The 121,896-nt window shown below is 45.4% G+C and overlaps 5 protein-coding genes and 1 non-coding gene across 9 annotated transcripts in view; 4 read left to right on the top strand and 2 right to left on the bottom strand.

Annotated features, from left to right (window-relative positions):
* The window catches only part of FAM102B (family with sequence similarity 102 member B), a 54,655-nt gene extending 35,479 nt beyond the window's left edge, over positions 1–19,176 (top strand). Inside the window, exons 6-11 of the mRNA XM_028502917.2 lie at positions 6,225–6,328; positions 9,180–9,275; positions 9,414–9,603; positions 9,702–9,829; positions 10,622–10,691; positions 15,081–19,176. Coding sequence (XP_028358718.1) covers positions 6,225–6,328; positions 9,180–9,275; positions 9,414–9,603; positions 9,702–9,829; positions 10,622–10,691; positions 15,081–15,123 — 631 coding nt within the window. The 3' untranslated portion in view covers positions 15,124–19,176. The remainder of the gene's footprint in view (positions 1–6,224; positions 6,329–9,179; positions 9,276–9,413; positions 9,604–9,701; positions 9,830–10,621; positions 10,692–15,080) is intronic.
* A 4,768-nt stretch (positions 19,177–23,944) lies between these two features.
* HENMT1 (HEN methyltransferase 1) lies at positions 23,945–39,143 on the bottom strand. 3 transcript variants are annotated; one of them, XM_028503056.2, is made up of 8 exons: positions 32,079–32,285; positions 31,070–31,169; positions 27,844–27,969; positions 27,316–27,428; positions 26,478–26,612; positions 25,993–26,172; positions 25,185–25,362; positions 23,945–24,398 (listed from the first exon to the last, which is right to left on the bottom strand). In XM_028503056.2, exons 2-8 carry the CDS (start codon positions 31,088–31,090, stop codon positions 23,988–23,990), a joined length of 1,164 nt encoding a protein of 387 aa, XP_028358857.1. In that variant the 5' UTR covers positions 31,091–31,169; positions 32,079–32,285; the 3' UTR covers positions 23,945–23,987. The 3 variants fall into 3 exon arrangements, with proteins under 3 accessions (XP_028358857.1, XP_028358858.1, XP_035871685.1); XM_028503057.2 differs by lacking the exon at positions 32,079–32,285 and adding an exon at positions 31,862–32,034; XM_036015792.1 differs by lacking the exon at positions 32,079–32,285 and adding an exon at positions 38,902–39,143 and having other exon boundaries at positions 23,963–24,398.
* Positions 39,144–39,268: 125 nt separating this feature from the next.
* PRPF38B (pre-mRNA processing factor 38B) lies at positions 39,269–48,316 on the top strand. The gene is made up of 6 exons (XM_028502604.2): positions 39,269–39,839; positions 42,677–42,745; positions 43,050–43,201; positions 43,283–43,343; positions 45,748–45,971; positions 46,293–48,316. Exons 1-6 carry the CDS (start codon positions 39,555–39,557, stop codon positions 47,131–47,133), a joined length of 1,632 nt encoding a protein of 543 aa, XP_028358405.1. The 5' UTR covers positions 39,269–39,554; the 3' UTR covers positions 47,134–48,316.
* On the bottom strand, positions 44,176–44,317 carry LOC114489289. The gene has a single exon (XR_003683855.1).
* An 8,239-nt stretch (positions 48,317–56,555) lies between the features above and the next one.
* FNDC7 (fibronectin type III domain containing 7) lies at positions 56,556–81,002 on the top strand. Its single transcript, XM_028503223.2, has 12 exons — positions 56,556–57,227; positions 57,725–57,743; positions 62,900–63,154; positions 64,140–64,400; positions 65,099–65,356; positions 67,806–68,060; positions 69,559–69,816; positions 71,111–71,362; positions 72,543–72,797; positions 74,669–74,929; positions 76,591–76,620; positions 79,763–81,002. The coding sequence occupies exons 1-12, from the start codon at positions 57,144–57,146 to the stop codon at positions 79,792–79,794; spliced, it is 2,220 nt and encodes a 739-aa protein (XP_028359024.2). The 5' UTR covers positions 56,556–57,143; the 3' UTR covers positions 79,795–81,002.
* A 3,391-nt stretch (positions 81,003–84,393) lies between these two features.
* Positions 84,394–119,625, top strand: STXBP3 (syntaxin binding protein 3). 2 transcript variants are annotated; one of them, XM_028502902.2, is made up of 19 exons: positions 84,394–84,547; positions 92,158–92,207; positions 92,806–92,887; positions 93,866–93,942; positions 96,905–96,983; positions 98,344–98,444; positions 99,675–99,829; positions 102,489–102,579; positions 105,062–105,186; positions 108,083–108,178; positions 108,314–108,371; positions 111,125–111,190; positions 112,795–112,875; positions 113,756–113,894; positions 114,183–114,289; positions 114,833–114,925; positions 116,262–116,347; positions 117,986–118,134; positions 118,902–119,625. In XM_028502902.2, exons 1-19 carry the CDS (start codon positions 84,499–84,501, stop codon positions 118,994–118,996), a joined length of 1,779 nt encoding a protein of 592 aa, XP_028358703.1. In that variant the 5' UTR covers positions 84,394–84,498; the 3' UTR covers positions 118,997–119,625. The 2 variants fall into 2 exon arrangements, with proteins under 2 accessions (XP_028358703.1, XP_035871732.1); XM_036015839.1 differs by having other exon boundaries at positions 84,449–84,547; positions 92,819–92,887.
* Positions 119,626–121,896: the final 2,271 nt, after the last annotated feature.

A 121,896-nucleotide genomic window follows, 5' to 3' on the forward strand; every position in this document is an offset into this window, starting at 1 on the left:
AAGGTGATAGGAGACAAGACCAGCTGATGGAGGGTTTTGTGGGCCGTTATAGTAATAGTGTCATCGGCGACTTACAATCTGAATGAGGTGAAAAGCTCCCGGAGGGTGTAGAGCAGAGGAGTAACGTGGTCTGACTTATGTCTGTGGGTGGGGAGGCTGCTGAGTGGGGAGGCTGTTGGGTGGGGAGCCGTTTGGGGGAGCAGGGAAGGGGGCAGGGGGTAAGGAGAACAGGTGGATGAGTTAGGCAGCCGCTTCAGCGATCCGGGGTTGGGGCCTGAGAAACTAGGAGAGTGAGAAAGCTGGACAGTCCGGTTTTCCCATGTATTGAAACGGGAGGGTCTCCGAGAGGGACAGGTTGGGCGTTGGATACGTTAGGTTTGAAATCCCGACTTACATCCAGCCGGCGCGTCGAGGAGGCAGCTGGGAGGCAGCTGGATACATCACCGCAGGGTTGAGTGGGAAGCCCAGGCTGGCAACACGAACTCAGAAACCGTGACATCAGCAGCACCTCGAGAGACACCCGTTAAAGCCATGAGATCTGGTTAAAGGACCCAGAGAGAGTGGATAGAAAGAAAGAAAAGCATGGCAGTGTAGGGCCCTCCAGCACGTGAGAGGCTGGGGGCCAGGGAAGAACCAGCAAGGAACAACCAGGGCGGCGGGAGGAAGGAACCCGAGGAGAGGACTGTCCGGAAACCAGGGAACTTGTTTCAAAAAGGAGGCAGTGATCGATGGCATCACACACTAGGGAAGTAGATCAGGGAAATGGGGACTGAGGGCTGACCTTCGGCTTTTGTGGCCTGGACGTCATCAGCGACCTTGTCAAGCACTTTGGCAGCATGCCCTTGGATGACGGCCTCGTGGAAGGGGGTTACGACCTTAGATGACGGCCTCATGGAAGGGGGTTACGACCTTAGGTGACGGCCTCATGGAAGGGGGTTACGACCTTAGGTGACGGCCTCATGGAAGGGGGTTATGACCTTGGATGATGGCCTTATGGAAGGGGGTTACGACCTTGGATGACGGCCTCGTGGAAGGGGGTTACGGCCTTGGATGACGGCCTCGTGGAAGGGGGTTACGGCCTTGGATGACGGCCTCGTGGAAGGGGGTTACGGCCTTAGGTGACGGCCTCGTGGAAGGGGGTTACGGCCTTAGGTGACAGCCTCGTGGAAGGGGGTTACGGAGGGTTTGGAAGAGAAGATTTGGAGACGGTGAGTGCAATGGTGTTCCCCTCTCTGCAGTTTTACTTTCTGCAATTTCAGTTATCCACAGTCAACCGTGGTCCAAAAATATTATATGGAAAATTTCAGAAATACAAGGCTCATAAGTTTTACGGTGCACGCCATTCTGAGTAGCATCGGGGAACCTCATGCCGACCCACCCTGTCCCCCAGGGATTTAAATCACCCCATAGTCCAGCGTCTCCACTCTGGACACACTGAACCACTGTCCATCTCCTAGTAGCCGTCTGGCTCATCAGGTTGACTCCTACGGTATCACAGTGCTCGTGTGCAGACAACCCTGACGGTGTTGCTACCGTTGCTCTATTTTATTATTACGCGCCGTTGCTGTTAATCCCTCACGGTGCTGTTTCTGCACGTCAACCTTTACCATAGGTATGTGCGTGCAGGAAAACAGGACATGCAGGGTTTGGGGCTATCTGCAGTTGGGACACATGCCCCGCAGACAGGGGGGGACGGCTGGGTTTGTTTGCTGCCAGGAGTGGCCCAGTCGAGAGGCAGAAGCGTGGTGCAGAGGGGACAGAGGAGAACTGCCGGAACCGTGCCTTGGGTTGTCGAGGGGGAGCAAGGCGGGGAGCAAGGCAGGGAGCGTGGCCACAGATGCAGGTACACGAGAAGGGGAAGCACGTGGAAATTGTTTTCACATCGCCCCTGGTTTCCGAGTGAAATGGGAAGCCAGGCGACCCCAGAGGAGCAGGGCTGTGAGGTGCGGAGGTGGGGGGTTGGGGAGAGAGCGGGAGGCGTGTAAAAGGCTCTCAGAGAGCCAGAGCGTGAACGGAATGGGAGGAAGTAGGGGTTGCCTGTCAGCAATCTGCAAGACACTCAATAATTAAACATGAAAGCTAATTAGATGTTATTTAAATATCTGAGAAGAATATGTTTAGAAAAGGAAGCATTAATTATGTCCCTGTGCATCATCAACTCCATGTTTTAGTAGCAACATCTATGTAGTTCTCTTCTTACAAACCATTTCATGAGGATGAAAATATACGTCTTAATATAAATCAATTATCGATTGAAACTATGTGTCTTCCTCTGACTTAGCCTTCCTCTGCTGTCTTCTCTCAAACCATCATTTCCTGGCTTTTTTCTTAAATTCCTGTTCTCTCGGGACTAAACCATTTTTGCTATACTCTTTTTGGTTCCGTGGGCAACAGTGTTTTTCTATTACTTTAGGGTAAAAGGAGAAAATGAATAGGCAAAACTTAGTGGAAGAAAATGAATCCATCCTTTCTTCTCGTGGGCTTTTCCCGAACAGTCTCTCTCGCTGGCCCTTTCTCTGCCGTGTTCCCTCCCTGCTTGCGAAACCCACATGCTAAAATGCTCAAAACTAGGTCCCCTTGGGTTCTGTATCAGCACCACAAATACAGTTCTGACAGGCTAGTGTTTATATTTGTGGAGACTTTTATAGTTTATTTAGAATAAACAGGCATCGCCTCATCACAAGAGAAGTTAAAATATTTCTTGGGAGAATCAAACCCCCAATGTTTGTTTTATCTTTGAATGTCTGAAATTGTGCAACTTTCAGTGGAAAAAGGGCAACTCTCCCACCTACACATACTGAGTAGGAATTGAACAGGAAAATGTTCGAACTACCGATACAAAAAAGTAAATTTTTTATCAAGTTATATTTTAACATATATCAAATATGTAAAATCACAGTACTCCTTTATGGCTGAAAAGAATGTTGGAAGTTATCTAGTTTGGTGATTTGTTTTCCAGAATATTTAGCCACAAATTTATGTACGCAACTGTATTATGAATTCTAGCATGTAACATTTTTCTAGCGAGGGTCAGGGGTGCAATACCCCTATGAAAGGAGCTTCACGAAGACAGTTCCAAAGCGTCTGTATAATCCGAGTTCAAGGCACAGACGACTGAGCGACCTGTGTGTTCCCCTACAGGGCACAGGTTTCAGTGACTGCTTGGGCAGCTCAGTCTGCTCTTCCCTCCGCTTGTGTCTGCCTTTGAATTTTTCACGATGTAACGTTTTTAAAATCTAGAAAAACAAGAGGGGGGAAAAGATTTTTGAAGTTCAAAAACAAAAAGGAAAGGAAACACACACCCCCGCCCTCCCAAAAAAAAACAAGAGCAGGGCTGACCCTTGACATCCTCAGGTTTAAGTGCAGGTTTGGATGTTTTATGGGCAGAGAGTCTGGGGCACAGATGGTGGGGTTTTTCTGAAACAGATTTGCACTGGGAGGCCGACGCGGATGGAGAAGACCGCCGGTAAGGCAGCCTCCAGCCACCTGCCCCCAGCTCCACTTGGGGGTTCTCTGCAGCTCGTCAGACACCCACCGCCTCCTGCAGGAGAACGGAACCGACCCAGCACAGAAAGCCACCACCGGTGCTGACAAAGGAAAGGGTGTTCCGAGAGGACAGCCATACACTGTACTGGCGTTCGGTCACGGTGGTGACAGCTCTGGGGATGCCGTGACCCTCGGAATAGCGAGGGCTCGGGAGCATTTACACTCCAGAAGGAAGGAAATCACCATTCATCAAGACGATCTAACGAATATTCCTGTCTCCCAGTTTAATTCTTAACTCTGCAACTTGAGTATTTTCCGTGTTTTTAAGTGAGGATGTGGCGTCTCTGGGTCCCGGGATGCACCCCTTCATTCGGTACCTGTGACCCCGGTGCCTGCCCTGTGCCGACACTCACCAGACTGAATCACGACCGGCCGCCGCTCTGGAGGACTCATGGTCTCCAGAGGGTGTGGGAGACGGACACTCGGCCTGGAGGGTTACGGAGGCCCAGAGGACAGGGTCCCCGACTGCTTTTCTGGGGCGTCTTCACCCAGGGAGTGACACGGAGCTAAGTGTTAGCGGGCGGAGAGGAAGAGGAGTTACCACTTGGAGGAGGTGGGGGAGGCATTCCAGGAGGGGAGCCCAGCTTGCCCGACTTGGTGGCGCTGTCCTAGGGCCCGAGTCATCACCGATGGCCCGTGGTGGTGTTGCCATCGTGGGAGTCATTTGTCATGTGCTCCTAAGGTGACTGTGACATTAAAACAAACAAACACCTTTTCTGTTGCTGTAGTTGAGCTGTATTAAACCGTTTCCGATAAGGGATATGCAGACATTTTCAGAGCAGAGGGGTGCTCAGTGATGATGTATTCAGCACGGTGTCGAGGGAGCTGCCCAGGCCCTGCTGACATCTTGGATCCTACCTCTGCCTTCCTGTCAGCCCCCGTGTGGGCGAGTTCAGTCTGCGATGCTTTGGGGCCCCAGGATTAGAGCAGTTCGCGCAGTGGCTGAAATTAGCAAGGGCCGGGGCTCCCCAGGTTTTCGGGACTGCAGGCTGCGACGTGGCCAGGCAGGAAAGAGGGGAGCCAACTGGAGTGTGATAGACAGGGAGGAAGGGAAGAGGTGGAGGGCCGGAGGAGACACTGTAATCAGGCCATCGGAGAAAGGAAAACCAAAGGAGCTGGCATTCTAAAGATAAGAATTTTTTTTTAAAAAGAATTTAGGTGGGCCTGAGCCACCATCAGTGATTGACGCCTGATTGTAGACTCCATTCTTTTGTGCTTAACACTGATGAGATAATGTAGGAACTAACCCTCGTTTATCTCAGTCGGCCTGTTATGGAATTGACCTTGCCCCGCTTCAAGTTGCGGAACCGTCCACAATGTCACGTGAGGACTTGCCACATTAACGATGCAGCTTTGGGTCATGGAAGGGGCAGGTCTGAGCCAGAGTGCAGACGGCCTTGCAGTGCCATTCTGAGGAGTCTGAGCTTTGTCCCTAAGAAGCGTTTGAAGTGCTTTAAATCAGAGAGTCACCTGTCCGTATGCACATTTCAGAAAGGGCACAGTGACCGTAGCAGGGCATCGGGGCAGGCAGACCTCTGGGAGACACGCCGTGCCATCCAGGACAAGGACAGAGGCCAGACTGAAGTCCCTACTACAGGAGGGGAAGAGACGATGACTCGGAAAACGACCACAAAACGTACTGAGAGCGAATCTGAGATTTGGGAGCTGATGGCATATGGGGAAGTGGGAGTGGGAGGGGACAGAGGCCGTCTGGGGGCTCTCATTGGGTGACTTTGTGGGCTCTGATGGCGCTTGCAGAGAAAGGGGGCTGTGTCCGGGGACAGACCTTGGTGGGATGCACTGACTTCGATGCTCCTTCAGGACAAATGCTTGAAGGCTTCTCAGTGGGGCATGGAGTTCTGGAAATGAGGAGATGCTGGGGTGTAAGTAATCCATCAATAAAACGGGTTTAGTGGCGTTCTTACGTGCCTATGGCCTCGGGGCCCCGAATCAGCTCTGTGATCCCTGGGCCACCTTCCTGGTTCAGCTCAGGTCGCCCAGTCTCCAGAAATGTGGTTTTCCTCTGGAAAATCAACCTCGGAAGGCCTGGGATGTTTTATTAAAAAAAAAAAAAGCCCTGTGAGAGCTCAAACTTGCCCCACCCTGCTTCACAGCTTCCACAAGGAGATAGGAGCCCCGAGTTAGCCAAGAAAAATATCCCCGTGACCGGCTTCCAGAGAATCCAGCCCAAAAAGCAGATCTGTATAGACTCTCCCTGGGGCAGGCAAACTGTTTTCAAGAAGAAGGTGGAAAAGAAAACCTGGACACTATTTAAGAAGTCAGTGGCGCCAGCAGAGTGTAGGCCCCGAGGCCGGCGGAAGGTGCGAGGTATTGCCCTCCAGCCTCAGGCGGAGGGGCTTGCAGCGGGACCGCAGCGGGACCGGGGCTGACAGATGCAGCGCCCTCCACTGGTAGTGCTGGGGACTCGCGGGCAAGAGTCCTGTCTCCTTTCCGGGCTCGCTTTCTGGTCTCACGTTTTTTTGGTTGTGTGAACTCTTCTCCCCCCGCCGTGAATTTTATTCAGGCTTGAGGATGCTCGTACATTATTTGTTGATTTTTATGAATGTCGCCCTCAAAGACGTGACATTGCGGGCACCTCACGGAGGCCGTGGACTGGCTGCACAACCAGTCTCCAGCCTGCGAGCCGAGTGCCGACGCTTCCAAATGCTTCTCCACAGGCCTCCCTCGACGTCCATGTCCATACCGATTGCCGGGGAAGCCGAGTCCCTCGAAGAAGACAGGAAGGGGGGAGAGACCCTCAAAGTCCACCTTGGAATAGCAGGTACGGGTGTGTGGTCAACCGGTTTTTCCACCTGTGAGATTCCCACAGTCCCTCCCAGATTTAAAGTTCGGTGGGTGGGTGGCTTGAAACGGGCCCGTGGGTCTCACAGTGTCAGTTACGCAGTTTTTAGGTAAACTCTTCATCTCATCTAAGTGCTACGCTCGGACGGATGAAGCGCCTGATGTCGTGATGACGCAGCCCCCCCACACAGCTACAGCAGGGCACTGCAGGATTGGGGTCTGTGGGTCCTTTGTACCGTTCCGTCAGCTCCTCCTTGCCAGCACTTTTTAAAAGATTTTATTTATTTGTTTTTAGAGAGAGGGGAAGGGAAGGAGAGAAAGGGAGAGGAACATCGATGTGCGAGGAAAACACTGATCGGTGGCCTCCCACACGTGCATGCGCAGCCGGGGCGGAGCCTGCAGCCCAGGCCTGGGCCCTGACTGGGAACGGAACCGGGGCCTCTCGCTGTGCAGGAAGGATGCCCAGCCCACTGAGCCGCACCGGCCAGGGCTGAGTTCCTCCTCTGCTGCTCGTCCACGGGCTCTTGCTCTCCTCCCCCTCCGCATCTCTCACACTCTTTGTGGCCCCACATCCAGAACGAACATGCTGCCCTCTTATTCCCAAACGTACGCGCAGCCTGGCCTCTGCCGCTGCCTCGCTTGACGCCTCCAGTGACGTGACTGCCACCTCCTTGGGGCACTTTTTCTGCTCTCGTCTGTCTTGGCCGTTTATCCTTCTCAAAGCTTCCTCCTCCCGTGGCTCCCATGCCTCTGGCCTTCCCTGTTCTAGCATCTGGGGGCTTCCCCGTCTTCTCTCATCTTCTGTTTAAATACTGATGTTCCACAGGGTTCGGTTCCCTGTGCTCACTCTCCCTGGACGCTGTCGTCCGCACCCTCGGACGTAAAAACTGCCGCGGAAATGCTAATGTGACCGTGTCGGTGAGAGTCCCGTCCTTTCCGCGGACACACCTGTGTCCCCTCCCGCCTCCCTCCTGAGCTGCAGGCTCACATTTCCAAGGGCTGTTTGGAAAGGTCCACGTCACGTCCCGCCTTAGACTGAGAGCCACCTGTTCATCTCCCCCTTAGCTGGATGCTGAGTTCCCCATATCAGGTTTCGTCATTGTGTCTCCAGCATAACGACGCCCGGGACACAGCAGAAACTCAGCGGGTGGCAAGTGGGTGTCCTTGGGTGTCTCGGTTCCCAAGTGTCCAGCTCAAGTCTTCCCGCCTCCTCCTCCCCCTGCGTTTTCTCTCTCGGTTATCTGGACACTCACTTCTGCTCAGCAGCCAGCTCTGTCATCCGTGCCTGCCAGGCACCTCCCACCCTCGGCTGGGTCATTGTGAAAACCGTCACCCCTGCCTCCCACCCCAATTACCCTGTTGCCAAAGTGATCTTCCCAAAAGGCAGGTCCGGTCATGTCACACCCTTCTTGGAACTCACGGAGTCCCTCAGCAGCAGGCACCTGCTCTCGTCCCTGTTCCCCGAGATCCTCTGCCCCTGCGCCCTCTGAGCCAGCTCTGCCTGACCAGCCGTGCCCTCCCTGTGCCTGTCGCCCCACCTCTCCCCAGGCAGCTCCTAGACGTGGCTGAGGCCCGGGAGTCGCCCTCCCTGCCCCACGAGGCCTCCCCCCGTCAGCAGGTGGTGGTCGAAGCCCCTGCCGGTCGGAGCTCTCAGTAGCTGCTTCGTGGTGCTTGTGCACATTTTCGCACTTGCTGCTGCTTCTGCTTCTGACCTCGGAGCATGTGGTCTGTCTTACCTATCTTGTGCCCCCTGTATCTCACACAGTCTTGACACCTAACCGGCTAAGAGCTTAGTAAATATTTACTGAGTGGATATGTTTTGGAAGCCAGTGGGTAAGTGGGTGAATCGGGATCAGAGCCCACGCTGAGAGCAGGGTGTCAGTCCTGCGTGATCTCGGTTGGAAGCAAGTCTTTGAGCTCAGATGTCGTTGTCTCTGGTCTGCGGCTTCGGGACCCCGGTAGAGCAGGACGAGGTGCTGGTGTGCACGGCGCCCTCCAGTCTGTCCGGAAATGCGGGCCCGTGCGGAAGGGCCAGTCGGCCCCGTGGCATCCGTGCCCGCCGCAAGTGTCAGTCCCCCTGTGCACGGTCTCGCTGTGGAGCTGCCGCCACAACTGCTGTGCTGCCCACCGGGTTCCCTTCCGCCTCCAAGTGAAGAGCAGTTCTGCTTCCAGATCCTTCCCCCACCCCCAGCCATGGACATGGTCACGGTTCTGTGCTCTGGGCAGGGAGCCTGGTGCTGGAAACACATCCTTGGCATCTGGGACAGGCACGCTCTCCGGGAGCTGCTGGAAATGGCCTTGACACGACTTTTTCGTGCATTGACTTTGAAACTGAATGCTATATGCAGTCCACTTCCTCCCGACTTTCCCTCGCAGCGCTGCGCTCCTTGCCCCGCTGGCCTCCAGCGCTGGCCTGTGCCCCGTTGCGGCCTGGCGCTGGCAGCACGATGTCGCCGTGACCAGGTGCCCTTCCGCTCCCTGCGGAGGCTGGTCTCTGAGAGCAGGGTTCCCTCCAACACCGCGCGAAAGCCTGGCAACGCTGTGGGAATTTATGAGACACATCTGACTCACTTTTTTATTAGAAATGCTAAGCAGTAAAAACTGAAAGTTTTTTTTAAATTTAGAGCCCTGTTAAAGCTTATGAGTAAACTAAGGTGTTTCAGTTTCTTACTTTTCTTGCAATACAGTTGTTCCCGTAGTATGGACTTAAAGGGATCGCCTTCACTTTGCAACTTGCTTTTCTTGGTAATGAACTGGGAAGTTTATAAGATGCACAGAGTAGTGTCACTGGCCACAACTTGGCCGTAACACTGTGTTGTGACGCATTACAGATCCCTCCGCGAAGAGCGCCTCTACTCCAGATGAGCTCGGTGCCTGCGGACACTCGAGGACGTCGAGCTACGCCAGCCAGCAGTCCAAAGTGTCAGGTAGGGGCTGGCGGTGCAGCCGGGGTCCTCAGACACCCACTGCTCCCGGGGCTGCAGCACGGGAGGGGAGGGGAAGGGAGGGCTGGAGGGCGGCGTGTCCGGCGTCGGTGCCGCATCCGCCGTGGTCTCCTCCCACAGGGTACAGCTCCTGCCACTCGCGGTCGTCCAGCTTCTCCGAGTTCTGCCACAGGAGGAACACCTCCGTGGGGAGCACCTCCACGGGCATCGAGAGCACTCTGGAGCCGTGTGACGAGGTGGAGCACAGAGGGGCGGAGGCAGGCCTGGATGCGGCCGATAAGGAAGACACAGCTTCCGAAACACTCAGCAGGTATCCTTTAGGGCCCGGTGGGGGAGGGGCAGGGGGTGGGGTGGGCTTTGTTTTCATGACCGTACAAAGGAGGACATTTTAAAAAATTGTTTTCAAAGATGCCCGGTGAAACAGGACTCGGTCGAATCTCAGCTGAAGCGGGTCGATGACACCAGAGTGGACGCAGACGACATTGTGGAGAAAATCTTGCAAAGCCAAGACTTCAGCCTGGACTCCAGTGCAGAAGGTGCGTGGGCCAGCCCCGGGTACGTGCTGACGCGCGGCATCTGTGGGGGCGTGCCCCCGGGGGTCGGCAGCAAGGAGGAGCGTGTCACGGTGCTGTCTGTCGCACATTTGTGAAGTGCATTCATTGGACACCCATAACAACCGGAAGATAGCTTTGTAGCCCATCAGTTTCTGAGAATGGGAATTAAATTTGGCTAAGCACGAACTTTAGAAAGGTAATTTTAAAGGAAGCTCTTAACTGTATTTTTTAATTATGCATCAGTGCCTGCCAGGTTTGTATACCATACGATAGATACTTACATCCGTTTTGTCATAACTGGGCCTTTGTGCCTCAAGTCACTGTCGTGGTTTGGAAGGCTGGGCCGTGAACTTGAAATGGTGAACAACAGAATCCTTCCTGCCCTCCTTTGCATTTCCCCCGCAGCTGAAACATTCGCATGCCACCCATTGGAAAGGTGTAATTACTCACGCTGGCGTGAATAGAGAGCAGTTAACGATGGGCTTGGTTCCATTGTGTGCGTGGTTGTAGAGGGAAATAATTGAACCCCTCTCTTGGAAATTCGTAGGAAGAGCTGCCTTCTTCACTCGGTTTTAAGAAAAAAAGCTTTAGGAGAGTTGATGAGAAATGACGGTCAGGGTTAGCTCTTGAATCGTCCGCTTTAAACTACGTGGGTAGCTTTCGTAAGTCTCTAATTTCTTTAATAAAACTGAACGGGGAAACAGGCACTGACTGTGACATGACTGCCGTCTGGCAATGACCATGGCACCCACAACAAATGTGTTCTTTGTGCAGAGGAGGGACTGCGGCTCTTCGTGGGCCCCGGGGGCAGGACCACCTTTGGCAGCCACCACCGGACGAGTCGGTACGTAGCGCCAGCGGAGTCTTATGGGGCGAAGGCCAGGCTGGCTCTTCCTTTACGTGTCCGCGCCTGGAAGGCGAGGCTATGGAGCGGCATCAGACCGCGGCTAGGACACACAGACCAAAGGGGTTTCGCAGGGAGGGTTACAGCTGTTTGTTCCCTGCTCTGAGTAGGCTTGAAATTATATTTTATACGTTTTGCTCAGGCGATTTGCTCACGTGTATTTTTTTTTTTAGATTTTTTATTTATTTATTTTTTAGAAAGGGAAGGGAGGGAGACAGAGAGAGAGAGAGAGAGAGAGAAACATCAGTGTGCGGTTGCTGCGGGTTATGGCCTGCAACCCAGGCATGTGCCCTGGCTGGGAATCGAACCTGCGACACTTTGGTCAGGTGTATTTTTAGGATGTACTAGTAGGGGACCGGCGGAACCTTGGGCAAGATGCAGTGTAAAATGGGCATTTAGAAAAGAGTCCTCAGTCTGATCATTTAGAGGGATCAAAGCGTAATTACAGTTTTGGTTGGAAGTCTTGTCTGTTAGGAGCTCTTACGTGGCCGCTGAGCAGCAGACACTGGTCTTTACGTCTCTCTCACACTCCTCGGATTCCGTTCTACTCCTCGGATGAGGGACAGAAATATCCCTGGTGGTGGAAACAAACTGAAGGAACTTACAGGCGTGATGATTATGACATAATTATATAATAATAAGTGTTTTTCATTCAGCTCCTACATGATCTCTTTCACTGAGCGCCTGCTCTGCATTCAGTGCATTGCAGAGCGCAAAGGCCGCAAAGGAATTTTGGTGTGGGAAACTACTAACTACGATCAGATGTGATAGGTAGGTAAGAGAGGAACACAGAAAGATGCGATGAGGAAGGAGTTGGTTGGAAAGGGGCTTGCAGAGGCTGTGAACACAATTTAGACCTTTCATACCTTTCACTGACTTATCCACTCATTCAGTTCAGTAACTGTTTATTGGGCCACATTGTGGGAAGGTCACAGAGAGGAAAGACCAGCTCTCACCTCAGCTGGCTTATGTTCTAGCACATGAGTTGGCAGACTGTAGCCCTAGGCCCAGCTGGCCCACCGCCTGGTTTTGTAAAGAAAGATTTCTTGAAATACAGCCACACCTGTTCATGCCTTGTGCTGCAGTGGCAGAGTTAAGTAGTACAGCAGAGGCCATCTGGGTCACCAAGCTAAAACACTCATTACCTGGCCCTTCCTGGCAGGTGGGAGAGACTTTATAATAGTATGATAAGTACCATAAAACAGAGAAGTGGAGAAGACTCTCAAGAAGAGAGATGGGACCTCACTCAGAGAGAACTTTCTGGAAGAGCTGGCACCTGCAGAGCATCTTCGGGAGAATGAGAGGCAGGTGGGAGTTACCAGGCCGGAACGAGGGACAGAGATATCCCTGGTGGTGGGAACAAACTGAAGGAACTTACAGGCGTGATAAGTGTGACACATAATTATATAGTAATAAGTGTGTTTCACTTAGCTCTTACGTGATCTCTTTAAGTCCTCACAACAGACTATTGTTAGTTCTTGAAAAGGAGAAACAGAGACACAAAGAGGTTAAGGTCATTCACCCAAGACTGTCAGACTAGTAGGTGGTAACACCACGATTCAAACCCTTGTCTCTTCGATTCCAACGCCTGTTTGTTGCACTTAGCCATTGCACCTCTCCGGCTTGTGAATGAATAACCTACTCAGAGAACTGCCAATGACGGCTTCTTCTGTTTGTGAAATGGAACTGTGGGACGTGAGGTTGGCAGGTTTCTCGGGCACTGGTTTTTAGAAGTTTTCACCAAGTCTGGAAATTCTCCAGCCGTTATTCCCCCCGCTCCGGATACCCTGGCCTATGATTCCAGCCCCCAGCACCGCAGAGCTGTGACCTCTGGTTGCCATGCAGAGCTGTGGGTGGGGCCCCCTCCCACCCCCCATGCTAGGGGCTGGCAGGAGCCTCGGGAAACAGCTTCAGGCAGCAAGCTGGACCCATTGTCGGGCTTCTTCATTTACTTCCCTTCTCCGAGGACCAGCCCTGGGCTGCCCGTTGTGCGGGGTGCGGACACCACCATTGCACAGATTCCACCCAGCATCCTAGTCAGGCAAAGCAGGAGGGAAGTCCAGTTCCCGCTGCCCCTTTGTCGCCCGGGGAAGGCCATTTCTGTGCAGCTGAGCCCCAGTGGACAGCGGTGGCCACCGGGGCCCCTTTGAAGTACGGTGCTCTGCAGCCATCCACTGGTGTCCTGTGGCGGACAGTCCTGCTGCTTCTTCAGACTGAATCTGTAGGAACAGGAGTCCCTGGGCAGTCAGCTGAGTCCGTGGCGCGCTGGTAACCCCAACCGTACTCCCGTTTTGTAGCATTCCCTCCTAGAGCTCCACAAAGGGCAGAGACCACTCGTGGTTCTTCTGGTCCGACTGACCTCTGGAATATCCCGCGAAATGTCAGGTAGTACATTGCCTCTGACGTCCTGGCAAGTGAGTGGATGGGTGCCTGGTGCTGACCTGCGTTCATAGTGCCCTCTGTCCACGCGACACCCCTTCAGCCCCCTCCTACCCACTCAGGGGGGGTCGAGGACAGGGGAGAGTGAGGCTCATGCAAAAATAAACCGTCCCGCCATCGAAAGACACTGTGTTCACAAGCACGTGGAAAACCTCTGTCCTCCCGGAAACAGGAGAGCACGTGCGTTTGCTTCATTGTAACATCAGGCCAAGGCACATCAGCCGTAACCAGAAAGAAAGTCCTTCTCTGAGTACTTTATTCACAGAGCTTGCAAATTCTGAGTCTTTTAGGACTCTTCATATTTTATCAATAAAGGTCAGTCAGCACCTGGCATACTAGGGCAAAGGCTGAGCTGCTATAACAAAGACACCCCAAAATACAGCTTTGCCCCGGAAGTGATTCGTTGACGCAGGTGCCCTCCGCTCCATCCCTCACCATCCTCCTCACCTGCGCCGTCAGCGCTGGGCTGCTGCCAGCCCCAGGCACGCAGTTCTCCTCGCAGCAGCCAAGGCCGAAGCGGGCACTTCTGCATTCCATTCACGTTACCTGGGGAAACCCGGTCCCGTGGCCGCGCCCGTCCACAGAGGAGCGGAGGAGCGGTTGTCTTTAGCCCAGCAGCCTGTGCCTAGCCAAAACTGGGAGCAAGGGGAGAGTGGATTTAGGGGTGCAACCAGCAGTCTGTCAAAGTAAGCTAGTGAACAAGTAACCCATCTTCAAGATCCTTTTCCCTTTAAAACTATATTAAAAGTCCTGGCTGGCATAGCTCAGTGGATTGAGCGCAGGCTGAGAACCAAAGTGTCGCAGGTTCGATTCCCAGTCAGGGTACATGCCTGGGTTGCAGGCCATGACCCCCAGCAGCCGCACATTGATGTTTCTCTCTCTCTTTCTCCCTCCCTTCCCTCTCTAAAAATAAATAAATAAAATCTAAAAAAAAAAGGTAGCCAATAATAAACCAAACATTTTTTTTAAAAACTATATTAAACAGGCATGGTTTACAGTACAGACCGTGGACAAAGAGATTTGCATATTGATTCAAAGAATCGTTGCCCGTCCTAGGGAAGGGTTACATTAGGACACCACACTACTGCCCTGGCCGGGTGTCTCAGGTGGTTGGAGCATCATCCTGTGCACCAGCTGCGCATTTGATTCCTCCTGGTCAAGGCACATACAGGAGGCAGCCAATCAGTGTCTGTCTGTCTCTGTCTCTCCCTCCCTCCCTCTCGCTCTAAAATCAATAAACATATCTTCAGATCAGGATTAAAAAAAAAAAAACAAAAACACCACACTATTAAGTCAACGAAAAACTATTATCCAGCCCTGGCTGGTGTGGCTCAGTGGATTGAGCACTGGCTTGCTAATTAAAAGGTTGCCGGTTCGATTCCCAGTCACGGCACATGCCTGGGTTGCAGGCCAGGTCCCCAGTTGGGGGCATGTGAGAGGCAACCGATTGATGTTTCTCTTTCTCCCTCCCTTCCCATCTCTCTAAGAATAAATAAAAAGTAAAATCTTAAGAAAACCCTATTATCCATTATTTCTGTGCAAGACCTGAACTGCCAGTGAGTCCATGTTTGTTCTTGGATGGACTGATTCTAGGATTTATAAATAAACATTTTTGCCACAGTGTGTTGATAGGGTAGGAATTTGGAACCGTTACTAGATTATTGTGGGAGTTAAATCAGAGAGGATCGGGGACTGGACTAATCCAGTGTCTTAATTATAGACATTTGGTATTCACGTGTTTTCCCTCTGTGATATCTCCAACCCCTGTGGAACTCAAATCTAGTAGAAAATGCCTCGCGCCCTGTCTGTGGAGCCCAGGCTAACTGGAGCAGTTTCGGTCGCTACTGCTAGAAACTATGTTAAAGCTGTTTTCCCCTCCTGCCGCTGCAGGGTGGCGTCTGGAGCGTATGAACAGGTCGTGATCAAGCGCTAGAAGCCGGGCCGGGATGGGAGCCTCCCTGGGGGTCCAGGACGCGGGCTGTGGAGCCGACAAGGCGTTGATTCCAGCACGTCCGTCCCGAGAACACGAACCTCTTTACCAAGGGAGCCCCTCCGCCTGCCCAGGGGAGAGCCGGCGCTGGCTTATTCCCGCAGAGGGCCCGCCGCTGTCCCTCCCCGCCGAGGCCGAGGGGACCGAGGGGACGTCGGAGCGGCGGGAGCGCGCACAGCCGGCCTGCGTGCCTGGAGGTCCGCGGCTTCCGTGGTCACGGCGCGGGGCACGCCCGAAAGACTGCTCGTCCTTTCGGAGCATCCCCGCGGGGAGAGCCGCACTCCCCGCCGGCGTCCGGTTTTGCTGCCGACGCACAAAACCCGCGATGGAGGTGCTCCGCAGATCTGGGCCCTGGTTTCCTAACTGCATGTTGGGGAGACAGTAAGTGCGGACGGCAGCCCCATCGACTCTGTCAAGACAGTTGTGGTTCCCGTTAAGGAAATCTTCCTTATTATACTACCTGCAGTATCGTACTAAGTTCATTAACTCTTTGTAATACAACAATTGATGTAAAAGTGTGGGTGTTCATGCTTTGAGGAAAAGTTATACTACAGTTGAGACATGTAAAATGCTTGCTTAATCTAAATGTATCAACGGAATAACAAGTGTATTTAAGTCTGAGATGCACGAGTGGGTATAATGCCACTGTTAGGCAGTATGTATTGTTCCTCGTTCTTACTACATGAGCCGCACAATTCCCACCAGCGCGTCGTAAGTGATTCGGGAGAAGTTTGGGGTTCGGTGTAAGGCACCCTGACATCAGAGCTGTCTTAACGAGCTGAGTAACATCTGCTGGTTTCACAAGTCAGAGTGTAGAACAACTGGAGGGAAGTGGTGACCCGATGAGAAGCAGAGCAGCCCACACTCACCTGACACCGGGAACCGTTCCAGGGAGGGAGTGGACAAGGCCGGGGACAGCCGTCCCACCCGCACCTGTGGTCTCTTCCTCAGCCCCTCCCCCGCCCCGTGATCGGGGTCTGTGCCTGCTTCTTGCTGCATCAGAAGTCGGTTGTTTTGAGGCAAGAATGGACTATGCCATACATCAAACAGAGCTTTTAAAGTCAGGAAATCTTACCAGCACAGCAGACAAACCTGAAGAGTCTTTCTGGTTTTATGTGGCAGTTTCTGTGTGGAAAGACCCTAAAATTAGGATCTTGGAATCACTTAGGAAAGACAAAATGTAGATTGTGTAAAACCAGAAATTCCCAGTTTTGGCTTTCAAAACCACATCCAAGTAACGTGGTGTGTTAGAATTCTTTGGTCTAGGTATTCTCATGTTGGCAGAAATGTTATTGCTTTTGCATAAGGCAAAAATGTTATTTTTTTAAGAAAATAGTATTTTAATATCCAAATTGAGAGGTTGGAGAACATTTGAATAGTTCATGTGAGGGCTTTGGGGGTTTTCTTTCTTTTTTTTTAATATTTCAAGGATTGGGTATTCCAAATGAACCCAAAACTACTTTTACAAATAGATTCTGAGATTTTTAAAGAGATGACACCCCCACGTAGAATATTTTGAGTGTGAAGAGACAGGGTTTTCTGAGCCACCCAAACTTTCTTGTTTCTGATTCGTTTTGAAAGGAAAACAACTGACCCAAAGATTTAAGTTTCGCCAAGAAACATGTTGTCTTGAGAGATGAAGACTTGCTGCCTTGGAGCAAACCGGTGAAGGATGCGTTCACTGAGTATTGTAGGAAAAAATCAAAGACAGTTTTAAACAGGGATATGACAGTGCTACTTAGAGATTTATTATCACATGTTTTAAGAACCTATTTTTCTATGTTCAAAATATTATTCCTAGGCTCTATTTTTTATTGGCGCTTCTGCGAATGACTGTGCAGCTTTGAGTGACTGCTCACGGCTGGACTGCAGGCGAGCTCAGTGAGGACAGTCATGTGCTCCGCCAGCGAAGGCGCCGTGACCCGGGCGCTGACCCCTCTGACTTGCACCGGGCTGCCCTTGTCCGGTACCTGTGCACAGGCCTGGCTCTCCGTAGTTAAAAGGGATACAGAATTATTTTTCAAACCCGAAATGTAGATTTTGAAAAGCATAAAAATCATGCCTTGATACATGTCGCAGCCACTAGGTACCACCTTGATGTGTGTATGAGTCAATGTCACAAACATTTAAAATAAGCAGAAACTCTGGGGAGAGAGGAGAGGGCGTGGCCTCTAGGGCCAGTGAAGTCTGCATTCCGTGTGCTCTAGCTGTTCCGCCCGCACAGGTTGCCCCCACGTCTCGTTCCTTGCAGCCCTTAGAAGTGTGTGTTCCAGGTTGCCTGAGCGGCTGCCTCACCTCCAGGTTTTTCTTAGAGCATGTCCTGTTAATATCTTAACCATGTAGCTATTGCAAAAAAAAAAAAAAAAAAATCTGCTTATTCAGTACCAAGTCCACTCATTTGGTTTCATTTTGACTGTAGAAAATGGAATTTGAAAAAGTAGATCTTAATACACTGATTTCTAAATCTTGAACTCCAATTCCAGATCCCCCAGTCTTTGGAGAATTTGCAGATGTGGGACATTTTCCGACCTCATGCCAGAGAAAAAGGGTTAACGGTATTTTAAAGCTAGTATTTGTGATAAGAGTCCTAAATGCCTTGTTTGGGGGAATTACAGAAGCAGCAGGCCGGGAGCCCGCTTCCTGTGACCTGTGCTGGTGACCGAGACCAGAGGGGATGCGAAGGGTGGCTGGGGACCAGGCAGGCCCTGGGCCCTCGGTTCACACCAGGACGGTTCACGCCCCTTTGTGGCCGTGAGAAGGCTCTCCACACAAACAGTTAACTTGGATGAGTATAATCGGACCAAGCCTAGACCAAGAACCTTAAAATGTCTACTAGCCTCCAGTCAGAACACAGTCAGGTAGCAACGAGTTTTAATAAAACACCCAGAAATAACTTCAGGCTTGAAGATTTCCATGCTAATGACCACTTGGCAAGCTCCAGCTGGCAGGCTGCGTCAGCGTGCTATGGAAGCACTGGGAAGAGTTAGGCTCCCAGGATATGTAACCCTGCGCTGAAGAGCCCGGGCTCAGGGGGTGGGCTGCGCTTTGTTCCAGCAGGTCTCTAACTGGGGCGGCCAGCAAACTCGCCTCGGTCAGCTCGCCTACCGGTACCTCACGTGACTGTAACCAGGTACTGAGTTGCTGTTGTGTTTTGCCGCTACGGATGTGTTGGCTTAGGTACTATGCATAATTTTTAATAGCTGCGATGTTACAGAATAAAAATAAATGTAAAGGATGACGTATGCCTGTATTAACCCCATTTTTAAGACTGCTCTGGAAATCAGGCCTTATTATTCCCTTATATATGTGACTTTTCATGTGATAATATACAGGGCGGGGCAAGAGCAGGTTTGCAGTTCATATGGAAAAATAATACAATAATTAATAATAACCCAAGGAGAAACTCTGTTTTGCAGAGTCACAACTGGAAACCTACTTTCGCCCCACCCTGTGCGCACACAGTGTATTTTAAACGGTTGTGCAGTGATTTCCAGCTACTCCTCTCTAGGATAAAGCTGGCAGATGTTTTAATTGACACAGGCTGTGTGGTCCCGCATTTACTAATGTTTATGTTCATCCTGTGTATGTGAGAAAACTCTCTGGCTGATCCTCATTGACCAAATCCCTTGCAGAGGAAGACACTTAAGGTACACTCAGTTTCATTATATCTTTTGGAAATACATCTTATTTGGGGGATTGCCTTTGTCCTCTGCATTTATCTGTTCTTGTGGAAGTTGATACAGCTGCGAGCAGTCATGTAAATGTTTATGAAAAAGTCGCTATTGAAGTGATTCCATTAGTATTGATATGGAGATCAATACTGGAGAATGACCTTCATTTTCATATATTTTTTTGTTTTACCTGCACAACTGTAAATCCAGGAAGTGTTTTTTCTTTCTTTTTTTTTTTTTTACAAAAACTAATTTTTTATTGTAAAGTATTTGTAATAAATGTCAAGGTGAATCATACAGGTTCAATAAAAAATCCTATCTTAAAGTTTGGAGTGTTGTTTCTACTTTAAAAGTTCAGGTGAGAGTCTACTACCTGCCGAGGAAAGAGGGCAGCAGTGAAAGGACCGGGGTGGCGCCCCCCAGGGCTTCACAGGGAGGGACATTTCTCTGTGCCCCGAGTGGCTCCCGCGGTGGCGTGGTCCTGCACCTCGGAACGAGAGGCCTGAGCCTGCATTCGAGGACCCCCCGCTGGACCTGTTTTCTGACCTGGGATGAAGATAACACCACTGACTCTTCCAGGTGGTAGGATGTTTGTTAAGCGCATGCCCCTGGGTAGGCACTCGGTGTTTTACGAAGCCAAAGCCTGGCCTTTGTGCCCATCCACATGCGTGTCTTCACTCGGGCCACAGAAGGCCGTCAGGAGCGTGCCACTGCGGGAGGTGAAGGTCATCTCTGAAAGGAGGCCGTCACCGCGCCCTGTAAGCGGCTCCTCCCTGTGACGAGACTGCCCTCCCAAAGGAGGGGCGCTGCCAAGGCCTTCTCTCTGCTGGTGCCCAGTTACGATGGCGACTGGAAGGGGACGAAGAACTGGGGTTCGGGAGGAGCCTGACCACAGGTGTTTCTCTGCAGACTGCCCCGGCTTCCCTGGACAGTGCAGTTACGAAAGGTGATGGGAGTGAGGCAGGGACCTACCTGCTTGCCGGCAGAGCAGCAGAAGCGGCTGGGGTTTGGGCACTCCAGGAAAACCCTCCGATTGCCTCCCCAGCACACGGGATCGTACAGCACCGCCCGGGATAACTTGGTGCCGTCACAGCAGGGCCTGGCAGCCCCGTGGTCTGGCCCCCGAGGCCCCGTCTCAGGCATGGGGTGCCCGGGCGCGGCCTTCTTGTTCCGACCCAACACCCAGTGTTTCCATCCCTTCCTCCCCCACCCTCTCCCCTCCTTCACCTTAATGTACCTCTCCCTTTCTGTGTATCATACACCTGGTAGGGGCACATAAAAGGAAATGGAATCTTTCCGCTTGCATGGCAGGAAATCTTTGGTGGAGTGAATCCGTCCACATGACACAAGATACAGAAAAGGCCTGCGTTCAGACAGTCCACGAGTCGGTGACCTCTACTCCAGATGGACCCATGTGACGAGGAACAGTCTGACCTTCCAGGATGAGTTAGTTTAGACCCCACCCCTGTGCAGCTACAGCTCAAGTAGGCCAGGATGTCTCCTGAATGAACCCTTTTCTCTGTAACACTGACTTCACCAGTAGACGTCTGAGCCATTTCAGCAGTGACTTCCCCACGTTGCAAAACCTGCAAACCTCCATAGAAATCGGCATGACTAAGGTTTGTTTGTTTTTTTACTTTTTTTTTTCATCTTAGGGAGTCCTCAGAGCAAAAGAATGCATCTACTTGAAGTGAGAAAAGTGTGCCACCTTCTGGTATTGAACTTCAGTGACTGGGCTCAAACATTCCTCTCCCACGTGCTCCGGTGTCTGCCCCTCCTTCCCCACAGTCCGTGTTATTACAACCAAAGGGAAAACAATTTTCAGTATGGATTTTAAGGAACTTGAAATACTTGCGAAAAGATTTGGAAACATCCCATACTTTTGCTTAAACAGGGTGAAAGTCTCTCCCTTTCGTCTGGGATGAGTGAAAGATGCTGTAAATTCAGTTCTAGGAGGATTCCCAGTAGGAAGTCCTGGGCCTCCGGACAGAGGGCCAAGGTTGGACTGAGAGACAGCCGTGGAAAACCAGCCGATTAGACAGAAGCAAAGAACCTCGAGTCAAGGACGAGGTGTGGGAGTAGGGGCAACGCAGTGTTCGTGGGAAAGACAATGCAACGGTGGAGCTTGGTACGACTGACCCCGGCTCAGGCCACAGCAGACGGGAGGATGGCGTGGGCAGAGGAAGGCAGCAGGGCAGGCAGAGTGCACACAGTTCGACGGGAACATTAGCAGCCCAGGAGGGCACTGAGTTAATTCTCAAAAGATAGGTGCATGCCTGGGGTGCCGCCGGCTTCAGAAACCTCCTGCAAGGTGAAACGAACGTCGTGCACATCTGTGACGTCCAACTCCTGCCGGCTCGTCAGAGCTCGGCCATACTCATTCCCTGTTGAGGGATGTCCCCACGGGTGTGCATCACGCAGGAGGTGGACAGTGTTGGCCACCGTTTGACACCTAGCACCCGGGATGAAGTGCAATCAAGATTGCCTCCTGCGGCTGTGACCTCGGCTCACGCCCTGACCCACCTGCAGCCTGGTGTGCACCACCCTCTGCAGCTGCGGGTGTAACCGTGTGATTTTGCTGGCTTCCAGACTCCGGCCGAGGGAGGTACTGTTGTTTGGAATTGTTCCCTGATGGTCACTCACAGAAATGAGAGCCCCTGGGTGGGGAGAGCAATTCTTGAAAGAGAACTTAACTGCTGGGTATGGCGTAGATGGAAAGATTGGAAATGGAAAAAAAGAGAGACAGAAGTAAGTGGGGAGGAGCAAGCCTCATGGAGACACTGCTGGGCAGGGTCACATCTCAGCCTGAAAACTGAAGACAGGCGGCTGGGAGTACCTCGGCCCCGGGAAAACCCTAAGCGATCACTCAAGAGGGTTTTGGAGTTGCCCAGATGATGGAAATAGGAACTGAAGGCAAGTCTCAACTCAGATCTCAAGGAATATTCCAAGTAACACACTTGATACCTCCTCTGCGGGGGGCGACCCGTGGTGGTGGTGGGAAAACCTTCCCTCCGAGAACAGTCTGCAGGTAACTGGTTCCCGCAGAAGCACATTCCGCTGCTGCACAGAGCAGCTTGGTTCCCTGGGGCCGAGACACCTTAGGGTTCTGTTCTTGAGGCCTCTGCTTGATGTTTACAAAACCATGCGACCCGTTCAAGTGGTTTGTTTTCCTAGAAAAAAGGCCGCCATTGGTTCTTGGAAAACTGGAATCTACTGGTAGTTCACTGGGAAGAGACATAAGAAAACCTTGATAGTTGTCTAATTGGTATCGGAAAGCAGACATTCACCCACCGGAGTTCTGTGAGGAGTAAGCAGGTACGCGGGCCTGCTGCCTTTAAGACAGTGGATTTGAGAGGCAGAGGGTTCGGCGTGGTGTGGGGCGGCGGGCCGTCACTCTGAACCCCACGGGCTCCTGCACTGTCCCATTTGCGCAGTATCGTTTTGTCGAGTAAAGGTTAAGTCAGTGGATGCACGCGCTATTACAACACCGTGGCTCTAACACAGCAGATCCATGGTGGGAAGGCAGTCGTGGGTGAAGGCTGTGCAGAGGCCTAGAAAAGCAAGGACAGGCAGACAGACAAGAGGGCCTGGGGGGTGGGGGGAGTAGGGGGGCAAAACAACACCGCCGGATCGTATGCACTCAGGAGGGAAAAATCAGCATGTGGACAAAGTGGGAGTGGGGGACAGGCATGTCGGGGGCCACCTGTGAAGTTCAAGGAGGGAACAGCTGGCTATTGGGTGCCGACTGGTCTCTCTTCCAGGGTCGCTTTTCCCCTTCAAATGCACCTGCCTTCTACTTCCTGGGGAGTGGCCACAACGTCCTCTCACTCCCTGTTCCTTCGCAGAAGACCGTCCAGTGGGCACAACTCCCAGCCTCCCGTGTGTTTTAAGAGACAGACTGATGAAGAAGCGAGCAGTTGCATGTAACAGTCAGTAAACCTCACCGGACAGCCGGCAGGTGCCCGGTGCCCTTTTCTTCCTGTTCCCCTCTCTGCGGGTTGGAATAAGCCAGAGGTGGCTCATGCGTCTGTCTCTGTCCCCGAGGAGCGTGCCACGTGGAGCAGGACAGCAGGGTGCACTCATCAGTCCCTGCAGTGGCAGAGCTGTCACGCCAGTCAGCATACCCTCCCGGGCCTCAGGAGGCTGTGTGCTCACGGGAGCCACCGCCTCGCCCAGCACCACGTGGAGCTGCACACGCTCCCCACTCCTCCACCTCCCAGCCCCAACCAGCAAGCTGCCAGAGAGGGTGCTGGGACACCGTGGGCAGTGTGTGTATCACGAGGCTTCCGTGTCCTTCCATCACCCGTGTTCCCGCTTTGCATGATGTTTCAGGCTATGAATTAGACGCCGGAATTTAGCCCAGAGGAGGTGGGGAGCCCTGGAGAGGTGTTAGAGCTACCCGTATCCCCTGGGAAAAAGTTTCAGACACTGATTTCCTTTCCAATTTTTTAATGCCGACACAAGGCTCCAACAACGACAAAAAAATAAGCATATCAGGAGCTCTCTGCACACACCCTCAAACAAAATAAGCCTGTTGAAACAAACAAGAAAGAAAGAACAAGTTAAGTGATTTCAAAATTAACGGTTGTCCTGGCCAGGCAGATCCGTTGATTAAAGCGTCATCCCAGAATGCCCAGGTGGCAGATTCGATCCCCGGTCAAGACATACACCAGAATCGACATTGCATCAATAAGAACAACAAATCAATGTGTTCCTTCTCTTGCTCTCTCCCCTTCCTCCCTCCCTCCCTCTCTCCCTCTCTCTCTCTCTCTCTCTCTCAAATCAATAAATTTTAAGAAATGCAGAAGTCACTTGAATTAGGACTACACAAAAAATTCTCAAGTGAGCCCTGGCTGATGTAGCTCAGTGGATTGAGTGCAGGCTGCGAACCAAATTATCACAGGTTCAATTCCCAGTCGGGGCACATGCCTGGGTTGCAGGCCACAGTTCCCAGCAACCACACATTGATGTCTGTCTGTCTCTCTCTCTCTCTCCCTCCCCTCTCTAAAAATAAATAAAATCTTAAAAAAAAACACTAAAAAATAATAAAATGAAAATTGTCTCAGAACTTAAAAAAAAAAAAAATTCTCAGCGAGCCCACCGTCTGCCTCGGCCCGGAGGCTCGGGACGGGAGGCTCACTGACCGTCATCATCCTGCAGGTCGACCGTCACGGCAGAGCCGTCCCTGCTCAGCCGCACGGTGCCCTCCAGGAGCGCCCGCATCGCGTCTGCGTCGTCGCACAGGCGGTTCACCTTGGGGTACGCCAGGAGCCTCTCCAGCGGCACGCAAAACTCCCCCCCGCAGCAGAAGGGCTTGGGAGCCTTCTCTATGTTGCGTTTCTCCAGCTCTGTGAAGACTGGTCCGGAAAACGCGGCGAGCCGGTTGGCTTTCGTCGGCGGCGGGCCCTGCCTGTCGCCGCTCTGCGCCGCGCTCAGGCCCGAGACGTAGCTCTGTCTCAGGCTCTGGACTTGCCGAGACACCTCGTTGGCGAGTGCGAGTCTGCGCACTTCCCTCTGCTGGAGGCTCGGGTACGACACCGAGTAAACCTGAAAGGGGCGGGGAAACCACTCAGGATGCAGGACAGTTTTCCGAACTCTTCGTAGTAACTCTGCACCCCAGGAAGCATTAAACGGTAGGTGCCAAGGTCCAACCTCACGCATCGTAAGTGCCACAGTGTAACGGGGGGCGGCACGCCACTGACACACGGGGTGACAGCTGCTCGTTAAAAGGGGAAGGCGTGCATTCTTCGCCATGCCTCCTAAAATCAAAAGGGTCCGAGATGCTCAGGGGCTCGATTCCCGGTGCCTCCCTGAGCCCCGCCGTGAAACCGCTGCTGGCCCTGGCTTCCCCTCCCCTGCTGGCCACCCTGCCGCCTGACAAAGGGGGTCTGCTGGCCCACGTGGCTCAGAAGCCATCCTGGCAGAAGGCCAGGTGCTCCCAAGGCCACGGTGGACCTCTGACAGCTGAGGGGCATGCAGGCCTGTCCCAGGGTCAGCCCCATAATAACGTCATTACTTAATCTCAGTGGTCGGGGTGCTTAATAAAAAGGTCACCCTCAGCCCTGGCTGGTGTGGCTCAGTGGATTGAGCGTGGGCTGCCAACCAAAGTGTCCCAGGTTCGATTCCCAGTCAGGGTACATGACTGGGTTGCAGGCCATGACCCCCAGCAACTGCACACTGATGTTTCTCTCTCTCTTTCTCTCTCCCTTCCCTCTCTAAAAATAAAGAAATAAAATCTTTTAAAAATATATCTCAATTTAAAAAAAAAAGAAAGGTCCCCCTCCTGGCAAGTGTCATTCTGGTCCCGACAGCTACCCCACGAAGAATACTCACAACTTTATACACGTGTTCACCACACTGCTCCGCGGCACACGAGGCGGTCTCCGGGGCCCCGATTTTCCGGAAGACCCCTATCTGCGTGCAGTAGCCAACATTCCCCGCTCCTTCGGGCGGCTCCCCCACGCCGGTAAACTCCACGGAGTAATTGTAGAAGTCGGCCACACCTAAGGCCCTGAAACCCACATAAAGAGAGAGACCTTTTTTTCTCACCTTAGAGCTACCGTGACATAGACGACAATTTCCAGTGGAAGAGAACGTGAAAAATACAACGGACAAAAATACTCTTCAGCTACAGATCCTTGCAGCGCCACGGGATGCCAGCCACCTCGTGGGCTTGCTCGTTTCTCAGCGGGGCATGAAGGCAGTGACCGCGAGTTTAACAAACCCCGAGGACAGGGAGGAAAGGAGAGCTGCGGAGGAGCCGAGGCCGGGGTGGACCAGGACACCCCTATTTGGACTTGGATTTACGGCACAAACACGTCGAGCCCTTGGGAGAGGTCCCTGAGGTGGGGACACACTCAGCCCCGTACCTTCCCTCAGATTCGTCCCCTGGTCTGGACACCCACACCCCTGACGCCGGCACGCCTGGGGCCCGCACACCCTTCCCCCACTTGCCCGAGAACTAACAGAACAATCTTCCCCATTTATGTGCTAAGTCGTCCTTTGGAAATCAGTTCTATGGGAAGAAAAACGGTTTCAGTCGTGTATGGATAAGGATCTGCTTCCCAGGATTTTAAGCCTCCGTGGGCCCCCCCCCCCCCCCCCACACACACACAAAACACCAAAACTCTCGCCAACTCACCAGGTCTGAAACTGCTTCCTGTTCCACTCAAATTTGTGATCTGAGTCTCTTAAGGTCACGACTGGGAACAGGGGGTTGAAGTCAGAGTTCGGGGTGCTGATGACGACCATGGCCGGGGACAGGTACCCAAACACGACTTTGGGAAACCTGGCCAGGTCCTGGGAGTCCAGGTGTTCTATCCTGAAACGGTCAGTGGGAAGGAGATCGTAAAACCTAGCTCCCCTGGCAGATATTTCCTTAAGTTAACGTAGCAAAACAGTTTCTTTCCCTGCACTGATTCATCCCTCCTCTGAAGATGCAATGGTGACCTTCCCTTCCCTCACTCCACATGGGACAGAATGGTGAAAAGCCAGTCCCAACTGACCAGCAATTTTCTTTACAAATAAAAATTGGGATCGCATTTAGGATATACCCAGATTACTAAAACTAACTCCGTGAGATTTTTCTAACGGATTTATACAGAAGGAATTCGTTTTCATACGTACAACTCGATACATGTCACTAAGTCAAATCCACGCAAGCGAGAGTCTCTCTCCACAGCAGAGCCGTGATACAAGATGATGGACAAATTCAGATCCCGGGGACTCAGGTAATCCCCGGAGAACGGAGACAATTTACATCTGCAAAAGCGTGATTGGAGAAGTGAGGGCGTTTGAACGCGAGTTGCTCAGAGTGACCCCAGCCCCGGTGCTGAGAACCACCTTCTGCCTACAACGCTGTGTCCTGACGGGGCCCTCTGTCCACCCTGAACCAAGCGCTGGGACAGAGTAACTTCCTCTCATGGGGGAGGAACTGGACAGTAACAACTGGACTCTGAAGATTTGATACTGCTCTCACTTTTGATACTTTTCTGGTCTGCCAGCTCACTTTGGATCAGTGATTTTCGACTTCTTGTTCTTCCAAAGAACACTCTTGCAACAGCCTGGGCACGTCTGATTGCACGCAGGAGACTGGAGAGTTGCCGTCGCAGATCGGAGGTGGCGGCCTGGGGCTCTGCTGTCATCACGTACCCAGCACTCAAGCAATTACATTGTTGCCATTGGAAATGGAATGTGCAACGCTTTGACTACTGCAGTGACTTCATTGAGGCTACCCTTTCTACACTGGTGGAGAACAGGTGTCCCTCCTGGTGTACACAGGTAATTAGTATTACGGCACGGTCACTATCTAGTGAGATTGAGGTTCTCCTAGTGTGTCATGTACAACACATTTTAACGTTTAATGTACTTCATACGTTGCACAAAATTGACACTTCCTCTAGGCATATTTATAGTGCCACTGGTTTTAGATGAATGCACAAGGCTTCCAGAAACTAGGTGTTACCTTTGCGATCCTATTTTATCTTCATTGATATCTACTCCAACAATCAGTTCAAGGCAACTGTGTGATTTAATCATCTGTATGAGCAAAGCGTTACCACACCCCAAGTCTGCCACCTGTGGATGGGAGGGAATGTTATTTCAAAGATGACGGTTACAGCCAGAGAGGTCAAATGTGATCAAAGACTTCTATATAGGGAATGGGTATCAAAAAGGAAACCATAATGCAACATTATATGGAAGGATTGTTTTGGGCAGAAAAAGTACACAAAAGGAAATTAATCTTGAGACATTGTAAGCCTGGGGGTTGTGGGGATAAGTCCTATTTAACTTCACATTAACTGAACTTTTACTATACTTCCCTCACCCAGCCCTTCCCAGCCTAGTTTTCTTTTTATGAGCTCTTCCTTCTTGCAATAACCTTTTCTTTTGTAATAATCTTTCTGAACAGTTCTCTGCTTACTTACTAACCAAGACTTCTGTATGTGACATTTTATAAGACAGTTATAATGAAATGTTTGGAAACACCTACCTTCTTGGGTTTATGTCGATTCACCAGGTCGTTAACGAAGCTGTAACGCTGTCTGTATAACGGGGGGAAGAAATTAATTGTCTTCTTGGTGGGAAGGTCAAAATTGCCATCGGCCACACTGTCACCCTGGAAGTTTGCAAACAAAAAGTGTTCTAAATGTAGGAAAAAAAACAGCTTTATTTCCCTCAATTAATTGGCAGAACAAGTTGGCCCTTCAACCACCTCTGCTCTTTTTTTTAAGTTTGAAGGGAAGGAGAGTTTATTGGTGAAGGAGTGGGACAGAGGGAAGGGTCCTCCACAGGCACAGCAGCCCACCCTCTGCTGTTCTGAACACATTAGACTTCCTCCACAGTTTGTCTGCGTCTTCTCTCTCGTTAGGAATCTCGCTTTGTGCTTTCTGCGGCTCGGAGGCTGCTGAACGGAAAATTACTTAGGAATGCATTTGATAAAACAATTAAAGCCTCCCAGCCAAAAAGGACTGTTAGGGAACTTCCAAAGCCTGCAGTCCGGGCAGGCAGGTGGCTGGAAACCGGTTATGACTGACCAAGTTATGACCAAAGTGAAGCAGGTTCCTTTGCGACCTCATCTGACTAGGGCCGGGCCTGGACCCAGTCCTGTCGTGGGCCTGCCTAGCCCAGCTGTAGCAACATTCCTACTATGTCAGTTTGGAGAGATCCCCTTACCCTTGACATTGCATGTAACTCTGTCTCTGATCAATTTCCTCATCTCCCACCTTTGATCTCTGATCACCTTGGCCTGCCTTCAGCAAGAATCCTCCTATTAAATCTGCAAATCGTTTAGCAAGAATCCCCACACCCTTGATATCTCCTTTCTTTCCCATCCACTGACCCCCTCCCCCACTCTGCTCATAAGCTATAAAGCCATTAGTCTTTGATGTTTATGGAGTTGAGCTGAAACTTGCCCCTAACTGCAATGCTCTTATTGCAATAGCCATAATAATTTTGTAAGAATGTTCCTTTAACAAAACCCCATTAGGAAAAGGAATTATGAAGAACCCCCAACAGCTATTCCTGCCCCTAAATACCAGTACTATAAAGGACAGTCCCAAAGGCACTTCTGTCCAAAAGAAATAGAATTGCAACTTCCTTGTACCCTATTTAAAAAAAAAAAACAAAAAACATTGTTAAGGACTTCCAGCCAAGATGGAGGCGTAAGTGGACACACTGCCTCCTCGCACAACCAAAATTAAGGACAACAAAAATTTAGAAACAAAAAAACAACTAGAACAGACAGAAAATTGAACTGTACAGAAGTCCCAACAACCATTCATCCAGACCGGTAAGACGGGTGGAGTCGGTGGCTGGCCGAGAGGGGTCGCAGCAGGAAAAAGCGGTGGCTGGCAGACCCGGGCACACAGGGCACAGGCAGTAGCTAGAAGACCCCGGTGGCAGACCCCTGGTGGGCGTGGGGAGGCAACGAGCAGACCCAGTGAGGCGCGAAAGGCAGCTGGCTGTCCGCAGTCACACATTCACGCACAGATAAACCAGGTGAAAATGGGCAGAGAGACAGACCACGCAACCCAGGGCCCAGCACCAGGAAATAAAGCCTAAAAGCACTGATTGAAAACACTTGTGGAAGCTGAGGTGCTGGGAGAGACTCCCAGCCTCACAGGAGAGTTCATTGGAGAGACCCACAGGGTCCTAGAACGTACACAAACCCACCCACAGGGGAGTCAGCACCAGAAGGGCCCAACTTGCTTGTGGGAAGCGGGGGAAGGGACTGAAATCAGACAGAGAGCAGAGCAAGCAGCACTGTTCCCTCTCTGACCCCACCCCCACATAAGCGTCACAACCCAGCAACAACTGGGTTGCCCCACCCTGGAGAACACCTAAGGCTCCGCCCCTCATACATAACAGGTGCAACCAGACCAAAAAAAAAAAAAGGCTCAAACGGAAGAACAAATCAAAGTTCCAAAGCCAATACTTTTAAGTGACTAAGAGATAGCCAACTTATCAGATGTACAGTTCAAAGCACTGGTAATCAGGAAGCTCACAGAATTGGTTGGTTTTGATCACAAATTAGATAAAAAAATGAAGCCTACACTAAGTGAAATGAAGAAAAATGCACAGAGAACCAGTAGTGATGGGAAGGAAACTGGAACTCAAATCAATGGAGTGGACCAGAAGGAAGAAAAAAACATCCAATCAGAAAAGAATGAAGAAACAAGAATTCAAAAAAATGGGGAGAGGCTTAGGAACCTCCAGGACATCTTAAAACTTTCCAACATCCGAATTATAGGGATACCAGAAGGAGAAGAGGAAGAGCAACAAGTAGAAAACTTATTTGAACAAATAATAAAGGAGAGCTTTCCCATTCTGGCAAAGGAAATAGATTTCCAGGAAGTCCAGGAAGTTCAGAGAGTCCCAAAGAAGTTGGACCCAAGGAAGAACACACCAAGGCACATCATAATTACATTAGCCAAGATTAAAATGGAGAAAATCCTAGAAGCAGCAAGAGATAAGGGGACAGTCACCTACAAAGAAGTTCCCATAAGACTGTCAGCTGATTTCTCAAAAGAGACCTTACAGGCAAGAAGGGGCTGGAAAGAAGTATTCGAAATCATGAAAGGCAAGGACCTACATCCAAGATGACTCTATCCAGAAAAGCTTTCACTTAGAATGGAAGGGCAGATAATGTGCTTCTCAGATAAGGTCAAGTTAAAGGAGTTCATCATCACCAAGCCCTTATTATATGAAATGTTAAAGGGACTCATCTAAGAAAAAGAAGATAAAAAATATGAACAGTAAAAAGACAGCAAACTCACAGTTATTAACAACCACACCTAAAACAAAAGCAAACTAAGCAAACAACTAGAACAGGGACAGGATCACAGAAATGGAGATCACATGGAGGGTTAGCAACAGGGGAGTGGGAGGAGGAGAGAGGGGGAAAAGGTACAGAGAATAAGTTGCATAGACGGTAGGGAGAAAATAGACAGGGGGAGGGCAAGTATGGGAAATGTAGAAGCTAAAGAACTTATGAACATGAACATGAACTAAAGGCAGGGAATGTGGGTGGGAGGGGGTGTGCAGGGTGTAGGGTAGTGAAGAGGGGAAATGGGACAACTGTAATAGCATAATCAATAAAATATATTTTTAAAACATTTTAAAAGTGTAATTGTAATATTTTATAAACTCAATATACCTAAAGTTGCCAGAATAACTTTTGAGAGTCATACAAGTGTGTTACGAAGGGCAGCAATTACCTCCCTGTTGTTCTGTTCCATTCTGTCTCTCCAAATTCAAATTCGTTGAAACAAAAATGTAGATGTATCCTTCAAGTTCCAGGAATCAGTAACCACACGGCTGTAAATGCAAAATACCGGTTGTAAAAAGGAGCCTGGATGAAACAGTTGCCTAGATCAATGGGGAAGGGAGAAAGCAGGCCTTCTGCTTTCCGTGTAACCATTTCACCCACAGAATTGATTCAGTGAGTATTGTCTCCGACAACAGCCAGCAGCTCAGGAAACCTACACAACTGCACTATGCCAAACCCAGAGCGTTGCAGCCCAGGGTACCCCTCCCTAAGGTACCATTCTTTCCTTTTCCCATTCATTTACTTTGATACAAACTGAACAATCTTATCGGTTTGTTTTATTAAAGCCCTCAACCTCATTCAAATTGCTTGCAATTACTCTTTCACATGTGCTCACAGTGAAATTTCGAGGGGAAAACCTGTCCTGCGTAACAAGCTAGAGAGCCTCCAACATCTATCCAGTTCACGGACGAAGGTAAAGTTAAATTTTGGTTCTCTAAAGCGTGCCTGTCTCTACCAAGAGCTTGGTCTAAAATGTAGGCACACGTCAACCGCCTAACTTTCCGAGTTATTCTCTATAGTCAGGGGGGTCCAACCCGTGGATGGCTATGAATGCAGCCCAACACAAAATCCTAAATTTACTTAATTTATTTGTTTGTTTGTTTATTCTAATCAGTTTTCGTATTTATGTATTTAATACGTGGCCCAGAGATGCCAAAATGTTGAACACCCCTGCGCCTACCTCGAATCCCAAAACTGTCCTCTGGCTACCCAACGTTAAGGTCCCGGGCGTGAGGCGATGCCCGTCTCCCGCGTAGGTAAGGACGACCAGGTAGCAAGGCGGGGTGTGGACTGCGGGCTAAGAGCGCGAAGCCGCCGCCGCCCGCAACTCCTGGCCCCGCCCAGCCTGCCGCGCACGCGCAGTCTCTCTACCTGGCGTTACCTGCCCGCGGCCTCACCTGCGCCGCCAGTGCCTTTGGGGGGCGCTCTAGTCCTCCGTCGGGCGCTCCTCCCATTCCTTCCAAGCGCCCAGCTGCAAGGCATCGGTTTTGTGTCTCTCAACGGCCGCAGTGGCGCGTGGCCGGACTGTTGGCCAGAGGCTGGCGCTGCCCCCGCGCCTCCGCGGGCCGCGAGCGGGGGGCTGCACCCCGGGCCGCTGTTGGGGGCGTGGCTCTCCCCGCGCGCTGCCGAAGCTGGAAACCGTCCCGGCCAGAGGAGCGGCCCGGCGGGGAGCGCGAGTCCGCGGGTCACTCAGCCGCGACTCAGGTGCCCGGGAGGATCCACAGGGGCCTCAGGCGTCCCCTGGAATGAGTAAAGTTGGTTCAGTGCATCTGAACTCCCAGAAAAACGTTCGGCCCCCAGCCCTCCGACTGGTAACTTCTGCATGCTGGGGTCGCAGCTGATTTCTTAGAAACATCACTGTATTCGGCCCTCCTTCCCCTGCAGAGATTCAACTCGACACTTTATTTTTTAACTATTTTATTTTTTTATTATTGGTCTGAGAGAGAAGAAGGGAGAGAGAAGCATGGGACTGTGGTTCCAGTCTTCCATGATTTCACTGGCTGATTCTTTTATGTGCCCTGACCAGGATCGAACCCACAACCTCAGCTATGGTATGACGCTGTAAACAACTGAACTACCCGGCCAGGGCTCAGGCACTTTATAAATCAGTATTTCTTTTTTGTATGTGATGGAGGAGTTTAAGGAGGGGAAGAGGAGAAACGAAGCTGCCGCCTTTGGGGGGACAATTATTTTTAGTCGTATGTTAAAAGACAAAAAGCTATTGTTTATTAATGATTTAATGACCCATTAATATACCACAAGTAATATATCAAAATTATATTTTCAAATAATACCTTCAATATGCAAAAAGCACAGTGCTAACAACTTTGGGGTGTCACAAAGAAATTGTGTAACTCTTGCTTTTAGTATTAGGAGGAGTCTAGTCTCAGATTAAAAAGTAACTCAAGGTAAGGTAAGCTTCGCTGAGAGGTTCCTGTTGGCCTAGGAACACTGCAGTTTAACAGACTGTCTTCCTTACAAGAACGTATTTCTTATTACAGAATATGTAATTTAACTAGAACCTTTAAAAGTTAATAAATGGCCCTGGTGGGGTAGCTCGGTTGGTTAGAGTGTCGTCCCCAAATGCCAAGGCTGCAGGTTCGTGAACGGGACAGGATCCTGAATGTAGGGTTTTTGACCTACCTGCTGGTTGGCTCCTTTATGAACTTGAATCCTCACGTCCAGCTCTCTCTCCAAATGTGCCTATTTCATCACTCTCCCGGTCCCCTGCTATTTCAGAGGCTGGAAACCGTTGTTGGCTCTGTCCCTTTCCACCCTTCCCACACTTGGACGTTCACCAGGCCTTGACCTCTTCAAGCTGTCAGTTGCATCTGTTCCTTCCCACAGCCAACACCTCAGCTTGCCCTGTGTCAGCCTCATTGTTTCAGTATGCCTCACCTTACCTCCCTCCACCAGGTTCTACGTCCCGCTGAGATACAGGCCACATTAGACACTTTCAAAAGGATGAGGTTTGGGCCAAGCAGACCTAACATCCTGACTTGACTGTTACTCTCTAACCTCTGGAAATTTACTTACCCTCTCTGAGTGTCGATGGATTCCGTTGAAAAATGAAAATTAAATAAGAGTACCCACTCGGGAAGTAAGTGTGGTGTACCCATTATGGACCAAGTACTGATGTGAGTAAAAAAGGTAAAGATCCTTCTCAGGTGGTTCTTCCAGCCCAGCAGGTAGGTCTGCCCTGCAACACGTGACCAGCAGTCATTCTGGGTACCAGCCTGAGCCTGAGACTCAAAATAGCATGAACTATTTGGAGGGCTTGAGAGAAGGCGATTGTCTTTTGCATATAAAAGGAATGAATGTATCAACAGTCTGTGGCCAGAAGGAAAATTGTAGCTGATTAAGATGCACAAATTCTTTCACACTCTTACAGAGGCATGGGGTCTGTTTCTTTTCCTTTGGAATCTGGTTGGGTTTTGTGATTTCACCAATGAATGAATGGAACACTGAAGTGCCAGTTGCAGGCCTGGGTGTTAAGAAACTGACAACTCCTACTTCCTGTCTCTCGCAACGCCTACGTTACTCCTGGAATCCAGGTGCCAGGCTGTGAGGAAGAACAAGCAGCCCCACCCCACCCCACCCCAGAAGAGCCCCACCTGGAGGGAAACCAGGTGTGCCCCACCCCCACCTCAGGCTGCCGGCATCCCGTCATCTTGCTAGCTCTGTGAGTGGACCATCTGGACGTGAACGCTTTGGCCCCGGCAGAGCCACTTTAGCTAACTGCCTGCGGGCTGCTAGTGCGGCTGTGCCCACAAGCACCCAGGGCTGGAGTGTCTCAGAATTTACTTTCCCCTAGGTAGCTTTTTTTTTTTTTTTTGCTTGTGACTTCAGCTTGGAACCACAGTGGGGTATAATTCTCACTGCAGAGTTCCCCTGCTGTAGCAGGCTGAAGCCATTACCTGCAGGACTTGACCCGAACTTGTATCATTGCAATGGTCCCTTCCCTGGTGTTGTCTCCCCTCTCCCTTAGCAGCTTCCGGGAAGCCGGGAATCTCCTGGGAAGATTGCTGGCACACAGGTCTTCCCACCTCGGGGTCTGGCTCTGGGAACTGGACCTCTGACAACCATTCTGGCTGTTTTGTGGAGACCGAAGCAGAGGGTGTCAAAAATGGAAGCAAGGCAACCGTTTAGAAGGCCACCTCAGTGAATCGGGAGAGGTGTGATAGTGGCCCGGACTTTGCGGCCGCAGTGAAGATGGAACGATGCAGACGGCGTCTAGACATACCTTGAAGGTGAAACTCCAGACAAAGGACCTGATGCTCTTACTGACCAAGCCTATGCCTTTCACCTCCACCTTGGCAAGGCTGTTCCCTTCCATGAGAACGTACCACTGATAAACCCTGCATACATGCTCATCACCTTGCCGATCTGTAATTCTTTATACTGCGTCAAGAAGGATGGAGCTTCCCCTTTAACAGTTGCAAGAAATTCATTCTAGGACCCTGCAATCTCACCTAGTCTCTCAGGGAACTAGGGAACTGACCGTTGTATACAGGCTGGAACACCTAACCACCAAAGGGATTCTTTATCAGAAATACTGGCACGTACATGAGGCAACCAATCCATGTTTTTCTCCCTCTCTCTGCTTTCCTACACCTCTCTCTAAATATAATCTTTTAAAAACTAAAGTATGAAGTGTAGTAGGTTAGGTGGATTGTAAATGCATTTGTGACTTCCAATATTTTTGATTTACAATGGGTTTCTTGGGATGTAACCCCGTTGTCATAAGTCAATGATCATCTGTATATTTGGTCTTCACCCCCAAGTTGCTGAAACAAGGGCTTCTAAGACCCAGCCAATGTCTGGAGTGATAAAATTCCAGTTTTTGTATGCTAATGAGGTGGCTCCAGGTGAGCCTAGATAGCTTCAGGTGGGAGCTGCTTGCCAAGTAAACAGAATCATATGATTAGAGGGTTGGAACTGTCAGTCCCTCCCGTGACCGTGACCTCATAATTTAATCAGTCTGTCTAACAGAACTTCCATAAAAACCCTCAGCAAGGAGGTTCGCAGAGCTTCCTGATTTATATGTATCCTTGACAGCAGGGGCGTCCAATTCATTTTCACCGGGGGCCACGTCAGCCTCTCGGCTGCCTTCAAAGGGCCAGATGTAATTTTAACTCCTTAACAGTTAAGGAGTGGTTACATTTACACAGTCTTAAAATTATTTTGGCCCTTTGAAGGCAACTGTGAGGCTGATGTAGCCCCCAGTGAAAATGAGTTGGACACCCCTGCTTTATAATAAATAACTGCCTGTGACAGTCATTGGAGGGCTCCCCTGAGCTCTGTGAGCTGTGACAGCGAATTCTTAAGCCTGACAAGGGGTCACAGGAACCCTCTATTAGTATTCGAGTAGGACAGAGGTATGGGTAACCTGGGGACCCACCTCTTACGAACTGTCTCTGAAGTTGCGTGTGGTCTTATAGGGCTGAGCCCTTGACCTGTGCAACCTGCTAACTCCAGCTAGGTAATGTCACGATTCAATTAAATTCTAGGACACCCAGCCTGTGTCCAAAAAGTTAGTGTGGGGGAAGAAGCGCTCACACATTTGTTGTCAAAGTGTTGTGAGTAGAGAAAGTTTTTTCAATCTTTACTTAGTACCTACGAAGTGTCGATCATTGTGCCCAGTGCTGGGCATGATTAGCTGAAAGGCCTGGAGTCCCCCTGTGGTGGCTGAGGATGACAACCAACCAGACAACTGCAGTGTGTGCAGGGCCAGTATTCAGCCAGTATGCTCACTGTATGGCTATGCCCCAGAGCCCTTGCACAGGCTGCCCTAAGTAGAGTATCCTTCCCTCTTTCTTTGCCTGGTGACTCCAAATAACTCTTAAACTTCAACTCATACCTTATCCGATTCACTGCTTTGAAATCATAACCAAAGAAACAGAACTAGCTTTATTCAACACCCTTGAGTGTTCAGAACAACCTATCAACGGTATCAGGTTTTTAGTTCTTGGGTACTTTATACAGTGGCTTCTTAAGTTACTCTAGAGTCATAGTGGTTTTAGATAATAAAATGTTCAGAACACTAGGACATTTGTTATTTTAGTTACACAAGGCAATTATTTTAATTCTTTACGCATGCATTCATTCATGAACACCAATTAGGTGCCAATAGGTAGGCTTTTTCTTTTGTTTTGAAGGAAATTGATGGAAATACAGAGGACTTACAGTGACTGAAGCAATTTTTAAGAGAGAAAAAGTTGGAAGATTTAACCTAACTAATTTCAAAACTTACACAGCTACAGTAATCCAGATGATTTGTTATTGGTGAAAAGGTAAACATAAAGATCAAGGGACCAAAGCAGAGTCAGAAACAGACCCGCATGTGGTGGGTTCAGTGACTTTTGACCAAGGTGCTAAACCAATTCAACAGGAAAAGCCTTTTCAACAAATGGTACTTTATCAACTGAACATCTGTGGACAAAATTTACAATCAGCTCTACCGCACACCACAGGCAAAAATTAACTCAAAATGGTCATAAACTTGAGTGTAAAATCCCAAGCTATAAAACTTTTAGAAAACACGTAAGAAAAGGCAGGCCCTGGTAAGGTAGCTCATTAAGAGTGTCATCCCAATATACCATGGTTGTCGGTTCGATCCCCTTCTCTTTCTCTCTCTCCGTCTAAGATTAAAAAAAAAAAGAGTAAAAGAAAACATAAAATATCATTGCAGCCTTGGGTAGTTCTTAGAACACAAAGCATGAATCATAAAACTAACAACTTGCATGTTATTAAAATAGAAAACAATTTGCTATTTGAAAGACACCATTAAGAAAATTAAAAGCCAGTCCTGGCCTGGTAGCTCGATTGGTTAGAGAGCTGTCGTGATAAGCCAAGGGAAGCACATGGACAATGATTTGAAGTTATTTCACACTAGGAAATGCATGAATGCCAATAAGCACCTGAAAAAAGAAGTTTAACATCATCAGTTGTATGTAAAGGAAATGTAAACTAAAACCACAACACACACTTTGAAAAGGCTAAAATTTAAAAATCCTTAGCGTACCAAACTTGGAGCTCTCACACACTGCTGGTGGGAATAGAAAACAGTTTGGTTGTTTCTTAAAACGTTAAATATACAACTATCATAAGACCCTGTCGCTCTGAGTCTAGGTGGTTAGCCAAGAGAAACAGAAACTTGTCTGCACAAAGACTAGTACACAAATGTTCATGGACGCTCTATTTGTAATAGCCCAAAATCTAAATCTGTACAATGTAATACCACTCAGTATATATATTCACATAGCCTGTTGGTACAAGCAACGAGAATGCATTTTAAAATTATGTTGAGTCAAAGAAGCCAGGCACAAAAGAACATCATTTATGCCTCTATTTAAAATTCAAGAAAATGCAAACTGTGTTGCCAGAAAGTGATTGGGGCTGGAGCTGGAGGGCCAGACCTCTTAAGGGCGGTGCACGATTGTTATGGTGATCGTGGCGTTGGTTACTGTGTGCCTGGTCAGAACGTGCTCCCCCCACATTCGAATGTTAAAATCCCAACTCCCAAAGACGAGGGTATTAGGTGAGGCCTTTGGACGAGTTTAAGTCAGGAGGACTGAGTCCTCCAGAATAGGATTAGTGCTCCTGACAGAGCTTCTTGATTTAAATGCCACTAAATTTCCTGCTTTATCTTAGCATTCTAGGTACTTCAGTGGCCCAATTCCTATTCAGCACTCGATTCCCATATAAGCGTTTTTCCTGGCTAGTCACCTGGGCCGTTGACTCTCTAACAAGCCTTGATCTTCTCTATTTCTAGGTATATTCAGGCTATTTTCTGCCGATAAAACTGCCCAGTCCATTCCCACCTGCAGAAACTTAAGTGCATTTCGTAGCCTTCTCTTAACTTTCAAACACACGAGCCGCCTCTAGGTTAAAAGTAGCTTTTGAAAGATAAGACAGATTCTGACTCACTTTTACACCCCCCCGCCCCACTTCCTCTCGCCCTTTCCGGCCCTATTTCGGTGTGTTGCCCAAAGTTTACTAATTGTGCATCCGCAGAACTCGAGTAGGGAGGAACAAAATAGCTTCTAACAAATGCCTGGAGCAATCTACTAGGCCCTCCAAGCTCTTTTAATGCTTAGCAAAATGTTTTAACAGCCCAGCAAGATGTTATTTCGATCTATAGTTTAATAAATTTAGGCTCAAACGGGTCGGGCGCTACAGCCCTAGGGAGGACAAAAAGACCTCGCACCCTAATCACACCGAGGCGAGAGGTCCTGGCCATTATCCCTTCCAGAGAATCTTAAAAAAGGACTCGGATACCCCGCAGGAGTCAGAGTCGCGAATCTGCACGCCCCGCGAACCCTCCCCTGCCCCGGCTCTCGAGGGCCGAGACCAGGGCCCCCGTGCAACACGAAAACATTCGAGTCGGGCGTACGACGCCTCCCCCTGACCCCGGACTCCCCGGGTAAACCTAAGAGGCCGGCGCAGCAGGCCCCCGCAGCCCCGAAACGCGCGCAGCACGCGCGGCGGAAGTGGAAACGGGACTCGCCGGCCCACCTGGGCGTCTCTGGCTGGCCCTCGGCGACGCGTGGAATGCTGGGGCGGGTGGCGTCACATCCGCCGGCCCGCCATCTTGTTCCCAGGGGCAGTTGGCGGAAGAGATCGCGCTCCCCGGCCGCCGGCTCGCCTTCTGCCGTGAGTTCTCGCGGCCAGCGTCTCGGCGTCTGCTCGCCACCCGGAGTCCATTTGCCGGCGTCCTCGTCGCCCTCCCTCACCGGGCTGGGGCGCAGCGAGGCGGCCCCTCTCTCCCGACGGCGTTCCATGGAGTAGGGTCCGGGACCGTTGTCCCGAAGAGCGAGATCGAGCTTGGCCCCCTCCCCCCCTCTTCCCTCCCTCCTTCCTTCCGCTGCAACATGGCTAACAACAGCCCCGCGCTGACAGGCAACTCGCAGCCGCAGCACCAGGCGGCCGCGGCCGCAGCCCAGCAGCAGCAGCAGCAGCAGCCATGCGGCGGCGGAGCTCCCACCAAGCCGGCGGTCTCGGGCAAGCAGGGCAATGTGCTGCCGCTGTGGGGTAACGAGAAGACTATGAACCTCAACCCCATGATCTTGACCAATATCCTGTCGTCGCCTTACTTCAAAGTGCAGCTCTACGAGCTCAAGACCTACCACGAGGTGGTGGACGAGATCTACTTTAAGGTACGACGCGCCTAGGCCTGGGGTGGGGTTAAGTTCGGAGAAGGGAGCATGGAGGGAACGGGCGGGGGCGGCCCCCGAGAGCTGAAGATTGGTGGATAGGGGGAAGGTTCGGTGGGTGGAGGGAGCGGTGGCCTGTAGTCCGCCAGGGAGAGGTCAGACGGGGGCCGTCCTCGTTTCCTTTTCGGATTTTTAGGGCCGGGAGAGCCCGCAGCTGTCGATCTCCCGGACCTCCTGCCCACCCTAGGGGGGAGTTGGACGAGAAGGGTAGAGGAGAGCCGAAAAGAGTCATTGTCGCCTCTCCAGTTCACAGCTTTAAAATCATTCCTTTTGATGCGGATCTAGCCCGCGCCAACTTGTTGGTGCTTCTCCCGCTCACCCCGAGTCAGGGCGTGTATTGACAGTAATGTTGGCCTTGTGTCGTTGGTATTCTCTGACCAGACAGGGAAGTGGTCGGTGCTAGTGGGGTGGGAGGGTGGAGGGTGGAGAGGTGCCTGTACAAGAGGTGTAACAGAAGGCCTGAAAATTTTCCCAGCAGGAAGTCAGGAGTGAGTGGTCTCAGTTACCTGTGCGTTGGGCTTTTGAGAATTACCTGGGCCCTGGGCTTCTGCGGCAGGGTCGGTGCTGGCTTGGCTGTGCTGGGGAGCTCACCTGGCGCCTCCTCACTGCACTCTTGTCTCAGTTCTTGTTTCGTTAGCAGGATTGACTCAGTCTTGCAGCGAGGCTCGGAGCAGCCCAGGGTCGCAGGTAGAGGTATGCACTATTAATCATGCTCAATCGCCATAAATGCATTTCCCTGGGTTAAATGAACGGCTAATGAGATTATTTTGGCCTTTAACAACTAGATAGACGTTCTCTCCACTTACCTGCAAATTACGTAGTTTGAAGAAAGTATCTTCCGGGCCTCCTAAGATTATGTCTTAAAAATATTTATAATAGCCTTACCGGTCTTTAAATATTTTAGGTAGAGTATCTAACGAACTGCAATTTGTTTTGTCTAGATGGACTCTTAAAACACTTGACAGACCACAAAGTATTTTCTGTGAGCTGAATATATCTGTAGAGATGTTAAACAAGAGTAAATTTTTTAAATTTGCTGTTAGCTTATGTTTTGTTCACCTTTTCCCCAATTAAATTACTAGATTATTGAAGGATTTTTTTTTTAGATCAATTGCTTTCAATAGAAAATCATTTTGAGAATACACTTCAACTGTGGGTATAAAATGTACACTAAAATTTTGGTATCCTCTTTCAAGAGTATTATAATACTATTAACTAGTTTTGGAAGGTTTTTTTGTTTTGTTTTTAGATTTTAAAGCTAAGGCTTGTTTTCAGCATGGTTCAGTGTTTTGAATATTCAGCCCTTAATTTTATTTAGTAGTCAGCTTCAAATAGTCGAAAAAAGGGTTCCTGCTCTTCTTGGGGACAGGTTCTATATATAAGATCAGACAGATGTTAATGTAGTAGAAGAAAAGCTTGTTTCCTAATTTTGAATACTGTGTTTTGAAACGACTTCAGATTCTACTAGAAATTACTTAAATTTAGTTGTAAAACTAAAGCCCCAGGTTTGGTCAGGGATACATTGGATCAAATGATCGCTGAGATGCGGAGGCCTCCAGTTTTGCAAGTCCAGTTTGCTTTGCGGACACCCCTTTCTAGCCTCTACGGAACTGAAACATCTTTTCTGCAGCAAGCTGGGGGAGGAAGGAAGTGAAAGCGAAAAGCCCTGCAGCCCTCCCTGCAGGGGTCAGCTGAGCAAAAGAGTGTAGTGCTTTAGGTGTCAGTGTACACCCTTCTGTCCGAAGCCGCCGCCAAAAAAGGCTAAAATGTACCTAACTATGGTGGATGGAAATAGAGCTTTAGAAATACATAGTGAAAGAACAGGATTTAGTTTTGTTTTTAAGAAACAGTGGATCTTACCTTTCCAAAAGGTCTTCTTGAGTTACATCTTTTGTAGAGCTATTTTTTTGTTGTTGTTATATTTTAAGTAAAGTATGTGGTTTTTATAGGATCCCCACCTTAGCAAAGATGATACTGAATCTTTGGATATACTTGGTGTAATAATTAATCACATTTATTCAGTTTTCATACAGTTTATATTGAGTGGGGGGGTGAATTGGTTCACATAATTAGATTGAAAATGAATTACATACATTGACCAACCAGAATGATCAGTATAGGTATGGTCTTTGTAATTTCATCTTTAGTCAGGAATGAATATAATGTCCAATCATGGTAAAAAAAAAAAAATAGTAAAATGTCATAAATATGCATTAGAAATAACATGTTCTTGCCGTTTTTCTTTTGTTTTTCAAGTCATTTTTTAAGTTGTTTTTCTTTATTTTAACGTTGAGTTTTAAATTACTGTAAAGTTGAACTGAGGTTACTATTAAAAATTTTAATAAATACTTAATCATTAATACTTTTTGCTTTAAGTGGGAGTTTACGTTCATTTGCAAATGAGACTTTTTATTTGTTTAAGTAACTCATAAAACTATAAAGTTGGTGCATTATCAGATTTTTTTTTGCGATTATGAGAGACTGGAAATGTTTTGACCTCGCGTGTACCAGCTCCTTACAAAGCCAGTGGGGTTTCTGCTCTGTAAAGCTGTTGAGATTTTATTCCACCCTAGTAGCTTTATTGGTGCTCTTTAAATACCTAAGCTGTTTGTGTTTTTTTAAGATGATTTACATACTTAATGTGTGTAAATAAAATAAATCAGTCAAAATATTCCAAACGTTTGGAAGAGCTGCTGTGTTATGCACTGGGTTTACTTGGATCATGCTTGTAAAAAATTTGAAGTATGAATGTTTGCTGTGTTCCTCTTTTCTGTTTTCAGGTCACACATGTCGAGCCGTGGGAGAAAGGGAGCAGGAAGACGGCGGGCCAGACCGGGATGTGCGGAGGGGTAAGTAGAAGTACGTGCATTTTTTCAGTTTTTCTGTGTCTGATAATAAGTTTATATTTATGTCAGTTACATACTCAAATGACAAGCAGTTGGCAAATCTTAGAAGTTTTTTGGGGGTTTTTTGTTTGTTTGTTTTTTAATATAAATTAAAGTGCCCTATGAATGGGGTTAGGCAAGTTATTTTTTACGCTACATTCTCAGTTCTGGATTGTATCTTGTTAATAACACCTATCAGGATTAATCAATTGGTGTTAAGTAACTTCATTAATTGTTTTATTGCTTTTTAAAAATTTTCACCTTAAAGGTCCGTGGTGTTGGAACAGGAGGAATTGTTTCTACAGCTTTTTGCCTCTTATACAAGTTATTTACCCTGAAGTTAACTCGCAAGCAAGTGATGGGTCTCATAACACACACAGACTCTCCATATATTAGAGCCCTCGGGTTTATGTACATAAGGTGAGTGTGCATTTATCTCCATTCTGTGATGAGTATCTCATTTTAATTCACATCAGCCTAATCAATCTTTTGTAATTCTAGGTACACACAGCCCCCTACAGATCTCTGGGACTGGTTTGAATCCTTCCTTGATGACGAAGAGGTATGTCAGCAAGGGTAATAATTAGTTACTTTTGATTACTTTCATGTTTTTAATATCTTTTATTTATTGGGTGTTGAACGTCTTCCAGAATTTTCTGTAGTTAAATTTATTTCACTCATACTTTTCAAATTTTTACTAAGACTTGGTGGATTGTGTATATTTTAGGTTAATTTTCTTAAGTTTTATATCATTTTTAAATGTTTTTGATGACTATTAAGACTTTTGTCTTTCTGATTGTTACATGTGTGATATTGATCTTATATAGTCAATAGTGACTTTTTAAGGTAGACTGTGTTCAAGACTGAAGAGATAAGATATGCACATAGAATACTAATTAGCTTTTTTCCTGGAATTTTTTAGCTCTTTACCCTCTAACTTCTTCCACGTACTAACATTCTCACTTGCATAGAAGTGTAGAATTGATGAGCTGGATGGGGCTTAAGCGGGCTGCGAGTTAAGATGGCTTGTTCAAGGTGACCAAAATATCCTAATTCTAGCTTTCTGGCTCCTAGTGTACTATATGTATTCACAAAGCTAGTAAACCTTTTTTTAAAACTACTTTTTTTCCTTAACAAATTTAGTTTACCATGTAAGCTTAACGAGATTGAGCTTGTTGCATATGTTCAGAAAACAAAGGTTACTTTGGAAAGCTCTACTTTGTTAGGTCTAAGTCATACAGGTATTATTAATATGCTTGCATTGTAAAGCCCAAGAACTCAAAAGAGACTTAATAATGGGCTGTGTTGTCTACATACATACCCTTACCACTGCTTTGTATTCTCGGGTTCATGAGTCAACTTTGAGTGTTATGTTGTTTCTTTATTTTTTGAACACTGTCCTCTTGTGCCTTTAAGAGCCAGCCCTGTACTTGGGACAGCCCTTCTAAGCCGAGAGGGAGACTGTGGGTGCCCTGCCAGCCCCCCACCCTGCTGCAGCTGAGCACAGGGCAGCGAGGAAAGCATAGGCCAGGACAAGTCAGAGTCCTGTTCTTAAAGTCTACGCAAAGAAGTTGTTGAATTAAAGGTTGGCCGCAGTAGAAATTTTTGTAGCGTTACTGTTAGTATGTGTACACCTGAAAAAATTTGACTTGTATAAACATGGAAAACATTTAAATTATCCTTTATTTACTTATTTTTTAGAGGGGGGGAGAAAGAGGGAGAGAAACACCAATCAGTTGCCTCTCCTTGTGCGCCCCATCTGGGGACTGAACCTGCAGCCCAGGCATGTGCCCTGATCTGGAATCAAACCAGTCGCCTTTCACTTGCAGAATGACGCCCAACCAACTGAGCTGCACCGGTCAGGGCAAACATGGGGATTTTTGTCTGCATTTTTTTTTGGCCTGTTTACTGAGCTGTTCAGTGTATCAAAAGAAGCAAAAAGTGTATGTTAGGTGATAAACCACAGTCTTTTAAACAAATTGTCTTTTTAGAGATTTTTTTTAGACTAAAATAGGTCTCATTTTTATATTTAAGAAGCATGTCTCTTTCAGACTTGGTATCTTACTAGGTTTCTGAATGCTCCGCGTGATGTCTTTTTAAATGTGTTCACAAACCTGAGGATCTCTGTTCAAGCTAACTTATTGTTTTCTTCCTTAGATATCTGCAGCGATTATATTTGGAAATACTGTATATCTGAACACTTAAATGTGTGTGAGTGCAAGCAGTTTTACCTTTAGCTCTTGTTTTCCTGTGTAGATAACAAATCTCACTTTCCTTGTGTGCTTGCACTGTAGGTTTGGGACTGACAATAGCTGACTAACATGTCCTGAGCTGTGAGAGGGCATAGCAAGAAGGCCTTCATGCGGTAATGACCCTTTTCAGAGACAATGGTCATCCTGGATTATGCGTTTCCAATGATTTGTCCATTTATTTATTTTCTACGTGACTCTAAATTAGAAACCTCACTGCTTCATGGCAGTTGGTTTGCTATTGCTTCCAGTGTTAGTAGGGCTTCATTTTATCCTTGACCTGTTAAAAGATAGTCCGTAGACAGGAACTGTCTTAAGTAGTTTGTATGTGACCAGGTCACAGTGCCAGGACCGATGTGTGCAAATGTTTCCACAGACATGACTGTGTACTTAGTAGGTATTACGCGGAATTCACATTCAAGTCGATTGTTCCGCACAGTCAGTAGTAACGTGAGGGGCTGTTTCGTATTCGTAACTGATGAGGTCAGTTCTCCTCGCGCCCAGGGAGTCGCAGGGCGTGTTCACGCCTGCATGCACACACTGAAGCCCGAGTAGTTCTCTGTCATTCTTTACGAGATTAGCAGGGTACACAGATTAACGTTGTTCTGTTAGAATTTGTTTTGTATCTGAGATTCTAAAGATGGTAATTTTTTATAGTGGTCACATGCACGCTGAGATAATCGTGTGACGGCGAGGGCATCTTCTCTGTTTCTTCAGGACTTAGACGTGAAGGCCGGCGGGGGCTGCGTGATGACCATCGGGGAGATGCTGCGGTCTTTTCTCACAAAGCTGGAGTGGTTTTCTACCTTGTTTCCAAGAATCCCGGTTCCAGTCCAGAAGAATATTGATCAACAGATTAAAACCCGGCCTAGAAAAATCAAGAAAGACGGGAAGGAAGGTACTGAGGAAATAGACAGACATGTGGAACGCAGGCGTTCAAGGTAATGTAACTCTTTTCAGTTAAGCTTATTTTAAAAACACGCTTTATACAGAGGTCTTTGAAAGTCATTGGCAGGTTCTGTTTATAGTGTTTATTTTGAGTGTCACTTTTTCTTCCAAAGGTCATTTTCTGCCTTTCGTGACACTTTCAACAAAATTGTCCATCTGTAAATGTGAACACACACATTTTTCCCTTTAATCATTTTTTATATGTTTATGTAAGCTGGGGATCTAAATAAATAACACTGATGACAGTTAAATTATTTTTACAATATATTCAATTCATTTACATTTTCTTCTTCTCCTCCTTTCCTGAACATTAGGTCTCCAAGGAGATCACTGAGTCCACGGAGATCTCCGAGAAGATCGAGAAGTAGAAGCCATCATCGGGAGGGCCATGGGTGTTCTAGTTTTGACCGAGAATTAGAGAGAGAGAAGGAACGCCAGCGACTAGAGCGTGAAGCTAAAGAAAGGGAGAAGGAAAGGCGAAGATCCCGAAGCGTTGATCGGGGGTTGGAGCGCAGGCACAGCAGGAGCAGGGAGAGGCACAGAAGTCGAAGTCGCGACAGGAAAGGGGATCGAAGGGACAGGGATCGGGAAAGAGAGAAGGAAAACGAGAGAGGCAGGAGACGAGATCGTGACTACGACAAGGAGAGAGGCGAGGACCGAGAGAAGGAGAGGGAGCGGTCCAAGGAACGGAGAAGTAGGGGCGAGGTGGAGGAAAAAAAACATAAAGACGACAAAGATGACAGACGGCATAGAGATGACAAAAAAGATTCCAAGAAAGAGAAAAAACACAGTAGAAGCAGAAGCAGAGAGAGGAAACACAGGAGTAGGAGCAGAAGCAGGAACGCGGGGAAGCGCAGCCGGAGCCGGAGCAAGGAGAAGGCGAGTAAGCGGAAGAGCGAGAGCAAGGAGAAGGCCAACAAGCGGAGCCGCAGCGGCAGTCAGGGCAGAACTGACAGTGCCGAGAAGGCGCGCAAGCGCGAGCACAGCCCCAGCAAGGAGAAGGCGCGCAAGCGCAGCAGAAGCAGGGAGCGCGCCCACAAGCGGGATCACGGCGACGGCAAGGACCAGGCGGACAGGCACGAGCGCCGGCGGAGCCCGAGCCCCGAGCCGGAGGGCCAGGACAAGCAACCCAAGGACGGGGACGAGGCCGTGTGAACATTTCCTGTGAAAGTGGATCACATTGAATCCGACACGTGTTTGATTAAATCTGCTTTTTCCCCTTCCCAACTTGAGATTGTCGCAGTAGTACGCGCTCTTCGAGCTCCCCGTAGGCCGCGTTTTCATTTTCTCTTTCGTGTAGGGAAGTGCCTTTGTAATCCCATCTGCCGCATCGATGTGTTCACCCAGTTGTTGAGTTCCGCACCTGGCGCACAGGTCGTTCTTGCATCTTCATCGTTTGATTGTTTCCAAGGTGTACAGTCTGTACATACGTCCTGAAAATGTTTTAATTTCTTCGGCATGGTTGCCATGTTGGTTAAATTTGTATGAGGCAATAAACTGCCACTAATTCTATTTTTGTTCTGTAGGTGTGGGATTATGGTTTGTGTACTGAAGTTCGCATGGCTGTGCTTTTCGTGATAGAATGCTGAAGGCTTGGAGAATGGATCTTGGATGCTTATCTTAGGAGAATTATGTGCTTTCAATGTACATGAAGCCAGCAGTTGTAGGATTAACATTCTTGTCCACTGTATATTATCTTGGAAGGCTCTTGTTAATATGTTACACTTAATATTCTCCACAGTAAACTTTAGAGAGACTTTATGAGTAGTTTCTGATACCAGAGGTTTAAATTAGGCTGTGATTTGATCAAAAGTCCTTTTAGCATTCTACCTCAAAGGGACACTGTTAGTATGCCTAAAATATATCCACTTAGTTTTTTCTTTTTTTATTTGAAAAAAGTACATGACATGTATTGTTTTTTTTTTCCTTGAATTTCTCAGATTTTAAAGTACTATATTAAAGGAAAAAAAATGCCTAAAGCCTGGCATTCGGGCAGCAACCCTACACTGACGTGGAATTGGGAGAGGGTGGGGCGGAGGAGTAGAGAAATAGATTCAAGCCTCAAGCTTCCAAAGCATTTTTATAAATGGAAAATACTTAAATTATAAAACAGCTTGATATAGTGTCCTTTTTTTAAAATTCAAAACTTTTTTATTGATAATGAAGATTGCTGTTTGAGTTTTTAAACTTAATCTAGAACAGAGAAGTATTAAAAGTAATGCTCTACTGCATTATTTAAGATTATTGGCAAATTACTTGATAGATTGTTCTTATGACTTGTATTCTGATTACAGAGAAGGATCATGAGTGTGGAATAAATACTGGATTAAATCCTTTATCCTGGGTGTTGGCTTTTCCCCTATGTGTTAATATTTTCTTGAAGTGTTTTTGCGGAAACTGGTAAAACGTTAGTAGAGTCACAGTTTGTGGAGGACACATTTCGGTGAATCCTAAGCATGTGCTCCTGGATCAGACATAGGCTCACACATAGTAGTCCTCACTGGAGTTCTTCACAGCAGGCCCCTCTGTCCGCGGGTGTTGTGTTTCTGGATTGTTCTCAGGGTTGGGTGATTACTTAGTTTCCTATCAAAGGTGCTTATGGGGGTACTTTGCACTTAGAGTGCATAATTGGACTTAAAGGAACTTTAACAAGTTAACACATTTCATTGTTGTTAGAACACAGCAACGGACGCAAAGTGGTGGTGTTCACACAGTGCCAGGACCACCCTGCGCATCCCTGGAACCCTCGTGTTATCCCTTGTCCCGTCTCACTGTTCCTGTCGGCCAGCCGAGGGGGCACTCCGCAGCCACCTGGCGAAGGTGTTCAGTAGAGTGGACGAGTGCTTTTGAAGAGCCCTTCCTATGTGGGCCTAACATTTATTTGTACCTGCCTAACTCCAGAAAAATCTCATTAAATGAAGAAATTTCTATGAAATGCTGTTTTTTTTAAGAGGAGGAGATTCAGTTCGCTCATGTTGAAATCAGCTGAATTAACACACTTGTCACATAGAAAGTAGAAAACTACTCATTTTTTATTTTTATTTTTTACTGATTGACTTTAGAGAAACATGGATTTGTTGTTCCACTTAGGCATTCATCGATTACTCCTTGTGTGTGCCCTGACTGGGGGTTGAACCCACAACCTTGGCGAATGGGGGCAGCACGCCAACCAACGGAGCTATCCAGCCAGGGCCACCTGAAATGTAGATTCCACATTGTATTATGTAAAATGTGGGGAGAGTTTATATATTCAAATGGAGGTGAAAAGTTCTATCACCAGCTGCGTTTGATTTCCTGTCATTTAAAGTTATTTTGAGGAACATTCTCGTAGAAAATGCAGTGGTACAGGTTAACGTCAAGTACATCCGGGATTGTGTCTTACGGCATCCCGTGAGATGGGCCAGCTCTTGATTTCTGAAGCGATCGCTTTCCTTCCAGCGTCGCTGCTGGCAACACCTGTTGCTGTAGGCAACATGAGAGCATGAGTACCACCAGCCGGAAAACGTTACCGTCACAGCTGACTTGAAGTCCCCTCTGCTTCTCAGCTGTGATGGGCAAGGCCCTGGGATAACAGCCATGGCCCACAATGCCTTGCACGGGAGTGGGTGCAGGGTGGGTGCTGCAGACGAGAGTGACACTCGTTCAAGGTGAACAGCTCCCCCAGCTCCCCAGTCCACCCTTCAGTGCTCTGTGTTGTGCTCCAGGGTCTGAGCCCTGAATGTTGCCGTGTTGCCTGCGGGCACAGTGTCAGCCGTGTGGGGAGAGGAGGGAGAGGAGGCCTGAGGGATGCCGCAGAAGATAAACTGCTTCCCGGTCCTGGCATTTATTCCTCCACAGTGTCCTGTTGCTGCTCAGCAAGTCCTCTGGTTGTCCCCTTCCCAGCTTCCCAGCAAGCCCTGCTGGTCCTTCAGCAGACAACTTCCTAGTGTGTGTCGTTGACACTCTAGAGGGCGGCTTCCTACCTAGTTTTGTACTAGTTTCGTTGACACCCCCTTCCTCTCCAGCCCCAGACATCAGCCAGTGCCTCAGCAAAGAGAGGGTCCCTGTCACTCCAACACTCTGATCTCCAGTCTTAGAAGGGAACCTCTTCCAAATTTGTTCCTTCCATAGGTCTGCTTAGAGGTGGTGGGTACTCCTATAGCCACCATTGTTTATATTTTTACCCTCATCATTGATTTTAGAGGGAGGTATGGAGGGAGAGACTGATAAGTTGTCTCCTGTAGGCGCCTTGACCAGAAACCAAACCCACAACCCAGCCATGTGCCCTGACCAGGAATTGAACCCACGACCTTCAGTGTACAGGACTAGGCTCCAACCAAATGAGCCACACGTCGGGGCAGAAATTCATGATACCAAACTCCCTATTCAAATGACTGTGCTTTCTGTCTCACGCCTGGCCCCTGGCTGATAGTGGCGCAAGGTACCGGTTGTGAGGGCACCGCTTCGTTAGGATGGCTGATAACCCCGATGTAGTTAGTCTAGTATACAAAGGGCCCCACCGGAAAACTTCGTGGAGAATTACACGAGTCAGACTGGCTGCTAGAATTTGGACTGAGAACAAAGTAAAAATTGTTCAGTCCTTAGAAGAACAGGTAAGACTTGCATAGCTGTTATTTGAGGATGTCCATCCTCTTTTTTTTTTTTTTTTTTTTTTTTTTCAAGATGGCCAGGGTGGGTGTCTCTTTGTTGGAATCCACAAGCCTAACTCATTCTCTTACAGGAGCCCCCAGAGGCTTCTGATCGGTGAAGGTCTCATGTTTCCTTGACATTTCATTCTTTTTTTTTTTTTTTTAAGATTTTATTTATTTATTTTTAGAGAGGGAAGGGAGGGAGAAAGAGAGAGAGAGAGAAACATCAATGTGCGGTTGCTGGGGGCCATGGCCTGCAACCCAGGCATGTGCCCTGACTGGGAATCGAACCTGCAATGCTTTGGTTCGCAGCCCAAGCTCAATCTACTGAGCTACTCCAGCCAGAGCAACATTTCTTAACCTGTCTGTGCTCAACACCAGTAAGAAAATGTACTCTACTTGATTGGACTCGGCAAAGAAGAGGAAGACACGTTCTGGGCCCAATTCCTTTTCCTTGGGAATGGTCTGCCCGAGGGCAGAGGGGACGCCTGGGCGTGGTGGAAGAAGGGAGTGTGAACTAGGGCCACCCTCAGTCTGGTAGTGCCCAGTCTTCCTGGACAATTGACCCTACTCCGTATTTCTTCTCCATCACTAAACAACTTTTATTTCCCCTCCAATGACTATTTCATTTTTTTTAAATGTCATAGTTTATTGATTTCAGAGAGAGGAAGGGGGAGAGAGGATTTGTTGTTACACTTATTTATGCATTGATTGGTTGATGATTTTATGTGCCCTGACCAGGGATTGAACCCACAACCTTGGTGTATTGGGAGGACACACTAACCCACTGAACTACCCTGCCAGGGCCTTACCATGGCAATTTTAAATTTTCACTAGTTAAGTCCCCTACTCCACCTCCACACTCATTCTCACGTCACATGCAGAGACGATCAGGTTAAACGTTCCTCAGCTTCCTGCCTTCTCCCTGCTGCGATAGCTGGGGCTTTATCTTGGACGGAGAGTGATGGGTGATGGGCGGAGGACTAGAGAGGGGGAGGAGCCTGGGTCTGAGGGCTCCATGGACCACCAGATGGCCCACCACCTCCGGGGGCTTGGCCTCCACCACTTGATCAGAAAGAAACTTCTGTTTAAGCCACTTTCTTGATAGGTTTTCTGTCACTCAGCAAAACCTAACCCTGACTCCAGATTTGCCCTTTAGACTCATATACCATGTAACAGACCCTGAAATGTCAGCCTAGCGAAGGAGCTGGGATGTCAGGAAGCATGGAAACAGGTATCGTGAACTTGAAAGCCGATGACTGGATAGGCGCCATCCTAACCCTTTCTTGTTTATCCCAGACTTCTCTTATGTTCAGCCCCCCTCCCGGCCTGTGAACACTGACCAAACTTAATTTCCCTAGTGTCACCCTACTGAGGATGTTTAAACAGACACACTAGCAGCCGCTTCCACTCTCGGTGGTCTTAACTCGCCACCCTCAGGACCTAAACGCAAGCATTTACTGCTTGGCAGAACCCCATTCCTACAAGGAGAATTTCAGACATTTGGTCAATTTAGTAAGTCAAAGCTGTTTGTTTGTTTGTTTAATTTTGAGAGTACATTTACAAAGCTGGGGACAGTGAGACAAGAAAGTGGTTAGGGTAGAAGCAGCAACAGGAGGGAGGCCGAGGCGGGGCTGCTGGCAGCTCACTGAACAGTCGGAGAAAGGGGCCTTGGAGACAAGTGCGGAGGGTCGGCCTGAGACAGGCTGCCGCCGTCCGCTGCTCCCTGGGCGCGGGTCTCGTGGGGACCTTTCGAGCTTGGAGAGAAAGGTGAAAATGTAGGCCTGAGAGGGAAGGAAGGCGTGGGCATGTCCCCGAGAGGGAGAGTGCTCCAGTAAGTCAAAGTTTTAAAGTAAATTTATATCACAAAACTGGGGGGGAGCTTTGTCCACCGAGCCCCCCCGTCCGCCATGGATGAGAATAAGTCTACCAAGACATGATCTGCTTGGGGAGGAAAGGTGGCCGAACTGTTGAAGGAGAAGGACCAAGAAGAGCCTTTTCCTCAACGGCTTTTATTGGGTTCACTTACACAGAAATTCAGGTAGAGCTCATTACTCATTGCCAGGAAGTAAGGATCAAATAACAAGAAACTCTGAGGGCCTATTTTGAGTCAGGGTCAGATAGCTAAAGAGCTGTAAAACTTTGAGGAACAAACTTACTTCTTCCTTGGACCCTTATCAGTTAATTGAGAGCATTCTAAACAAAGCAGGTTTCACAGGATTTTACAGATTCTTTCTTAGGCCTGATTGCCTGGGGAACCCGCCTTTTCCAGCACAGGGCTGCACCACCCTCTGGCATTGTTTCAGGCTTAGGTGGAGCAAGGGAAGTAAGGCAGCCAAGAGATTAGGAGATTTCCTCGCAGACAATGAGGACTCAGGCTATCTCAAAGCTGAGGGGCGAGGGTCTATCACCCCCTTTTGCTGTAGCCCCCAAAGTCCTTCCTTGGGGGCCTCCCACGTGATCATGCCTGTCTTAAGTCGTTCCACCCTTGGGGAATCTTACCCATCATTGGCTAACCGACCAAGCATTGGGGGCCAGGCAGGGTGAAGTAAAAGGAGCAGAAGCGGTGCTCCTGCCAGGGAGATAAGCTTTTGTCTCCTTGGTGGCTTATGGCCCGAGGTCATTCCCTCAGCCTTAGCCTTGGCAGGGGTTACAGCTTCTGATACCAGGCAGGGCGGTTCCCAACACAAAACAGCTGTTTTATTGGTGTTGTTCCCTGATGGAACTGTTCAACAGTAACACCCATAACCTACTCTGACAACAACCAAGAAGCAGACGCTGGCCAGGAATCAGTTGCTAACATAAAATCATTGGGCTTCCTGACCGTTGCTTCTCCCTCTTCTCTGAGCATCCTCACGCCTCTAAAGTTCAAATCATCAGATTATACCACCCACTGCCCCTCAGTTCGTGTCACCCACATATCTCGAAAGATACCCCCCTTGTGTTTTAATACGTAGTTAAAGAGTTGAGCGGATTGCTCAGTACCTCCTCACTACTGCCATAGCTCTTGTGATTCCAGTACCCACTGAACAGTCTTCCCGATACTCAGGTCTCTCCATGTCCCGATCTGACCTCCAGCGATTTTTTCCTCCACCGACCTCAGCTGCCACTTCCCACGGCTACACCCTAGCGCTGGTCATCACCAATGGCCGGAACTCCTCCGGTGTCCATTTCACACGCCCCATTCTCCAATCCCCAACTCCTGTAGTTTCACTAATGTCCTTTCCAACAATCATTTCCACTGGGTTGTCCAGTCTGTTGCCCCTACCAACTCTTCATTCTCCATGGCAGTCCCTTCCGCCTCCATTGTAAATACCTAGGAGTGAAATGACTGAGTCATGTAGTAGGTGTACATTTGCCCTGGCAGGGTGCCCATACACCAAGGTTGTGGCTTCAATGTCCGGTTAGGGCACATATAAGGAACAACCAAATAATGCATAAATAAGTGGAACAACAAATCGATATCTCTCTTTCTCTCTCTTAGATTGAGAAATAACATATTAAATAATCAATTAAAAACATAAAAATAGGTGTATATTTAACTTTTTAAGAGATATTCAAATTGTTCTGTAATTGTATCATTTTATAGTCCCACCTATTATAGTTCCAGTTACTCTACATCCTTGCCAATTTTTTGTTCTAATTTTAGGGTTTTATTTATTTTTAGAGAGAGGGGAAGGGAGGGGGAGGAACATCAACATGTGAGAGGAACATCAATTGGCTGCCTCTCGCACACCCCCAACTGGGCACCTGGTCCCCAACCCAGGCATGTGCGCTGACTGGGAATCAAACAGGCGACCTTTCAGTTTGCAAGTCAGTACTCAAACCACTGAGCCACACCAGCCAGGGATTTATAATTTTAGACATGTAATAAGTATACAGTGATATCTCATTGTGGTTTTAATTTACATTCTCCTAGTGACTAATAGTGGTGAGAATTTTTTCATTTGCCTATCTTCTTTTGTAAAATGTTTGTTCAAACATTTTGCCTGTTGTTTTATTGAGTTGTTTTCTTATTATGAGAGTTATATACATATATATATGTATATACATTGTTAAAATTTTAATTTAAAAAATTTGGATCCAAGTCCTGTATCAAATATGTGATTTGCAAATATTTTCCACCAGCCTGTGTCTTGTCTTTTTTTTTTTTTAAGATTTTATTTATTTATTTTTAGAGAGGGAAGGGAGGGAGAAAGAGAGAGAGAAACATCAATGTGTGGTTGCTGGGGGCCGTGGCCTATAACCCAGGCATGTGCCCTGACTGGGAATCAAACCTGCGATGCTTTGGTTCACAGCCCTGCACTCAATCCACTGAGCTACACCAGCCAGGGCTGTGTCTTGTCTTTTTAGTACCTTACTAAGTGCAGAAGTTCTTGATTTTGAAGGCTAATTAATTTTTTTAATAGGTCATGTTTTCAATGTTCTATTTAAGAAATCTTTTCGTAAGGTCATAAAGATTTTCTCTTATTTTTTCTAGGAGTTTTATAGTTTTAGGTATTACATTTAGATTGGTAATCCATTTTGAGTCACTTACTTATTTTTTTTTAAGCGTGTATGAGAGAGAAACAATGATTTGTCGTTCCACTTATTGACACATTCACTGGTTGCTCTTTCATGTGCCCTGACTGGGGATCTAACCCACAACCTTGGCATACCAGGACGATGTTCTAAGCAACTAAGCTAACCAGCCTGGGCTTGAGTTAACTTTTTGTATGCCGTGCGGTATGGAACAAAGTTCATGTTTTCCATACATGGTCATCAAATTGGTTCAGTACCATTTGTTGAAAAGACTGTCTTTATCCTTTGGAATGCCTTTGCACCTTTGTTGAAAATCCATTGTCCATTTAAGTGTGGGTCTATTTTTGGACTTTAGTCTGTTCCTTGGATCTATTCACCTTATCTCGATACCAATTATCTTGATAACAATCCATATAATTCATCTTGTCTTAATTGCTGTAGGTTTATAAGTCTTGAAGTCAGGCAGGGTGAATCCAGTCCTTTTCGTTCTATCTTAGTTGGATAAAGGCGAAGGATTTATATGATCTGAAGATGAACCAGAATATCATTCTTAGCTGGAAACAGAGGTCATACTGATGAGTTTTAACACCAGCTCCTCCATTTACCTACTTTGTGGTATGCAATGTGCTCCTGTGTATGATTCATACCCATGTTTTTGGCCTAAACTTTCAGGGGAAAAAATCCTTCATTTTAATATTTTAATTCAATTTTTATTTATATATATTTAGAAACAAAACCAATGACCATAATCCAGGGTATTATTTTGCATATGGATATCATTATTTCTTTCTAGAGTTACACTTTTAATGCATAAGCATAAATCAAAGAATTAAAAACATTTATATAGACACGGAATTAGTACTACCCATGTGTAATGCGCATCCTTATTTTTCCCTCAAAAATTTAGGCCAAAAATGTGTGCATTATATACAGGAAAATACACTAATACTTGTGCGATTTCATACAAGTCAGTTCATAATATTTACTAGTCCTTTAGGTACTTGTTTATTGTTAGAAGTAAATACTATAGTGCTTGGACTAAATGATAATTATTATTGAGAGCCTGAACTAGGGAAGCTGGCTCTGGAAATGAAAGTGTAGGAGCTGCAGGGTGGGACTGGGGAGGGACGGATCTACTCTGCTCCTCAAGCACCTCCCGTGATCTTCCCCGGCGTGAGGACACGTTCCCGCCCTTTCATCTTTTTTTTTTTTATATATAATTGACATACAACATTGTGTAAGTGTGAGGTGTACAGGGTGTTGGTCTGACACATTTATATATTATAATGTGATTACTACAGTAGCATTAGCTAATCACCTCCATCATATCTCCGAATTACCATTTGTGTGTGTGTGTGCAGAGAATGGTTAAGTTCGAGTCCCTAGGCAGCTTCGAGGTGTATAACCCAATACTGTGGGCCGCCATCACTGTGCTGTGTGTTTGTGCATTAGATCTCCCAGACTGACTTCTCTGCTAGTTGTAAGTTTGCAGCCTTCACCACCCCCTCCCTAGTGCCCCCGCCCCATCCCTCGCCCCGTCACCTTCAATACTGAAGTTCTGCAGCAAGTTGCTCCAGATGGCAGACCAACCCCTTCCTACAGAGATGACGACACAAGCGACAAAGGTGGAAAAGGATTGATAAAACCGGCCAGGAGCCCCAACCTGAAACTGGTCATTCTGCTATCTTAAGTGTTCTGTATAGCTTTGTAACAATTTTTGTTTAGAAACAAAAGATTTTTTAAAAGGAAAGGAGAGTCGTCTGCGTATTACCTTTAAACCCAGGTCAGAGTAGCTTTTTGGCCCGCTTGGCTTGGCTTTCTTCAACTCTCTTTTTTCCCGTCTTTGCAGTAGCTGTCCCTGCCAGTCTCCAGGTGCCCCTAGTTACAGGTCAGCTCTGCACTGGAGGGGAGGAGCCACTTGCCAGGGTCTGTTCCCAGCATCACAGCCCCACACCCCTGAGACCCACTGTGCTGCCCTCCTGGGGACCAAAGAGGACCCTGCTCGTTCCGTGCCCTATGCACGCCGTGTCCAACACCATGGCTGGAGGACCCAAGAAATGTTTGTCTTTGGTTGGATTCAGTCTTCTCTGTCTTAAAATGGTGAGTTGGCCATTCTACCTGCAACTATTTAGGGGAGAAAAAAAAAGACATTTATTATCCTTCTCTTTTAGGGCCTGGGGGTGAGGAGATAGAAATGAAAATACTTTTGGACCATACCAAGATCATGTATGTTTATATGTTTGAAATGTGATGCGATTTACTGGAGAAAGAACAAAATTGCCATTATATTTTAAGAACAAAGATTTCTGGAAAATCCGTCAGCAGCTACTGAGTTAGTTCAATAGGCAGATTCAGGGAGAAAAATGAAATAGTAATGTGATCTGCCTGCAGCCTCTAAATTCTATTTAGGATTGCTTTGTGGTAGATTTGAGTGTTGGGAAGTGATTCGTGCAAATAAACACGCTGTATGGGCTGAAAGATTGCTCATATTACGTGTAAAAAATGTGATAAATTTATTTATGCTCTGATTGATGTCTAACATTTCCCCAAATGGTGTTTTCCTTTATGGTTCTAATTTTCTAAACTTTCCTTTTCAGGTTGCTTCAGCAAAAACAGGTAAAGTTTTCTAAAATGCAAGCTTCCCCTCCTCCTATCTGATTTTAATTTTCCTTGTGAATTCTTGCGCTACCCTGAAAGACAGAGGCTATACCAGGAAAAAGCTTCCAACATTTTCTGAGCACTCACACTGTCAGTGGAACTGGTAAGACAAATACAGGGATCAAACTTAAAAGTCGTCATAAGATGTTCTTACTAAGATATATGAGTCACGTGGTTATGGATTTTCTTGAACAGAGGCAGCCTTCAGTAAAATATTACAATGACCATCACTGCAGTCAAAGAAACAAAATTTTAGTTATAAGCAGTGAAGGGTCTAATTTATGTAACTTTTCTTATTTGTCTTCTGAGGAACTAGAGGAGAAAACTAAAAAAAAATTTTATTAAAATCTCAGGATTCTCTACTTTAATAAAAAAAGATTTTACACACCTCCTATTGCATCCTTAAAAAATACAGACAATGATAAGTTGGAGCTGGGAATAGGCTTTCTTTTCAAATTATTTTATTACCATTTCTCTTGAGTGGATGACTGAAGGTGTAGATAATGTCCCCAGAGGCCTCTCCTAGCTTATATGTTCTAGAAATCTAAACCCCCAGAATGGAAACTTATATTCCGTAGGATTTAGATGACCTGGAGGGACCTCATAATATCAATTACGTCATCGGTAAACTCTCATACCCATTCAACATTAGAACAGTTTTTTTAAAAATTGAAATCCTCACCCGAGGACATGTTTATTGACTTGAGAAAGAGAGAAAGAGATTATTATTTTATCTGTAGCACAGTAAAGCAAGTATAAATAAGGCAATTTCAAATTTGGTATTAGACATATGTTGAGCCATAAAATGCGTGCATATACAATAGGTTTTTAAAAATCACTTCATACTCTGTATTTGTTTGTTTATTTGATTGATTGATTTTGGAGACAGAGGGAGGGAGACAGAGAAACATCTATTTTTGTTCCGCTGATGTTTGCATTCAGTGGTTGATTCCCGGATGTCGCTTGACCAGGGTTCAAACCTGCGACCTTGGCGGACCCAGACAACACTGTAACCCCCCGAGCTACCCAACAGGGCTTCCGTGCATTTTTCTTAATTCACTTATTCTGGAGAAATCTTCAGAACTGAGCAGAAAGCTGTGAGAAGGACTGTGGGGCCACACACAGAGCAATTTCTGTTTAATAAGTGGCCTCTGGGTGGACACGACAGAGCTCTGCTGTCTCTTGGAGGTGCCGGCACACGCCCACTGAACCCCCAGAATGAAGCTCTGTGTAGTGCCTCACCATTTAGGGAAAGGATGGGGCAGGCTGAGCTGCTGGTGAGGCTGGTAATTGATGCGGCCTGGCTTTTCTCGAAAGGGCTGCACATTATCGACACCGTGTAGGAGGTTTCCTTTCGCGTGTGTGTTATTTTGGTTCTCTCCCTGCTCTGGCATCAGCTGTCTGTCTCTGGGCGCCCCGGCCACGCCGGCTACTTTAGATCTGGGCGCTGGTAGAATGCACAGATGCTGAGCATCAATGCCTGTCGCGTCTGACTCATCGGAATGGTTGGCAGCACCTCTAGAGAAGAATGCTCTCTCTCCCATCAATGGCACAAGTGGGCCACACACCAGGCTAAGAGAGGGAGGCGCCGCTCATTGACGCAGCCTCGCCACCCTTTTCGCGTCGCTCTTCTCTCGAGGAGAAACAGTACAGGGCTGTTGACCTCGTTTTATTGCTGTTCCTCTCCAGATCCTGCCCTAGAACCGAGTGAAAAACGGGCGGTCTGTCTCTCCAGCCTGGGCTTACCAGAGCTCCCCCCCAAGTCTCGCCTTCCCCGGCACCCCCTCCCGCAGTCTGGCTTTTCCAAACCCAAAACGTGCTCCACCTGGTACACGGCACACAACGCATGCGCACAAACACACACACTAACCCTGTCTTTCAAAGCCCCCTCACATACATTCGTTCACTTAATCTTCACAGCAGTCCTATGATGTAGGTGTTTTACACACCAATGTAAACCCTAATATGTGCCTATTATCACTATCCTGCATTCTCCAGGGAGAAACTGAGTCTAGAAGATGTTAAATGAGGTGTACCTTTTCACAAGCGAAAGTAAATGGTTCACACCCAGAGTCCCTGAACCCAAACCCTTTTGCTACTTTCCTCCAGACCCGGGCCCCTGAGCTTCCCCCTGCTGGAACTGGCTCCAGGTCGCACCTCTTCTGGGCCAGCGTGCCTCTCGAGGTCTGTCTACCAGGGCGGGGTGTGTGGAGTCTCCGGGCCCCTGGCAGTCCTGTGGGGAACTGCCTGTGGCCTGCTCGTCTTTCCATGAGGTATTCCTTCCCAGCCACCCCATGGATGCACTCTCAGGCCCCCTGTGTCCACGGCTAGCTTGGTTGTCATTTTCCAAGGAAGTTCTTTCTTTCCAATGAGCAAGACTGGCCGACATAGAAGATGAACTATGGGGACAAAGGAGAGAGAAGGAGCTGAGAGAAACCACAGATTTAGAGGAAAGATGGCATCTAACACAGAGCAAATAACTTGGGGAGCAGGAAAAGGATGCATGTGTGTTGGGAGAATAAAAGGGAGAGTCCCTACTGGGGCTTTTTAAAAAAAATTATTGATTTGAGTGAGAGTGAGAAACATTGATCTGTTGTTCCAGTTACTGATGCATTCATTGGTTGCATCTTGCGTGTGCCCTGACCGGGGATCGAACTTGCAACCTTGGCCTCTGTGGACAATACTCTAACCAGCTGAGCTACCCGGCCAGGGCCCCACTGGCGCTTTCTCTCCTGCAGAGGGGAGAGGGGACATATGCTTCCTGCAGAGTCAGCTTCCGCTGGCAAATGGCTAAGCTAAGACGGGCAGGCCTGCAACGTGCCCCCAGCATACAGAATCAGCATCATGTTCTTTCGATGGCAAAGGAGACAGTCCTGGGTGACGTTCAAGGAATGTCTGGCCAGTGCACAGTGGAGACTTTGTTCGTTCTTGCAGCGTGGTTATTTCTGAGACGCTGCCTCAGCCAGCGCTCTGGGCTATCAGTGCAGAAAGAGAAGGGGGCCCGTGCCAGGCACGTGGGGAGCTGGCAGGTGGGGGATGCTGGGGGGCGGGATGATACTGGCAGGTCTCATATGGGGTCTGCGTGAACCCTTCCCACCCTCTGCCCTACAGTTTGCTTTGCCCTTTAGTTCTGAATTTGGCGTGTAGGGATTTAACCCAGCGAAAGTTTCACATTAAACATAAAAGGTCTGGTGCCAGTTTCAAACCTGAAACCCAGCTCTTTTTGTTTGACCTTTTCTTCCACTTAGATCTACATCCAGGGCATTTCTGTGTCTGTGGGTTTTTGCAAAGGAGCGGATCTGATTATCATACGGTGTCTCTGACCCCATGCTGAAAGTGTAGGAATGCCTCATAGGAACTTGTGGCATAAACATTCGTATCTCCCTGGCAAACCATGGCCAGGCCCGTTTTATGCTGAGGCAGATAGTGTGATAGAGAAAGGAAGAAGCAAGCTTATTTTTATTTTATATAGAACAATCTGAAAATGGTCTCATTCTGATAACAAGAAAGTACGATGGCATAATTGGAAAACAAAACTCAGTTCTCCCTGCTTCCTCTGTTAAATTAAATGCCATTGTGGGAAGTGAGCCAAGGGTAAGACTCAGCCACCACAGAAGTGGGAATGGAAGTGAACCCTCACTGGGGGGGGGGGGGGGGGAGGGGAGCGCTGCCAGAGGGCAGGGAGTGGACACAGTGGCAAAGCAGGCTGGGAAACCCTCAGGTTGCCAAACCAGAGTAGGATCTTCTCGAATAAAGCTCATCAAAGACCCTCTCCCTCATCTCAGAGATCTTTTCTCACAATCATTCCCTGCCTTTATTTAATGTTTTTAAAAACAATTTTATTTATTTTTAGAGAAAGAGAGGGAGAAAAACATCAAGATGTGGTTGCCTCTTAGGCACCCCCCTCCCCCCACCAGGGATCTGGCCCACAACCCAGGCCTGTGCCCTGAATGGGAATCAACTGGCGACCCTCTGGTTTGCAAGCCGACACTCAATCACACCAGCCAGGGCACCACTTTTATTCAACTTTTAAAAATACAAAAAATGCAAATTACCCCAGAGGCAAGTAGGAAAAATCTCTTTGAAATCCCTTTCCTGAATGAAAGGTTTGAGCTTTCTGACTCCCTTCTGGAAAGTAGCATTGTCTTTCTTTCTTTCTTTCTTATTTTTTTAATCTGGAAAGTAAGGGAAGAGTCTATGTCTGAAGGCTGGTGTGAAAATGATGTAGTTTGCTGTGGAGGATGCTGGGCCAGTGGTATCCATCGAGGCTGCAGATGCTCGTCAAAACACGAGAAAAACATACACACAGACAACCGAGTCCTGTGGGGAAATAGGGACAAAACAGCCACTCTCTCTAGTGGATAGCACCCTGTTCCCCCACCCGAACAGGCTTTTATTGGGTTCGTTTACACAGGAATTCAGGTAAAGCTCATTAATCATCACCAGGAAGTAAGGATCAAACAATAGATAACAAAGAAGTCTGAGGGCCTATTTTGAGTCAGGGTCAGATAGCTAAAGAGCTGTAAAACCTTGAGGGCATTCTAAACAAAGCAGGTTTCACAGGATTTTACAGATTCTTTCGTAGGCCTGATTGCCTGGGGAACCCGCCCTTTCCAGCACAGGGCTGCACCACCCTCTGGCATTGTTTCAGGCTTAAGTCAGGCAGGGGAAGTAAGGCAGCCAAGAGATTAGGAGATTTTCTCGCAGACAATGAGGACTCAGGTTTTGTCAAAGCCCAGAGGCAAGGGTCCATCACCCCTTTTTTGCTGTAGCCCCCAAAGTCCTTCCTTGGGGGCCTCCCACGTGATCATACCTGACTGAGGTTGTTCCCCCCTTGAGGAATCTTACCCATCATTGGCTAACCGACCAAGCAGTGGGGGCCAGGCAGGGTGAAGTAAAAGGAGCAGAAGCAGTGCTCCTGCCAGGGAGATAAGCTTTTGTCTCCTTGGTGGCATATGGTCCAAGATCATTCCCTCAGCCTTAGCCTTGGCAGGGGTTACAGCTTCTGATACCAGGCAGGGCGGTTCCCAACAGTTTATGAAGTAAAATGATGAAAGGAGTAGTTCTTATAGGTATTCTAGCTAATTAATGTGCAACTTCAAAATCTCTTTCAGCTCTGGAAACACCCACTATTGACCAGGCGTATTCAAAACTCAGCAACAGCATCACTGTGGAGTGGGCCTCGGTGCCGGGGGCCACCAGCTACCTCCTCACAGCCAAAGATGGGGACACTGTCATTGAAACCATGGTGGCCAGCTCCCCAGGCACTGTGACAGGCCTGAAGGCTGCCACCTCGTACCAAATCACGGTCAGATCCATCAGTGCCACGGGGAAAAGCCAGGCCTCCCCTCCGAAGCAGGCAAAGACAGGTAGCTGGACGCCGTACTCTGCTGTGCCATTGCCTGTGACCAGGATCAGACACACGAGGCTGTAACTGCCTGATGCAGTTTTGTGTGGTCACACAAATGCCTATAATTCAGGGCCAAGAAGGAAAGGCCACCAAATGATCTCTTTTGGGAATTTGGTTATCTGTGGTGTTTGTTTGTTTGTTTGTTTGTTTGTTTTATTGATTTTAAAGTGAGAGAAGGTGAGGGAAGAGAGAGAGAAACATCAATTTGTGTTCCACTTATTTATGCATTCATGAGTTGTTTATTGTATGTACCCTGACTGGGGATTGAACCTGCAACCTTGGGGTATCCTGATGATGCTCTAACCAAATGAGCTGCCCGGCCAGGGCTAGAAGGTATATTTAAATTCTAAATACTTTGCATTTTAAAGTAACTATTCCTGGGCATCTTTAAAAGCATCCCTGCTTGTAAATCTGTGCAAGAGGGATTTCTGTTTTTAACCTCCATTATCCATCAAGATGATGCTAAATAAAAAACACACACAGGAGGGATCTTGCTGCACTTCGACTTTTTTGGAATGAAAACATTTGGAGTTTGTCATCAGCATAACTTAAATGGAGTTGATTAAGTTGTACCTCAACAAGTTTCGGAAAGGTCGCCTGCACAGCAAAATAGCACAAACCATCACTTCCGCTGCTGGCTTATACTATGATTAAAAGGTTGTTTTATTTCATGCCTTACCATCCTCGAGTTTAAAGTAATGCCTAATATTAGAATTTCTCTGTTCCTCGTTCCTGTGATGAGCTGTTTATGATTAATACACATTTAAATAGCAATTCTTGTGGCTTTTTTTAAAATAGCAATTCTTAATGACCCTCTACCACGAATCCATTTGTAAAGCAAATCATTATTTCATAACACGGGTAATCAACTTCAGACGGCTTATTCCTAAATTCGAATTCTCCTCTACCAAACTTTCGTGACGCAAACACACGTGTCTTTGCAGTGTTGGCCGCACCAGCTCTAGAAGTAAGCTCCCCGAGTTCAGACTCCATTCTCGTGCAGTGGGAAGCTGTGCGCATGGCCGTGGGGTTCTCCGTGTCCATCATGCGAGCCAACGGCCTGGGCAGAGTGTGGAAGGAGAACACCACGAACACCACCTTGACATTCACCGGCTTGGACCCCGGCACCCTCTACACCGTCAAGGCCTACGCGTGGAACGCCAACGGCGCCCCCGGGGACGACTCCACCTGCAACCAGAGAACAAGTAAGGCTTCTCGGCTGGGCCCCGGGTCTCCTTTCTGACTAATGAGAGCGGGGGTGCACGGTCGAGTGATGAGTACAAAGCAGCTGGCGGCAGCTGTTTAAATTTACGATGAGTTTATTTATAGTGCCTTGACTGTTCCCCTTGGTAGTTGAAATGCTGACTGGGTGAATAAAGAAATGCTGACTTCATAGCAGATGCAATTAGTTATGGCGACGTCATTCGGGTGGGCCCCGTTCCAGTGTGACTGAAGGCCTTATAAAACGAGGGAATCTGGACACAGGCACGCATGTGCAGGGAGAATGATTCACATATGAACAGGAAGGCCAAAGAGAAAGGCTGCAGTAGACCCTTCCTCATAGCCTTGGGGAGGAACCCCCCCTGCCAACACCTGAACTCGGACTTCTAGCCTCCGGGACAGTGAGATAATACGTTTCCATTGTTTAAGCCACTGAGTATGTGGCACTTTGTTACAGCAGTCCTGGCTGAGTCAGGCTAAACCCAAAGTCTCCGAAACGTAAAACATGGGGAAGCAAACAAAGGAAAAGTCTTTAGGGAACCTGTCACCTCTGAGAGATGGCGCAGACGCGGCTCCTGCTGCTGTCTGCCTGGGCATCCTTCTGTCAAAGCGCTTGGAAGGCCCCATTGTGCTGGGGTGCTTGAGGCTACTGCAAAATCCTCATTGTTTCTCAAAAACGTAGGTCCTCGTGCCCCTGCCGACATTGAAGTCTCTTTTGACAGCGGGGCTCTGCAGGCGTCTGTGTCATGGGCCCCAACGGAAGGCGCTGTCAACTACACGGCGACAGCTTGGAGCGCCTCCTCCGAGCGGAGCTGCAGCACCCGGCTCAGAGCCTGCACCATCTCCTCCCTCCAGTGTGGAACGGAGTACCTGGTTTCCGTCCTCGCCAGGAACGACGCCGGATCCAGCAGGTCGACTTCAGCAGTGACCCTGAAAACCGGTAGGTCACCAGGAGCGAGGTCACTGTGCGGCCATGGAGCCAAAGTGACTGGCGTGTGTGCGGGGAAACAGGTGATGCCCGGACACTGTTCCAGAGCCCACTGGAGGGAGTGAAAGCAGGAGCCTGGTCTGCGTGAACGCGGGGAGTCGGACTTTCTGACGGGGTTTGAGTAGCGCTGCTGGCAGAGCCAGATGCTGTGCATTAGAAAACGCGCTTTTCAACTTTGGAGAACCGGCTCCTGTCGCAGATCTTTCCTTCCTTCATTTGTAAAGTCGCAAAAATTCAAGCACCGAGTTTGAGGCGTGCGCACCTCTAACTGTGCAGCACGGGTAGCAGGCCTGTTCTTTGCCTCGTGTTTCACAGGCCTAGGCTGGCCGGGAGCTACTTTTTAAGATAAAGATGGGCTGTCTGTAGTTCTGAATATGTGTTCAGATACCTTCAGATAGCATTCTTATCAAGAGCATAAAGATGCACAGATGTGAAGGTTTATTCCTCGATTTAGAAATATCTGTGTGCTTGGGGATGGCAACTAACACTTAGTGAAAACCTGCTATGCCCCAGGCATTATAAATACATCCTTTTATTTCATTCTTGGGACCACTCAGGGAAGCAGGTTCTAGGATCTCCTTGATTAGGTAAGAAAACTGAAGTTCAGGGAAGCTAAATAACTTTTCCGAGGCCCCAGCGACGTTCAGTTCCTGTGCCATCTGGAATTCAAGGCCAAGTTTGCCTGATTTCACTCCTCTAAGACACAGAAAATGCAGAGAACCACAATAATGTCCCCTTTACCCAGAATGTGGAACCACATCATTCTAAATTTAAAAGGCTTCTGAGCAGAGAGGAAAAAAGCCATCACCAAGCTGATACACGCTATATTCCACAGGAAAAACGTACAGCCGACCCTTGGCATCATAAACAGATAAAATCCTCATTTAGTGACGTTAAATAAAACCATAATTATGTTAAAGTTGCTGATAACACCTTGATGAGTTGGCCTGGCATGCGGGTGGCATGTGGGAAGCAGGTATGAGGACGAGCGAGCTGAGAGCAGGGGGCGCCAGCAGGGAGAGTTAAGAAAAACACTTTCCCTTTGCTTTCCACCCACCTCCCAGTGACTCGCCAAGAGGAGCAACACAAAGGGACAGAGGAGAGGCACCTGCTCTATGTACTCCAGGCCTTTTAGAAAACAGGGAGTTGTCCCTTTGGCCACATCCATGCGAACCTACAGGAAAGGTGATCTTGTAGGCAGGAAGGGAATGGGCACTGTTCAAGAAGGAAGGTGTTCCCAGGGCAAAATGGGAGGAGCCTGCAGGGCCGCCCAGCAGGCGGTGGGCGTTGTTGCAAACAAACAAGCAAAGGGCCGGTTCTTGCCAAGAGAATCGACGTACCTATGGAGCGTGGTAAACATGCTAAGAGCTAGGACAGCTCCCTGAAACGTGTGAAGGAAAATGATCCTAGGAAGAAAGAAGCCATAGAGAGGGGTATGTGGTCCAGCTGAAGCGCCAGCATGCACCGCCCAGAGACGCTTGTTTAGCGAGAACCAGTGCACAGGAGCCTGGGCTGCTGGAACCCCCTCCCGGTGAAAGCACAGGGTGGCGAGAGAAACAAAACAAAAGCCCTCTGTACTGGTAACGCTGTTTCTCTTAATTAAGTAGAAGGGTGGTGTCCCCTTCACCCCCTTCCAACTATTCGAATAAAACTTTGTGTCCTAAAAAAAGAAAGAAAGAACTATACTTTCAAAAGCCTGGCAGTTCTGAGTTAGTCATCTAACTCCAGAGAGAACCATCCAGTGTTTTTTTTAATCTTAGATGCACATTAAGAGCATCCAGAGAGCTTTTGTAAAATCCTGCCACCCAGGCCCCACAGAAGACCAATGAAATCGAGTTGCCGGGGAATGGAGATAGGATATGAATAGTCTGTAAATGCTCCGCAGTGGATTCTGGCAAGCATCCTGAAATAGTCCCGCACACTTTCATGCCAGGAGGCACCCCTGTAGTCTGTATGCAACACCATCAGTTACGATCGTGGAACGACCTAGACTTACTGATGAAGAACTATGTTTAGAAAGTTCTATGTGTTTCCTGGGACCGAGAATTGTGTAGTGTGTTTCAGGAAGATTTCCATTAGAGATGACTAAGATTTTAAGAGCTTAGGGCTTGGGAGAACAAGCCTCAGTTGGAATTCATTCCTTCAGAAGACTTCATTCTGTGCTGATGTTGGCATCGCCGTAGTGGAGAAACAGTATTACCACCATATTAGCCAGCCCATGCCTGCTTCTGACACTGTCTAGCAGGCATCGTGTGAGACAAATCTTAGGGCGTGTGAGAACGTTTCATTGGCTTGCTCCTACTGTTTGATGTATTCCTGGTCCACAGTGCCCAGTATCTTGGACAAGTGCAAAGAAGCAAAGGAAATCTCTCACAACTGTTTATTATTCATCCTTTCCTAGTGGCTTGTGCTCCTGCAAGAGTGACGATCCAGGAGGACCCCCCCGGCCACCTGTCTGTGTCTTGGTCCCGTGTAGACCTGGCCGATTACTACGTGGCCTTTGTGAAGAGTGACGATGGCTGGGAAGTTCACTGCGACACGTCCCTCACACAGTGCGGCTTCCCATCTGAATGTGGCTTCACCTACTTCATCAGTGTTTTCGCCTATAACCAGGCAGGGCAGAGTCCTCTGGGTGACGTGTTCAATTACACCACAGGCGAGTCGCACTTGCTGCTGGGGAAGGGAGTGCTGAATTCGCTACACTTCGGGGTGGAACGGGTCACCTATATTACACAGGCCCCTGGGGGTCATTCTGGGACCAGGAACCAAAAGTGGAACTCTTCTTTCATACTCTTTCCAGACTAGGGCATTTGGGCTCTGTGGACCCGGGCTTGACAAAAATGCAAGGTTTTGGAGAGAAAAGAGGGGAAAGAGCGTGTTTGTTCACCCCTGCTCTGAAAAAGGGAGCCCTCCACCACGGTCTACCCATTCATTGTCCAGCCTAGTGCCAGGTGTGGAAGGGGGTGCGATCCTTGTGTCTCAGCGCTGCGTTCTTTCCCCAAAGCCGGAACACAGAGATGCAAAGATGCTACGCAGTGTGGAAGGCTTTGCAGGAGGATACCCGGGTCCCAGCCCTAACTGGACCACCAAGTTATTTGTGAAATGGGGACAATGGCAGGTTCCTTACTAGTTCCTTAGTACCCTCCACTGCAAAATGGGACAAATAATAAATCATGAGAAGATGAATATGAAAAAGTATTTGTATACGATTAAGTGTGATGCAAACATTTTTATTAGCATCATTATTACTTTTACTATTATTAATCTGTTCCACTAGGCTTGGATCTTCTAGGGGCAGGGGTTACGTTTTATTTATCTCTTCATCTTCAATGTTTATCACTATGTGATTGGCATATGGGAGATGCTTGCTTTTTAAAGAATGAATGCAGTGATGTAAAATGAACCAACTATATTTATAGATAAGAATGCTACAATATAACTACGTAAAAAACAAGACTAGCTGAATCATAATACATTTTTACCAGGATGAAGGAATCAAATAGGTCAGTGTCTTCAGAATTTGGAGTAAGAGTCTTCCAGGCCTTGAGAGCACAGGAAGGTCTTCCAGAGGGAGTGACCTTGAACTGGATCTTGAGGGATGGTTTGGGATGTAGCGGGGGCAAGAGCAGCCCAGAGACACTCCAAGCTGAGCCAGACATTGGTCAGAATTTGTCCGCGAGGTCATGTAGGGTGTCTACCAACATCTACTAACACAACGATGCTGCTGCCTGCCCTCCTCTGCCTCCCAGTTTGATCTGGTTCAGCATCTGGAAGGACCGATGGGCTGTAGAAGGTCGTCAGGCAGAAGAGGGGAACGGCCTTGCGCAGAGGGGCCAGCAGTCCGAGGCCCAGGGACGTGTGAGCACCGGTGCGGTGTGGCTTGAGGAGTCTCATGTGGCAGGGAACCCAGGGCGATGCCGCTGAACATACACACTGGGTACAGCTTGCAGTGAACTTGAATGTCGTGCTTAGAGGATTTAGCCCCTACATAGCGGATGTTAGGCCAAGTTCAGAGCTGGACAGACCTGCAGGAGAGCGTTGCAATAATTTAGGAGGGTGGCGACAGAGTCTGTTCACGGGCGCAGGCATCCACGCCCCCCTCCAACAGCCTTGCTCCGTACTGACCTCCGTCCCCACTTTGTTCCTGCTTCCAGCTCCCTGTTGTCCCAGTGACATTAACCCTGTGCTGGTGTCCAGTGACAGAGTCGAGATCGTCTGGTCCCCCGTCCGTGGTGCCGAACTGTATGAAACCAAGGCCGTGGGCGGGGTCAATGCGGTCGAGTGCAACGACACTGCTCCTGCTTGCACCCTCTCGGCTCTGGCGTGCGACACCCAGTACAACGTCACCGTGTATTCCTTCAGCGAAGTCCGGGGCAGCAACACATCCTGTGCCTCCCGATTCATAACCACGGGTACGATGCAGCAAGGACTGCCCTCACCGATGTCTGCCCCACCCACCCCAGGGTGCCCCTCGGGGGGCCTTCAGCAAGAGCTATCAAAAGGCTAACTCCCACTAACCACTTTTTTTTAAATCCTCACCTGAGGATATGGTTCTTTTTTAAATTGATTTTTAGAGAGCGAGGAAGAGAGAGAAAGAGTTAAAAAAACATGGATGTGAGAAACACCCATCAGTTGCCTCTCGTACATGCCCCGACCAGGGATTGAACTCACTACCTTTGGTATACAGACGATGCCCCAACCAACCAACCCACCCAGCCAGGGCCGCTGTTCACAGAGTGCATGAGAGCCCCTGTCTTACTAAGGGGAAGGCGGAAGAGAAGGTGGAAGAAGGAAAGGAGGGGAAAAAAGCAAACAAAAGAGAAGACCACAGGGACTATGGAAGGTGTTACCTATCAGCCAGTCACTTCCCCCTCCCTTTAGGGGCTCTGCCGGTAATCACACCGTGAAGGTTAAGATCACAAATGTTTGCCTTCATTACTTTTGCTGTTGGAGCCTAAAACACTCCTCAACACCTCCCAGTTAGTCCGACACTGCAGGAACCCAAGACCACATCAAGGGCAGCAAGGGGGTTTCCACACAAACAGGATCAGCTTGGCCTTCACGCAGGGTGTGGTTGAAAGCCACGCCGATCTTACGCGGGGGAAGAAAATCGGTGTCATTTCATTGTATTTCCTTTTTTAATCCTCACCCAAGGATTAAAATGTTTAACATTGTTTTCACTGATTTTTAGAGAGGGAGGAAGGGAGTGAGAGGAAGAGAGGGAGGGGGAGGGCAGATGGACAGACCGACCCACAGACGTGGGTCTGAGACGGAACATTGATTGGCTGCCTCCCGTATGTGCCCCGACCGGGATCGAACCTGCAGCCCAGGTAGGTGCCCTGACCACGATCGGAAACTGCAACTTTTTGTCGCAGGGGACGTTGCTCCAACCAGCTGAGCCACCCAGCCAGGGTGGAGAAAATCAGTTTTAGAGCAAATGGCCCAGGTGATATTTTTGACTCTCACTGTGTCAATGAATAATCTGAACACTCTAGCCCTCGTTGGTGTGGCTCAGTGGATTGAGTGCTGGCCTGCAAACCAAAGGGTCACCAGTTCGATTCCCAGTCAGGGCACATGCCTGGGTTGTGGGCCAGGTCCCCGGTTGGGGGGTGTGCAAGGGGCAGCCATGCATTGATGTTTCTCTTCCTCTCTCACTTCCCCTCTCTAAAAATAAATACAAAATGGTAATAATCTGAACACTCTTAGCTCCTTGCAGTCCTGAAATAAGTGTTTCAATGGACGCCTCCTCCGTGATCCATGTGCACTGGAGATCCAGTAACGAGGGCGCTACCTACACAGTGACCGCCCGGGGCGAGGACGGGCTGTACCGGTGCCGCAGCACCGGGCAGTCCTGCGCCCTGGCGGGCTTGCCCTGTGGCTCCGTGTTCTCCGTCACCGCAGTGGCCGAGACCCAGGCGGGACGCAGCCTGCCCAGCTACAGCGTGCCCCTGGAAACAGGTACGCCGCAGCCATCGGCCTGGACGTGGACTTCAGTGGGGTCCAGAGGAATTGTTTTCAGACGTGAACTTTTTAACTTGATCTCCCCTGAGTGTGATAGAAATACATGACACTCAGAGGCCTTTCCAAGAGCCCCCACTTACAAAATAAAGCTTGCAACATGCGGACACAGGCTTTGTACAAATATCATCAGGAGGCTCTAATATATCCATACACTGACATCAAAGGGGAAATAAGTTGATTCCGCAGCACATTTATTGGAGTCGTTATTCCCCAGTGACACAATCCACCAAAACAACTAGCAAGGGCCAAAGGAGCTGGTTTGTTACTTATTTCTTTGGGTCAGCCCTTTCAGGTCTTCCTCTAAACGATGCTTTCCGCCTTTCTGTTTCCTGATTGGTAAAGGTGGGTCATGGCTTCATCCTGGTGGTTGTGGATATTAAGTTATTTAATTCTGCAAAGCCCTTCGCATAGTACCCGCTGCATAGTAAGAGCTGGATGAAAGAACGCTGCAATTACCTTATAGTATTGCATGTGAATGAAATTCAGCAATTACTCAAAGCCTTTGGACATTTTTGCTTACATACGCATACAACAGCAGATGCCCTTTGGACTATAACAGTTGAAATGTAAGAAGCCGCAGAATAGAGACAACTCCAAATACACAGGAAGATTCTGGATATCCCTATATTCTATACAATGATTCCCTAACAAATTGAGACTTGGCTGTGGCAGTCTTAGGTAGCTGGGACTATTTCAAGCTTTCATATCAATTACATACTATTAAATGCATGAGAAATGCAAAAATGCATTTAGTTACAAATACTGTGAAATGTGATACTGGGAGAAGCGGGGTGTGCAACCTCTGTTTTGGAATTTGCAACTGGAATTTTAAAGCTGGGGGACAACAAAGGGTTTTCTTACTCTCAGAAAAACTGGGGGGACCTCACATTACCCACAGCCAGTTAGTGCAATATGGCGTTGGGGGCAGCACCCACTGTATATTCAGTTGGTGTTAAGTGATACATCAGAGGAATTGAGATTTTTGCTTAACAAAAGGAAATTTTCATTAACAATTGAGGGTCTGCAGCATTTGGGCTATTGAATGAAACCCAGGCAAAATGCAAATAACCCTCTGTGGAAATAAATCCCCAATTCTTTCTCTTCTTCCTCATTTCAGTGCCATGCTGTCCAGCCAGCCTGACGATAACCCAGGTCACCCAGTCAGTCATCAACATGAGCTGGACAGTTGGGACCGGGGCCCTAACCTACGTGATGGTTCTGGAGTCACCCGCCGGACAGTCTAAGTGTCACACGCATCAGAACCACTGCCTCCTGGGATGCATCACATGTGGTGTCAACTACACAGTGGCCTTAAAGGCCATAAGTGCCACTGGGGTGACCGCGGACTGCACCTACCACAGCTATTCCTCTAGTAAGTGGATTCTCGACTCTCGCTCTGCCGAATCGGCAAGGACCTCGACGAGCCGTCGTAAATCCAGCCAGAAGCTCCTCCTTCCCATTCAGAAACAGGCTGTGTCTCTACCCACCTTGCGTCACACATTCAGGTTACCTTCTAAAATGCTTCCTTTCGCTCTTGACTTGGAACCTCCAAGCTTCAGAGGCTTCTGTTGGTGGTTGGTGAATTAACTCCCCTGGCAACAGGGTCCGGGTGCACGTTTTCGGAAGGGAGGGCAGGTTTTTGTAGGACACAGCCGCCCGCAGTTCTCAGAACGAGATTAGAGCAGATGTTTCATAAGGTCCGACACAAATAACGCCCCTGTTATATTACAAAATCATAAGCATGTAATTGTGTGACATAATCTCGTCACACTCAAGCACACCCTGTGCCATTTTAGGTGAAATGCTCAAGTTAAAACTATGAATTATTACACCCACCAACCACACTCCAGCAGGCGTTACTTCTGCCAGACCCTGTATTTGGCTTGAGGGTGTTCGTCTCATTCTCATTAGGCTACTACCTCTCTCCTAAACCACTCCGGCTCCTTCTGTGGTTTCTCGCTTCCACGAGCTAAAGGAACACTGCCTACTGACAGTGCTGTCTCCAGCTCCACAAAGACCGAACCATCAGGGGGCAGCAGCGAAGGGAGAGGGAGAACACCCTCAAAGGTGTTCAGGGCTAGCAAATCCGGTTTCTCTTTTCTAGTCTGTCCATGGAAGTGGCTGCTGGGAGCAGTGTTTTGCAAAAAAACTAAGGTCGCCTCCCTGGCTGAACAGGAAAGAGTCAACGATGGGTCGGTTAGTCTCGTCTGTCTCGGGGCACGGGACAGCAGAGTTGGGGTGTGCCTTTTCCATCCCAGGGCAGTAGAGTCTGCAACCAGGGGTCTAAAGACATGGCTTCCGATGAGCTGTGTCGCCTCATATTCCCTGCTTCCGTTTCCCCATTGGGAAGAGAAGCAGGAGGAATCACAACGTGAAAACATGTACAGTGTGCTACAAATGTGTACGCTGATTTGTGCTGCCTAAATTCTCACCCTGATTCCCAATTCTGGGAATTTGCTTAGCTTCACACCCTCCACAATTTTTTTTTAAAGAATAAATCCCACGAGCCTGATTATCTATAACTGAATTTTTCAATTATTATACAAACACATCATTATTTTGGTTACTGAGGAATCCCCCCTTTGGTGCCCTGCCGGACACCTAACGTGTGACCTCCCCCACGCATTTGGAAGAGAGAAAAAATACCTAGCCAGCTAGCATGGATGAAGTGCGGCCAGCAAAGCTCCGTCCCCTGCCTGCTGTGTAAGTCACCGCTCTCCTGGCGTCGTGCTACTCAGCTCAGCACAATAGGCCTTTTCAATGAAAGCTGAAAGCAGTTAATTGCATTTAAATTCAACCCCACTAAAATCATTAGAAACTAGGGCATTAGGAAGGCTCTTGACAAGGATTCTGTGCCTTTGACTCATTAGGTTTGACTCACACACAACACGTATCTACCAAGTGTGGGCTTTTTGACTCACCATTGCTCCCTATTAAAAATCCGTACCCTCCAGCCCCACGGATCCCTTTTCTTTTCTCTCCTCTCCTCTCCTCTCCTTTTCCTTTTCCTTTTCCTTTTTTCCTTTTCTTTTCCTTTCCACAGTCCTGTGCATTTACTGGGCTGTTTTTACTCATGGGTTTCTAGCCACGTGGCCCACCATGGAAGGAACTGAGTGCCTCTTCAAATCTTGCTCGCATCGTGTATTATTTAGAATAAGTCACTTACACGGTTTCCCCCCAGTAACAGAGGCCACGTGTGTGGGGAGGGGGAACAAATGGTCTGTGTGTGTTGTTACCCTTCAGGTGCCTGCTGCCCACTGGGGGTGAAGTTGTATAGGCTGAGCCCCACTGGCGTCCGGATCGACTGGCAGGCCTCCAGGGGCTCTGCCAACTACAGCACCGACCTCTACGGCTCCAAAGGCATCTTCACGTGTTCTCCAAGTGCGGGCCTCAGTTTCTGTGACGTCACTGACATACCCTGCGGGGACGTATATACCGTGATGGTCTCGCCAGTGGCCGAGACAGGCCTGAAGCTCACTTTCTGCCCGAAAAAAATATATTCAGGTACAGCAAGTCGTGACCCTTTATGTAAAACGAACCCTCCACTCAATCTGTGAATTAAGACTCAGAGCACTCACACTTCCCCGTGGGAAGGAGGGGCAAAGAGGGTATGAGCTTTCTACATACTGCAGGCAGATTCCGGCTGCTGGGGACCCCCTGCCTCTTTGGAATCACAATGCTTTATTATTATTTGATTTGGAGATACTTGGCCTTCCCTCTCCCTCTCTCCTCCTTCAGGAAAAAAACCAGAAGCTTGCTACTTAAGTACTAAAGCCAATTTAAAATGATTTCCTGCTTTGAGATTTGGGCATAGATTTTTTTTAAAAAAGGTTTTGTTTATGTTTAGAGAGAGGAGGTGAAAGGGAAAAAGAGAAGGAGAAAAATATCAATGTGTGAGAGATACTGGGATCAGTTACCTCTCAAACGCTCCCCCTGCAACCCAGGCATGTGCCCTGACTGGGAATTGAACCAATGACCTTTCAGTCGACAGGCCAGCACTCAATCCACTGAGCCACACCAGCCAGGGCTGGGTTTAAATTTTTGACATAGTCTTAGAGATAATGATACACACCCTGGAATGCTGGAAATTAAGATACTTGAACTTGTATTTGCACAGATTCAGCCTTATGACCGAGGAAAAGCTGGAGGATAAGAAAAAAATGAGTGTATACATCACACGCTAGGTCTGGCAGTCTGTGACCACAGCACGTGACTGTCAGCTGCGGGGTCTCACCAGAGCTGGCAGGAAAGCATTCGCAATTTTCCTGCTCCCTATTCCAGCACCTGCCTTCTGATACCTTGCCCAGGCACAGCTGTGTGCTTTTCATATACTTCTAGAAAAAAAAGAGAGAGAGAGAGAGGGAAAGAGATGAGGAAGCCTTCAAACACAGGGAGAGGAATAAATATGGGCTCAGAAGTCTTTACTGCTGACCAGAATCTGAAGTTCCCCATCACACACAGGTTCAGGGGGACGCCTGGATAGGGAACCAGGCCCGCTCCCTGGAGGAGGGTGTTCGCACTGTCCTTGGCTGTCATGCTCTGATTCCTTATTTGTTCATTATCTTGTCCACAGGACAAGCTGGCCCAAAGCATGGCCCTATGGGAAGGGACAGAAATAGGTTTTTGGGGTGGGGATGAGCAATTTGGGAGAAGAACCTACAACTCATAACGATATTTCATTATATCCGTATGTTTTACAATTTGTCTAATGTTCTCACATTCAGTACCTCATGAAATGCTAAAAAAAAAAAAAATACCTCATTGAATGCTCAACTTCCTAGGTAAAAACCATGCATTTTGGGAAATTTGTTGTTGTTTTTCTTTTTTTTTTTTCTTCAGTGTTGGTGATGCCTTACTCTGATAATTAGGACAGTATTATAAATGATAATAATAATGGCCAGTATTTATTGAGGACTGTGCCGGCTACTATTATAAGGGCTTTTCATGTATTAATTGATCCTTATAACAACCCTATGACGTTGGTATTCTCCTTACCACTTACGGATAAACTGAGGCACAGAGTAGGGAAGTGACTTGCCCAGGGCCGCATTGCTAGTAGTCCATTCTTTGGTTTACTTTTCCTTTATTCTTTCTTAAGTTTTATCTTTATCATCTTAAATATGTCATTAAGTATACTTTAAATGCTGTGTTTTTATGTATTGCAGTAACCTGCTCTGGAAGTACACTTGGAATGGGTAAGGCATTGTCCTCATGGGTGAAATCTAAGGGCATTTTCCTGTTGCATTTTTGGGTGACAGTGAAGTCAAGGTCAAAGCTGGTGCTTCAGTTAGTCAGGGGGCAGCTGCTTCTGGTTTGCATGGGCAGATGGGCCCAGTGGAGGAAATGGGGTGCTGAGGGGAGACTGTAATAAAGATGACGCTCACCGCCTCCTTGGGGGCGCTCAGGGCCGAGCCCGTCTCGGCCATTCTGGGCGCACCATGGGGGCCAATGACGGGCCAGACGGCAGAGGCGACCACACACAGAGCGGTGCGTGCCCACCCAGTCGGGAGCGTGTGCAGCTTCACGAGAAAGCTGGCCACACGCTCCTAGGGGCCAGCTTGGTTTCGGACCTTGGGGAAAACCTTCAGAGACTATTATAAGCCCCAAACGACAGACAGGGCACGCACGCGCACACGCGTATGCTCAGCCGGACACGGCTGACTTCAGAGGATGTGAGTGGAAATGAAGCTTCCTACCCGCACCCCCACTGGCCTGCCTCCCAGTCTGGGCCGGCTTCCCCTCCGACACCCGTTTCCTTCCGCAGGCAGGGCTTGGGCTTGGAGTCTCCCTCCGCCGCCTGGTCTCCTCCCCCTCCCAGACCACTGCGTGCCTGAGCACCGCGGGATACCTGCACACCTGAAACAAGCACAATCCCTATAAATTCGTAAAGGGTTTCTGTTTCCAGTGCCTACAGGGAAACAGGCCTTGCTTATTGAAAACGAACTGCGAAAAAGGTTCTCAATTATAAAAAAACACTTTCCAAAAAACTCCCAAAGTACTAATGACCTAGTCTTCAGGGAAATGTACATGGGCCTAGATCTGCATTCTCGGGGCCTGTTTCCAGTACTCTAGTGGTTGTTAATCGGTGCTTTCCTGAGCCACGGAGGGGCAGTTGAAGCATGCTGGGGACTGCTTGCAGGAGAGAAGTCCTGTGTATCCTGGGCTTCCCTAAGATTTTGTTAAAGAAACGGTTGCAATGCTTTTGCAAAAAACACTTGAAAACCATCACTCTTAGACTCTGCTTCTCACCTCCTCCAGAAAGCTTACTCGAGATGTGCAATCTCAGCCCCACCCTGATATACTACATCCCCAGATGGCTCACGCGCATGTTTAAGTGTGAGAGATGCTGCTCAGCACTGCGGGAGTTCTCAGACTTGGGTGTGTGTGAGACACGCCTGGAGAGCTGAGAGAGAAGTTGGAGGCCCCGGCCTGTCGGAGTGGGCCAGGGCCGCTGTCACTCTCTCCCCTCTTCCAGTCTCTCAGGGCTGCCCTAACCGTCGCTTCCCCCCTCCTCAGCCAGGTTCAGTCTCCAGCCTGTCATCTGCCTCTCTCTTTAAGCAGATCCTTGTAGAAATCTTGCAAGACCCTCAAAAATAAGAATTAGCTGAGTCGTAGAAGGGCCTCCATATCACACACAATCCATCATGTCTCCAGTGTCAGCATTTTTCCTCCCTGTACACAGGACTAGTCAAATTAGGTCCCCGACTGACATGGGGCCTCCAGATATGCTAAGGACAGCTTTGGTAATCTTTTCTTTGTTTTTTTTTTTAAGATTTTATATATTTATCTTTAGAGAGAGAAGAGAAGGAGACAGAGACAGAGAGAGAAACATCAATGTGCGGTTGCTGGGGGTCATGGCCTGCAACCCAGGCATGTACCCTGACTGGGAATCGAACCTGCGACACTTTGGTTTGCAGCCCACGCTCAATCCACTGAGCTACACCAGCCAGGGCCCTTTTATTTTGTTTTAATTTATTGTTTTAGAGAGAGAGAGGAAGGAGGGGAGAAAGCAAAAGAGAGGGGGAAGGAAAAAGAAAAACATCAACTTGTTTTTTCACTTATTTATGCATTCATTGGTTGATTCTTGCATGTGCACTGACTGGTAATCGAACCTGCATCCTTGGTGCATCAGGATGATGCTCTAACCAACTGAGCTATCCAGCCAGGATAACTTTGGGAATCTTGATGATCTGAGGCCTTTGGCCTTCCTTGACTCTTGGGTTGTCCTAAAGATTTTTTCTTTTGTTTTTTTAAATTTTACTTATTTATTTTTAGAGAGAGGGGAAGGGAGGGAGAAACATCAATGTGTGGTTGCTGCTCACATGCCCCCAACTGGGGACCTGGCCTGCAACCCAGACATGTGCCCTGACTGGGAATTGAACTGGTGATCCTTTGGTTCACAGGCCAGCGCTCAATCCACTGAGCCATACCAGCCAGGGCAGATTTTTTCTTTTATTATTATTATTATTTCTTATGTTTTTAGGTGATCTTTTTTTAAAAATTGATTTTAGAGAGAGAGGAAAGGAGAAAGAGAGAGAGAGGCATTGATGGGAGAGAGAAACATGGATCAGTTGCCTCGTGTATACACCTGTACTGGGGATCAAACCCACAACTTTTTGGTTTATGGGATGACGCTCCAACCAACTGAGCCACTCAGCCAGGGCCCAGCAATCTTTATTTTAACTGAGCCTGCCAGTGATTCCGAGGCACGCTAAGGCTTGAGAACCACGGCTCTCGTGCAAGGAAGCTGCTCTGATGCTGATAATTGGGTGCAGGTTGAAAGGGAGAGGGAAACCGTCTACCTGAGGTGACGGGGCTGCAACCGCAGGTGAACTGCAGGGCATGTGTCTGACATCACTCCCTGGGGGAGTCCATCGTCTTCAGCACCCGGCTCTTCTGCGTCACCTACACGGTCCAGGGGACTGCGGGGGCATTTCCTCTTCTCAGCTCCCTCAGCAACCGATTTGTGTTTTCTCTACAACAGTGTTCTCCCTGAACCATTCAAATTTCGGAGCTCCCTGAGAACACAGCAGTCAGCCTGGGGGAGAGAGAAAAGTGTTTTGTCCTGGGTCCATAGTCTGAGCTTGAAGCATCTCTTTAGGAGTATTCATTTCATGGAGCAGGACCGAGGTCTCCCTGGTTAGTAGCTAGGCTCTGCTGGTCCGTTTCTTCCTGCCCTTGGAACAGTCGAGACTCTCTTAATGGCTGGCTCCCTTCCTGTGACTAGCACTTCAAAATACTAGTCTAAATGTCAGGCACATTTGGGGGCTTTTTAATTAAGAAAATGTCACATATTTCATGCCTCTTGTGGCTCCTTCCCTCCCTTGCCCTTCTCAGTGATTTACAGGGGGAAGAGGAATGCAGAATGACAGAGCGAGCCATGATGACAACGGAGACTTGACCTAGTGAGTCATTTGAATTGCCGTGGTGTGACTCAGAGACAGGGTGTTTTGGTCTCTGTTTTTAAGAATTCTTCGCATGTCTTCTACAGGGTTGTCTCAGCTGTTAGCGTGACTAGAGATGGAAACGATCTATTAGAATTCACAGCGCATCTAGGATAGGACAAGCCGCACAGAAGAGCATTTCTGACTCCACTTCCCGAGGCGAGGTCAGGCGTGTCCTCCCCTGCACAGACGTCAGGCTGTGCTGCGGAGAGGACTCCAGAGAGACGTGGATCCAGGAAGTCCTCTGGAAGGCTGCCGGAGCCAGCCAGTGCACCCGGCGGGTCCTGGGCACGAGGACGGTCTGCTTAGCAGATTCTTTCTGAGGTTTCATGTCCAGACACACTACAGACTTCAGTGCATCCCCTTCCCAAGTGTTTCATCGACACCAGCCCTGGCCACGCAGCCCTTTAACCACTCACAGTCTGGAACTGTCCACTCTCAGAGAAGGCGACATCAAGCCACCACACAGATACCGCTCATCCCCAAACCAACCACCAGGACTTCAGCACAGGGCGGCTAGCAGCAGCTGCAGGAACAAACACCCTCCTCTCAAGTCTGGAAGAAGCCGAGATGCTTGCAGGGTTCCCCTAGCCAAAGCCTCAGGCGCCATGGCCTCCGCTGGGGCACCTGGGAAAGCAGCTTGTCAGCCTGCGGCTCAAAGGAGCATAGCCGGTGCTTCTGAGTGTGCAGAGGCTTGGGGTGGAGAGACAGCCCGGGGCAGACTGGCATCCGTGCATCTTTGGGTGGGTGCGGGGAGGAGAACCACCGACCTTGCTGGCTGTAACCCCCACTCACACTGTAACTTTTTTTTCATTTTTGAAGAAGGAAGGCAATGATTATATATAATAAAAATGGTTGTACCTAGAAAAATGTGTGTCCTTCAAATGCCAGTAACCTTATTATAAAAGAGTACAAGTAGGACGTGTGTAACACACACACACACACACACACAACTACAGTGCTCACTCCCCCAAAGCATAGCTGTGGAGCCAGGAACTGCATTAGGAACAACTGCAGAATTCTGCCTGGAGGGATAGGAGCGAGAAGTTGGGTCCCAGTCAAACTGGGAAGGAGGACAAACCTCCTTTTTTCTGTCCCTTTGCCCTTTCTGTAAGACTGATGAGAGATGCGTGCTGTGACACTGATGAGAGACACTCCCCACAGCACCTGTCCTTGGAAAGGAGACGAGCCACTGGTCCCTACCCCAGATGAGATTGGCTGCTGCAGAGGGTACTCACGGAGTGGGCTGAGCTTAGTTCACGTTCGTTCCAGTGCATGAGCGGGACTTGGGCAGGGGCACCCGCAGCACTGGGAGAACCCATGACTCCAGACCGACTCCCTCGTGCCACCCCTGCAGGTTCTAACCCAGTAGGTCTGCGAACCTGTGTTTGTGACAAACCCACCAAGTGATTGTGACCGGTGGCCAGGTTTGGGGATCTCAAAAGGCTCGCCTTGGTGAATTCTTCCTTAAAGCACAATTTCAGTGATGGGAGGCTAAGGGTTAAGAGATAACTGAGGTGTATGAAAAATGATGAGTTTATTTGAGCAGAAATTGATTCGAGCTCCACAGTAGCAAGCCGGAAGTAGTTAGGAACACTTTGGCTACAGGAGCTTGGGGGAAAGACCTTTATAGAGAAGGAGCTGAATCAAAGCAAGGGTGTTGTTTGATTGGCTATTGCTTAAGCTGTTGCCTTATTTGGAAAAGCCTGGTTGGCTGTTTGTGATTGGTTGTCCTTAGATTTTTGGTTTCTTAACCTGGAGGTACTCACAGGCTTGGGTTTTGGTTTGCCTAGGTAGGCTGCTCAGGTATTAACACCACCCCCATCTAACAGCTCCCTTATTTAGTTAATTTAAAGACGATACAGGGCTGTGGACTTGAGGAAATATTGGTGAGAAGGCCTGAAGGGTTCAGGGTGGTCCGTACCCTGGGAGAGCAACCACGAACTGGGGCAGCTTTCTGGGCTGTGGTCCAGAGCCCGTGTGAGACTGCGCTGAGGCTGGACAGAGTTGTGTCCATGGCCACCGAGCGAGGGCAAAGGCCAAATGGAAGGCTAGGATCCCTGGTCCTAGGACACTATGGAGCAGGGACCAGTACGCCCGGGTTCTACAAACACCAGGGCACAGAAAATGAAATGTCTACCTATGTCGTCAGGCATCTAAGGCTGGGCTGCTTCTGTCAGAATTCCACAAAAGTTGACATAGTCCAACCCGGCTGAACGTAAAACCAATTCGTGGATGACGGAGCACATCCTACATGCTTCTAAGTGCTGTCCACATACTCATGACAGCCCCATGAGCTAGAAAATAATCCAATATCATAGCCTTTCTACAGATAAGGGACACGAGACCCAGAAAGGTCAAGTACCTCACGGACATTTACACAGCTAACCAGCTCAAACACAAATCCACAGGGGGCCAAACACACATGTAGCATTGATTAGACCTGCTAATCCATGGTATCTTTATGGAAAATATTTCTCTGCATTATCATGATTCATCAATTGTTATCCATTGTTAATGAAGATGATCTCCGAATAGGATGGTGAGTTAGTGACTCTCTAACTCAAGCGCTTTTACACTCAGGCCCTGCTTATTCTGGCTGTTTATTTGCTCTGCAAATTGTACAAAGAAGATTTTTTTTTTAATCCTTGACTCGTGTTGGTGAATTTTACGTTCTATTCTGCCATGTCATGTTCAGGGACTCCAGATTCATTGTTCAATTTGCTCAGGCAAACAAACTAGAAGAGACCAGAGAGACAGGTCAGAGAGGTTATGGGAAACCAGGGGAGCAGGGGGAGGTAGGCAACACTCTCCGATGGAAATGGAAATGGCCTTGGACGTCTTTCGCGCCTTCATTTCTCTGAGTATCAGTTTTCGCATCTGTAAAATGGCAGTAAAGACTGTCATCTTGTTGGGTGGCTGTGAAGTTTGAGGTGATTACATTCAACACCTCAGTGCAATGAAACTGATGAGCTTGAAGTCACACGCTTGCGGAGTGTGGATCTGTGTCTGGGTGTGACTAAGGGCCACACTGGCACCCTGGAATCTGGCCTTCAGGAGCAGGAGCCCCAGCTGTCCCACCTGCAACCCAAGTCAAACTTCCAACCCAGAAGGGCCTTTCTGTGTCACTCCGGGCACCGGGTCATTCTCAAGGGCAGGAGGTGGAGGCACGTCACCCACCTCCCTCTGCCATCGTGGTTTGACCCTGGAGGGTGAGGAGCTGCACCTCAGGAAGGGTGAGTCTGCCTCGTCCCGTCCTCTTTTAGTGGCTTGGGACTGGCAGAACCTGATGTACACTTGCAACATGAGAGAGAAATAAGGTGTGTGTTTGTATAATATTTTGAGCAGTTGAGTCCATTTAACATAGGTTTAAAAGAGGTCAGGGCTTCAGCTTCCATTCATTCTCACGTCCTCTGATGGAAAAACCATTCGTGCCGCTAAGATTTCATTGGCTTCATTCAATGCTCTTGGTGAGTCGGTGGCCAAGCTAGCAGATAAAAAGGAGCTCTGAGGAGCTCTACTAAATGAAAGACTTTTATAGGCAGAAGGGAGCAGGACTGGGGAGGTTATACTGGCAAAAAAGGGGGGGTTAATTTTTGTAAGGTTACTTTCCTTTAGTGAATGGCTGGAATCTATCAGGCAGATTCTCTGATCAGCGGTTCCTGATCGACTGGTTTAGGATTCCATTTCTGGGAGAGCCCAAAATGCAATTAATTCTTGTAATTAAGTCTTTGGCACATGAATTCATGTTTAGTAAACAAATAATTCTTGTTTCATTGGTTCATTTATATATATCATTAAGGCATTTGCTTTTTATTTTTTTAAGGTTTTATTTATCTATTTTTAGAGAGGGAAGGGAGGGAGAAAGAGAGAGAAACATCAATGTGCGGTTGCTGGGGGCCATGGCCTGCAACCCAGGCATGTGCCCTGACATGGAATCGAACCTTCAATACTTTGGTTAGCAGCCCGCACTCAATCCACTGAGCTACACCAGGCAGGGGGCATTTGCTTTTTAAACCAACTTTTGACTACTTTCAGCAAGTCAGGAATTGAGCTGTGTAATTAGACTATAAATTCTGCAGAGGTGAGTGTCTCATTCCTTCGAGTTTCCTGAAAACTCTACACCGTTCTGGGCACCCTGGAGGTCCACCTCCTAGTTCTACACAATTATGTCATTAGAAAATGAATAAAATAAACTTTGGGAGAGGGGTACCTTTCTCACTCGGTTGTTGAACTGGCTACTGAGTGAAGTCTATTATGAAGCCCTTCGCAAAACGAACCCTTCCCTTCCTCCTGCGTGGTCCCCGGAGAACTGAAAATTTCACAGATCGCGTCAGCGGACAATCTGTCGGCACGTTTTTTGATGCTTCTGACGTCACCCGACGTCGAGCCACGGATCACCCCGCCTCCCGCTAGGGGGCGCGCGACCGCACACGGAGCTTCCACCCTCACTGCGCAGGCTCCGTCCAGGAGTGGGCGGGAGTCCCTGCCGACCCGCGTGACGTCAGCGGAGGGTGCGGCCCGCGGGCGGGCGGGGCGGGGTCGGCCCCGCCGGAGCTCCCTCCCTCGCCGCCGAAGTAGGTTGCGAGAGGGAGGCGGCGGCGGCTGCTGCTCCGCAGGGTTTGGAAGATGGCGCCGCCGGTGACGGAAAGGGGGCTGAAGAGCGTCGTGTGGCAGAGTGAGTGCGGGGGGCGGGGGCTGAGAGCGAGAGGAGGCCGGAGGCGCCGCCTCGCCCGGCCCGGCCTTCCTGCCCGAGACCGGCGCTCTCAGCGGAGCCGCCGCGGGCACTTGTTGCTTCGGGGTCCCGGGCCCCGTGAGGACTTCTCCCTTCCCTGCGCAGCCCGGGTTCTCGGCCGCGCCGGGGTGGGCGGGGTGCGGGGGGCGCGGCCCTCCCGCTCGCGTCGGCACCCCCTCGCCTCGGCCGGCCCGGGTGCGCGGCCCCGGCGCGGCGGCGGCGGCGGCGTTTCCTCCCGCGGGCCCCGCTCTCTCCGCGGCCGCCGCGCTCCGCGACGTCTCCGGTCGGGACGGTGCGAGCCCCGTGTCTGCCCGCCCCGCCCCTGCTCCCCGCGCTGGAGTGTCGGAACACTGCTTCTTGTTCGTGGTGCTGGTACCGGGGAGGGGTTTACAACCATCATTTTCAGTGTCCTAGAAAGAAAAACTCACTGTCAAAACACAGCCCCCTTCCTCTGTTCCCGAAGGAGCCCACTTCTTGTCCTCAGTCGCGGAGATGGGACCCCGGGAAGGGGTCGCCTCGGGCGGAGCCGCGCGCTCGCCGCTGCCCCGCGCGCGCCGGGCACTCCCTGCTGCCCCGGCCGTGCCATCTGCGGGTCGCTGACGTTCTGCCCTTTCACCCGGGACTTTCGTAAAAGCCGCAGCAGACCTAGGCTGGAGGTGGAACGCAGCCACCCGACGGGAAGAGCCGTCGTCGTTGGGCGCTGCTGCGTGCAGAGTAATTAGGGTTTGGCAGTGGCAGGGGAGCAGCCTCTAATTAGTGTGTCTGACCCCGGCTTGTTGGGCGAAGAATGGAAATGACTGGAGTTAAAATTCTGGGAGTTAGAGCTCCTTGGGTGAAATGAACCCCAGATCAGTAACTGACATTGTGCTTCACATACCAGGTGCTAAAACCCAGTGTATAAAGAGAAGGGAAAAGAAAAAAGTTACGAAAAAACCATCTTTTTAAAAATTGGATGATTGTAAGGTTCACGTTTTGTTTTTCAAGATTCACGTGGCTGACTTACAATATATGGTATTGCTTTAAAATCGCAACTGCAGTTAAATACATTCATATGAAAATGGATAAGGAACCTGTGTCGTATAAATACTTTCCAAGATACATAATGGTCCCTAGCATCAGCATTTGTGAGGGAGGAAAAAAGGTTAGTGATGGTAATGTCAGTCTCGATAGCATGGAACTGGGCCAGAGAGGACAGGTAAGGGGTAAGAAAGTTCCCATGTTGTGCTCTTAGCCTCCTGAGGTCTCTCCAGGATATCCAGATGGAGTGTGGGATGAAGAAGACAGGAGACTGCAGGGAAGGAAAGAGAGAGGCAAGCTAAAGACAGCCCTGGCTGGTGTGGCTCAGTTGGTTGGGGCAGTTGTCCCATAGACCAGAAGGTCGCAGGTTCAATCCCTGGTCAGGGCACATGCCCAGGTGGCAGGTTCGAACCCTGGTTGGGTGAGTACGAGAAGGCAGCCGATGGATGTTTCTCTGTCTTTCCCCTCCTCTCTCTCTAAAAGCAATGGGGGGAAAAGTCCTCAGGTGAGGATTAAAAAAAGTGTTTTTAAATAGTTCTTAGAATCTTTGTGTAAATAGAAACATAACTGAAAGACAAGACGATGATCATTCAGCATTTGGTGAGCGGAGAGAGAGAAAGAAGGGGGGCCTCCGAGATGCCAGGGTCTGAAAGAGGATGGAGGAGTCTCCTTAGAGGTAGGAGAGTCACGCGTTTGACCCGGAAAATGTGTTGCTGGGTTGAAGATGATACAGTTAGGTTAGGGTAGAAAGCTGAGTAACTTTCAGTTCACCCACAAAGTAGGGAGAAAATAGTATTTATTTTGAACATTTACTCTGTGCCAGGCACTCTTTATATACATTAAAACTTAGTTTTAATCTCTGATCCACAGCTGTTACCACAGTTTGAACTACTCAAAATAGTCAAAAGTCAAAACAACCACTGTCCATGGATAAGTAACATGTGGTATATTCACACGATGGAATATTATTAGGCAGTAAACAGGAGCGAAGTGCTGATACATGCTACAATATTGATGAACCTTGGAAAAGTGTGCCAAACGAAAGAAACTAGTCACAAAGAGTCACATGCTGTATGACTGTATTTATATGAAATATCCAGAATGGACAAATCTGTAGAGACAGAAAGTAGACGAGTGGTTGCCTGCATGAGGGGGTAGGGGTTTGGGGATGTTGGTTAAGAGAACAGTTTCCTTTTGGATTAATGAAAATGCTCTAAAGTTGATTATGCTGATGGATACATGACTCTGAATACACTGAAAACCATTTAACTGTGCACTTTGGGTGAATTACAGGTGACCATTAAAGAACATAGGTTTGAGCTGCACAGGTGTGCTTATACACGGCTTTTTCGGTAATTACCTGTACCGTTTACGGTCTGGGAGTGGGAGTCTGTGGATGTGGAGAGCCAACTGTGTGCACTGACCTGTGCCATTTCATGTAGGGGACTGGAGTGTCTGTAGATTTCAGATCCTTTGTCCTTGTGTATGTGAGGGGCGGGGTCGTCCTGGAGCTAATCCCCAACAGATACCCAGGGACTACTGTGGTCAGTATCTTTTTGGGGAGTCAAAAGTTGTACACAGATTTTTGACTGCACAGAGGTGGTGTCCCTAACTCCCACGTTGTTCAGAAGTCAACTGTACATGGTATGCAAATTATATCTCAAAGCTGTTAAAAAAAAACAAACCTAGTACAGCTATTAAATATAGACGTAGTTTTCATACCCTGGTTTTTTGGCTGCAGAGTTAAGGTGTGACCTGTCAGTGAATTTCGTGTTTAAACCTTAGTTCAGAGCCCAGTCCGGTGCAGTAGCCTTTTAACAGCCTCCAAGTCTTTGTTCTTCCTCACTCCAGTCCACCTGGCTGGTAGCTGCCCAACTAATTGTTCTGGAACAGCAGTCTGCTGTGATCTGCTTGAAGACCTGCAGAGACAGTGCAGTTACCTGAAGATCATTTAAAAGTCTGCTTTTGAAGACATATCCTGGCCGCATCCCGCCTTGTTTCCTGCTTTTCCCTTGTGTAATCTTGATGTTCAGCCAGTGGGCACTGTGTATGCATCTCCAGGTCTTCTGCCTCCACACCCTGATGCCAGTGGCCCTGCTCGTCACCTTTCTAAATTTCAGCCAGTCTTCAGGTCTCAGTTCAGGTGAGGCTACTGCCTCCATAGTGGCTTCTCGTTTTAACTCAGCCTCTTATATTTCTGTAGCATTTAGTTTATTCCTCTCAAATGACACGTCTCACTGCTGCCCAAGGTGAGTAGCTTTCTGAAGGCAGGCGCAGTATCGTGTCTTCCGGAGCTTAAAATGTGGAACAGGCCCTGGCAGAAGGCAGTGGTAAACAGTGCCCATTACAAGTAAATAGTAGATCGGTTTATAAATTTCCCCCATTTTTTGCTACCTAAAGTCCCCCACTTATTCAATAAATATTATTGAACTCATAGGGACTATAGCAGTAGAAGGCAGACAAGTTCCCAGCCTTCTCAAACCTTGCGTTCACATGGGGAATAATGGAAAATCAATATGCACACAGAGAATGAACATGATTGTTTTAGTTTGTGAGCTACAGAGAAGGGCCGTTGTCAGGTAGGTGGATCAGGAAAGGTATCTCTGAATAGGCGACATTTGAGCTGAGACCTAAAACTTTAGAAGGAACCAGCCTTTAACGACTACCTGTTTAAAAAAATCAACTAATATGTTGAGTGCAAAAGGCTAGGTTTATTTACAAAACTATTTCCCATACTTAAAATGCTTGGTATTTCTCCTTTGTCACTTTTTGTCACAGGGAATTATTGGCAAAAATATCACTGATAAAAGGTTTTAAATAAAAATATGTTGAAGTTTATTTAGAAAGTCAACATCACACACACACACACACACACACACCGGTAATTAAATCAACCAAAAGCAGTTTCAAGTCACCTTTCTTTTTTTTCTTTTACTCAGTACAGCCTTTTCTCTTTCTTGTCTATACACACTAGTCTCATGTAATGTCTGTAATTCATATTTTAGGGGAAACAGTAAATGAACCTGGAAAAATTACAAGTAAAAGTAATCACAATCTATTTGAGCCAGTTCTTTAAAACTATTTATTTATTCAGAGAGGGGAAAGGGGGGTTGAGAGAGAGAGAGAAACATCAAGGTTGCCTCTCATGAGCCCCCAGCCAGGGACCAGGCCCGTAACCCAGGCATGTGCCCTGACTAAGAACTGAACCAGGAACCTTTTGGTCCACAGGCCAGTGCTCAGTGCACTGAACCACACCAGCCAGGGTGAGCCAATATTAAATCATAACCTCTTCCCCTTTTCACATTTTCCTTATAGTCTTTTTATAGCCTCAGATATGTTTTTTATTACTTGTCATTTTTTACTTTTTTTAAAACATTGGCATATTTTCCACGCTCCTTTATAATTTTTGTGGTTAATGTTTTTAGTCATTATTAAATACCTTGATGTGACAAAAAAATTTAATAGCAGAAAAGATTGTAAAATCAAAGTAATCTAGCTCTCAAGCCAGACCCCATCTTTCCTCTCCAGAGATAACCAGCAATCTTATTTTTTTTCTGAATTCGTCTTGAAGTTTTGCTGTGGCCAGGTAGCTCAGTTGGTTAGAGTGCATCCAGATACACCAGGGTTGTGGGTTCTATCCCCAGTCAGGGTGTGTGCAGTGAATACATACATAAGTGGAACAGAACACAAAAACAACATTTCTCTCTCTCCTCCCTCCTTCCCTCCCTCCCTCCATCCCCCCTTCACTCCCTCTCTCCCTTTCCTTTCCTCTATCTAAAACATTAGTAAGTACAAAATAATTCTTCAAGTTTTCTATGCAAATATAAGCACATATAAACTATGTTTTGGTTTTACTTAGTTACTCTTACGTCTTTTTTCATTCTGGTCACCTCTTTAACTATAATCTCAGTTTGAGGCACGTAGGTGCTCAGTCTTACATTGTGTAATTGAATTCAGTTCAGGGAGAGACGGGCTGTGGGATTTATGGAAAATGGAAGGGCTGCTGGGGTTACGGGAAGTGGGGAGAAGTTGGTCGAAGAGTACAAGCTTCAGTTAGAGGGTGAATAGATTCTGAGGGTTACAGCGCTGGGCGGTATGCCTGAAAGTTGCTCAGAGAGTAGACCTTAAGTGTCCCCTCCCCCCAGAAGAAATGGCATTATGTGAAGTGATGGAGTTATTAACTAACACTAAGGTGGTAGTTATACTGTAATATATGCTTATCAAATCAGCACCTATACTTTAAAGTTATACAGTGTCATACATCAATTACTTCTCAGTAACATTGGGGAGAAGGAGCTGAAGGACTGACCTGGTAGGTGAAGCTCTGATGATGAATGTGGTCCCTGAGGGAGAGTGTAGAGCAAGCCCTGCAAACGTAAGAGGACTGAGTCCTGGGATGTAGCCACGTTGAGAGTGCTAGGGGAATGGACACAGGTCAAGTGATTCTCATTGGTGCTTAATGGAAACACCTTTTAGTTCTGTAATGTTAGGTGATGCGTCCTTTGATTCCTGCCCAAACATATCCTACCTGTGACCCTATCACTTTTTATTGGTGCCCCTAATCTCGGTCCACAAACTAATTCTTTCTTTATTACTTATGTTTAGGAAGTCTACACTGACTGCCTGGGTATCCTCAGATTCTAAGGCAGCACTCTCCAGTAGAAAGAGAATGCAAGCCACATATGTAATGAAAAATTTCCTAGTAGTCACTTTATAAACCAGTAAAAAGAAACAGGTGCAATCAATTTTGATATATTTGGTTTAACCCAGTATATCCAAAGTTATCATTTGAGCATATAATCAATAGAAAAAATATTTTACATTCTTTTTATTGTGCGAAGTCTTTGACATTTGGTGTGTAATTTGTATTCGCAGGATATCCCAGTCAGGCCAGCCACGTTGCAGGGGCTCGATAGCCACCTGTTTCCAGAAACTGTGACCAGTTTCTAGCATGTCGGACAGTGCGGTTTCTAGGGGTTTAAGGACTGAAGGGATGAGTTCTGCTGAGGGAACTCTTCAGTCTGTTCCACTGTGAATTCATGAGCATTCATTTCTTAAGAGAAAGACATAAATCCAATAAAAAACAAGCAGAATGTCTTTGATTTTTCAGCTTGTTTGAGGTGTAGAGGAATAAAGAAGGGGAAGTAGAATAATATTTCAGTGTTGGGCTCTGTCTGAAAAACATCTTCATTTTTGCCTGTGGAGTATCAGAGCCAGTACTTTGCGCCGAACTTGTGGTTAAATACTTCAGGCTTTTGCTACAACACCCATATAACATTATAGTCTTCCTAGCAAACACGTAAACACCTTAGCTGATAATTCTTGACACTTTCAGACCTTCTCAATTACAGTAAAACCTTCCAGATCACAGTTCTTATGATGAGTGTTAGTAACTCTTAGTGAATATACTTCGTGCTTCAGCACATCACTCTTTATAATACGATGCCAAAAATTTGATGGTAAATTACCAAAAGCATTAACTTAGAACAAACATAAATTGGCCCTGGCCAGGTAGCTCAGTTAATTAGAATGTTATCCCAATTCACCAAGGTTGTGGGCTTGATCCCTGGTTAGAGCACATATAGGAAGCAACCAGTGAGAGCACAAGTAAGTGGAACAGCAAATCATTGTTACTCTGCCTCTCTCTCCCTGCCACCCACTTCCTCTTTCTCTCTCAAATTAATAAATAAAAGAAACAAAAAATGTATAAATTAGGAGATAGAAAAGTTTAAATGAATTATATAAACATTTCATTACCAAGAATTAATGAGTTACTGTAACTCACATTTTAATTATGTTCATTTATTACATAATACATAGTACTACAGTTTTCAAAGTAAATCGACAATTAATAAAACCTAGTAAATGTGGGAATTGCCATGTAAAGTAGAGTAATAGACATTTTTGTGAATTGCCTATGTGAATTCTTTTATTTAATAATAAAAAATAGTAATTTAAAAATATATTTAGTTTTGAACATCATTGCAAGAAACATTGATAATTACTATAAATTAAGACAATATTATATATTTGTATCCTTATACTGTGATACATTTTATGCAAATTATAATGTAAATCAGGAAGAAAATTACTTAGCCAGTTTTGATTATATCTGATGATGTGATTTAGCAATGGGCTAGTTAGGGATTTTCCTGTGGGTATTTTTTTGTTTTGTTTTCATCTTGCTTACTTGGGATTTAAGTAAATAAGGAAAAACAAATCAGATAATACTTTCAGAAATATTTTCCAGATGGTTATGTACTTAAATATGTTAGCCTTTTTTATTATACTTTTATTCAAAAAAGTTTAGAAATCTATTACAGTTTAAATGTTACCATATAGGCTAGGTTATAAAGAGAAATGGAATTTTACATAGAGTTTAACAATATATATGCTTTTTATGTAGCTTAGCAGAATTTCAAATTGGGTATTTCCCCAGCCATCTTGGATCTTTTAAGTACTTATTCTATTTTCATATTTCTAACTGTTGATAAAAATTCCTAAATAATTTTTCCTAAATAATTTCTTTTTTTCAGAGATAAAAACAACAGTATTTGATGACTGCAGGAAAGAAGACGAATGGAAGGTAGAATGTACATATTTGCTTTTATATTGCGTCCTTCAGTATATTGTCCTTGTTATACTTCTGTGAGAGTGTGGAGTCTGGAACCAGACCACCTGTGTTCAGATCCTAGGTTCACTGGACAGCTATGGCTTCCTGGGTGAAATACTTGATCTCTCTCTGGCTCTGTTTCCTTGTGTATAAAATGAGGACAGCAGTACCTCATAGAGAAGTTGTAAATATTAAAATGAATTAATCCGTGTACAGTGCTTACAGCAGTGCCTTGAACAATTATTATTCTACAAGTGACTTTTTATAATCTTAAGAAAATTTGATGTTAAAAATAACATACATTTAAAATGAATGTTCTCTGCTTCAAAATGGAAATATTTTCACTCGCTCACTTATATATAATAACTGCATGTATGTATACTGAGAAACTAAATCTCCAGGTCATGCATGTTAAAAGATGAGTTGAGACAATTCTGTCTACTGTCCTGATACCTTAATTTTGTGTTATAAAAAGTTTATGAGTTTGAGTAGGTTTAATGGATTAAATTCTGTTTTTTGTGAATTCTTAATCAAATGTTTATACTATTTTTAAATTTATATTCAATTTAAGATAATGCTTTTAGATGAATTCACCACTAAGCTTTTGGCATCGTGTTGCAAAATGACAGACCTGCTGGCGGAGGGTGTGACTGGTAAGTGTTACCAGTGCTCGTCCCGGAAGCTTTGTTGTGATTGAGAAAGTTCAAGGGGTCAATAGATTTTAGTCAGTACTTGTGTTTGTGAGGGGCTGGGCTGTATTTTTTAGTAACTCTAGCCATTATAATTACACTGGGCATTCTTCTTTTCTCAGTGAAACTTGGGAATAACCTCTGTAACTCAGGTTTTCTCCCATCAGCTGAGTGCCTCTAAGTTAGTTGCCTTGTTGAGTTTGTCCTTCAAATTTTTTACTCTTACATATTGGTTACAGTTTTGTATGTTGATGTACTAGGTTTGCCTCAGTGTTTTGATGAGTGTTCATGGTTTGCATGAATTGCTTTTAAATGTGTAGTAAGATTTGTGTCATAAAATAAACTTGTGTATACAATCATGTAATACTGACTTTGTAAGTTTCTCTTTATTACTTAGAAATGAAAAGATTAATTATAAATTTAAATCAGCTTTAGTATATGATTATGAAAAAATTATGCTGCTACAAGTTGTTTTCTGTGTCACCTTGGACGGGTTATTAACTTACTTAAACCTCAGTATCCTCATTTGTAAAATTCTTACAGGGTTATTGTGATGTTTATAAGGTAATTCATGTGAAGTGCTTAACCTGGTGTCTGATATCATGCTCACTATTATTATTGAGGTAGAATATTTTGAAAAAGAAGAACATACTTAATTCTTAATGCATTGCCTTGGTTTTCCACGGCAGCTGGTTGCCTGTGCTGGGCGACCTGACTGTGAACTAAGCGCTTATTTCTCTTGATGCGCACTTGGCCCCAAGTTCAGTCTTAGGAGAAACACATTTTTAAGATTTCTCACTTTGTCAAACAAAGACAAAGAAAATGTTAAACCCAAGATATGTAAATTTTCCCTATTATAAATAAGTAGTATAGTAATGTTTATTTTCAAAATGATTTGAATGTATAACTATTTGGTTCTATAAAATGTCTTTTTTTTGTTAGTTGTAGAGAATATTTATAAGAACCGAGAACCTGTCAGACAAATGAAAGCCCTTTATTTTATCTCTCCAACATCAAAGGTGAGTATGTTCTTCAATCTTTTTATTATTGATACGATTTTTCTCACAGAAAATTCAAAATATAATAAAATACCTTTTATTAGAAAAACAGTGCCATAAACTGGCTTGCTTAGGGTTTTTTCTGTTAGAAGATTGTTTCATTTGCATTCTTCTCACTAAAAATATGTAAGTGAGAAATTCCTATCTATTGCATATGAGAAAGCAGAATTTAATTGTACAAACTGTTAAGTGTTTCTTTGAATAACTTCTTACTCATGCAGTTCTTATTTAGCTATAATTTTAAAAAGGATTATATTATTTATTTTTAGAGAGAGGAGAAAGGAGGGAGAAAAGGAGAGAAACACTGATCAGTTGCCTCCTGTACCCATCCTAATGGGGGGCCCAACCCACAAGCCAGGCACGTGCCCTGAGTGGGAATCGAACCCATGACTTTTCACTTGGCAGGTCAACACCCGAACAACTGAGCTGCACAGGTCAGGGCAGCCATAATTTTTGAGAGGATTAAAATGTACTTAAAAGAAGTAATCTTTGGCCCTGGCTGGTATGGCTCAGTGGATTGAGTGCAGGCCTGCGAACCAGAGGGTCACCAGTTCGATTCCCAGTCAGGGCACATGCCTGGGTTGTGGGGCAGGTCCCCAGTAGGAGATGTGTGAGAGGCATTCACACATTGATGTTTTTCCGTCTCTCCTTCCCTTCCCCTCTCTAAAAATAAAATAAATCTTAAAAAATAAAAAAGTAATCTTTAATTTTTTATTTATCTTAGTGATTTGCTTACTACACATGTATGTACCTATGCATGCATGTATGTGTATATATATTTTTTATGTCAAAAGAATTTCTTTAGTTTATAATCCAGCCATAATTTAACTTATAACTTAAAGCCAAACTTTTAGAGCTAAGTATCAAATTCCTTTATTCTATACAATATCTAAGAATACATTTTCTAACACATACTTTGGCTTATTCCCACCTAGAATGTTAATTTGGCAATACCAGTTTCTTTTCTTCTAACTCTGGCAGACAGTAGGAAAAAACCCATATATTCACTATTTAGTCTCTACATACTGGCTGCTGGTGGGTTTTAATGACATTTTATATCTTATTCATGATATCAATTCATAAAATAAAATTTATGATTGGAAAAGATGCAAGCTAAAAGCACCATTTTTCACCAACTAAATTGGCAGAGGGATTTTTTTGAAAGTATGTATGTATAGGTATATAAATTTCGTATTCTAGCTATCGGTATCTAATGGACCACATACCAGTGTAAACTGCTAGTGGGATCACAGATTGAGACAGCCTTTTTGGAAAATAGTTTGCTATTCTTTATCAAGAAGCTTAAAACATCCATCAAGTTTATTATAAAGAAGTAATCAAATATTGATTATGTTAAATTCCTAACATTAAATAAATCCAGTTAAATTCTTAGCATGAACAGTTAATGGTATGAAAGACTGTGGCCATTGAAAATGACATTTCTAGGAAATTTTAATGCTCTAGGTAAAAGCTTATTTATCATATCAAGTGACAAAAGCAGGACACAAAATCGTATATTCAATGAAAGAACAAAGGGCTTTGTACCTGAATGTGACTCCTTTTTCCACCACAACCAACTCTAGTTTCTCTTCTGTCCTCCGTCAAGTACCTGTTGGGTCCTACAGGCCTCTGAGTACAAGCGAGGCCTTGGACTCCTCGCACACTAGTGCAGAAACCAGGGCGAGCCTTCTTTCCTCAGGGCTGGGAAAGCACCTGGAGACCAGATCAGATAGTTCCTGGCAAGGATCATGAAATGATAGATTTCAGGAAGAGTTTGGCCCTAGGAGGTCTGTGAATCCCAGGGCCAAAGTCAGTTGGGTGTCTCAGAAAAGCCCCGATGGTTTGCTTTAACGCCTGTAGCCCTCAGGAGGGGAAGCTGTTTGCCTTCCCCCTCTGGTGGAAGTGCCTCTGTTTAGGGTGCTCCACCAGCCAAACCCAGGGCTCAAGGGAGTTGGCCAAGGAGAGCAACCAGGTCGAGCTGCTAGAGAAAGGAGGTTCAGTAAGAATAAAGAAAACACACATCTGCAAAATACAGCTGCTTGGAGAGGAGGACGACAATCTGAACAGAGAAAGAGTACACATAATGAGATTCTAGTTAGCACATAAAAGTTTTCTGAAGCTCAGAAGTGGGATATCTCAAACAGTTAATTGAAGATAAGGATAATCACTACTGAAATTTGAATAATAGTCTAGAAGATCAAAATGGAGTATCTATCTATAAGCAAAAACAAAGTTCCAGAAATCATGGGGGAAAAGATACTTGAAGGATAGATGCATGAGTTCTAACAGGAATATAGAGAGATTTCAGAAAACGGAGAGAATGGCGCTGGAAGTTCCAGCAGGAGAAAAAGGGACAGATGGAGGAGAACTAAATTTTTGTTTTTATTTTTAGCTTCCAGACCACTGTGTCTTTGAAAAAGAGCAGGGTTGAGGCATGTCCTGCCAGGCTCTCTTACCTGCTATTCCTCCTTCTCGCAGTCGTCTGCCAGCCTCTGGGTTTTCATCCTGGTCCCCTCACGGTTTTAGCTCCTAGCCCACTGTCCGTCTCTTCCCTTCGCCAATCGTCGTCTCAGAGGTGTCAGTGTCTGTGAGGGTGACACTTCCAGTACCTTCGCTGACCCGTTGGTTCCTCGGTCTGTTGCCTGCCAGTGTCTGGTCTTCTGTGTCGCTGCAGCTTCCCAGCCACTCGAGCATCCCTGGACTTCCTCGTTGCAGAACAGCACTCTGTTCACGTGTTTCACCTCCCTGCTCAGTACACTTCTGGCTGTCACTGGCTAGACAACACAGCGTCTTATGATTAGACTTTTAGACAGCTAAGGTTTTATATCAGCATTGAAATAAAATAATCTTAGTTATTGCAAAAGCTAGCGTACTTAAATTAGCATTTAATAAAATATATATTAACATCTCACCTTTTTTTAAGTCTGTAGACTGTTTTTTACGTGACTTTCCAAGTAAATCGGAGAACAGATATAAAGCAGCATATATATACTTCACTGACTGTAAGTAGCTTTGTAAATCATTGCTTCATTGTTTAAAATTCTGTTAATTACAAAGTATTTGTTAAAATATTACAATACTAGTGACTTTCTGTTTATTCTAATTAGGTTAGGAAAAATAAAAAATATAAGATTATATGTATCCTAATTCATGTGAAGGTGATAGAAAATTAAAAAAGCATCCCAACCTAGTTGCAAAAGACAGTCATTTTTGCTGAGGGGTTGGTGGAGAGGGCTATCCCTCAAATTCTGTACTGATGACAGGAAGAATTCTTTTTCTTTTTCTTTTTTTTTAAGATCTTATTTTACTTTTTAGAGAGAGGTGAAGGGGAGGAGAAGGAAAGAAAGAAACATCAGTGTGGGAGGGATATATTGATTGGTTGCCTCTCACATGCCCCTAACTGGGGATTCGGACCAAAGCTCAGGCATGTGCCCTGACTGGGAATTGAACCTGCAACCTTCTGGTTTGCAGGCTGGGGCTCAGTCCACTGAGCCACACCAGCCAGGGCAGGAAGAATTCTTTTCTGAATGAATGTTTCAAGTGGGGATTTGATTATATAATAAAAAATAAGACCCTTCAAGGGGGACAGTGAAGAAACTGCCATCTCTTTGGCAAATACTAAGGGGGCAAATTGATCACATTTCCCTTTCTATGCCATATGTTCAAATAGCACCTAAACAGAGCATCACAGAGAAGTCCAGAGACACACACAATTCTGTTTTATAGTGCATCTTACATAATTACACTGCAAAATAAAAATGTCATTGATCTAAGCTAGGTCTTGGCCTCTTGAGGCTAAAGAATTTTGTGTTAAAAGACACTGGGAGCCTGTGGCTGATATTCTGACCTAGATTTAATGGAACTATAAACAGGTAGGTTAAAAAGGGGAAGGAAAAAAAGGCCCAGAACTTACTGACATCAGAGAAGTTCCTGTAATTGCAGAAGAAAAGAAAGAGCAGTTGCATGGTGTGGCTGCACTGAGCGACTGACTTAGAAGAGTAGTGGAGATTCCCAAGAAGTTCTGAAGGCCCTACAACATTTTGTTGAGTCATGAGTTAGCAGCTGATATCCCTTCCTGACAATTTTAGTTTGCTCTGCTAGCAGCTGTCTGAGGAAGCACATCTTAGGTCGCGGTGGATATGAATGGGGAAATTGGAATTTCTGGTACAGCCCTCTTGACCAGCGTGTATCTGCTCTGTAAAGTGAAGAACAGCATTTATCTCTGTCCTCATAGTAAATTACTTTGTGAGAGTCAGTAACTTATAGAAAAAAAATATTCTTAGATGTCAGAATGATTTATTCAAAAGAGTAAAAAATTAGATGGAGTTATATGCTTTGATTTTTTTTCTTTTATCTTCTCAGTTTGCCCTGATAGTCTCTTTAACAAAATTAAGGCTTCGTGCTCCAAGTCGATAAGAAGATGTAAAGAAATAAATATTTCCTTCATTCCACTTGAATCGCAGGTACTTTCTATTTTACTTTTAATTTTAGTTCATAATGGATTTTAAAATTTGTTTTTATGAGCTTTTTAATAGGGGATATATTATTATGTATTTTTAAATGTTTTACTTATGTATTTGGTGAACTTTGAACGATCCACAAACATTTCCCATGATGAAGGGAAGAACATGAGCACTTGATTAGAGTACAGCTTCAGTAGTGAAAGTGGGGCTTACATTGCACATCTGCCCCGAGCCCTGCACCGTCCAGTTTCACAGCGCAGGCAGTTAGATCGGGAGAGCGTGTGGTTTCAAGCACAGCCTACCTCTGTTAGGGACGGGGAGCTGCACCGGCAGGGCGGGTCAGCCCCTGCTCCACCTCCTGCGGAGGGCCGGCTGCTGCCGTTGTGATGGGTTCTGTTCCGACGGAGGAGTGACTTTGTGCTGAAGGAAGTGCAAGGAAGTTGTCGTGATTCATCAGTTAACCTAGAATGTTTGTTTATTACATACCTACCTTTACACTCAGTCCATTATCCTAGGCCAAGAGGGATTACTGTTATTTTTAAAAAATAAAAATTAGTGGGGAACTCTCAGCCCCAATTAGAGAGCTGCTGCTTTGGTATTCTTCAAATAACACAATTACAGTAAATCTTTAATCCAAGTCCTTGCACATAAGTAAATGCTTTTGTTAGTTGACTAAATAGGTCTTTGAGGTCACTGTGTATGTGGTAAGACCAATACTATGGTGCGGTGTTGTATCTTTTTGGGAAGTATTTCTCTATTTTAAGGGCATGAGAAGTATAAGCTAAAGAGTTAAAGATATGTATCAACTATGGAAAATTTCTAGGTTATTCTCTAGATTTTTAGTGTATGCCAGATATATGGACCAATCTTGGCTTTGTTGTATTTCATTTTGCTGAGTATTAGGTTTTTATTTTAGTTTGACTACCTCAGGTTCCTTCACCTGTTGCACAGGCAGTGAGAAGCAGACAGTGCTATCTTATCTGTGTGTGAAACAAGAGTCCAAGCGGGGAGGTAGGCTGAGCAGGAAAGGGGAGTGAGAAGAGGGGGGGTGAAATCCAGGTGACAGGGAAAAGGAGATTTGATTAAGGTGAAGACGCAGTTGTTTCAGAAAACAACATTGTTAGTGCAAGTGTTTTTTTAGTGTCCCAAATAATAGCTGCATTTTTCTTGATATATTTTGAAAAATCAGGCCTCCAAATTGACAGCATAACTTTTTTTGGCTTCACTTAGGTATATACTCTTGATGTACCAGATGCATTCTATTACTGTTACAGTCCAGACCCCGGTAATGCAAACGGAAAAGATGCTGTAATGGAAGCGATGGCTGAGCAGATAGTTACAGTGTGTGCCACCCTGGACGAAAATCCCGGAGTAAGGTATAAAAGGTAAGTCCTTCAGTGGCGCCTGTGTATGTTATCTGTTCTGTGTGCTCTCCAGTGTAGAGGTGAGTAATCTCTGTGCTTACGTGCCTTGGTTCCCAGAATTTTTCTTACAAAATTATGCTGTATTTATAGAAGATTTAAAGTGTGGTGTTTAAATTTTAGAGTAACCAATAGCCTCTGCTGCTGAATTTCAGAGCTTACATTTGATATGGTTTACAGGCCTAATTTCTCATGAATTTAAGGAATGCTTAGAGGAAGTGCCTATGTTGTCAGACACAGGCTGCAGTCTCACCTTTAACGTTTCATTAAGCTTCCCCCAGACTTAAGTGGCCGTATTATCTGGATTAGTCATAGTGTCTAAGTGTCTGTGGTATCTAATCCTAGTGGTGATCTTAAATAAAGACTTTGGGGATTTTTTAAGAGGTAAAATTTGACTTTAGTACTATGTACTTTTATTTATGTGCTTTATTTTTAAAAATAAAGTTTACTGCAAAAATGATATGTATATGGCTTGATAAGTCATTCCAAAGTGAACATAACATCTAACATACCCACCAAGAAATGGAACATTAACAGCATCTCAGTTACTAGCCCCTCTTCCTTCCCTTCAGGTAGCTACTATCCTGACTTCCAACACATTATAGGGCTGCCTGATTTTGAACTTGGTATCAGTGGAATCACACGATATGTTTTGTTTCTGGCTTCTTTGTTCAGCATGGTGTTCTGAGCGTCATCCATGTTGTTGTGTGTAGCCAGAAAGCTGGTATTACAGTCTCGACCAGCTCGGACCCTTCTGCCCTCGCTTTCCTTGTCTGTGTAGGGGGTATGATAGCAGTACCCACTTCCTAAGGTGGTTGTTAGAATGAAGTGAGTTAATATTTGGACAGCACTAAGAATGGGCATGGCACTGATAAAATGATAGTGGGGAATACCCTCTACCAATAATAAGGGTTATCACTCATTTCCCTTTTGAAAAGTTCTCTAAACATTGGCATTTGTCAGGTTGGTTGGCTGAATTGTTTAATTTCAAATTCATGTATTACTTTTATGTTAGCCATATTATTCTTAACCATTAAAAAACTACTACTAATACTTAGAAAAAACATATAGTAAATCTCCTTAATTCAGGTGTTCCCAAACAAGCTCTTTACTCATACCCCAAGTACTGGAAGCATTCTTTTTCTTATAGGTGACATGCTGGTTACATTCTGAAAACAGTGGAGCAGAGAGTTGAGTGGCTTTTCTTCTGCTAGAGCATACTGTCTGTTCAAGCTTCTGCTCTTGGCGATTGGCTCTGTTCTAGGAGATGAGTAAATGTAACCAATTTACAATTGAATAGCTCACCTGTGGATCTATTTTGATAACTTGATGCTAGGGAATTATAAAAGTAAAATAAATCCTGTGGGGTTTTAACATTCTGTTCTTTTGCAAAATATTTATTTATGTCTTACGGACTTTTGAAGTGTAATTCCAACACAAAATTATCACCTTTTGAAAGTATTTTAAAGTAAAATGTGTAATAAATTACTCTTTATAGTCGCTGCTTTATTTTTAAGGTATGAAACCTAAAGATTCTTTAATACTTGGAAGTCCTCACAATGAGACCCTCCACTTTTGAGGTTGGAGTGCTGCTTGAAGAGCCTTTCTTAACATTTTCTTGTAGACTCAGAAGTTGTCTTAATGCCACTGGTCATTAAGTTACAATTTAGAGTACGATTTTTGTCATTTTAGAAGACAGTGATATATAAGATTTGATGCAAAAGGTTATATTGAAAAGTTGACTAAATGTTAGAATGCGAGAAAATCTCACACTTCTAGTGAAAGGAATAATTGGTCAACTATTTTGGAGAATAATATGGTAATATCTAGGAAAGGTGAAAAGGTACATTTTCTATAACCCAGCCATTATACTTTTCTTTTTTGATTTTGAGAGAGGTACCTCGACTTGTTGCTCCTCTTATTTATGCACTCATTGGTTGGTTCCTGTATGTGCCCTGACAGGGGATCTACCCTGCAACCTCCAGTCAACTGAACTACCTGGCCAGGGCTATGCTTTTAGGTGTAATATATCTAGAGAATCATGTACATGGAGATATATGTACAAAGATGTTTATTTCAGTGTCATTTGCACTAGCATAAAATTGAGAATGAGAAGAAATATCTTTCTTTAGGAGAATGAATACATAGCATCTAATATAATTATATGATAGAAGTATATATAGAGAACTAAAATGAATAAATTTGATACATGTGCCAATATATGTAGATCTCAAGCATACACTGTTAAAACACACATATATGTATAACAGCATATATATATATATATATATAGCAGGAAGAATACACGCCAATTTCATGATAGTGGTTTCCTTGGGGGTGGGAGAGGTAGAGGAGAAGACCAGGAATTGGGAGGGGAATAAGAGAGCTGCAATTTTATTTATAAAATTTCCTTTATATTAAACAAATCTGAAGCATATGCAATAAGGTTTACACTTACAAAATCTAGACAAGTTGATATATTTGATATATTATTACCTGAACTTTTCCATTTGTAAAATCTTTTAAATTAATAAATTGCATGGTTTAATTTTAGAATTCAGCTTTCTCATATTGTAAAATGTGTCTTGAAAGATAATCGTGTGAACGTTTTTTCCACTTTTAGTAAACCTCTAGATAATGCCAGTAAGCTCGCCCAGCTTGTTGAAAAAAAACTGGAAAACTACTACAAGATGGATGAAAAGAGCCTAATAAAGGTAATATATAAAAGACAAATAGTTATCTTGCCTAGTATCTAACTTCTTTATAAACCAAGAAAGTATTGTTTATTTTTTGGTGTCGATTTGGGGATCATGAACACAGATAACAGTGGACACCTTCGTAGACAGTACGGTTAGCGGGGCAGGTCCAGGTTTTGCAGGTGCTGTGTCCAAACCCTGACTCTCCGTTTAACTCATAGAGATGTCAGTTTGGGCAAATTACGTAACTTCTCTACGCCTAAGTTTTCTTATCCATAAAATGAGGGTAATAAGAGAATACCCGTTTTATAAAGTAGTGAGGATTAGATGAGCTAATATATGTAAAATTCTTAGAATAATGCTTGCCACCGAGTAAACATTTCATAAATATAGTTATTCCTGTTATTAATAGCTCTGTGACCTTGGACAAGGTATTTACTCTGAGTTGTATTTTCATCTGTGAAATGGATGATATAACATACCTTGCTTGGTTGGTATGAAGATTAGGTGAGTTAACATGTGTTTGGCACATATAGTACTCTAATAAATGGCAGCTGTTATTATCTTGTGAACATAGTGTGAAGTAATCAAAGACCGAGGTCATAATGCGGGGATACCAGCATTAGGTTTGGGTCGGAAAGTGAAAAGCCTGACAGAGGTGCTGCCTGAGGGCTGGGAAGCCATGTGACAGTAGCTAGGGAATGAAAGGAAGACACTAGATTGCATAGGAGAGGAGATGGGCCAGGAGACCCCCAGTTACAGAGCTGTGTAGTAAGTGGAATGAGAGAAGAATACGTGGAATGTCATGGGAACATGGGCTGGGCCTGACTCCTGTTCTAACTGGGGTCCCGGAAAGCATCCTGGAGGAAGAGGCCCTTGAGCTTGAAGAATGAGTGTAATGTGATAGAAGAGGGATCTTACTGCTTGGATAACAGATTTTGGTCAGAGGCACAGATAAAAAGGCACAATCCACAATCAAACACATTGGCTAGAATGGAGGAGGGTACAAGCTTAGATATGTTAGTTTAGACTAGTTTTGCTAGGTCTAGCAAAAACTATTGTTCGTTGTAGTTATGAAGACAGTGGCTGAGTACACATAGCATAGTAAGTATCAATAAGTGTTTATTGAATGAGGGAAAAGATACACACTCAGTATATAGTGAATATCCTTTAGTTTCTCATGATTTCAGTGAAAAAAGGCAAAATCCACAAAAATGGATAAGTAAAATGCATCCTTTCCATTCTTCCTGCCTGGAAAATTACAGTTTTTCAAATGATTGATAACCTTTTTTTCCTTGTGCATGCACCTGACGGAGTGTTACCTTCGTTATCTGAGCCTTTCCTGACTTCAGGTCAAGTGATGCTTCCTCCCACATCCTGACCTAACCCCAAGCCCTGACGTAGCGGTCCTTTCTCCTTTTCATATTTGGAAAACTGATAACTTACATATATGGAGGGTTTACGAAGTGCCCGGCTGTGCTGTTTCATGATATTATTACATTTAATCTTTGTAATGATCTTAGAAGAGGAGGTTCTTGTTATATTTTGTTTTACAATGAGAATACTGAGATATTAACAAGTTGAACAATTTACCCAAAGCCACACAGCAAAAAAGGTGTCACGGCTGGAGTCAATCCCAGATTTGGTTCCCAGAGGCCATGCTCTTAACCATTTAAATGAGTGGATGCTTAATCAAACATTTTAAAAAGATCTGTCCAATGTAATTTATCTCTTCTATATGTAAATAAATAGGAAATGTTTGTCTAATGAGTTATAGGTACACTTACTGCTTTGAATAACAATCTAAAGAATTTATTACTTTTACAAATGAAGTATGAAAGACAGTGATATTAACAATTGTTTTTCCTAGCATTATTATTTACTGTTTAATGATTAGTGCCATTTGTGAATTAATGAAAATAAGGCTTTCATTAAGACTTATTATCCTATCAGGCATCGGTATTCTAGTTTTAAATAGCATGATGGTTAAGAGCATAGGCTGCAGAGTGAATCTGACCAGGGTTTGAATCTCTGTTCTGCCACTTACTATGTGATTTGGGTAAGTTACTTTTAAGCCTTAATGCCCTTATTGTCAAATGGAGGTAAGAACACCTGTCTCATAGGGTGCCGTAAGAACTAACTAATATGTGTACTTCTTGCTTAGCAATACACAGCACAAAGAGCTCAAGTAAAAGCTACTTTTTATATTTATATCAGTTTCAGTGTTTATGGGGCTGAATCCTAAGAAAAATAGATTTAATGCAAGCCAGATGTTACTTTTTAAAAGAAATTTTCACAGTACTATTAAGCATATCCTCAATCTAATTATGACAGCTTTTGGTTTGTAGTCTTGGTTTTCCTCCCTCGTTGTGCCACTCAGCTTTTTCTGTTTTAATGTGACAGAACTTAGGAAAAGTCTGCTTTTGTTTTCTAAGATAACAGAAATGTGTTCGCACAAACAAGGGGAAGTTCTTAAGGTGATTTTGTCTTGTTATTCCAGGGTAAAACTCATTCCCAGCTCATAATAATTGATCGTGGCTTTGATCCTGTGTCCACCGTCCTGCATGAACTGACCTTTCAGGCAATGGCGTACGACCTACTGCCGATTGAGAATGACACATACAAGCAAGTATAACTTGAAGGGCATAACAGGGCATGTACAGACAGCGTAAGATGAGAGCAGCTAGCGACTCTTGCAGGCACCAGAAATCCGAGGCCTCTGTAACATTGTTTTCCCAGAGGCTTTATTCTTCTCTTTCTCCTATAATCATAATCTATTAAAAACATCTTCACCTTGTAAGTTAATGGGTAATTTGACTGCTTTGAAGGTTTTTTGGTGTATTTGCTTTTTTAACTATGTCTACAACAAAGCTGCACGTAAGCAGGTAGAATTTGGACTTTTCACTTAATGTTAAAAGTAAATACCAGGCCCACTACTATATTTATTGAAGTGGAAACCATATTCAAACTGGTTAGGCTGTAATTATTCTGAAGTGTCTTGTCAATGTAATGCATTTTAAAAGATGAGAAGATTAAATAGGGTGGCTGTTGAGATAGGCAGTTTTATCAGTTGGGTACCTATTATTTACTTTGATATAATAAGCATATTTACTTTAAAAGTAATGTCGAATAGAAAGCTCAGTGAAAAATGAAATACCTTTTCTATCAAGGAACTATTTTACTATATCTGTGTATCATTTATAAATATGTATGTATGTGCATATATACATATTACATGTTACTTGTTATAATCTCTAAATCCAAATTGGTATTTTTCTGCTAAGATTTACTGTTTCACCTTGGAGAAAAAAGTGAAAATTAGTTTTCTGAAATTTTATATTTAATTTAGTAATTTTAATAGATTAAAAAGATCCAAATACTTGTGATAATTATAATAATATTTTTTCTTAAACCAAATATTCTTTAACTAACTTTGTATTTTCTCTTATATTTTTATTTGCCTGGCTTCTGAGTTTTTCTTTGTTATTTGTATTAATGTTAGATGACAGAGAAATCAGCATAGCTATTTTTCTAATATACAGTTAGCTTCAGGCAGTTCATTCAGAATTTTCTAAAGAGATTATTATTATCACCTCTCCGTCCTTTAGGTCTCTAAACCTGCATTGTTCAAGAAATTTACAAAAGAATTAAACTGATGGACACTACAGGATTTGGTTTCAGCATACATACATAAATTTCTGACATTTCTAACCTAGTATAGAAAATATTTATCTAGCTGTTCTAGCAAGCAAAGCAATGTTTTATTTTTTAGGAGTAAGGTTTTATTTTAAAGCCATCAATACTTCCTTTTGTATGAATCAAAGAAGTCCAGCGATAAGACTAGAAGGAAGCACCGAACTCTGTGTGGTTTGTGTTCTTTCAGAATTTTTAGTGGAAATAGACTGAAGCAGAAAATGCTAGCTACCTAGAATCTGTTTTTCATCTTGGTGACCTCTTTGCTCGTAAAATGGAATTGTCATCTTCTAGTACTGTCAGACTTATGACAGTAATTTTTTTTGTTTGTAAATCAAAGGTTAAACATACTCTATAAATACAAAGTGGCATTTTAAATTACAAAAGGGTTTTTATCCTTAGAGGCAGCCCTGCTTGTAATTGAGCACACTCGTCCTGCCTTTGGGTGTCTGTAATCAAGGTTGCATGGGTGGCCCTGTCTTGTGTGGCTCAGATGGTTGGGTGTCCTCACAAAGTGAAAGGTTGCTGGTTCACTTCCCAGTCAGAGCACAGGCCTGGGGTGCAGGTTCGGTCCCCAGTCAGAGTGCTTATGAGAGGAACCAGTCCGTGTTTCTCTGTCACACAGGTGTTTGTCCCCCTCTCTTTCTCCCCTCTTACCCCCTCTCTCTAAAAATAAATAAATAGAAATCTTTAGGGGGAAAAAAGACCACATAGGTAGATGGTATAATAGGTGGGACCTGTTATATTTTGGGCTATGGAAATTATTCTTACAGCAGAAATTGACGTTTATTGTCTACAGTCTAGGGCTGGGAAAGCTCAGTGCTGTTCTTCCGAATCTTGGCTCAGGAAGTTGACGGTCCCCTAGCGTCCCAAATGGAAGGAGGTTATCCATGTACAAACAAAAGGGAAAAATCGGGAGCAAGCAGTCAGGAAGCTCATTTTAAGTAATTTCAGGAACCGCTTGAATTGCTGCTCACTTCAGTAGAACTCCTGGAAGCGATCACAGTTTTTAATGGCTACATCAGTTTTTCTCTCATTCCCTTTCCTATTATTTTTTAAATTTGAGCTTATTGGAGTGACATTGATTAATAAAATTATATAGGTTTCAAGTCCTTCCCCATTCTTAAAAAGAGATGTTACAGAGTTAGGGAAGAAGAATATACAAATGATACATGTTTCTGAATTTTGTACCTGCCCTGAAATATCTTCAGTCCCTTTTTTTAAACACTTTATAAAAAGATTTTATTTATTTATTTTTAGAGAGGGGAAGGGAAGGAGAAAGGAAACATCAATGTGTGTTTGCCTCTTGAGTGCCCCCTGCTGGGGACCTGGCCCACAACCCAGGCATGTGCCTTGAGTGGGAATCAAACTCTCTTCTGCCTTTAATAGGCTACATTGGCACTGACATTTCTATTCTTCACTCACTGGATGTTTGATAGTTACCAGTACATCAAAATCATGTTTAAGCAGTTAGAACACAAATTGTTGGCGTACTCAGTCTTGTTCTTAAAGGTGATTGTAGAATGCTGAGTTTTTTTATAAATACCATTTTGCTAACCTAAAACTATAATAATGACAGCTAAATCTAACATTTGAAAGTAAACATGTCTTGGTAGGCATAGCACTTCGTTTTCTTTAAAGATTTTATTTATTTATTTTTAGAAAGAGGGAAAGGGAGGAGAGAGTGGGAGAGAAACACCCATCAGCTGCCTCTTCAGTGCCCCCAGATTGGGACCTGACTCATAACCCAGCCATGTGCCTGACAATGCTGCTTACATTTTTGGGTGTAAAAATAATCTAAAAGTCGTATACTTCTGTCTACTTGTAGATATAAAACAGACGGGAAAGAAAAGGAGGCGGTCCTTGAGGAAGATGATGACCTCTGGATCAGAATTCGACATCGGCATATTGCGGTTGTGTTAGAGTATGTGAACCTGTTTTAATTTTTATTCCATATTTTTTTTGAACACTAAATATGTAAAAGTACGTTTTGTAATCTTAAAGTGTGTCTGTAAGGCATTACACCTTTGAAATTTAAAGAATTCTCTCAATTTGACAGGGAAATTCCCAAGCTTATGAAGGAAATTTCGTCAACAAAGAAAGCAACAGAAGGAAAGGTAAGAGTGTGTCTTATTTAACTTTAAAGGAAAAATAATGATGAAGGTGAATTTTAAAGTTTATTTAAATTTTTTTTATTTTATCTAGTGAGCTTTTTTTTGGGTGATTTCTAATGTACACAAAAGTAGAAAAAATGAACTCTTATGTACCCATTACTTAGCCTCAGCATTTTGCCTCTTTTGCTTCATTAAAGTTTATTTTTAAAAGGCCATTTAGCTACTTTTGTCAATGCATTGTTGCTAGGTTTTTTATATTCAGGTATAATTTACCAAAGTAAAGTGCACAGATCTTAAGTGCATACTGAATAACTTTGGAGTCACAAACTAAATCAAGATATCAGACATTTCTATCATTCCAGAAGGTTCCCAGTGACATAATCTGTAAATAAAGAAAATTTAGCCTGATCCTTTTCAACCTTTATTTTTACACTGCCTTTTTTGTTAGTAGTTAATACCTCTTGTCTCTATAATGCAGAATAGAACTGGTGATAGAGGATATTATTGTTTCATTCCCAACATTAGGGGAAATATGCTTGATACTTTTATCATTGAGTATTATGCTAGTTCTAGGTTATTTAGATACATCATTTTTCAGATTTAAAAAGTTCCCTTCTATTCTTAATTTGCCAACAGATCTTTAAAATCAGGAATGGGTGTTGGATTTCATCAAATGCTTTCTTGGCATCTATTCAGATTTTTTTTTCTCCTTTATTCTGTTAATGTGATAAATTATTATACAACAAACCCTCCTTGGGTTTGATAAATCACAAAATTCTTGTCCATTATTTCCTCACATCCAGATTTTGTCATTTTTCTTGCTCCTGTCCTCCTGGGACTCCACTTGCTTGTGTTTTAGATTATTTGATTCTATTCTGTCTACCTTACATTCTTCCGTTCCCTTTTCCCCCTCATTTTTTCCTCTCTGCTTTAATTGAATTTTTTATTAAACTGCTTTTGAGTCTCCTATTTCTGTCTCTGTTGTGTCCAGACTGTTAAATCTGTTCAATGTATTATTTTTAAAATTGAGTTATAAAGTTCTCTTTATAGGATATGATTCTGTGAGTTTTGGCAAGTGCACACTACCGTACAATCACAACCAGGAACAGCTCCATCCCCACCCCTGCTGTCTCCCTGTTTCCTGGTGCCCGTTTATGGACAACCTCCCTCCCTCACTCTGATCCCTTGGAAACCACTGATTTATTTTCTGTCCCTATGGTTTTGCCTTTTGCAGAAGGTCATCTAAATGAAGTAAGACAGGATGGCTTTTTTCCTTTCGCATAGTGCACTTGATACTCATCCATGTTGCATGTAACAGTAGTTCCGTCACTTTTTACTGCTGAGTAGTACTCCGCTGTGTGGGGTACCACACTTTATCTGCTCACAAGGTGCAGGACATTTAGTTTTATGTTTTCAGTTTGTCAGCAATTATGAATAAAGCCACTATAGACATTCAGGTTTGTGTGGACATATGTTTTCATTCACTGGGAAAAATAGTTGAGTGGGATTTCTGGGTCATCTGGTAAATGTATGTCTAACTTTCTAAGAAACTTTCAAACTATTTTCCAAAGTGGCTCTACCATTTTATAGTCAATCAGAGTTTATCATCAATGCATGACAGTCATTATGTTTTTAATTTCAAATGATGCATTTAGTTAGTTCTAGGATAGTCATTGAATTTTTAAGAATAAATTCTACCTTTTCATCCATTTAGTTCATCTTTTCCTCTTTTTTTTTTTTTTAAACACAAATATGTTACTTTGAAGTCCTTGTCTGCTAACTCCAACACCTGGATCATCTTGGATCTACTTTTATTGACTATTTTACCACTTGAGTACTAATCACTTTTTCCTGTGTGACATGTATAGTAATACTTTATTGTAAGTTAGACATTATGGATGATACATTGTAGAGACTCTAGATGATATTCTTTCTACAGAGTATCAAGTTCTGTTCTGGCAAGCAGTTAACTTGCTGATGATTAACCTTGATTCTGTCAAGATTTCATGTAGGCTTTCTTACGGTGAGTGAATTTCGGCCTCTCACGTATTCTGAAGACGTAGCTCTAGGACTGAACGTCTGGGTTGTTTACTTAGCAGTCTCCTTTGTGCGGAATCAGGGCGTGCCAGTGTTCTCTACGCACTGAGATCCCTCGGAAGTCGCTGTCCAGCACTCAGCCACCCAGCACTTGTTCTCTGCTGGGCCTGTACGAGTCGGGCCCTGGACATGGGCAGCTCAGTATCTGGTGGCCAGGGACCCAAAGGCGATTCCTCTGTACCTCTTTGAGTTAGGTTATGACTGGCTCTTTTCTCTCCAGCACCCTTTCCCCAAAATTCTACCTTACGAGCTCCACACTCAAATCTTTTTTGTTCTGTCCAGAGAGACTTGCTACTTGAACTCGACTTCCTTTCATTGTGTTCTGGAAATGTCCCAGGAAGAGCTGAGTTCAGTGTAGAATCACCTTCTGGGCTTTCCTTGCTCAGTTATCAGAGCTGTGAGCTGTTTTTTAATTCATGACCTGAAAGATGTTTTTTTACTTATTCTGTCCAATTTTATTTTTGTTTATGGAGGGAGAGTAATTTTGATATCAGCACTTTATTGTGATTGGAATTAGAAATTTCTTAAATTTGTTTTCTTAAAAAATTTGTCAGTTATTTAGTAAATTGACAATTATTTAAAACTATAGGACTTTAAAGTTGTTACATAGAATAACTAAACCATAAGTTTGCTTTTAAAATGTTTGATTTTTTTCCCAGACATCACTCAGTGCTCTTGCCCAACTGATGAAAAAGATGCCACATTTCCGTAAACAGATTACCAAGGTAAGCAGTCTCGTATGTGAGGTGCCTGGTTTGTTGGTCCATCTAGTTCTGTAGTCAGGTTTAGCAGTGCATGTCATGGCATACTTGGTGTTAGCTGTCCTGTGAACCTTACTCTAGTTTGGAGAAGTACCCCAAATAACTAAGCTTTCTAGTAGTATTCTCTCTATATATAATCTAGCTTTATCCATGTCCAACTTAAACATTTTTATGTCTTTGTCTTGAATATCCATACAGAGAGTGTTTGGCACTTATCAACTTAATTAGAAAATGCAGGCTATGGCCAGGTAGCTCAGTTGATTAGAATGTCATTGATACGCCAAGGTTGCAGGTTCGATTCCTGGTCATGGTACATACAAGAAGCAACCAATGAGTGCATAAATAAGTGGAACAACAAATTGATCTTTCTTTCTCTCCCTGCCCCTTTCCTTTCTCCCTTCCTCTCTCTATAATCAGTATTTTTAAAAAGATTTTAATTATTTATTTTTAGAGAGGGAAGAGAGGGAGAAAGAGAGAGAAACATCAATGTGTGGTTGCTGGGGGCCATGGCCTGCAACCCAGGCATGCGCCCTGACTGGGAATCAAAAAATCAATATTTTTTTAATAAAAGATAATTCTGCATTTAATCAACTGGCAATTATTCTACTTGATTCTTTAAAGTAATAATTATGTATTAATAGATTTAAAAATAGTTAAACTGTGTGGAAAGACAAACTATTAATTTGCTGTTCTAATTATGCTTATGAGTTATTATCAGAATAATCTTTACATGTTATCATCTTGCACCCTAATTAATAACCAATAATATAAATTCGGAAGTTCTCTGCCAGACTTTTAAGGACTTCACTATATTTTTCACCTTATTTTTCATTACCTGGAAACCCAGTACAAATTCAGTACTTTCATTTTATTTTATGCTGTCTGTCGATTGTCCTTGCTGATCATGTTAATTCTTACATTTTGCTTTTTGGGGGGCTGTTTCCCTTGCTTTACACGGTATCTCCTTTTTCACCTAAGCCCACACTTCCCTTCAGGCCAGTTTATCAGTTGCACAAAAAGAAATTAAAATGCTTTAAATCAGCAATTTTCAACTTTTTTCACATGTAAACTAATTACTAAAATTCTGCAGCACACCAAAAAATATATTACTTTTTTTGCTGAACCTACCAAAAAAGTAGATATAATTTCAGTTCATTTACAGTGGACAGCTTTTGTTGTATTTGCCTTTTGTCATTTTTTTATTTGACAGTCTAAAGGGAAAGAGGTCAGTTCCCTTGACTAAAAAGTCAGGTATTACATTTTTTCTTTTTATAATCACCACAACTGACTTATTGAGGTCTTCTTAACGTCAGAAGCTATAAAATCTATGAAAAGGCTGGAAATCAGAAGCTATACAAGAGGTGCTATGTCATTTTCTTAAGTTCTTTTTAAAAAATTGAATTTATTGGGGTGACAATGGTTAATAAAATTATATAGGTTCAGGTGTTCAATTCTATAATACATCATCTGTATATTATACTGTGTATCCACCACCCAATGAATTGCTTATTTTAAAAATTGTGAGGCACACCAGCTGCTTTAAGTGATTGATTTCTTTTATTTTTCAGCAAGTTGTCCATCTTAACTTAGCAGAAGATTGTATGAAAAAATTCAGGCCTAATATAGAAAAGCTCTGCAAAACTGAACAGGTACGTACAGTCCGAAATACCTGTGTTCATAATAGATTTCCTGGGTGAACTTTCCAAAGTAAAACCTGACTTCGCTCAGCACTGTGTGTCCTGCATCACAGAACCGCTCTTAGAAGGGGCATCCCTCGGCCGCACTTAATACATCGTTGTCCACCAGTATTAACAAGGAGCCATACAGCCTCGTAGTAGGCGAGTCCCTCCTAATCTGTGATGATGCATTCTTGGTTGAATGGGGTGATTGGAGCGTTCGGCGCATCGTTTCGGTAGCACCGTTGGCAGCCTTCCGCGGGGCGCGGCGTTGAGCGCAGCGTCCTGCGGCGCACGGCACAGGCACGGGTGGCCTGTGTGAGAGGCTGCTCTGTCGTGGGAGGCTCAGCTCAGCACTGCCCAGTGGAAGTAGGATGCAAGTCATACGTAATTTTAAATATGCTAGGGGTCACATCAAGAGGATAAAAAACAAGTGTAGTTAATTTTAATAATATATTTGACTTGACCCAATCAGTATATCCAACATATTATCATTTCAACATGTAATCAATATAAAACATTTATTAGTGAAATACTTTACATTCTTTTTCTCATACGAAGCCTTTAGAATCTGGAGTAGCACATCTGAATTCAGCCTGGCCATGTTTCAGGTGTCGGTAGCCACACATCATGGCTGCCCTGTGCAAATGGGTTTCTAGTGATGGTTTTCTTTTTCTCTGAATTGTTTTTTGATTTTTTACGTTTTCTACAAGTAGTAGTTTACAAGTGATGCCCACATGTTCCTGTGAAATGCCATTAATATTCCATTAAAATTTGGCAAGATTTTATACAAAGATGTTTTCACTGAAGGTGAATTCAGGTGATGGACACTGACTGTGTCATTTTCAATAAGGACCTGGCACTTGGAACTGATGCAGAAGGACAGAAGGTGAAAGATTACATGCGAGTGCTTCTTCCAGTTCTCCTCAACAAAAGCCACGACAATTATGATAAAATACGGGCAATCCTGCTCTATATCTTCAGTAATAACGGTAATGGAGACTTTGTTCATTCTCATGACCGTGTTCGAGTCCCCAGCTCAAAGCTCACGTTACGTTAAGTGGTTTACTAAAGATCATAAGAGAGTGTTAGAAAATTCGAAGGTAGTAGCTGAAATTGGTTAGAATAAATAAAAGGAAAAATGAAATTGGGAGAAGACTGAAGGGTATGTAATTTAAGTGTTTGCTTTTTTACTTAAAAAGCATTATTCATGGGTTCTACCTAAAACCCGGAAACGATTATGGTAGCAACTGTATGACTCATATTTTTACTCGCCTCAGGAACTACGGAAGAAAATTTGGACAGGTTGATCCAGAATGTCAAGATAGAAACGGAGAGTGACATGATTCGTAACTGGAGCTACCTGGGCGTGCCCATCGTCCCCCCGGTGAGGAGGCGCACGTCCTGCGTGGGCTTGTGTGTGCGCCGCGCGGCTGTTGGCCTTGGGTGTTCTCTTGTGTGGGAGTCCGTGGGGACAGTGGTCTGAACTCCACGCTACAGATTTGGTCGGTGAAAAGCTGAAATTTTGTTTTCCATGTAGGAGTGATTTGGACAAATACATCTTTATACTGAATTTATATTTTATGGCTTCTGTTGTAATTTTCTATTTATACTTTTCTCCTTATGATTCATTTATAGCAAATTTTGAAAGAACTGTATTTAGAATCTCACTCCTTCCAATCAAGTTTTATAGCACTTTCGAGTAAACATATTTTCTGATACTATTATAAATTTTTTCATTAAAGCAAAAATACTGTGAGGTTATGTGTCCACACCTATACAGATTATTTGAGTAGGCATTTCCAGTCTTACTTTTAAGTAAATACAACATAGTATTTGCTATAAATTAATTATCTTCGTTAGAAAACTTAATAAAAATATCACTAACTAGATTTTTGGTTTTTAAATTTTTTTTCCTCTAATTAATTAGTCTTCACAAGGCAAACCATTGCGAAAGGATCGGTCTGCAGAAGAAACTTTTCAGCTCTCTCGATGGACACCTTATATCAAAGATGTTCTGGAGGTAGAGTTCATTAAATTTTACTTACACCCTGAGCACCCATCTGTAGAGTCTTCTTAGCTGTTTGTAAGCTTATCTGTCAGTCTGAGTGTATCTGCAGGTAGGGCAGGAATTTTCTGCAGTCCTGGGGGGCTTCACAAAAGAAGGCTGTATCTGGGGTCCAGAGGAGGGGAAGCTCTCAAAGGTTCTTTTCTTAAAGACAAACACACACCACTGACTGCCCCAAGTAAATAAATAAAAATAAGCACACACTTTTAAAAAATTTTATGTTTGTTTGTTTGTTTGTTTGTTTAGAGAGGGAAGGGGGGAGAGAGAAACATCAATGTGCGGTTGCTTAGGGTCAGGGCCTGCAACCCAGGCATGTACCCTGACTGGAAATCGAACCTGTGATACTTTGGTTCGCAGCCCGCGCTCAATCCACTGAGCTACACCAGCCAGGGCCTAGCACACACGTTTTTAAGGGAAAAAACTGTTGCTGTTTAAAATAACTATATGTAGCAGAAATGCAAATAATTTTTTGAGCGAAAGTTCAAAACAAAATAGCATTTGTACATGACCACTATGAGAACGTGTTAGACTCCAACATTTGATTAAAATGTAAACCTGTTGTTTGCCATTATATCCAACACATGGTTTATGGTTTTAGAAAATATTCAGATGTAGGAAATTAGAAAGTAAAGTCATAAAAATTGTATTATGAACTTGGTCAGTTTATATAGTTCCATTTATTTCGAATTTCCTTTGACTTAAACTGCAATTTGTACTTTCCTGGGATTTATTTGGGTATAATTTATTACTATGATTTTTCTGTTTTATGATTTATAAAATACAATCTATGCATACAGTATATCCATATGTGTACGTATATCCTAAAACGTAACCCTAACATTTACTTTAGCCCTTTGGGTGGCCTCGTGTGCCCCTGGGCCAGCGTGCACCTGGTGTTGCAGAGCCACTGCTCTGAAGGGCAAGGCCTGGGCTCCGGGCAGCCTGAGGGGAACGTCAGGACCAGGGCGGTAGTTAGAGATGCCTGGCACTCGCAATACAGAGGTCCCAGTGAGATGCCTGGGATCCTTACACTAACCTGGGGACCTTCCCAAAAACGAAGTGCAGGCATCCCCTAAATACCGGTTTAAAAAGTGAGTGAGTCACTGCGTTAATTTTTGAAGCAAGTAAGATTTGTAAGGTTCACAGAAAGGACTAATCTTATTTTATTAAATATATATCCTTATGTTCCTTAATTGAGACACAAATTTTGAGATTTATGTAAAACAAGTAAATAAAAATATCATGGAATTTACATTTTCTTAACAGTGTGAATTACTCTTTTCTGCTCTAGGATGCCATTGAAAATAGATTAGACTCAAAGGAATGGCCATATTGTTCGCAGTGTCCAGCAGTGTGGAATGGCTCAGGAGCTGTAAGGTAAAACCTGTAAATCAAAGGCAGTGAGTAACATTTTTGCTATGATATTGCAGACTAATAATTGAAATGGTGCACAGGTATTCTTTGTAATGGCAGCTCCGCTTGAAGCATATCAAAAACTTACAAGACATTTTCCTTAACTACAACCTGTTATAAATGAGTGCAGGTAAGCAATGTGAAAACGTCTAGCAAGAAATCTCCAGCATGAAACTCTGCAAACCACTTTTGTTCAAACAGTCACATCACCTTTTCCATACACTGCACAAATCCTTTTTTGCATTTCAGTTGTGTTTTTACCTTTCTTGAAATAATAAAGCATAATATGCTGAAAATGTTGCATATCTTCTTCCATCTTCAGTATTGGCTACACAAAAATTTACTAATTTTGATGTTTTTTTAAAATCCACACTGCTATGACAGCTGTCACAATACAGTCTAACAAAATTGTTTCTTAAATTAAAGACAACTAAGCACTACTAGAGCCATCTTATGGAAAAAACCATCAAACTTTTTAGCTAACCCAATATTGTGTGCGTGCGTGCATGCTAAGAAGACTTAATCTATCCTCTTAGTGAATTTCAAGTATACAAATTTTTTAAAACATTTATTTATTTTAGAGAGAGGAAGGGAGGAAAAAAGAGAGGGAGAGAAACATCAGTGTGTGGTTGCCTCTCACTCACCCCCTACTGGGGACCTGGCCTGCAATCCAGGCATGTGCCCTGACTGGGAATTGAACTGGCAACCCTTTGCTACATAGTCCGGCTCTCAATCCACTGAGCCATAGCAGCCAGGGCACGATACAATTTTGTTAACTGTAGTTACCATGCTGTACATTAGATCTCTAGAACATTCTTCTTGCATAACTGAAACTTTGTGCCCTTTGACCATCATCACCTCATTTCCCCCTCTCCTCAGCCGCCGGAGAGGGAGAGAAACATTGATGTGGGAGGAAAACATGAATTGGTTGCCTCTCGTTCGCACCCTCACCGGGGACAGAACCCGCACCCTTTCAGTTTCCAGGATGACGCTCCAACCAGTTGAGCCACACTGGCCAGGGCCACACCACACTTTCTTTATCCATTTGTCCGTTGACGGACATGTAGGTGGTTTTCGTACCTTGGCTATTGTGCATAACGCTGCAGGAGCGTGGGAGTGCGGATGTGTCTTCAGTGTCTCCTGCAGCCGTCCTCTGCCGGGTCCCGGCAGGGGGCGTGCCAGCCCCACGTCAGCGCCAAAGTACCGCCTGCAGCCTCCCCTGCCCCCTGCCCTGTCTGTAAAAGCCTGCTTTTTCAGTGCCACTTCCAGCATTTCTTTAACTTTAAGAAGTCGTAGGCTTTTCAGGTATTTTATTTCTTCATGTGCAATAACTAAGAGATGGTGTTAACTCTGTTTTATAGGTAAAGATGCTGAGCTAGATTATGAATAATTTGTCCAAACTACCAGATCAAAATTAAACTTGAAGTGGGTTGTCCTGCCTGATTCTTGGTGCCCAGTCCTTTCATAATTATTTCCTTAAAATCAGTGTAACAGTGCCAGCTTTGAGTTTGCTTGAGTTAGGCTGTTTGAAAAAAAGTCTATAAACAGTAAGGCTTTGGAAGGTTTTGTAGTATGTTTATGTTTTTTTTTTTTATTTTTAAGTGCTCGCCAGAAACCCAGAGCTAATTATTTAGAGGACCGAAAAAATGGGTCAAAGCTGATTGTTTTTGTGATCGGAGGAATTACATACTCTGAAATGCGTTCTGCTTATGAAGTTTCTCAAGCACATAAATCCTGTGAAGTTATTATTGGTAAGGCTTGTTCTTTTCTGTTTCTTTAAACAAACTCTCAATGCAAAAAAAAAAAAAAAACAAACCCACACATAAAACCGTAAAACTTGTATTTTACATTTAGAACTAAATTATTGAAAGCAAAACAACTTGTTTTAGTCATAGTGTGTTTTATCTGATTTACTGGAGTTTTTCTTGGTTGGTCAATAATTTAAAAAAAAAATCCTGTGTTTGAAAGGATGAGTTTCAAAATATTATTAAATATGTCCTTAAAACGTTATGCTCCTTTTCTTGCTGTCATTATTAAGTATTTTTGAGACATTTCTACAGAAATATTTTGAATTATGTTGTGAATATGCACCTGACATTGTCGAGGCCTAAATGTGGCATTTAGTTTTTAGAATTTCAGTCAAAGCCAGTGATTCGTAAGCTCTCCTGACTCGAGCCTCAGTCCTCAGCGCAGCCGGATGGCTCTCTGTGATGGAACAGCGACTGTTCTGTGCGAGGGTGGAGTAGCCTTCAATTTTGCTTTTCAGTGTATCAGTACATGGTGCAATGCAGTCACAGCACCAGGAGGGGGCAGTGTTTCTGAAGGTTTAGTGAGCATGCTCAATGAGGAGGAAGATTGAAATAACTGCAGTGTAGGCAGATTTCAGTATCTTATAGGAATTTTGTTAAATTGCCCCAGGCTACTAAACTTTGTGTATTTGAAGGACAGGACAATACAGTTAGCCAAGGAAAATCAGCTTAACTGCTGGCCTCTAAAAATTTATCTTTTTCCTTACCAGGTTCTACGCATATTTTAACACCCAAAAAGCTGTTGGATGACATAAAGATGCTGAATAAATCCAAGGATAAAGTCTCCATTATTAAGGATGAATAGTATCTGGGGAGGTGGCGGTTCTTATTAATACTTTCAACTAAACTAGATCAAGACAGTGCTACTATTATCCAATTTAAACAATGTAAATATTTTATAGAATAAGGACTTTCCAAATATATTTCCTAAAAAACTGCTTCTGATTACATATAACTGGGTTTGCCACTTGTAATAATTTAAGTATTGTTGATACTTTGCAGATGATAAGAACTATTAAAATACTTTTAAAAGGACATTTTTTTTCACCTTTAGAACAAAATATAAGAGTTATGGGTAATGGTTCACAGCCACCTGTGTACATACTAATTACTTATCTGTTTTATGCTGAAATACAGTCTTTGGAAAAAGAATGATTTTAAATGAGAAGGTTATAAGATTAAAAACTGTAAATGTGTATGTATGATAGATTTTTTTATAAATGCACTTTTTTCCCAACTGAAATTGATCATTTCTTTCATGTGTAAAATAATTCAGTCATAAAATTAGAATGATTTCACAGTATATACTGTTCTGCTAGATTCTTCTAAAGAACACAATTTTTATAACTTTTGAGTTCATATATGTTTAAATTGGAAAACCAAAAATAATCATGAACATTCTAAGAGAAAATAAATACATAGTTATAAAAATTATCTTTGGTTTTTGGGGGGTATATATAGGGGAAATTAGGAGGTTTAAAACTTCTAAGCTGGGAAGCTGGAAAGAAGAAAAAGAATGCACCATAATCTTCCCACCAAGATAACCCAATGACTTTTTTAAAAAGTAACATAATATATGTGTAAGGTTGGGTGATATCATCATACACTGCTTGACAACAGGGGTACATGTGGAGAAACGTGTCATTAGGGAAGTTTGTCCTTGCACAGACATCATCGAGTGCACTCACACCCAGATAGTACAGCCCGCTGCACACCGGGGCTGCACGGTGCAGGCTGCTGCTCCCGGGCTGCAGGCCTGTCCAGCACGTCGCTGCACCAAACAACACGAGATTCAGTCAAGAAACACAGTAAACACAGGGTGTGTGGGGCTGCTGCTGCTATAACGCAACATACTGTGTTTTACAGAATGCTTTTCTTATAAGTAGCAAGAATACATTCTAAAACAGTGGCCCTGGCCAGGTAGCTCCGTTGGTTAGAGCATCGTCCCAATACGCCAAGGTTGCTTATGTGATCTCCAGTTGGGGCACATGCAGAAAGCAGCCAGTGAATGCATGAATAAAGGAGCAATAGCAATAAATTGATGTTGCTCACTCTCTTTAAAAACAAAAAATTTAACAAAAAGCACAGTAAATATATAAGACAACAGTCGTTTATTATCAAGTATTATGTACTGTACATAGTTCTATGTGCTGTACTTTATATATACAAGTGGTAGCACGGTGGGTTTGTCACACCAGCACCACCACAAACAAGTGAGCCGTGTGCTGCGGCTGTGACACGGTGGCTGTGATGTCCTAGGTGATGGTAGTTTATCAGCTCCAGTGTAATCTCGTGGGAGCACTGTCATTTGTGCAGCTCGTTGACCATCATTATGTGGCCCGTGACTGTATAAAGTTGTGTCTGCACATGTTACACAAACTCAGTGTATGTGAACACATGAAGTACGTGTTACACAAAGGGAATATCTTTATTTTAAATCTGCCCTTTGGCCTCATAGTGTTCTGTCATATGATGGGCCATAATTTTTGTTTAATCCTTACCTGAGGACATTTTTTCATTGCTTTTAGAGAGAGAAGAAGGGAGAGAGGGAGAGAAACATGATATGAGGGAGAAATATCAATTAGTTGCCTTCTGGTACACATCCCATTGGGATTCAAATGTGCAACCTGGGTGTGTGCCCTGACTGGGAATCGAACCTGTGACCTTTTGGTCTATGGGATGATGCTCTAAACAACTGAGCCACACCAGCCAGGGCTGGAACATAATTTTATATATTACTTGTCTTAAGAGTTTTACCCTTACAAATAGTGCATAGTTTGGGTACATACTTTGCAAACTTCCACAAATATATCTATAATATAAATTTCTAGCAGTGACATAGCCAGTCATAGTATTTCCAGTACCGATAAATGTACCATTTTTAATTTTTATGTAGATAAATCCATCACTTTTCCTTTGTGGCTTTTGAATTTTATGATACATATTCGACTTGCCTTTTGCACCCAAGGTTATCAAATCACCCATTGTTTCTTCTAGAACATTTTGATACATTTATTTTATTTTTTACAGGTAACTCACCCATCTGGAACTTTAGTGTGAGAATAGATGCTAGATAGAGTCTCTTAGCACTTGGCCCTGTGTCCCATGCCTCTCCTCCCGTGCCACAGGGGGTGGAAGGCTACCAAGGAAGTCGTGCAGACTCAGAGGTAAGTAGGGTTCTGAGCAGATTAGATTCCACCAGTGACTTGCACTTGGTCACAGTCTGGGAGGCAAGAAGCCGAGGCCGTGCACCCCAGCTGTGCCAGTGGACAGGAGCTGTTCATAGCAACCAGACTCCACGCTATAGTGTCTGTCACCTGCCGTGTGGTTATGAGGCAGCGCTGGTGGTGGCAGTGGCACTACCTTCTTGTTCCCCAAATCACAGGTGATGAGACCATCTTGAGTCTGAAAGCATGGTGACCCAAGTTTCTGTCCCTATAGCTTTTTTCTGTGATTTTCAAGGACCTAATTTTCTGTATGAAATCCCTTGCTGCTTGAAGTACCTGGAAAAATTTCTGTTCCCACAGCGAACCCTGACTGCCACAGAGTTCACCAGGGACCCTGCTTTATTTCTCTCTGGACAGCCAGACACTGCCCCAAGTTTTACTGGGTGTCCTCTCTCTCCCCAGCTAATCTGAAACACCACCTTTACCGTAGACTACATTTCTATTTGTATTTTGGTCTATTCCTGAATTCTGTTTTATT

This window comes from Phyllostomus discolor, chromosome 14, assembly GCF_004126475.2.
Source record: "Phyllostomus discolor isolate MPI-MPIP mPhyDis1 chromosome 14, mPhyDis1.pri.v3, whole genome shotgun sequence".
In the NCBI taxonomy this organism is placed as follows: domain Eukaryota; kingdom Metazoa; phylum Chordata; class Mammalia; order Chiroptera; family Phyllostomidae; genus Phyllostomus; species Phyllostomus discolor.

What these genes read in the sequence shown, in the direction of transcription:
- FNDC7 (XM_028503223.2), top strand. Translation starts at nt 57,144, where the DNA reads ATGCACGCCGTGTCCAACACCATGGCTGGAGGACCCAAGAAATGTTTG. An exon ending in CACCTGCAACCAGAGAACAA is followed by an intron (nt 64,401 to 65,098) that starts GTAAGGCTTCTC and finishes TCAAAAACGTAG; the next exon opens with GTCCTCGTGCCCCTGCCGAC. An exon ending in AGCAGTGACCCTGAAAACCG is followed by an intron (nt 65,357 to 67,805) that starts GTAGGTCACCAG and finishes ATCCTTTCCTAG; the next exon opens with TGGCTTGTGCTCCTGCAAGA.
- PRPF38B (XM_028502604.2), top strand. Translation starts at nt 39,555, where the DNA reads ATGGCTAACAACAGCCCCGCGCTGACAGGCAACTCGCAGCCGCAGCAC. An exon ending in TGGACGAGATCTACTTTAAG is followed by an intron (nt 39,840 to 42,676) that starts GTACGACGCGCC and finishes TTCTGTTTTCAG; the next exon opens with GTCACACATGTCGAGCCGTG. An exon ending in AGACCGGGATGTGCGGAGGG is followed by an intron (nt 42,746 to 43,049) that starts GTAAGTAGAAGT and finishes TTCACCTTAAAG; the next exon opens with GTCCGTGGTGTTGGAACAGG.
- STXBP3 (XM_028502902.2), top strand. Translation starts at nt 84,499, where the DNA reads ATGGCGCCGCCGGTGACGGAAAGGGGGCTGAAGAGCGTCGTGTGGCAG. An exon ending in ATGAAAAGAGCCTAATAAAG is followed by an intron (nt 102,580 to 105,061) that starts GTAATATATAAA and finishes TTGTTATTCCAG; the next exon opens with GGTAAAACTCATTCCCAGCT. An exon ending in ATATCAAAGATGTTCTGGAG is followed by an intron (nt 114,926 to 116,261) that starts GTAGAGTTCATT and finishes TTTCTGCTCTAG; the next exon opens with GATGCCATTGAAAATAGATT.
- HENMT1 (XM_028503056.2), bottom strand. Translation starts at nt 31,090, where the DNA reads ATGGAACAGAACAACAGGGAG. An exon ending in GATAAAATAGGATCGCAAAG is followed by an intron (nt 26,613 to 27,315) that starts GTAACACCTAGT and finishes ACGCTTTTGCAG; the next exon opens with ATGTAAATTGTCTCCGTTCT. An exon ending in AGGAAGCAGTTTCAGACCTG is followed by an intron (nt 25,363 to 25,992) that starts GTGAGTTGGCGA and finishes TGTGGGTTTCAG; the next exon opens with GGCCTTAGGTGTGGCCGACT.